General features: G+C 58.8%; 1 protein-coding gene across 7 annotated transcripts; it reads right to left on the minus strand.

Moving 5' to 3' along the window:
- Window positions 1–30,256: 30,256 nt before the first annotated feature.
- On the minus strand, window positions 30,257–121,417 carry NFATC1 (nuclear factor of activated T cells 1). 7 transcript variants are annotated; one of them, XM_042239521.1, is made up of 10 exons: window positions 120,951–121,417; window positions 106,999–108,070; window positions 96,587–96,746; window positions 86,082–86,284; window positions 84,003–84,175; window positions 82,908–83,048; window positions 76,582–76,637; window positions 69,316–69,448; window positions 56,063–56,728; window positions 30,257–32,092 (listed from the first exon to the last, which is right to left on the minus strand). In XM_042239521.1, exons 1-10 carry the CDS (start codon window positions 121,075–121,077, stop codon window positions 32,043–32,045), a joined length of 2,781 nt encoding a protein of 926 aa, XP_042095455.1. In that variant the 5' UTR covers window positions 121,078–121,417; the 3' UTR covers window positions 30,257–32,042. The 7 variants fall into 7 exon arrangements, with proteins under 7 accessions (XP_042095455.1, XP_027816874.1, XP_027816873.1 ...); XM_027961073.2 differs by lacking the exon at window positions 120,951–121,417 and adding an exon at window positions 116,362–116,794 and having other exon boundaries at window positions 56,370–56,728; XM_027961072.3 differs by having other exon boundaries at window positions 31,982–32,092; window positions 56,370–56,728.
- Between the last annotated feature and the right edge of the window lie 479 nt (window positions 121,418–121,896).

Below are 121,896 nucleotides of genomic sequence, written 5' to 3' on the forward strand. Positions count from 1 at the left end.
GAGGTACCTGAGGGGGTGTGAATGCAGGCAAGCATGCAGGGTCTCATGCTCTGGGGGTGGCCAGGCCCGCCAGCACCATCGACTCGAGGGAAGCCACCCAGCAGGGCCCTGCAGAGGTGCGGGGCAGGCAGGGCCTCCAAGGCGAGGCAGGCCCCACCCAGGCCCGCTCCGCCCCAGACCTCTCAGAGGGCATCTGGGGGGCAGGGGGCAGCCTCCTGGAGCCCAGCTGCCAGGCTGACCCCCCATGCCAACGGGGCCAACAGAGCTGCCTTTGTGTGGCTGCGGGGCTTGGGGGCTGCTGCCGGTTAGCCTGGAGCTGACCTCGTGCCCGCCCGGGGGGCACAGGGATGAGGGAGGGCCCTGGAGGGTGGGGTGGTCAGCTGCCCTGGCTTCTCTTGCTGTACATCCTCCCTGACCCAGGCCGGTTTCTCACGAAATGGTTTGAGATGAGAACCCGTGTTGCTCAACAGATGCCCAGCTCTGTCGTGGGGCCTGAGCCCTTAGTTCTGCCAAGGATGAGGACAGGCAGGTGGGGCCCTGTGGACGTGGGGCATGGGGACCCGCCGGGGGAGGTGTCGCAGGGCTCCCACCGCCGGGCCCAGGACGATGGTGGCTGAACGAGGACCTGCCTCGGAGCCTGGCCGCCCGGAGTGGCCCTTGGACCTGTCAGCACAGGTCTGCTCAGGACAGCACCCCAACTGCCTTGGGCAGCAAGCCTGCCCCCAGACTGTGGCCCCGCCCCCAAGCTGCGGCCCCGCCCCCAGACTGCGGCCCCGCGCCCACCCCCAACCCCGGGCTGTGGCGTCATAAAGTCGGACCGTCTCCCTCCGACCTGACCTTCAGCAAACAAATTTCAGAACTGCTTTAGTCCAGGGCCTTCAACAAGTGAGTGTGGAGACAGGCTTTAGTCTCGGATTCACCAGGATGGGATGGACACGGGCATCACAGGGCAGGCGGGCGCGGTGAAGCCGGTTCCGGGGGTGCTCGTCCGTCAAAGGCAGGAGGATGCCAGAGTCCCATGGGGTCCTGGCTGTGCCCTCCCGAAGAGGGGGTCCAGTCGGGTTCAGTGGGAGTGCAGTGGGGGACAGGGTGCTGTGGGTATAGTTGGGTCCAGTGAGGTGCATCGGAGTACAGGGTGTAGTGGGCACTGGGGTACTGGGGCACAGTGGGGGTCAGTGAGGTATCTGGGGCGTCCCCACGGAGCTTCTCTGTCCCTCCGTGGCTGGTTCGCAGGTGCTCTGCCTCACTGCAAACACAGTTGGAAGTGGGTCTCATTCCCACCCTGAGCAGGTGGCTGAGCCCCCTTCCGGCTCCTTCCTGAGCCAGGCCACGGACCTGGGAGGCAAGCAGCGGAACCCTTGGTGGGGGGTCGGGGTCATGGGCGCCTCAGAGAGCCTGGACGTCACAGGCAAGACAGGCTCTGTTCACTGTTCTGCAGGGTTTGCCTTCTACTTTCTTATTTTCTCTCTGATCTTTTCATCTCCTCTTTTCATGGCGGGTTTGTTTTGCTGACTTTTCCATGTTTTCATCAGCCTAGTTTCCTATTTTCAGCTTCTTTGGGTTCTAACCCTGCGACAGTTTTATTTTTCTTTTGCATGTCTTTCCTAAATTCTGCTACTTAATTTTTCCTTTCCTTCAGTGTCTCAGCAGTTCTCCACGAGCTCTTGTATCTCTGCTTGAGCTCTTATTTAAAGTTGAGTGTAGCCCTCATTTCTTTGCATTTATGTCACTAAGTCAACATGATTTCACCCACCCTGGGTATTCTTTGATGGTATGTGTTCCTTGCCTTTTTTTTTTTTTTTTATCCCTTTTTCCTTGCTTTCTGCAGTATCTTTGAGTGGATCCATTCGGATCATTAGTCCTCACTGAGCATGGTGAGTTCTCTGCAGACTGTCAGTTTGCAAGAGGTCGAGGCGGGAGGTGGTCAAAGCAGTGTCCTAGGCCTGATGGGCATGGCCTGATTCTCAGCAGAGCCTCATGTCTGTGCACCTGGCAGGACCGCTCGCCTGGCTTTACCTGGACTTCTGCCCACCGGCAGCAGAGCTTAGTCCTGCAAGGGAATCAGTGTGCGAGCTCTTCCCTGCTCACCTCACCAACAGGCCCCTGCACGGGTTTCCTTGTCAGCCCCACATCCCCGTCCCCTGGCATTAAATACGGTCTGGGATGGTCCCTTAGCCAGCCCATGGCCCTGGTTCCATTTTCCATCCCAGGATCATGAGCTTTGGTGTCAGGGTATCTGCCTACGTGCGGAATTCAGTGTCCTGCATTCTCTGCCTGAGCAACCCAGGTCTCTTCTGAGCCTGTTTGCAATCCTGGTACAGTCTCTATGGTGGTGCCTCCCCATGCGAAAGGTTTAAGATTCCCAGTGCCTGCAGTTTGGTCAAACACAGCGTTTGTATTTTGTCCTTGTTTTCCTTGTTTCCAAGTAATTTCAGTGAGGACAAACAACTGAGACCTTCTACTGTCTGTTTTAAGCTGAAAGTCAGTACCTAACATTTTTTCAGCAGTTACCAATTTATGTCTAATTCAGTCTATGACATGAAATCCATGTCAACAGAATCTGCACGGTCTGTACAGAATGCTCAAATGAGAGAAACCTGTTCGGGCAGAAGAGTGGACACTGGGGGACTCTGACGTGCCCAGTGCACGGGGCAGGGCGCACACCCCAGTGCCTCCGTCAGGGACTCTGAGTTTGTGGTATTTCTGCATCGTTTCCCTGAGCTGCCGTTTGGGTCAAGTTCCGCTTCCCGTGGTGGTGGCTGACTCAACAAACGTGCACTCTCTGCTCAGTTCCTCACCCTTCCCATGCTCTGCGGGGTGGTCTCCCAAATCCACTTCGGTTCGAACTTGGTCTCACGGTCCAGTCTGTGGGGTCCAGATCATAGGCCTTTTGTGGGTTTGTTCCTTCTGAGGTGGACAGATCCCCGCCAGGTACAGGGGGATGAGCTCGGTGTTGACCTGTTTGGCGGCCTCAAGTGATATGAGAAGTTGTTCAGAACCCGAATTCCAGGCCCCGTAGCCCCGTGACGTTGGACGCACAGGCGGTGAGAAGGAGGCATGGTGGCCGGGAGAGTCAGCGGCCAGGTGGACTGGGGCCCTGCTCTGAGGTCTCCAGAGTAAGAAGGATGCGTGCAGCCCCACCTGGAGATGTCTGGGGAGCTGTCTGGAAGAAAGAGTGCGGCCCGGCCACTTGGGGAACCTCCAGAGAGCAGCCTGGTCCATGAAGTCAGAAAGCCGGACTCCAAGGAACGAAAGCAACCGGCTTGTACCAGCCCCGCGGGGCCAGCGGGAGGAGCCTGGAGAGGAAGCCCAGGGAGGCGTGGGGCACAGGCGCTGGCGCCCGGCTTGCTCGCGCCTTGACCACAGTCCAGTGCCCGCCAGCCTGCCCTCAGCTGTCAGTGGGCGGGTGTGGCCGTGCCAGGCCTCCTTGCTGCCCTGAGGAAGGCTTCCAGGGGCAGAAGAGAGACAGGGATGAGGCGGCGACAGCGGCAGCTTGCGGGACGGTTCTCTCTCATCGCCTGGCCTGACGCTCCAGAGCAGCGCCTCTGACCCTCGCTCCACGGCCCTCGGGCTGATGACTCTGCAGTGTGCATCCGTGCCCTCGAGCGTGCTGGCCGGCACCCTCTAGACACTGGCCTGCAGAGGTGCTGGGTCCGAGGGGTTGGGGGCCACGGGGCAGGGTGTGGTCAGGCCTCCCAGAGTGTGGGCTGGGGACGGGGCGGGCAGTGCAGCCCACGCCTGCCCATTTTCCTGGACTCCTCTTCATTCTCCCACTGTCCTCAGCTCAGGACGGGACTCGGGCAGTTAGAGGCCGGGTCCCATGTGAGGTTTCTTGTCCTCAGCTCTCAGAAGTTCAGCTCCGAATCTGAGAGATGACTAAGGAGGGGCCAGAAACAGCCTTCCCATTAGGCCTGGAGGGAGAACAGCCGCTCCTGCTTCTTGGCACGTTTGCCTCGGAGCCTTGGACGCGCTTCTGGAGGGCCTGGCCTCCTCCCAAGTGGTGCGTCCTTTCCGGGCGGGAGCGGGGCCTCCCAAGGGTCTCCCTCCAGCTTCTAAACTGAAGCCCAGGCAGCCTGCGGTCGAGCGCGGGGCGGGCAGGTTGGCGCACAGACAGAGGGGCCCAGTCGCAGGAGAACAATGCGTTCAAGATGTCGCTGAAAGACGGTGTTTGCAGAGGTTGCTACAGGACACACGGCGCGGAGAATCCAAAATAGAGCGTCTAGACAAACTCCTACTGTCTGACCTTTCCCGTGTTTCCTCATCTGCCCGTCTTGCCAAGCGAATGGGTGACTAAGCAGCGGTTCCGCGGACGCCCTGTCACCGGCCTGACGAGGCCCAGGTCACTGTCGTAAATTTCAGTCTAGCTGCCTGGCGACGGGGCTCCCCCACCGGCGGGGCTGCTGTGCGGTTTCCGAGCTGCCATGTGTGTCTGGATTGTCATGAACTAATTTCAAGCCCGCTGCATCCAAAAGCCACAGGGCGGCCGAAAGCCAGAGCTCGCCTCCCGCCAGCAGGACCCCTGAGTGTACCTGAGACGGGAAGAGGGAGGCAGGCAGGCCAGGGAGATGGAGAGAAGGTCGGGTGGCCGCCAGGCCTGTCCTGGGTTGGGGAGGGGCTGCTGGGGTGTGGGATCCGGGCCTCTGCACACCAGCCTGGAATGCTCTTTCCCTCCCAGGCCTTCGAGAGCAGCCGCTTCCGGAGCTCCGAGGCCAGAGGAGAACCAGCTCCGCAGGCAAACACTAGCCTTGGCGGAACTGGAGCCTGACTGATGCTTCCTGAACCTGAGGCTCAAGGGTCAGGGCTTTTCGGACTGGGGCTGGTGGGCATTCGCCCCAGGATTCCCTGGGGCTGGCAACGTGGATGGCAGAGGACGAAGCTTCGGGAAGACAGCCGCAAGCCTCCCATGGACACGTAGTCTGGCCACCCCTCGGACCATCTGGCCATTCAGGTGGACGCACGTGCCCTGCAGACACTCCGGTGTTTCCACTGGGCCTGGCCTCTGCCTTTAAAAGTGGAAACTGCAGAAAGACTGGCCTTGTTTTGCTGGAAAAGGTGCCGCTTCACTAGAACAAAGCTGGTGCGTGAAGTGTGCGTGGGGCAGCCTCCTCCTGGCAGTGGCACTGACTGGCCAGACTCTGTGGACCGTCCAGAAGGGAAGAGCCACTGGCACAGATGGCGGCGTGCGTGCAGAGGGCGGAGGCAGCACTCCCGAGCCTTTCTGCCCTACGCCTCAGCTCCAGGGCGGTGTGATCTCAGCTGCGGGTGTTTTGTGGCCAAAGCATGTCCTGAACACATGTGATCTTTACATTCATTTTCTACAGATGCAGGAAAGGGAAATTTCATGGCATCTCGGAGCAAAGTAAGCTTCATGAGCGCCGTGGTGGGAGCCTGTCAAGAAGTCTGACCCTGACAACAGAGAAGTGGGAACAACCCTGACCTTTTCGCAGGCTGCTGGGGTGAGGCCCGGAGGCCCTGAGGGAGGGGAACGGGAGCCTGGTGATGGGCCACCCGTAGGGGTGGTCAAAGACCTTGGCAGGGGCCCACCTGCCTGCCTGCTCTCCCACGGCTCAGGAAAATCAGAGCCGCGGGGGCAGTGCTGGCCCCTGGAGCCTGGCTGAGGGGCTCTGGTCGGAGCTGCTGGGGGGCTCCTGTCACCAGCAGACCAGAGGCCCAGCGACCCCTGCAGCCCCGTCACCACACTGCCCTGGAGTCAGCTTCTCCACATGCCTTTCCCAGCCTACCCGGAGGACTGCCCAACCCTGGACACTGCGCTCAATATGCTCCCCAGCTCTGTGCCCTCAGGAGATGGACTTAACCGGCACGCCAAGGTCACATCTCAGTTTCTGAGACAATAGTCCCACCGTGGCTTTACAAATGACTATGTACCATCCTGTTTCCCAAATGCATCCTGAAGCTACAGTTGTCAAAACAGAGTGGTCCTGGCACAAAGCCAGCCATGACGACCTGAGGACAGAACTGAGAGCCCAGAAATAAACCCTCATGTGTGAGGTCATATGATTCTCAACAAGGAAACTGAGGCCATTCCATGGGGAGGACAGTCTTTGCAACAAATGGTGCTGGGAAAACGACGTCCATATGGAAAAGAACAAAGTTGAACCCCTACCTCACACCATATGCAGAAATTAACACAAAACAATCAGACCTAAAATCACAAAAAACTTGGAAGAAAACAATACAAAAACTTCATGACACTGGGTTTGGCTGTAATTCTTGGATATGACACCAAAGGCATAGGCAACGAAGAAAATGGATAAATTGAGCAAGAAAATTTTTTTAAAAGTGCATTAAAAGAATATTAACAGAATAAAAAGACAATCCACTGAATGGGAGAAAACATTTGAATATCATACATCTGAAAAAGAATTAGTATCCAGGACATAGAGACAACTCCTAAAACTCACCACCAAAAACAAGCAACTGGATTCAAAAGGGGAAAAGGACCTGAATAGATTCTTCTCCAAAGAAGTCATACAGCTGGCAATAAGCACATGAAAAGATGCTCAACATCTCTCATCAGGATGAGACACTACTTCACACCCGTTAAAATGGCTATTATCCTAGAGCCAGAAACCAGTGCTGGCCCGGGTGTGGAGAGATGGAACCTGTGTGCTGTTGGCGGAAGTGTAAAATGGTGTGGCTGCTGTGCAGACAGACGGCAGTTCCTCAAAAAATTAGACGTAGAATTTCCATATGACCCGGAAATCCCACTTCTGGGTTATGCTCAGAAGAATTGAAAGCAGGGTCTTGCGCACATATTGTATACCTGTGTTCAGAGCAGCATTACTCACAACAGCATTACTCACTTGTGGAAGCAAACCAAGTGTCCATCAACAGGTGAACGGATAAACAAGATATGGTAACAGACACAGTGGAATATTATTCAGCCTAAAAGGAAGAGGAAAGGGACTTTCTTGGTGGACCAGGTGCTGAGACTCCCCAATGCAGAGCCTGGGTTCAATCCCTGGTCAGGAAACTAGATCCCAGGTGCTGCGACTAGAGTCGCCCAGTCTGTAGACGGAAAGTAGACACAGGGCTGGGGTGGGAGCGAGTGCGTGGCGGGTGCAGAGTTTCAGGTTTATGAGATGAGAAGAGTCGTGGGGACAAAAGGCAGTGCTGGCTGCACAGAGCGTGAAAGTACTTAATTCCACTGAATGTGCTCCAAAAATGGAGGTGGTGGTAGATTTCATGTGTCTTTTAAAACAAATATTTAGATGAGGGGAAATAACCTGTGTGAAAAAAGCAGTTGCTCTTGACTTTGTTGTTGTTGTCGACATATTTACAGTCTTGAGAAGACATAAATGTTTTGCAAGTTTTCGCACGTGTTGAAATTTCATAGTTCTGCTTGCCTTTTCCAGCAATATCATTGTGTGTATGATGAGTTATTTGAGGGAAACTGACATTGTCCGCTACAGTCCACGGGGTCGCAAAGAATCGGACACGACTGAGCGACTTCACTTTCACTTTTTTGGAAACTTTGAGGCAGGACTTGGACTGCAAAGGGATCATCTTTTTTGCGCTGGTCCTTGCTCTGACCAGGAGGGCTGGGCTAGTAGGGGGCTGGAGCTGGGGCTGGGGGAGCCCCCAGAGCTGGGACTCCTAGGCTTTCGACTCCATCCGTCTGATTTGTGTACAAAGCTGTTTCTGCGGAGTAGCTAGGACTGTGGCCGGGGAATGCTTTGTAAAAGTGGACAGGAAGTTCTCCAACTAAAGCTTCTTGGTTCCAAACTTCCCTTGTTGCCCCTTCTCGGGCTGCACCCACGGCCACTTGGGTGCCCCCCTGAAGCAGGAGGCAGGGGGTGGGAGGGGGTCCAGCTCTCAACCCCAAGCCTGACCTCTTCAGCAGAGCCCACTCCAAGAGCTCAGAACAGCATTGTAACTCCCTGGCCTTATTCACACCAACGTGTGAATGACTGATGGCTTTTTAATAGTCCGCACAATTTGCATTTTTAGAATAGAATAGTATTTACCCAAATAGGTCTCTAATTGGCTGCATTCCTGGGGCCTTACATGAAACTTGAGGGGGCAGGCCCTGGAAGAGGGATGGAGTCAGCCTCCATCCGCCCTTGCGGTAGCCTAGCTCTGACCCTCACCTGCCCCCTGCACACCCGAGAGAAGGTGGCAGGAACTGCAGAGGGCTCTTGAGGGCTGTTGGAGCAGGGAGTTTAGCGCTGAGCAGCTCAGGGAGCAGCCATCTGGGGAGCCGAGGCCTTGGAGCCAGGGCCTCGCTCATCCCGACGCCCCCCACCCCCCGCCACCTCCAGGCCTCCCTCCCAGGAACCCCCACCTGAAAGCGTGTCCCCCGGGTGCGGGGTCTGTCCTGTGCCCTCTGCTGCAGACGTGTGACTGCCTTACCTGCACACGCTGACCCCTCTCGTGTCCCAGCCCACCAGTCAGCACACGTCCATCCCAAGCTAGAGGGGCCCTCCACCCCATTCTGCTGGTCCTCAGTTTCCTCCCTGGTCCTCCCATCCCTGGCCCTCAGCTCCAGTCCACCCCCAGCTGTGGCAACGTGCGCGTGTCCGTCTTTCCCTTTCGGCCAGCGTGCCTTGAGCACCTGCTGTGCCGGCCGCGTCCTCAGTCCACGTCCGTGAGCGGAGTGACTGCAGCCCCTGAGCCCATCCTGCTCCTCCCCTGGCGAGCTCCTCCCCAGCGGCCCATGGCTAAGTCTTGGAAGCTAAATCACTTTAACAGTTTTCAGCAGGAAGAGATTAAAGACAGTCACCAGACGGTCTCGAGGGCGACTCTACGCCAAGTTCCAGGGCTGCCCCCCAGGCACTGAGCAGCCAGAACCCTCACCCAGAGCTATAAACCCCGAGACCCTATGAGCAGATGTCGGCAGCCTTGCCAGACCCAGGAAGTGCCCCACACTCCTGCCCTCAGACTGCTCTCCCAGCCTCCAGAGACCGACCGCAGCGTGGCCCAGGTGTGCACGGGCCGGGCAAGAGGCTGGACCCAGGCTGCGTTCCCACCCCGCTCTTGCCTGTCTTCACACACCTGCTCTTCAGCCGTGGGGAGTCTCGTGATTTTTAGAAGTCAGATGCTTGACCTGGTGCTCACGTCACGTTGGGGAATGCTTCTCCCATGGAAAACCCCTCAACATCCTTCAAAGCCCTGTCCTGCAAGAGTGGGCCTCACTACCCCCGGAGTGAGCACTCAGGCCAGTAGGAGATCATGTGGCCAGATGTGTAGACCAGTGCCCTCAGCCCTGGGCCTTCTGGCGGTCCTGCAGATGCTGGAGTTGGCCAGACTTGGGATGTGGATGGGGTGGGCAGGAGGGGTTCCACCCAGGCTGGGTGCAGGGGTGCCAACCCCTTTGCCACAGGCTGGCCTGAGAGCCCTGGGCGGTCACTTTCTCTGGACGTTCTGGGCCCCGCCTGCCCCCGCTCTCTGTTGGCCGCCTGGCAGTCCTGGGAGGACCTTCCCTGGGCAATCACGTGGGCGGGCAGGGTGCCCGGTAGTCCATGTGGGGATTCCCATCCTGCTGGCCTTGGGGGCTGGGCCCCTCGGTGACCCAACCCCCTCCCTGGCGTCCAGGCCTGACGACGCACCAGGATGTGCTCGTGGGGACATGGCTGCCAAGAGCGGCCGCCAGCTGGAGGTGTCGCTGGCGCCCACGTCCCCCAGGCCGGCTCCGGCTCACCAAATACCTGGGCTTAGAGCGATCGCCTTTCTTCCCTCCCGGCAGCGGCCGGCCCCTGGAGCAGCTCTGTTTGGGCGGCTGTCTCCCTGAGTCGTTGAGCACAGATGGGGGAGAAGGCAGAATTGCAAGCTTGGGTTTTTCACCCTCTTCTCATTTCAGTTTATGTGAGCGAATGACTTTCAGCTGCTTCAAAGGGATTCCACCCCCCCATCACTTTATTCACCGTCCGTGCTGGTGCGGGAGCCGGCTGGCCAGCACAGCTGGAGCCAATTAAAACCCACCTATTCAGGCTTGGCATCCGTGAGCCACGCACACCCACCATACACACAGACTCACACAGCACAGCCAAAAGAGCCTTTTCATGGCAAACCACAGCCGCATGTGAAAGGCCTCCCAGTCCAGGCCCGATCCTCAGATCAGCCCCGAACAAGGAGCTCTGTGTTCCTGGGACCTCCCTCCCTCCCTGCTCCCCCCACCTGCCGGGGCCAGCCCCAGTCTGCCGTAGCCATGTGCTGTTTCACTCCCGCTCATTTGAAACCTTTGCCCTGAGTTGTTCCACATGGGGGAAGCTCCCCACCGGAGCCTCGGCCAAGAGCTCCCCCCCGGGGACCCGCCCCGGACACGTCGCGGAGACCAGCAGTGCAGGGCGGCTTCCCTTGGCGGGTCTTAGCCGCCGAAGAGGAGCAGGATGAGACAGTGGAGACGCTCAAGTAAACCTTTCAGTGTCAATGTGACGAAGTGCCCGAGGCAAGTTGACTGGGATTTGTTCTCCAGGATCTGAGCAGGACTTTCCTTTTTTAAAAGCTTTTTGCATTTATCATCATCTCTCAGCCAGCACTGAGGTGCCTGGAATGTGTAAGAGAGTATTTTTCCAAACTGAAAATCTGAAGTAGAAGCACCAATAAAAACAATAAAACCAGATCCCAGATTTATGAACATGTTTTTTCACCTTCTCCCCCGGCCTCCCTCTCTGTCTGTCTCTCGGTTTTCTTTCTTCCAGTTGACTTGGGATGACTGAAAATGAGCGGCTTCTGCCTGGCGGGCCGGGTACCTACGTGGTGCCCCTTGGTCCAGCCCCCGCCCCCTCTAGGCAGCCCCGGGAGACCCCTCGGCCTTGCTGTGGGAGGCAGGCAGGGCTGGGCGGGGGTCCGCCCTCTCCCTGTGAACAGCTGTCTCTGCAGCGCTGAGGGAGGTCACTTTGGGAGTGAGCTCAGACACTGCAGACTGCGGGGGAAGGCGCTTGAGAACCAGTCTCCTCCCTGTTTTCGCACCTTTGCACACAGCTCCTTCCAAAGCCTGCTTGGCCGTGGCAACTGCTCTGTGGCCCTTTGGATTCTTCCAGAAGGCGTCCCTGTCTCAGCCTCTGAGCCCCATGCCCAGAGGGAGGCTCTGGCCTTCACAGTCAGCACGGTGCCCATGGCCCCCGCGGCCCACCTCGGCCCCCATGGGCCTGTGCCCCTGGACGGGGGCCCGGGAGCCGGAGGCCTTGAGTCATGTTTCCCGCCCTCACACCCAGGCTTCTGGGCCCCGCGGCGGCAGCAGGCTGGGCATGCTTTGGGGCCCACATGACTTTTGCGCCCCCCAGCCCTGAGGCTCTTCTCTCACTGGCAGGGGTTGTTTGTTTGGGGGTGAAGAATTCCCCACAGTGGCTGTTTTCTTCATTTAAAACTACTTCTTTAGCCTGACAGACATCGAGAGCTCCATTTCACGTATTTTGCACAAGCAATCTGTAGGGCAGACCCACCTCCTCCCGCCGTGAGAAGCCAGACAGAACTATGCTGCCGGAGGTGCTGAGCCTCCAAGGTAAACAGAGCATCGCGTTTGCTTTAATATTATTTTAAGTGAAGGCAATTAGGTCTGCAATTTAGTTTAATCTTTCACCAGATCCTATTTTTCAGATCCTAACCATTTAGGGGTTAAAACATTCATCCTTCTTTTTCCTTCCACGTGGTGGGGACTGCTCAGTACGGGTGGCTGGAGATTGCCCAGCAGGCGGGTCTATATGGAGAAGCAGGCACAGGCCCCTCTTGAGGCAGGGATGCTGGGCAGGTGCTAAAGGGCAGGCCCGGAAGTCCGGGACCCTGCTCGAGGGCACCCTGCTCCCCCGGCCTCAAGGTCAGCGAGGGCTCAGGGAGAGTGGGTCACTCTGGGGAGCCTGAGCCGGGGGGAAGGACTGGGTGCTGGTGTTGGGGCGTTTATGTGCAGCCCTGTGTTTTCTTCATTTCTCTTCCTCGTGTACACAGTAAGGTCCCCTTGCTTTAGACTATTCTTCAAAAATCCGTGCGTTGTTTTCTTTGCTTTTTAATTAAAGTGACCCATTCTTTTACATTTGGAGGCATTTTATACTTAGAGCGACGATAGCCCCAGCAAAGCACTGCAACAGCCACTCCCCTCACTCTTGCTCACTAAAAACCCGTTTCGTTTCTGCAACTTCCTTTTCATTTTACCTGCAGTTTAAAAAAAGACATGTCAATTTTTTGTCAATTCACTGTCAATTTAAGATTTTTAAGATTTAATTTTTAAGATTCTTAGCAATCTGCTGACGTCCTACTATCGAAGGTGAAGGCTCAGGGTTCTGAACCCTCAGTTCCCCACGTTGCGAGTAGTGACTCATCATGGGTGTAGCCCTGTTACGTCCACACGGATGCCACCGGGGACACCTGGCCGGGGAACCCTGGCTGGGCAGCACGGTTGTCACCCCCTGGCATTGCCATCCTCTTCTAGACAAGAGACATTCTTGGACTTTTTAAGACTTTTAAACTGAACAAGCTTACATAATACAAATAAACACACTTGGAGTCTGAAACAAATCTCAGTCATCGCGTTGTCTCATACATCAGTACTTGAGTTCCTGCCTCTTAGAGACGTGGGCTTTCTCACAACATCACCCAACATCACTTTCATACCCACCTGAGATAACCGTCACCCTCAACTGCCCACTTCCTCCATTTTTCTCAAGACACTTTTTGCAGCAGTCACTGGGCATGTGGGTAAATCTCCAGGGTCCCCTGGCACCGAGTGTACTGCTGAGTGGGCGGGGAGGGCAGTGGGCTTGGCAGCAGGGGCTGAAGCAACCATTTCAGACCACAAAGGAGGCCCAAGTGCTTAGGACAGTGAAACCACAGGGGATGGGCCTGGGTCCCCAGACAGCAAGACGCACCACCCTCTTTGCTGGTTCCAGGTTTTCCTGGGGGATGTCCAGCTGAGCACTCTGCTCTCACACATGAACATGGCCACTGGAAATCCATTACCCAGGATACCCTCTCCCATGGACCTCGGAGCCCTCGGCCTCCTGTGCTGGGTGCCCGGTTTCTGGCCCCAGGCTTCCTCTTCCATGGCCCATGCTCTCAGGTTCATGCTTCCACACACATCTGAAAGTAGCTTGTCCTTTGTGCTCTGTTGATAAAGCAGTTCCTAAAAAGGTAGGAGATGATTTTCCTAGAGAAACAGTCAAGCATTGCTCACCATCTCCTGGGTTCCGTGTTGCTATTTAGGGCTGCAGTGTCATTCTGCGACAACTCTGACTGCTCCCCTCCATAATCTGCACAGAACGTGTGATGTTCACACGAGCTGTGGCTTCCAGAAGCTGTTGTAAAGACTGGTGGATGGCAGGTGCTCTTTCTAACCTCCAGCATCTGGTGTGAAGATCTTGCCTGGCGCTCGCCACCCTAACCCTAACCCTCCTCCGGGGTCCCTGCTGAGGGCTGGGGCTGCTGTGTCTTCGGTGAGTCTGGTTCTGGTCTGGTTGAGCCCAGTCCCCTTGTCTCAGTGGCCTGGCCCAGAGCCCTCCCAGGTGTCCCACTAAGAGAGTTGGCAGTGGTTCCTGGACAGCCACCCAGGAGCCACGAGATGAAAAGCTGGAAGTCACATCATCAAGATGCTGAATGGGGCTCAAAGATGCCCACTGCTTGTTCACATCTGTTTACCCCTGGCCTCCAACACAGGGACATTGTAGATGCCCCCCTACAACATGTGTGCGCCTACGCAGAAGACACAAATATTGTTTGCCTCAGCAGACTCGGAGTAACTGCCTCCTTCCCCAAGGAATTCAGAGTTGCAGGGATTCCTGGGTCAGAAATACGGTGAGCTTCTTATCCAGCCTGTTGGTGCCATTTGGTCAAAACACACCTGAAGATACACTACAAGGTTCTCAGCAGATTCCACAAACACCATGCGGGGATGGTGTGGCCCCGTGAGCTGGATGCACCCCCATGCAGGCGTGGAGCAGAGTCAGGGGACGTGAGGACACCCAGTTAGGAGCCTCGACTCTGCAGGGCTTCTAGGTCCCTCATCACGTGGTTTCTGTCATTCTGTTTGGCTTGATTAACTTTGGAGTTGGACTGAACCTTGGAGATGTGTTGGCTTGAATCTCGGTTTGTTAATTACTGAGGAAGTATTCATTTGGGGTTATTTGGAGAAGGGCACAATTTGATTTTGCAGATTTAGAACACTTCTCAGGGCTGTACTGAAGAAAGTTATTAGCATAACAATAAACTGTAAATTAAAATCTCATCCTTTAACTCGGCTGTGTGTACACTTTCTAATATTTGCTGGGACTGTTTGATCAACTTGATCTGTTAGCCTGTGGAAGCACAGCTGTATCTGGTATTAGGTTTTAAGCAACGTTTATGCTCCATACATGGCAGCCACTGGAGTCTGCACAGAGAAGAAAGCTCTCAGATGGGTTATTTCTTAAGACCTGGTTTTGGGCATGTGAGTGAAACAGGAGGTCATGAGGTCATATGACAGGGAAGAACGTGAAATGCCAACCCGTGGCAGCAAGTCTGACGCCTGCAGAGAATGAAAAATTGAGCAGTTGAAGCAGCAGTGCTCCCTGAGCTCCCGGGGCACCCAGGCCTCCAAGTTTGGCCTGTGTTATCCTCGCAACAGCACCAGGGCTGGACGCTGCTGCCGCCCCACTGCCCAGGTGATACGAAGACTCTACAAACATGGGCGCCGGCGTCCCTGTGGACCTGTGCCCATCCCGTGGGGTGTGCGTCGGGGGCCCAGTTCAAGGGTGCAGAGCTCTGCGTGCTCAGCAGATGTGGGCGGGCTCCACAGTGGCCCCACTTTATTCTGCTTTCACCCTAACCTTCATTTTCTCTCTGGTTTTAAATGGAACATGATCTGTTGGAGACAACTTGGAAAATGTAGTTTAAGAAAAAATTCTCAGAGTTGTCCATAACAGCCGGCAGAGGCTCTGCTGTGCTTTCTCTATGTGCGGTCGGCCCCGAAACTGCCCTCTTGCTTTGGATCTGGGTGAAGTTGGGGGTGCCCCGGTGGGCAGAGCCTGGTCATCTGTCTGCTGCCCTCGAGGGGCTGTCACCTCCCTGCAGGCTCCTGGCAGGCCTGGCTCCACCCCAGAGCGGCATGGCCCACAGGGTTTCCTGGCCCATCCAGGACTCACGAGAGAACCCTCGGGGCTTCCCCGGGGGCTCGGGGAGGCTGTGGTCTGCAGTGCGGGATTCTTTGAGGAGGTTTACGGTGGCCGCTTCGTTCCCCACGTCTTGTCCTAATGGTCATCGTCCTGTCCATGCGGCCCAGCGTGCATCCCCTTCTCCTTGGTGCCAACCTGTGGGGTCCAATGGGGACCACGTGTGCTGCGTCCTCACCGGCCCCCACCCCCACCAGAGCAGCGTGCCCTCCAAGGAACATCACCGAACCGTTTGAGGCTGAATGGCCACCGCCCACGTGGAAGTCAGAGGCTGGAACCTGAGGACCCGGAGCAGGATCTGACTACCGGGGGCCGCGTGCTCAGCCCCTGGGAGGGGGAGGAGGGCGGCAGCGCCTCTGCTTCGCTTTTCTGTGAAGCCAAGTTTGCCTCCCGAGCAGCTGTGTGATGTGCCTTGTTCTGTGCTGCCCCCTCCTCGCTCTCAGCCCCGGGAGGTCCCCCACCCAGGGGCCTGTGTGCTGACACCAACCCCAGGCCCCTGGCTGGCGCAGGAGAAGGTGGGGCGGGTGCCCCGGCTGGGGCAGGGGTCGGTATGAGCAGCCCCGCCCCGCCCGAGGATGGAGGAGCAGAGGCCCCTTCAGCTCCTGGAGGAATCACTTCTTGAAGTCGTATCTGAAAATAGATCCTCAATTTCACAGACAATTAGGAATGTCCTGTTGAGGCCATTAAGCCTTTCGGGGCCTCGCCCCTGAGCTGCAGGCTGCTCTTCTGTCCTCTCCTGGCCTCATCTCAAACGGCAGGTGCCTGGTCTCTGGTGGGGTGCACCGGGCTGCCCTCTGGGCCCCGGGGACAGCGGCCCAACAGAGCCATGTTGTGGTGGCAGGAACCGAACCCACCTCTCTAGGCCCCTGCCCCACTCTTCTCAAGCCGGGTCTCATTTCCCAGCAGCGTCAGCCAGCATGGGCCGACCCCACCTTCTGAGCGTTAGCCGGGTGTCGGATCTGCCCTGTGCCCAGGGAACAGTGGTGGTTCCTGGAGTCAGTGGCCTGCGCCCAGCGGTCTCACCTGTCTCTGGAGGCCATGCTCAGCTCCCCTGCAGATGCAGCTCTGGGCTGTCCTTCTAGGGCTGTGTGACACCCTTATCATGGTCAGCTGCTAGCTGTCACTACCATGGGCCCCCAGACCCCCAAGAAGGATCCTCCTGGCCCCCTCTTTCCAGGCCCTGCAGGGAGTGGCCAGTCTCCCCACGTCCTGGTCACAGAACATCTCCCAGAGATGCGCCGTCTTTTTGCAGCAAAGAAGGGTTAGAGAAGAAAGGAAGGAGGGAGGGGGAGGGAGGGAGAGAGAGGAAGGAGGAGGGGAAGAAGTCACCCTCTCACAGAGCAGGCTCCCCGTGGAAGCCCCCGTGACCCCACCTCATGGAAGCTTCAAACAGCTGTGGACTCAAGAGCTGGGAATAAATCAAGAAACGTCTCGTCTCAATGTTTGCAGGACTCCCAGTGTCCTGAGAGGTGCTTTCCATCTGCCGCTAGCATTTAGGGAGATAAGCAAGATGCAGTTTAAGCATCAGTTCATACTTGGGACATTGCACAGAGTCTCACCAAGGGCTGGGGTCAGGCTGCTGGGCAGGGACGTTCAGGGGTGGGTCTTAGCCCTGGGATCGCTGGCCAGCCTTCTGAGGTTAGCACCATCCACTGAAGGGCCATGGAAGTGAGCATCTTCCTGGCCAGCCTGGGATCTGCAGTTAGACGTGGCCGTGGCCGCACTGGACTGGGGCTCATTCCTCACTTGGTTTCTCGAGCGGAGAGAAGCTTCTGCACGAGCACACGAAACTGATGAGGGACCCTGGGGCAGGAGCGGCCTCTGCCGACGGTGGGCGGCTGCCGCACGCACAGGGCCACCTTCCTTGGAAGCCAGGGGCAGCTGTCGAACAAGATTGATTGTCACCAGGAGAGTCCTCTGTGAGAATTGGCACATTAGACGATGCTGGAATTTCTAAGTTTCCTCAGAGGCGAAGCCAGCTCTTGGATGGCGTGGTTTCAAGGAGGCTGGCATGGACAATCCTCCAGCAAGGCTCGAAACCCCACCAGCACCTTCCAGCCATTAGCTCCAGTTGGGAAGACAGAGGCCCCATCTCAGCGTGCGAATGCGGTGGGTGGGCAGTGGTTCCTGGGGCACGGGGCTCAGTGAAGAAGGCCACCGGGATCAGGCAGTGGTGTCCCCCATGGAGGGAGGAGGGGGTGGGAGGACACAGGCCCTGGAGACCCAGCTGTGGAGTCGTCAGCTGCTGGGAGGGTTGACAGGTGGGACAGGGACAGTGCCCGAGGCTGGGGCACCGAGGGGCAGAAGGGACCCAAGGTGGCTTGGGGAGTGAGCCGGACTCACGTCCTGGTGCAGGGCCTCGATCTGCCACCGTCCAGGGCCTCACCTCACAGTGGGGAGTTACAGGAGCGAGCCTTCCCCGCAGTTAGCACGGAGGATGTGGCCCTGCAGAGCGGGAGGGGCGGGAGCGGGGCCTCCTGATGCGCCTCGTCTTGGGCCGCTCCTGACACGGCTCCTCGTGTTCGTTCACGCCCCTGTGGGTTTACTCATCCACACATTCGCTCAGAGGTCAGCAACGTGGGATCGGCTGTTTAAGCAGACGTCAAGGCCTTACCTGGTTCGGCCGGGGCGGCGCAGGCAGCGGCCGTGGCGTCTGTGTCCATGGGGAGGCGGGCCGGGCCGGTCCACCTGGGAGAAGCTGGTTCCCACGGCCCGGCCGGCGCGGGGCTCAGACACGGTGACTCAGTGGGTGGCTCCCGGTCACATGAGTCACAGAGCCGCCGCCCAGCCGGGCGCTGCAGGTATCCGCCTGGGTGTGACCGTTGAAACTGGCCCCACCAAACACCGCAGGTTCATCTAGCACTTCGTTTGCCCAACTTTGAAGTCACCAGACAAAAGCCTGGACGGCCTTTGGCAAAGTCGACGTGAGTTTCTCTGCTCACTCCACTTCGCAGGTGTCGCTGTTAATCCTATAAAAGCGGCTCCTCCGGCCCTGGAGGACTGTCCCGGCCAGGCCCACCTGGGCCCCCACGGCGCCCGAGGCCCCCGCCCCACCCCCAGGAGGTGGCAGAGCAGAGCTGCCCGGTCGGGACTCACACGTGTGCAGAGGCGATGCCAGCGCCGGCTCCTCGGGGCCAGTGCCAAAGAATACATTCCTGCTGGGCTGAGTCACGGCTGGTCGAGCCCCACGCGCGGCAGCAGGGGCTCAGTGAGCTCTGGGGCAGCGGCCCCGCAGTGGGCCTGACGGGGAGATGCAGGGGCCCTCAGGGCAGCTGTGGCCCAGCACTTCCCCGGGTGCCGGTGTGCGGTCCTTGGGGTCTCAGACGTGGGCACTCGAGCTTCTCTACGTGCTCAGTGAGCCGTGCGGACCGGCTCCCCTCCCCTGGGACTTGTGGGCCCCCTGGAGCTGCACGTCTCTGGGCGAGGGCAGGCAGACCTGCTCCGGACTTGGTGGACACGCAGACTGCATCTTCCAGGGGATGACACGCGAGAGGGATTTAGCACAAGAGCAACAGGGCAGGGTCCAGCCTCAGGTGACTGGGGACGACTGGCTGCCAGCTGTGGAGCCAGAGCGCAGAGCTAGGCGATGAGAACGTCAGAGAAAGTCCCTGTTCCTCCCGGTGCGCCGTCATTCCGCATGGCTCCGTCCGCGAGGGGTGCGGGAGGCTGGGGCCTAGGCCCAGCGCGGGGACGTGCCTGAGCCCGTCAGCGAGGCTGGCCTTCATTTCTGTACTTTCCTAGAGAGGTCCTGCCTGGCCGTTTACTTTCTCGGGAGGTTAAATGAAGGCTTGAAAGAAAGATGGCAGAGCACACTCACGCTCCGTTCTCCTCTGTAACCGGAGTGGTTCCAGCGGTGGTGACCTGTCCTGTTACCAAGAAAGGCGCAAATATATTCATTTTCAGAGGAGGGGTAGAGGCCTGGCCCAGGTGGAGGGGTGGGGTGGGGTGGGGTAGGGGCAAGGAGCAGCATGGAGGCCCGTGGTCAGGCTGACTGACTGGGCAGCATGTGGGCAGGCCCGGCAGCGGCGTTAGGCACCCTGAGGGGTCAGGGTGTCTCCCAGACACACACTCAAGTCCAGCCCTGGGGTCCCCAAACGGGCCCTTCTGCACACGTGACTGAGATGAGTTTGTGCTGGAGCAGGGTGGCCTGAACCCAGCATGAGGGCTGCCCTTGAGGAAAGGGCACATTTGGACATGGACACACCCAGGAAGAGGCCGAATGACCACGGAGACAGAGAGCAGGGATGCCCTGGGTTTCAGGTGGCCACCAGAGCTCGGGGAGAGGCCAGGACGAGAGGCCCCCTCCCAGCGTGGCGGGGCCCAGGCCACCCGGCGCCGACCCGTGAGGCGGGATCTGCGTGGCTAAAGCTGCCCGGCGCAGGGACGGGTGAGGGCGGCCCGGGGAGCTAACAGCCTGTGCCAGTGCTTTGAGCCGTGTTCCCACTTCCCCTCCCCCTGGCCCGGCACCTGGGCTGGGGCCTGGTGCCCATGGGTTTACAATCGTACTAATTGGGACCAATTTGCCAGAGTTACTGGGCAGGTCCCAACAGGAGATACTGAAAGGGTTGGCAGGATATTCGGGTGACAAGGAACAGGCAAAGCAGAACCAAAAGTAGATGAAATAAACAATGCCTCTCGAGGGAAAAAACACCCAGGTGGGTGGCTGGCTCGGGGACTCCGGTCAGCAGCTGGAAGGACAGGCCGGGCCAAGGCTGGTGGAGGACTCAGGTGGAGACAGGTGCCTGCCCATGAGGGGCCCGCGGGCGGTTTCGAGGCCGAGGCTGGAGGAACAGGAGGCCGGAGCTGCTCCATTAGGGCCGAGGGGCCCTGGGAACTCAGCCCTGGTGGATGTGCTGGGGTCCTGGGGCTGAGCTTGTGTAGGGACCCCGGTTTCTCCTTCGTTTCCCTCCCACCCCGGCACCCGTGGCTCCTCACCCGACTCAGCCTCCAGAACCATCCCTGCTGGTGGCCTCTGTCCTGTCTCACCCCCCCTGGTGCCTGACCTCCCCTTTCCCCTGGTCATCAGTAACACCCCTTTCTTACCCCCGGGGCCTCTAGGCAGCAGCCTCAGCAGGGTGTGGGCCCCTATGGCAGTGCTGGGGCTGCAGAGCGGGTCCTGCTGACTGAGGACAGGCAGCTGGCCGCCTCGGGGGGCGCAGGGTGTGGGCGCAACCCCAGGACCACCTCGGGGGGCGCAGGGTGTGGGCGCAGCCCCAGGACAGCAGCTTCTTCTCCAGAAGAGGAAGACAGGACACGGTGGCCTTGGACACTTCCTGGCCCAGGGCCACCTGCCTGCGGGGCTGCTCTTTCCATGCAGAGGACAGAGCCCAGAGAGCATGGCATCAGCTCTGCCCTTAGCCACGTGAGAGGGCGCCCCGAGCGGCAGGCCAGACCCCGGCACCCCAGGTCCCTGTAAGCCAGAGCATGGTCTGCGTGACCTTGAGGCTTGCGCCTGTCTTCTCAAGTACAGAGGAGGAGGTGTAGATGCCTAGGTGGGTCAGCACAGACATATGTTTCATCAGCCTCAAGAGCGTGGGGTCAAGCTGGCTGCCTTGGGGGCCATTGTCCTCCACCTCCAGCTGCCTTGACTGATGGTATATGGAGCTTGAGGCTCCTGACACCTCATTCCAGGGCAGTGAACTCAGTCAGGCCACGTGCCCCCATCTTCCACATCATAGTTGCATGCATGGTGGGGACTGGGGCCTTGGCACAGAAGCTTCCAGAGCAGAGTGGGAGCCCCGTTGTGGAGACACACGCATTGCCCAGTGGGTGATGGCCAGTCACTGAGCCTTGGGGGGCGAGGCTGGTGATCCCACCCTCCCACCCCCTCAGCCGTCAGGTTGTGCCAGGAGCGAGGGTCCCCTGTTCCCTTGGGTGCCCCGCTCGCCTCCCCTGCTCAGTGAGCCGGGTACATTTTCTTCTGTGATAGCGCCTCCCCACCCCGGCCCCCGGCGGCTGCTCAGATCTGCTGTCTGTGCGGCAACGACACGTAGGATGACTGTCCACTGAGCCTAGGCCCCCGGGACCCCTTCCAGCCCCGTGTGCAGTCGCCAAGGGCCGGCCAGGGGACCCTTCACCTGCCGGGAGGGGGTGTCCCACGGGCTGAACAAGACTAGACTCTTCCTTGGAGCCCAGAGGGGCCCGGGCACAAACGTGAATGCGTCTCACGATGCAGCCGGGATGAGACGCCCTTGGACCCAAGAGACACCAGACCTGTGCCGATGCCGCCTGCAGCTGGGGTACCTCCCGCCCACCCTGGAGCCGAGCGGGCTCCCAGCTCAGCACGCCCACCGCTGCTCACACTCCGAGGCCAAACTCCCGCCGGGGCCTAGTTGGCTCTGTGTTCACCACCCGGCTTCACCCCCACCACCCTGGTGGGGGCCTCCCTGACCCTCCCAGTCCAGTCCTGAGGCAGGTGGCTCCCCCATTCTCCAGGGAGAGCCCCCCCCTCATTAAAGAAACACCGCCTGGGATTTCATCACAGCCCATCAAAACATAATCCAGAAATTTTTGCTTAATGGAATAATCAGGAAATAAATGATCTGGTCAATGGGTTTCCCGGTTAATGGGGTTTAAAACTCTTCTGTTGGAGGTTTTCCTCAGATGTCTCTGTAGACACCACCCCCAGTGCCTGCCACCACAGGATTTTCTTCAACCCCCAGCTCCTATCAGACCCGCGGACAAAGGCCTGACTCTCACGGCTCTGCCACCAGACGTGGTGCTTTCATTTTCTGGAGCAGCCTGCTGCTTGCAGCCTCACACCCACCCTGTGGGCTGGGGGTGGTGGCTCCGCTCAGCCACTGGGGGTGTTCTGTGGGCGAAAGCGGTGCCCCCGGGTGCCCACCCAGGGTCCACACAGCCAGCACTCACCGGAAGGTGGGCTGCATCGGCCGATGCTGCAGGACAAGGCTTGGGTTGGATCTGCTCAACTCAGAACCCGTGTGGGTGCCGCAGCTACTGGACACTGCCTCCTGCGGGCCTGGCTAGCCGGGCAAGGAGAAGCTGGATCTGCCCGCCTGCCCTGACTCCCGTCCTGGGGATGGGGGCCCCGGAGCGGATGGGAAGCCTGCAGCCAGGGCTCGGGCCTGAGAAGTGACCAGAACACCACAGAGGCTGGCAGAGCGGCTAGCACACGTGGACTCGTCCCTGGACCCATGCAGGACCCACACGGGCCTCTCCAGGGCCAGCTCTGAACACGCCTCCCCTTCGCAGGGCAGGCTTCGGAGGCCTGCAAACAGCTTCAGCCCATGCAGGACCCCCACGGGTCTCTCCAGAGCCAGCTCTGAACACGCCTCACCTTTGCAGGGCAGGCTTCGGACGCCTGCAAACAGCTTCCTGGTCACTGTGACTGTCCAGTGCTACAACACAGAAACCTAGAAGGCAGTTAAAGTACCATCGCGGCTGTGTGCGTGTGTTCAGTCGCTCAGCTGGGCAACTCAAAGCCCTGGGGCTGCAAATACCGGGCTCTGACCCGGTCCCTCCCTTCTCAAGCCCCAGCAACATGGTCCCCTCAGCCTGGCACCGGCGTCCCCATCACAGCCGCACACGTGTTCTACGCGCGCACCCTGCATGTGCGCACCCTGTGTGTGCCGCTGATGGAGTCCCTGGGTACCAGCACCCCCCCCCGGGGCCTCTCCCCCAGGGTCGCGCCATCCAGAAGGTCCAGGCAGGGGCGGAGAGGTCAGCGGGACCCACAGGCCTGGCCTTCATCTCCTGCTTTGCTCTGACTCCAAGAATAACCAGGAAACCCACGTGAGGGGAATACCAGGCCATCTGTCAGTGGCATCCAGGATGGGGGGAGTAGGGGGCTGGTGACAGGAGCATGGCTGGAGGAAACTGACTGCCGGGCCACCGTCCCAGCCGGATGCAGGTCTGCTGGGAAACTGCAATCGACAGATGCAAAGGAACCTGAATCTAGGCGCAGCGAGGGGGGCATCAGGCATGGTTCCTGACCCCAGCAGAGGAGGGCCACCAAACACGGGGTGGGTGGCGAACAGGGCATTGCTCAGTGGATGGATGGATGGATGGATGCTTGTGTGAGTGGATCGGTGGGTCTGTGGATAGATGGATGGGTGGGTGGATGGGTCAGTGGGTGGGTGGATGGGTGGGTGTGTGGATAGATGGGTGGGTCAGTGGGTAGATGGGTGGGTCAGTGGGTAGATGGATGGGTGGATGGGTCAGTGAACAGATGGACAGGTAGATGGGTCAGTGGACAGATGGACAGGTAGATGGGTCAGTGGGTGGATGGGTGGGTGCATGGATAGATGGGTGGGTAGATGGGTCAGTGGGTGGGTGGGTGGGTGGGTGGGTGTGTGGATAGATGGGTGGGTCAGTGGATAGATGGATGGGTGGATTGGTCAGTGGGTGGGTGGGTAGGTGGATGGGTCAGTGGGTGGCTGGGTGGGTGGACGGGTCAGTAATTGGGTGAGTGGATGGATGGGTCAGTGGACAGTTGGATGGGTAGATGGGTCAGTGGGTAAATGGGTGGGTGTGTGGATAGATGGGTGGGTCAGCGGATAGCTGGGTGGGTAGATGGGTCAGTGGTTGGGTGGGTGGGTGTGTGGATAGATGGGTGGGCAGATGGGTCAGTGGGTGGGGGGGTGGGTGGGTGGGTGTGTGGATAGATGGGTGGGTCAGTGGGTAGATGGGTGGGTCAGTGGGTAGATGGATGGGTGGATGGGTCAGTGGACAGATGGACAGGTAGATGGGTCAGTGGACAGATGGACAGGTAATGGGTCAGTGGGTGGATGGGTGGGTGCATGGATAGATGGGTGGGTGGATGGGTCAGTGGGTGGGCGGGTGGGTGGGTGGGTGGATTGATGGGCTGGTGGGTGGGCGGGTGGGTGGATGGGTCAGTGGGTGGGTGGGTCGGTGGGTGTGTGGATAGATGGGTGAGTCAGTGGATAGATGGATGGGTGGATTGGTCAGTGGGTGGGTGGGTGGGTGGATGGGTCAGTGATTGGGTGAGTGGATGGATGGGTCAGTGTACAGTTGGATGGGTAGATGGGTCAGTGGGTAGATGGGTGGGTGTGTGGATAGATGGCTGGGTCAGTGGACAGCTGGGTGGGCAGATGGGTCAGTGGCTGGGTGGGTGGGAGGGTGGGTCAGCGGATAGGCTGGTGGGTGGATGGCAATAGATGAATGGGCGGGTGGGGTGGTGGACGGACGCCAGGTTCTTTACCCCTAAAGCAGGAGCACAAGGAGAAAGCCCTGTTGCCCCACAGTAACAGAAGCACTTTCCCCTGGGGCCTCAGGAACTTTACCTGTTGACTGGGGGTTTGATTTGTCTTGCCCCCTCCCTCACAGGATGGCTTTGAGGAGCAAATGACAGAGTACATTTAAAAACCACTTGGGAAAGTGTCTGAATTGCATACAGAGTCCATGCACTGTTTCTTTTTATTGTTTTTTCCTTTATCTTGGCCACACTGTGAGGCTTGTGGGGCCCTAGTTCCCTGATCAGGGATTGAACCCACGCCCCCTGAGGTGGAATTGCAGGGCCTTAGCCACTGGACAGCCAGGGAATTTCCATGTACGCTTATTACCAAAATTAAATAGAGTGCATAGAAGTTAGTGAGAAATTTGGATTAGAGGGTATACGTCAAAATTTTTTTACCTTATTCTTTTCAAGTATATGTAGTTACAGGGCTGATTGCTAATAGTATATTTTCAAGTCTAAGTCCTGCTGGGCCTACTACAATGAACAGGAAAAAAATCTCATAATTAGCAGCCTTATTTGCATGCAAACAACAAATGTTCCCAAAGACCTTAACATTGCTTGCATTCATTCTTATTTTCAGAGATTAAATTGCTCACAAACCCCTTTCCCACTAGACAGTCTAGAAGTGAACTTGAACCACTCAAATATCATTAATGTCTAATTGCTCCAGATCCCACATTAAGGTAGCCTCAGCTGATATGTGTCCAGGTACAGAACATGAAAACACAGAAGGTGGCTCTGTCCGTGAAGTTCAGCAACCTTGGCTTCCGGGTGTGATGCTGGATGGGTACTCTGACAGCCCCGTCAGTCTTGGGTGTGTGTTGTTTGGGACGAGCCCGAGAGCGGCTCTGACCTGGGTGAGGCCGTGGCTGCGAGCTCCTGTCTTCCTGTCCCAGGGACAGCGGGGCAGGGGGCCACGCGTGGCGGGGCCCACGTCACCACCTGAACACAGACACGCTCGTTCTTCTCTGTTGCTTGAGAACCTCTGTTCCATGAAAACCTCTGTCTCTTCCCTGGGATTCCTTTGTTCTTCTTCCAGGTAAAAAGCATATTTGGCAGCGAAAGCCGTTTTTCAGCCTCTGTTTGACGCTTTCCCTTCCGATTAAAATTATATGGGGCCCCAAGGCATATCTGGTGATCGCAAGTCACTCTTGGCTAGACATGCAGCTTTTACGTGAATAGCATTATTGTTATATGATATAAAACACGGGGAAAATGGAAGATTGACTACTTCTCTGACTAAAATTTGGCCTACCAAAGAGGCTTTGAAAAATCAAGCGTCAGAACATCTACTTTCAGCCAAGATGGGCTAACAGGGACCAAATTTACCCTCCACTGACAAGAGTGAAAAATGGAAAAAATATATGAGACGTACGTATTAAACGTTAGCCATCAGGCAGCGAAGAATAGTGACCCTGATGGGGGACCCTGTGATGGCCCAGCCTGTGGCCTGCAGGGGGCTTCCAGGCTGTGTGTGAGGAGGCGACCCCAGCAGAGCCTCGCGGGGTGAGGAGCTGGGGCTGGAGGGACCACCACAGCTGCTGGAAGAGTCGAGGCATTACCCTGAGGAGCGAGCTGTCCAGAGGCGGGGCTCAGAGACCCGCACGGCTGTGGCCTCATGCACACAAGCGCAGGAGGGAGTCCCCTCGGGTCTGGTGAAGAGCAGAGCCCTGAAGGATTACAGGGAGAAACACTTGGCGCCCACGCCAGGCTGATGCACGGTGTGTATACACCCCCATACTCTGCAGGACGCTAGGGAGTATCCTCAGAGGGCTTTGCTCTGATAGTGGGAAAAATTAGCCACAGACCATGTGTTGCCCTGGTTCCATCAAACATTTATAAGCTGGGAAGACCCAAAAGGATCAAATCTTTCCAAGGGACTTAACTGCTCCCCAGAGCAAGCATTCGTAAGAAACAGAACATGATCCATGCTCAGTGACGCAAAAACTCATGTTTGATCTCTGACCCTGGAGAGAGCCGGTAGAAGATGTAACCCAGATGAGATCAAAATTGATCAACGAAAATCAACTAAAAATTACACCCATCATGGAGTTATCAGACAAGGATGTAAAAGCAGTTTTAATAACTGTCTCCCACACACGCAAGGAGTCAGAGGGCAGAGTGACTTACCCAAAGAAAACCTGCATTGAAAGCTCTAGTGTCGGGCAGAAGACACCCTGAGTCACAGCAATTAGATGCTGCGGAAGAGGACGAAGCACAGAAAACTACGGACCGTGAAGCGGGAAAAGTCTGCAGGAGTGAGAGCTGTGAACTGTGGATGACTCTGCGCAGCCTCGGGTGTGTGAGCAGAGCTGTGGCCGGAGGGGCAGGGACACTGGAAGAGGCTGTGGCTGAACTGCTCCACTTGGGTGAGAACTGTGAATCCGCAGACCCTGAAGCCCAGCTGACCCCAGGCACAGGAGACCCAACACACGTGTGAGGGGAGGGGTGTGGGGGCCCCAGCTCCTGCCTCCCACGTGGGGCTTAATCTTCCCCTGAGCGGATGCTCATCAGTGCTTTTCCCCTGGAAAAAAAGGAGGGATGGCTGCTGAGGACAAGCGCCCTGGTTATCAAGTCTTGACCATGAGCTGCAGCCCTGCAGCAGCGTGGAGGCCGTGACGCTTTAAAACCCGTGGTCACAGCCTACAATAGACGGCAGCTGCTAGAGACGGCAGATTCTGTGGGGTGTGTGTGAATGTGCGTGTGGTATGTGGATGTGGATATGAGTGTGTTGTGTGTCTGCGTGGTGTGTGTGTGTGCGAGTGTGTGGGTATATGTGAGTGTGTGTATATATGAGTGTGTGTGTGTGTGTCTGGGTGTATGTGTGTCTGGGTATGAGTATATGTGTGCGTGTGTGTCTGGGAGTGTGTGTGTGAGTGAATGAGTGTGTCTGGGTGTGTGTGCATGTCTCTGTGGGAGTATATGTGCGTGTGTGAGTGTATGTGTACGTGTGAGTGTGTGTGAGAGTGTGCGTGTGCAGCTCTGCAGGCAGGCTGGTGCACATCAGCAGGGAGGTCCGTCGTGCGAGACGCCTGCAGCAGCTCGGTTCAGAAACAGGGTGCGGCGGCGTGGCCTCCACAAGGCTCTCTTCTCGCTCTTGTCGTCTGTACGTGTGAAGTACAGACACGTGTGATCTGGGGCCTGGCTGGCACCGCCTCAATGACTCAGACGCACAGCGAGGCCCCAGTTCGCTGGCAGGACCAGAGCGGGTTGACTCCACCCAGGAGGCTGGAGGCAGACATGCAGGAGCTGCCTTCTGCTGGGGCATAAACGAGCACTTAGTCATCTTAGCACTAACTTAATTTTTTTGGCATAAAGAAGTATAAATACGATGTGCTTCACATATGTGATTCCAAATTAGGTTAGTGATCCACAGTCTGTCTCAGGGATGGATAATCTAAAAATTGAGCAAGGGAAAGCAGTTCTTCAAAGAGTAAAACACACAATTGCCAATTTACCAGGAATTCCATTCCTAGGCGTTCCCCTGGAGAACTGAAAACAGGGATTGGAGCAAAAATTCATATGTGAGTGTTCACAGCAGTGTTACTCACAGTCACCAAAAGGTGGGAACAGCCCAGGTGTCTGCTGCCTGATGGACACATGCTGTGGTCTATTCACAGAGTGGACAGTATTAGGCCACAAGGAATGAAGCTCTGATAAAGGCCGTTATGCGGATGAACTTGAAGTCACTGTGCCCGTGAAAGAGGCCATGTTGTTCAAGTTGGTTTACAAGAAGTGTCCAGAACACAGATTCACACAGCAGAATTATCGTGGTCCCCAGGGGCCGGAGGAGGGGGTGGGGAGTGACTGCTCACGGGCACAGGGTTTCCTTTGGGGTGAAGGAAGTTGAGGTGACTCAGCCCTGCGAATGCACTAAACCCCGGCTGTACGTTTGAAAGCAGCTCGTCTCGTCTTCTGTGGACTCCCTACATCTGGCCCTGTTTCCCTCAGCTTCATCCGCTCCTGTTCTCTCTCTCTTCTTCCCAAACAACCCAAATGCAACTTACTTATAGCAATGCGGAACCTGTTTCTGAAGGAATATGTCATGAGGGGGTGCGGAGGCCCCTCCTTGTAGTCAGCCAGGGCCCTGCACCCTGGCGACTGGCAGAAGCGGCTACCCCACGGCCCCTCCTTGAAACTGGGGTGGGGCCCACCTGTCCCGGGGTGGGGTGGGCAGTCTGTGTAACAGGGTGGAGGCTGCAGGGATCAGGGGACACGTTCGGACAGAGAGGGGTCTCCCGTGGTGACTTCTGCCCGGGTTGCACTGGGTACAAGGAGAAACTGGATGTCTATCAGGTTTTTTCACATCAGCTCAGGCTGGGGCAAGGCTGGAGCTGTGGGAAGCCCGAGGGGAGGAGGGGGAAGTCAGCAGACACCCCCATTAGGCTGCCCCCAGTGTCCCATCAGTGGCTCCCAGGCTGCACCTGCCCAGGTTCCTGAAGGGCCAAGGTCACCTAGGACAGTGAGGGAGCGTCTGGGAGGTAACCTGGCCCCTGGGTCTACACGCCTGAGCAAAGCACGGTAGCTGGCTGCCGGAAACAAGTGGTGGGATCTTTCCCTCTTATTCAAAAGCAACATGAAAGGGGTGAAAACTAAGTACACGGGTATTTGCAGAGGCCCAGCCTCCTTTGAGGGATTCCCTGGTGGCTCAGATGGTAAAGAATCCACCTGCACTGTCGGAGACTCGGGTTCGATCCCTGGATTGGGAAGATCCTCTGGAGAAGGGAATGGCTACCCACTCAAATATTCTTGCCTGGAGAATCCCATGGACAGAGGAGCCTGGCAGGCTACAGTCCGCGGGGTTGCAGAGTCTGACACAACCGAGCAACTTCACTTTCACTGTTTCAGCCTCTTTTGCAGAAACCATTGTTATGAAGGTTTTGATTTCTGGAATATAGTATGCCATTGCTGGGAGTTGGGGTGGGCTTACAGAGACTCACTTCGAAACTACCGGTCTCCAGTGCATCGTTCAGAGACGTGGACGTGAGCTGTGACCTCCTGTGTGCCCTGTGGCCTCTGGGATGTGCTTTGGGACCCAGCTCTCCAGCTGAGTCCCGGGCTCAAGGCCACCACTTGCTGACCGCCAGGCGACTGCCACCTCCCACGATCCTCCCCCACCTCAGCCTACCCATGCATCTTCGATTCCCTGAGCTCCTGTGGACATTACCGTTGGGCTCCCTTCAGACAGCACAGCAACTGGGTGGGACAGACTCTTGCTAACTGCGTTCATGAGATTTTTCTAGGATTTTAGAAGATCCCCTGGAGAAGGGAATGGCTACCCACTGCAGTCTTCTTGCCTGGAGAATCCCATGGACAGAGGAGCCTGGCGGGCTGCAGTCCATGGGGTTGCACAGCTGGACACGACTGAGCGACTAACACACGCACACTGCGGACTGTAAACCTTCTGGCCAGAGAAACAGGAATTCTTGAGTTTGAAAGACCTGAACGCAAAACAGTATTTCCGCAGTTCAGTGCACTGAGCCCTGGAGTGCCCCCTGGAAGCTCCCGGTGTTACCCTTGTCTTAGAACAACTTGCTGACAGTCCCCACCCAAGCCCGAAGTAGGGGATGTGTGTGGGGGAGGGGAGGAGACAGCCAAGCCAGGCAGCCATGGGCCTCGTCGTGAAGGTGACGGCAGGTCACGGGTGAGTGTGGGAGGCCTCACCCGGCTCTGCCTCCAGATAGAAACGTTGCCAGAAGTGGAGGTCCTCTCCACGGGGCCTGGAGAAGCATTTCTGACATGCCATCCAAGCGGTGGGGAGGCCGCTCACATCCATGCCTCCCAGGGTGGCCTTCCTGATGCGTAAGGAGGTGAGGAAACACCTCACACGCGCAGCTGGACGACGGGAAGCCCTTCTACAAACACGGACCTACAGCAGAAAACACGCTTAAGGACAAAGAGGATTTTTCCATGCGTGGAATGAATCACAGTCTGACTAAGATGGTCCAGCAAAAAAAAAAAAAAAAGAAAAATATTGCTTTATTGGATCTATTTTCTACCCACAAAGAGAGCTAACACAGTATCAAACATCTCCTTTCTGTAGGACGGTCTCCCGAGAAACGTCTCATGCAATTCCTAGGAGGCTAAATGCAGGAAGGGGCTCCAGGCGGGATGAGGGGTGCGGGGCGGTGGCGGGGTGCTATGTACAGGAAGCCATATACCGTCAGCTCTTCACAGTAATGTGCAAATGTTACAAATATGGCTTTCAGGATTTCGTTTCTGTGACTTAAAAAACAAGTAAGACATAGTTGTACAGAACAACATTTTAAAAATAATTCCGTGGGAGAACGCCTTCCCCACGGAAACGCTTGAGTTTGGGGACAGGATGCGTCACCTCCCCCAAGGGTGCGATTCGGCCACGTTCCAGCAGGGGGCGTGAGTTCCTAAGGCACAGTTATCAGGTTAAAGGTGTTTTCATTAAACCATGCTTTTTGGTTATGTGAAACAACAGGTCACAGCTAGCAATAAAGCGCAATAAGCTGTTATGGGTACAAAATGCAGTAGTAAAGCTCACACTAACCTATGTTAACAGCAACTAGTCTGGAAACACTACAGTCACCACATAGGAAGACGCTGTTTTTGGTAATGGTTTCCTCAGATGAAGCAGTCACAAGGCTTTTGTGAAAGAACGATCTTACAGCCGAACAAATATATTACACGCCTTCTGCAACACTATTTACAGTTTCTTTCCAATTCTGCCATTTGGTAACAGCCGATGTCATGGATGCACCTCTCCTGGTTCTAAAGTGCTTGGTTAACTGCAGGAGACCCGAGACGCAGACCTCCCGGGGCCGGGGGCGCCCCCAGGGACGTGGCTGTGGGGAGCTGGATTTTGAGCCTCGGGTGTATTTTCCAAAACGGATACTGGTTATTGCTGATGCGGACGCCCTTGCCGGGTGGAGACTGAATGTCGCCACGTCGGTTATGTTCACCATAAATATACGCCTATATATGCACACACATGCAAATGCGAGACCTATCCCAAGACAGAGAGATTTCTCTTTTTGCCCAGTAACCTATCTTGTGCTATTCAACTTACCTGTGCTATGTCTGAAGCCAGATTAAAAACAAAATCCTAACATGCTACAATGAACAACCCTGTGGTCTGAGTAACACAGGGGAGGGAAGGCAGTCAGGAGATCTGAGATGACACTCTGGAGCAGTTCTGAAGCACGCGAGTAAGGCAACAGAATTGCACGTTACAGCCCAGGAGGAGGTGAGAAGGCAGGGACGTGGCAGGTTTTCCTCGCAATGCCCAGTCCTCCAGTATTCTCGTAATTGACACAAAGGATAAAGCCTCGTGACGAAACGGCCTATAGCTTCTGCTCCTGCAAACGCACTCCTGGTGGCCGGGTCAGCGCTTGAGTCCACAGTGCCCAGCCGCTGCGGTCGGCCGAAACGAGGCACTTCCACTGAAACATCCCGGGTTCCTGAAGGGCGCGGCTCGGGGTCAGGCCGCCATGCCGGGTGGAGGCCACGAGGGCAATGTCACGAGGTCTGTCTTCCGTGCTCCCCCCACCCACCCACTTTCGTTTCCTTCTTGAGGTGACTTTCCTTCAGATGAGGGATCGGTTCTTCCTTCCTTGGGCTACTTCTTTGCACAAGTGACCTGAGCCTCTACTGCGGTGGAAGCTCCCAGTGGTACCAGGTATGGATTTAGTTTGTTGACTCAGAGTCATCACCGTGGAACAGATAGACACCACGCAGCCTCTGAGAGTCCACGCTGCCAACTACGAGTGGATGTTGGTGCTGGAGAGGTCATTCCGGATTATCTCATTTACTGAAAGAAAACAAAAGTAGAGACAGCGTCAGAGAGACAGGACTCCACACACAAGTCCACATAAATTCGTGAAACTGACTGAAATCTCATCAGTCAGTTACGTTCAGCCTGTGAAAAGTTGTCCCCTGAGAATGAGTCCTGAGCCAGCAGGACACAGCTGCCCCAGACCCGGGGCTGTGACCGCAGGGCCAGTACTTGGGCCGAGACCAGGGGCCTGCGTCAGGTTCTGATGGCTGACCCGGGGCAGGGAGCCATCCGTGCTCACGCAGGTTTGCAAAACCAACAGATAAACCACGGCCGTGGAAGCACCACCTGAAGTCCCTGCCCCATGGGCCCCTCGCAGCAGCCTCGTGGTCAGTCGGCTCAGGGCAGTTCGGGAAGGAGGGCTAACTGCCCGGCCTGAGCCTCCCTTTGTTCGGGGCTCTTCCTTCACCTCTGTTCCCTTGTCCGGGTCCACCATCGCCTGTGATTTTTGGCAGCCAGGGAGGAAGTGAGCGGAGCTGGCAGAGGCCTCGGGAGGGACCGGCAACCTCCCTCCGTCCACCCCCACCCCCGACGGCACAGATGGGAAATGTCACCAGGAGGCTGTCGGCACCGCTCGCAGGGCTCAGAGGTGGGGACGTGCTCGCGTCACGGAACTGCCTGGGCTCCCCTCTGCCGCCAGATAAACCGTGTGTTTCTGCCGAGGCCCCGGCAGGCCGAGGGTGGCTTCCCGGAGCAATCAGTGGGGCGCGTTTCCGAGCCCACTCCCTTCCCTAAACTGCTTTTCAACACCCCCCTACCCGCCAAGTATTTTTAAGAATAACAATAATAAAGCACAGTGGGGAACCAGGAATTGTGTCACGGGAACCGACAACAGAACTTGCTGGCCCTGTGGACCCCGGGGCCGGGCTCCTCCCGAGGAGGGGCACGTGAGGGTTGGGGGTGCCAGGCAGTGGCCCATAGGGACACGCCCGGACTGACACGGCTGTCCGACAGGCGGTCACATGTCCTCTGCCGATGGCCCTGGCCTCGTGCAGGAAACGCTGGACAGGCGGCAGCTGCCTCCATGACCCTCGGCCAGTGAACCCTTGGTGGGCGAGGCCACATGCCCCTGCCTTGGCTCATGGGTCCCCGAGGGCCCGGGGCAGGGAGGGCGTGCCACGCCAGCAGCTCCTCCGCTTCCTCCAGGTTCAGCCTCTGTGCTCCTAAGTCTACTAAGTCTAATCCACCTCTCCCGAGCGCTGCCCTGCAAGGTCCTTCTGACAAAAGACAGCCACAGGACCTGAGTCTCTCTGAGGTTTGGTCAGGGTCAGGATGGGCCTCAACTGCACGCAGGGTGTCTCTGCCCCAGGGCAACGTGGAACATATGAGAGAGAGCATACAGAGAGCTTACATGGGGAGTGGAGGGGGGCGCGGACGCAAGGGGCGCAGAGAGCGAACGTGCGGTGCGGGGCGGGGATGGGGCGGCATGGACCTGGTACAGCACGTACGTGCGGGGGCCAGCGGGTGCCCTGTGGCAGCACGGGCACGGAGGAGCCGTTCACACTGTCCTCACTGGTCACCAGAAGGCTTACGGGGCGCCTTCCTGACCGTCACCTCATTTTGTCCTAAAGCAACCCAAGGCCAGGGGCCTGGTGGGGCTGCCTAAACTTTTCTGAGAAAAGAAGCAGGTTTGGGGCCACGCAGGTCAGAGTCTCTCCCACTGGGTGACAGCTACTACTGAAAAGGGTAACGGAGGCAGTGGGCCCAGCTCCATCCCAGAACAGAAATCAGCTGTCACGCCTCAAGGCAAAGATTTCACAGTGGGAACAGTGCTCGACCCCACCTAAAGAGGGGTGGGGGTGGAGGTCAGTCACACTACCCACAGTCCGGCTCTGCCTTCCCAGTTTTAGGAAAATGGAAATCTCAGAGCAGTCTAGTAAGATCAGGAATAGATCGCTGAAAAATACTGACTGGAACTGGGAGGGAGAGCTGAGAGGTAATATCGTTGTTGTTCAGTCGCTAAGTCGTGTCCGACTCTTTGCAGCCCATGGACTGCAGCAGGCCAGGCTTCCCTGTCCTTCACCAACTCCTAGAGCTTGCTCAAACTCCTGTCCATCCAGTCGCTGATGCCATCCAACCCTCTCATCCTCCGCGTCCCCTTCTCCTCCTGCCTTCAATCTTTCCCAGCATCAAGGTTTTCTCCAATGAGTTGGCTCTTTGCATCAGGTGGCCAAAGTATTGGAGTTTCAGCTTCAGCATTAGTCCTTCCAATGAATATTCAGGGTTGATTTCTTTTAGGATTGCCTGGTTTGATTTCCTCGCTGTCCAAAGACTCTTAAGAGTCTTCTCTAACACCACAATTCAAAAGCATCAATTCTTTGGTACTCAGCTGTCTTTATGATCCAGTTCTCACATTAGTACCTGATTATTGGAAAAACCATAGCTTTGATTATATGGACTTTTGTCTGAAAAGTGATGTCTCTGCTTTCTAATGCTGTCAAGGTTTATCAAAGCTTTTCTTCCAAGGAGTAAGCATCTATTACTTTCATGACTTCAGTCACTGTCCACAGTGATTCTGGAGCCCAAGAAAACCTGTCACTGTTTCCATTTTTTCCCCATCTGAGGGTAAAAGTGAAGGGGTTGGGAGGGAGCTCTGAGGGTTAGTAAGGCAGCCAGCGGAGTAGCTGAGAATCTTTACTCAGGGTTAGAGAGACCACAGGAAAAATAACATCTGTTTGACAAGATAAAAGGGGAAGAAACCTAAGCGGTGGGCTTCCCCTTTTGCCTACTGGGGCACCTGAACCTTTAAGGGGGCACCCGTGGTGGGGGTGGGGGTGTAGTGAAGAGGCATAGCCCAGACATTCTGGGCCCAGAGAGGACGCCAGTGCAGGGCTCTGCTATGAGCGAGGAATGGTCCCATGGAGAGCCCCCAGGAGAGGCTCAGGGGCCAGGGTGGGAGCAGAGCTCCTGCCCATTGCCATCGGCTGGGGCCTCTGATGAGCTTCCTGTCAAGTCACTGGCTGGACCCGGCGCTGCCCATGACTGGCAAGGGCAGGCTGGGGTCACAGTGGGTCACTCCTCTTAGGAACAGACTCAAGAACCACCGCCCACCCCCACACACCCTCCTGCACCTTCCCTGAGCACTGCGGCCTGAGCCAGGAAGCTGCCCAAAGTAAAGGTGGAAGACTAGCAATCCACGGTGGATGACGCTTCCCACAAGGGTCCCCGGGGCTGAGGGTGGGCGCTCAGACCTCACTCCCTTCCACAGACACAGTCTGGGTAGGAGCCCTGCAGGGAAGCCACGATGGCCCCATTTCACAGATGGATACAGACAGACCAGGTCAGGGTAGGGCTGAGGTAGAGAGGCCCTGACGGAGGGCGGGAAGCGGGGCATAGGGTCCCGGCCCCGGTCCTCCCAGCCACGACTTCCTATCTTCCCTCCGTGAGGTCATGGGTCCGAGCCCGCATCAGGCCAGGCCCTGGGGCTCTGTGTGGGTTATTTTGGGGGTGGCTTTCTCTCTTTGATATGGTTGTGCCGAAGACACCTACGGTTTCCCACAATGTCTTCTCTCTACTGATAATTTCCATCTTCTTATTCAGCTTTTCCACCGACACAGAGGTTTTTTTCTTCTTTACAGAAGTATTTTGAACTGCAGGTAACATGTGACCCTCCCGGATTGTGAGGGGACTGAAAGAGGAACCTTTGCTGTGCTTCACGTCAGATTGTCCCTGCAACAGGATGTGGTGAGCTGTTATACCACAATTTAATAAGAAGGGTTTTTTCCCTTATATTTAATTTTTCTCTAAAATGCTCCTGAGGTGGAAACAATTGTTTTTTTTCTAAAACTTAACGTGGCCGTTTGAATTGTTGTTTTAATCTGGGATATAGACGCAGGATGTGTATATCTGATGCCCACACACAAATCCACCTCTCTGTAAAATATGGGATTGAGTGAAAAGGAAGTAAGCATTTTCTTTAAAATACCAAAACTAACATGTACAAAGCACAGGCGTAGTTTTCACCTGTACTTGACTGACATTGGTAAATGTTAACTATATCCTTCCTGAAACCATAGAAAGATGTCTCTGCTATTCCTAAGTGAGTGTGCAAATTCACTAATAAGGTGAAAAGTCCTTTTAAAGTAAACTATTTGGCTTTCTTTTGACACTGCTTTGAGAGTAGCTGGCATCAGGGCCTCCTGTTGTGCTGAAACACCGTGGCTCATCCCTGTGGTTTCCCCCGTGGGCTCTGGGTGACTATCTTGAGAACAGAGCAAACCCAAAAGGAATCGTGAGTCTGAGTAGTTTCTGTATATTTCTCTCCTTTCAACGTCTGACCTTTAAGTAAATGTTCCCACGTTTCTGGATTCTTGGTTTCTGAATGCAACTACAGATCTCAAGACAGATCATAAGGAGTGAACAAACTATTTACCCAACTCCTACGGTTAGCTGCTAAGCCCTTGCATGCGTATTACTCTTGACCCTGCAGCAATCCTACTCAGGTAAAGGTGGGGAGGCCCAGCCATTCCGGCCCTTGAGAGAAGGCGAGAAGCTGAGACCCTGACCTGGTGACCTCAGCCTGGGGCCGCCCCTCGCCACCTGCACACACTACGGGTCTGGAAGCTTTGAGACTGCTCCCTCGGGCTCCACGGGCCATGCGACCTGCTCTTTCTCAGTACTGACTATGAAAGTAGGAAAGGCCGGGGAGATGCACACAGGGGCAGGGACCTTGGCAGCCAGACCAGCGGATTGCTGCTCGCCGCCCCCCTGCAGGGTCGGCCCCCGCCAGGCCCTCTCTGCCCCGACCCTCACCGTCCTCACCCGCGAGGTGCTCAGAACACAGAGGCCAGAGAGGCTGAGGCCACAGTCTCTTGTCTCCTTTTCCGCGGCATGTTTTCAAAACAAAAAATCCACACCCACCCACCACCACACATACACACACAGTGCACTGTTTGAGCCAGAAAGACTTTATCTTTCGTTTTTCCTGTATTGCTTTTCTGTGCTTTAGAAACTTTTTTTTTAACAGAAAGACGTTGCAGGCGACCAAGGAATCCGCAGGGTCTCTGTGGTGACCATTTCCTCTGACCTGGAGGAGCTGCACGTGGGCAGTCAGCCCTGGGTCCCACACTGCGGGCAGCTGACCCTGGTGCCTTCAAAGGGGCGCTGTGGGTGCGGGTCCAATGCCAGGAGGGGCCCGCCGGCGTGGCCTCAGAAACAGCACCACACCCCTGCAGCAGTGCCTGCAATGGCGCCGACAGGCAGGCGGCTCTGAGAGCTGCTCCAGGCCTGACGGGCTCGCGCGGCTCCAGCAGGCTCTACCCGGTTTTAAGGTCTGACATCCAGGTGGCAGCTGCCCACCATCACACGTCCCTCCTGCTTATGGTCACCTCTCACTCCCACCGCCCCGCGGTGGCTCCTCCTCGCCAGCATCCGCACCTTATCTGCCCGAGACTTTATCACCAAGTGCTCCACTTCCTACCCTAAGTGAAGGCGCGATATGTGTGCTTCTGGGTTTGACTCTAAATATCGGGACTTTGAACACAGTGATAGTAGTATCACTTTGCTCTGAGAGAGGAAAGAATGAGTACGATGGAAAACCCAGGGTCCTGACACCAGCAGGTCCCCGAGACCCCGGGAGATACAGGACAACACGTGGTCAGAGTCAGAACACACAGTGCGGTGGGGCCAGGGCTGCACAGGCTGCTGGGCGTCCGCACCCGGCCCCCAGCTTCCCGAGGGAGCGGCCTGCCGCTGGGGCCTGAAGGTCCCGCGGTGAAGACGCGGGCGTGCCTGAGGCTCTTTCTGCCCCGTGAATCGCCGACTCCTCAGTCTGGTCAGATGGAGAAACAGACCCCTCGTGGACTCGAGTTCTGAGTGTGGGGGCCAGGCGAGGCGTGACGCAGCGTCTCCCAGCCCCCGGGGGGTTACTGTTCGGATCACCGTGGACGGGACCAGGGGTGCAGGGGACGCGCTGGTCGCCTCGCCGCGCAGGCCAGCTCACCGCAGCCTGCGCCGGGAGGCCGGCGGCAGGGCAGCCCTGGGGTCTGGTCTGTGTCCGCGCAGCGGGACGGTGGCTCAGGAGGCCCCATCAGCCTCAACTCCGGCCTCCACAGAGGGAGCAGAGCTGCGCTAGCGCCTTCCAGGGAACTTAGTTACCGACTGCCAGCCGGTAAGAGAGAACCCGACCGGCTGTGTGAGGGGCGGCCGCCCTGCTCTAAAACCACTGCGAAGTCTGGGTTCAACCACGAGACACAAAACGGGCTGCGGGACCGGCCCCCTCTGCTCAGTTTCCACATTCCTGAGGTCCCGCGTGGATCCCTGTCCTGTCAGAACAGTGCCCGTGGAGGTCTCAGGTTAACGAGGACATCGCCACGTCCCTGAGTGGGTCACAGACACCAGCACTGTCGCTGGCCTCTCGCTGGACGTGGCCGCAGTGACATGCGGGACAGCGGCCTGTTCACGCGGGCGGCAGGCTCTGCCCTCCTGCTGCAGGGGCCCCGGCGGGCACAGGGTGGGAAGGGCCAGGAGAAGCAGGTGTCAGAAGCTTCCGGTTGTCTTCACACAGCTGTCACCCTGGTTTCTCAGGCCTGGGTTTAGGCTCAGAGAGTAAGAATCTAGCTTAGCAACATTAACCTTACCACACAGTTTACTCCTTGCCTTCAAATCAAGTTAACTTACTCAGAGAAGGACCATACCTTACAAGTAATACTTTTGTGTCAATTAAAAAAAAACATATTTGTTGATATAATGCCTGATTACATACCTGTGTGTGTGTTAGTCACTTAGTCGTGTCCGACCTTTTGTGACCCCATGGACTATAGCCTGCCAGACCCCTCTGTCCATGGGATTCTCCAGGCAAGAATACTGGAGTGGATTGCTATTTCCTTCTCCAAATTACATACCTAACTACATACAATACACTTTAAAACGTCTCTTTTTTGATAGTTACGTTAGTTCCAATAAGGAATCAAACGGATTTTTAAAAACTAACAATATTTATCTACTGCTACTTGGCAAACCAGTCAGCCCAGCAGGGACACTGTCATTTTTTCCGTTTCTGGTTTTACAACAAGCTGTGATGTTGCTTTTTTAATGAAGAGAACTAGTTCTTTAGAGCATCACTGTCCTTTGGACAAGAGCAATATAAAAAACAAAGAAGGTCATGACTTTCCATCAAAGCTCATGATCAAATTAAATATGGCACATAAATAAATGCATGGCACAAGAGCAGCTATGTCTTCTTCCCTCCATCTTCCTCCAAGGGGTGGGAAAATGCACATCCTTCTGGAGGACAAGTCATCAAAAATCATTTTTATTTTTAAGAGAAAACCAAAATAGCTTTCTGAAGAGCAAAACAAAACAGGAAGGATATTCTTTCCCACTCCTATAACTAAAAGAAATTTTAAAAAGTACTTGCTAACTTCCCCAGAAAACGCACCTTTGGCTAAAGTTAGTATGTAACCTAAGAGGATGATAATTTAGGTGGACGGAAGCAGAAATGTCTCAGCCAAATCTATTCTTAAGGAACTAACTTCTAGGAAGTCTCCGGATCATGTTTGCTGTGCTTGTCTGCAAACCTAGTGATTCTTGGGTAAGGAAGCCCTTGCTGGTGGCTGTGCGTCCTCGCAGATGTAAGGACGTTCACTGCTGTGATTCCGTCACCAATGGGATGGGTGTGTCCCCGTTTGTACCGGACACAGGCAGGCACACTCGGCTGTCATTAAGGGCATCTCTGTGGACTTGACCTAAGCCGTGATTCAACATGGTTAAGGCCACTGTTCAGAGAGCAGAGGCGCCAGGAGAGTGCGTGCCCCGTGCAGGAAGCGTGAGGTGTGGCTGCGTGTGGGTGTTCAGTTTCCTGAGAAGAGGCGACCTCGTGGCAAGTCCACCTCCCTCACAGGTGGGCACTGGTCAGTCTCCCAGGTCCGGCGGCCTCTGTGTCCAGCGTGACCGTGTCCGGTCTACCCGTAGACCCTGTCCCTCCCTGAGGAGGTGCCGCTCTGCCAGACTCCGGGCTGAAAGTGGTGATCTTGCCACATGCGCATCACGACCGTCGTAATTCTGAAAATGCAGAGTTGCAGCAGCACTAAAATCATTCTTCACTTTTTCTTTTTTTCCAGAGATGCTTTGTGAGGCAGTGGAAAATAAAACAGTTTCTCAAGTTTCATTAAAAAGTAAGTTCTCGTGTTACCTCGGGTGTCCTGGACCTATTTCAGCCTTCACTTATTTTTATCTTTTTAATCATAATAAGCCACTGCCACGGGGCCTGCTATTTTTGGAAGGAGAGAATGGGACAGCGGAGGGGCTGGATGACAACAGTCACGGTTTTAATAAAACATGACCCTCCCAGCTGGATGTGGGTTGGCCCTGACAGGCACCTCTGTTATGCGGGGCTGCCAGCCATTAAAACAGAATAATTCCCCTGCCTCCATGGTTGCCTCCTCATTTAGCCTGACTACTCCAAATAACGCAAGCGGCCCGTGTGGAAACTGCAGCGGCCGTGGGGGGGGGGCCACGTGACAGGGGGGTCCCTGCTCGCCCCGGCCTCCTGCTGGTGTGTGCGGCGGACGCCTTCCATGTGACCCAGGCCATTATTCCACCCGTGCCAAGCTCGCGCCGCGTTGCTCACTGGGGTCATTAAACCACCGACAAGCACTTTTCCAGGGCCTGCTCTGTGCCGCCGGGGGACACATTCCCCCAGTGATGAAGTTCCTATTCCAACAATTAACAGTTGGAAAAATAAAAAAAATTAAGAGACTCGTTTAATTAAAAAGTAAAATTGAATAAATGGGCCTGGACAAGGAGCCGCTGTGGGTTTGGCAGGCGTGCCCCGTCCCTGGCTTCAGGAGCTCAGGCCCCCTCCCCGGCTGCAGGCACCCCTGGACCCACGACAACCAGCATGGGGCCGGTCCTTCTCTGTGGGGCAGGGGGGTGGTCACTGAGGTCAGAGGTGCCCGCTCTGAGTCTGGGGCTCTTGGGACCGCCCGGGTTCACACTGAGTCTGGGAGGATCCATAACCTCCCAGCTGGCACCAGGTTTGGTCAGAAGACGCTGCCCATGAAGGAAGCTTGGGGGACCTGGGTTCGCAGGAAGAGAAACCCCACCTCAAAGCTAACCATGACCTTGAACTAAGCTGTCAGTCCCCCGAGAATCAGCAGGCCTGTCAGGTGTGACTGCGTCCACACACGGCGGAGGAGAGGACGACCGCATCCAACGGCAACACGGGGCAGGGGGGTGGCTGCTGCTCTCTGCTCCCCCATGGCGGGGAGCCTGCTGAGGGGCCAGGGACCCGCCTCCTGCTCCTTCTGTGCCATATCATGATCAAGCACCAGGATCAGAAGGAAGCCGGGGACAGGCAGACCCAGCATCCACCACCCCACGACAACCAGCAGCACGAGGGCCTGCACCCTGCCGGGCCATCACCCCACCACCCTGCTCAGACAGGCCGCCTGCCCCACCCGGCCCAGGCCCGGTGCTCCTGCCACCCGGGGACGCTGTGCCACCTGAGCTCAGAGAGGCTGACCCCGAGCCCCACTCAGGCCCACCGAACACTCTAACAAGATCCCAGGGACCAGACATGCTAAGCAGACCCCAGGGACTCAGTTCGCACCCACGAACGTCCGGGGAGCCCTGGGCTGGCCAGGGGGCAGGAAGAGGGGCAGACAGGAAACCTTTTGGGTGCCACTGAAGAGAAGTCTCTAGAGCTGCTGTGCTGAAGTCCACGCCCACATCCCTGTGGACAGAAAAGCACGCTTTCCTCACCTTCAGAATATTCTGAACTATCGTTCAAATCTCTGAGAAGAGGTTTTTGTGCCGCAGGCCCTGGGCAGTCCGTGGACAGATAGCTAAGAAGTTCCGGCTGCTCACTGTGGGGCGAGGCTGGCGACAGGGTCCTGGGATGGACCTCTCACCTGCTCACTGGGCAGGGCCCCTAGTTCAGTGTCAACTAACGGTCTTGGAGCCCTGAGCCCCCCACGCTGGGCATGGAGAGGTGGATGTCCTTGTCTCCGAGGGCGCAGGCACAGCCGCTACATGGCAGCAGGCCCAACCTCCTGGCTCCAGAGTCCCTCCAGAATCTCACCGGCCCCAGGCAGGTCCTGAATACCACAGCCATCACGTTTGCCTGCGTCCCCACCCTGGCTCAGGCCCAGCTTGCACAGGGTGACCCGGACACTCAGTCCCGCAGCCAGCCTCACCCACTAACCCCCGACCTCCTCAAGGCACTGAGCCCACCTGGAGGGTCAACAGCACATGAGTGCCGACAAAACCCACTGACAGCACAACGTGTCTGCTCATTCCAAAAAAATCAGATCCATAAAGATTTGGACCAAACAAAACACAAAAAAAACACGGAAGGCATGAAGGAAAAAGCGTAACACCAACTTGGTAATCGATGCTTAAACTCCTAATTTGGAAAACATCGGAAAGAGAGGGAAGCAGGGAGGCAGAAAATTCGGGCAAATGAGACAGGTCCCATAATCTTCAGGACATATTGACCCTGGAGTAGGAAAAAAGCAAAACCCAAGATTGAATTTTTGTATTGATTATCCAATTATTAATCTTTATAGAAGCTATTCCAACACCGCACATAATGAGTAATTCATCAAAGTATATTAGGTGCCATGGAAGTTGCCTTCAGTATAAAGGGCCATTAAGTTTCTTGTAATTGCACATTACTGGAGCTTTCCTCGCTCTAAATCAAATCAACAGGACCGGCACACACGCACTCTAATTGACTCTGTAATGACGCCATGCCCCTGGTGGCCACAAAAACGAGCGGCCTCGCCGCACGACCCCGGCCCCGCGGACCCTGTCTCAGGTCGCAGCCCGCGGAGGGGCGTGGCCAGGTCCCATACCCCTTGGGGAAGCAGGCAGGGATCCCCTTCCGGCACCTGGAAAGGTCGCCCAGACTGAGGACTGGCAGCACGGGGGGCCAGGGACCCTCCCCGCGGAGGGCCTCACAGGCTGGTTTCGGGAGGAGGTTCCATCAGCTGACCTTGCCTGCATTTGACAGACGTGGAACCAAGGCTGGAAATGTGTCCCCCACGCTGACGACACTGCACTTCCTGTGTGACCCAGAGATGCCACTTGAGGCAGAGAAGCAACAGCCCCTGAGGCTTTGCTCCATCTCTGCTTCTACTGAAATGGCCTCTAAGTGTCCCAAACCTAAACCCGGATTTACCGGCCTCTGTGACTCACAGGCAGCTGCTAGGTGGCCGTCTACAGCGCGGCTCTGTCTCCCAGAATTGCTACTTATGTTTTAAACACTGTTTAACCTGCTCTCCCTGACTGCACTCTAACTTCCCTGGCGTGAGGTGTCTGATCCGGTCAGGTGCCTTGACTACCCTGCAATGCCCAAGCAGAGCCAGCAGTCTGCAGACACCGGCTGATTTCTGTCCTCTTTGAAAGTTGGATTACTCTCTTTCAGGAGCCTCACCAAGGCGGAGTCGGGGCCCCGCAGGCCTCAGAGCTCTTGTTCTCCAGCTGCGAAGTCATGGCCACAGTAACTTCACAGGATCTTCCTTCTGGGGCAGAGCTTGGAAACTTAGCATTAATTCCTTCTCTGTTTATCTAAATTAGATTTTTCTTTCAGAAGAACACTTTTAAACATTAATTAATTAATTTTTGGCCATGCTGGGTCTTGTTGCTGCAGGCAGGCTTTCTCTAGTCGCAGAGATGGGGGCTGCTCTTCACTGCGGTGTCTGGGCTGTGGCGCACTCTAACGGTGGTGCTTCTCGTCCCGGAGCGCGAGCCCTAGGCGCACGGGCTCCCGCAGTCACAGCACGCGTGCTGCAGCTGCCGGAGACCTGTGAAACCTTCCTGGCTCAGGCGTCCAACCTGTGCCCCTGCACTGGCAGGCAGACTCTTAATCCACTCTCCCACCAGAGATGTTCCATCTAAATCTGATTTCTGAAGAAGCCTTGATACAGCTCTTCAAAAACAAAAAAACAAAACCAAAGAACCAGCATGTGGAGAACAAGCTAGGTAGGATATTTGTTCACAGTTAGCGTCAGCTCACACTGACGATCACTGAGGCCTTCCAGTGGCTTCTGGATGGGTCGTCTCTATACCCGAGCTGTGCTGGCCCTTCATGTGGGATTCAGACTGAGCTTCAGGATAAATCAGGGGCCTATTTCCATCACAAGGCGTGAAGAGACCTGAGATGAAGTGACAGGAGTTCTTGAGCCAGGAGTGGGGCTCCGAGCTCAGCACCTTCCTGCTGGTTACGGCCCCTGGTCCACAAATCGTCAGACAAGCTCACTGCCCAAGAGCGTGATCTTATCCAAATACTCTATAGATTCAGCAAGCCCTGGGTCAGGAATCCCACAAGTTTCTGCAAAGCCTTGTGGTGAGCAGGGCTACAAACTGCTGGGATCCAAGGGCATGTTTCTGAATCCACGGGTCCTCTAAGCAGCCAGGGACAGGGAGGGCTCCGTGAGGCAACCTCCTCCAAGGGTCCTGAGTTTCTAAGTCTCCTCCTTACTCCACCAGTCAGGAAGTGCTGGGCGCCATCTGCAGAGTGAGGCTCGCAGCCCACGGCCCCCTTCCTGCCCTCTGTGTTGCCGGGTCTGGGGTGGGGGGCAGGCAGGAACCCACTGAGGACCTCACCACCTCAGGCAGCCTAGGTGACCCCAGTGCCGGCTCTGAAGACAGTGATGGTGGTGATTGGACACCTTGAGCCGACCAATGGTGGCCAGAGGACATCAGCATGCTTATGGCTCGCAAATCACGACTTCACAGCCAACCTGGGCTTGCGCAGAGAGAAACAGGACGCGGTGCGGAAGAGAGCAAGGCCGGCGAGGGCAGGGGCGTGATGCTGTGAGAGGCTGCTGGAGAGCCCAGGTCACAGCCCACTTGCAGGAGCGCACCTGGCTCGTCGGGTCAGCCTGCCACCGAGTTTCCATCTGCACGCTCCTCTGCAGCTCGCGGCTCTGCAGCATCGTGGCGGGGAGCCAGGCACAGGGCAGAAGGGCAGAGAGCTGGTGCGGGCCTCACGCGAATGACGCTCTCCACCTTGGTGGGCGAAGGAGGTGTCATAGCTTGGGGGTTACAGGTGCAGGTGTGGGGGACGATGGGCGTGGTGGGGTGTGACGGGAATGTGTAGGGGTGACAGGCATGTGGGATGTGACGGGTGTGGGGGGGTTGATGGTTTGTGTGAGGGTGACCAGTGTGTGTGTGGGGTGATGGCTGTGTGGGTGGGTGACGTGTGTGTGGGTGTGACAGGTGTGTGTGAGGGTGAGGGGTGTGCGTGTGGGGTGACGGGTGTGCGTGTGGGGTGACGGGTGTATGGGTGGGTGATGGGTGTGGTGGTGGGTGATGGGTGTATGGCGGTGACAGGTATGTGGAAGTGACGGGTGTGTGTGCAAGTGACGGGTGTGTGTGTTGGTGACACGTATGTGGAAGCGACGGGTGTGTGTGTGGAAGTGATGGGTATGTGTGAGGGTGAGGGGTGTGGGTGTGGGTGACAGGTATGTGGAAGTGACGGGTGTGTGTGGGGGTGACAGGTATGTGTGGGGGTGACGGGTGTGTGACAGGTATGTGGAATTGACAGGTGTGTGTGGGTGTGATGCGTGTGTGGGTGGGTGACGTGTGTGTGGGTGTGACAGGTGTGTGTGAGGGTGAGGGGTGTGGGTGTGGGGTGACGGGTGTGTGGGGGGTGACGGGAGTGGTGGTGGGTGACGGGTGTGTGTGGGGTGACGGGTGTATGTGGGGTGACGGGTGTGTGTGGGTGACGGGTGTGTGTGGGTGACGGGTGTGTGTGGGGTGACGGGTGTGTGGGGGGTGACGGGTGTGTGTGGGGTGACGGGAGTGGTGGTGGGTGACGGGTGTGTGTGGGGTGACGGGAGTGGTGGTGGGGTGACGGGTGTGTGTGGGGTGACGGGAGTGGTGGGGGTGACGGGAGTGGTGGGGGGTGACGGGAGTGGTGGTGGGGTGACGGGTGTGTGTGGGGTGACGGGAGTGGTGGTGGGTGACGGGTGTGTGTGGGGTGACGGGAGTGGTGGTGGGGTGATGGGTGTGTGTGGGGTGACGGGAGTGGTGGTGGGTGACGGGTGTGTGTGGGGTGACGGGAGTGGTGGTGGGGTGACGGGTGTGTGTGGGGTGACGGGAGTGGTGGGGGGTGACGGGTGTGTGGGGGGTGACGGGAGTGGTGGGGGGTGACGGGTGTGTGGGGGGTGACGGGAGTGGTGGTGGGTGACGGGTGTGTGTGGGGTGACGGGAGTGGTGGTGGGGTGACGGGAGTGGTGGGGGGTGACGGGAGTGGTGGTGGGGTGACGGGTGTGTGTGGGGTGACGGGAGTGGTGGTGGGTGACGGGTGTGTGTGGGTGACGGGTGTGTGTGGGGTGACGGGAGTGGTGGTGGGTGACGGGTGTGTGTGGGGTGACGGGAGTGGTGGGGGGTGACGGGTGTGTGTGGGGTGACGGGAGTGGTGGTGGGTGACGGGTGTGTGTGGGTGACGGGTGTGTGGGGTGACGGGAGTGGTGGTGGGTGACGGGTGTGTGTGGGTGACGGGTGTGTGTGGGGTGACGGGAGTGGTGGTGGGTGACGGGTGTGTGTGGGGTGACGGGAGTGGTGGTGGGTGACGGGTGTGTGTGGGGTGACGGGAGTGGTGGTGGGTGACGGGTGTGTGTGGGGTGACGGGTGTGTGTGGGTGACGGGAGTGGTGGTGGGTGACGGGTGTGTGTGGGGTGATGGGTCTGGTGGTGGGTGACAGGTGTGTATGGGGGTGACAGGCCTGGGGGCTGCCAGGCGGGGCAGAGGGTGTTGCGCTTTGCTGCCTGGACAGTGGACGGGAGCTGGAGGACGATGGCCTGTGCTTCCAGGGCCGTCTTCCATCCAGCAGAACACCGAGGTGACAGGCAGTCTCCAACAGACATGATTTCAGCTCCTTTCTTAAACTAAAATGCCTTAAAGCTGCCTGCACATCTCCCCTCCAACACGGCTGGGACGCTGCGTTTCCAGCATGGCTGCGGACGGCCCTGCGCCGCCAGAGCAAACACTCAGGTGACGGCCCGCGGCGGCCACCTCTGCAGCCACCACTGCTTTTCCTCTGACCGACCGTCTGCCAAGAGGAAATCGCTTGCTGCCCTGTGAGCCTGCGAATCCCAGAAAACAATCTTAAATCCACAAAAATAATTGAACTTCACTTCTACTGAGCCGCCCGTTCCATTCTGATTTTTATTACAATGTCAACAAGAGTTTAATTTGTTTTAAAGTTTAGGATCTTAAGCCTGAGTGATATACAGTAGTTTACAGCTTGCTGGCAATAGCTACTGTGGACAAAAAAAAAGGAAAGTGCACAGAAAGGCGATTCTGCGTCTGACGCTGTGAAAGCCAGGAGCCCGGCCAAGAGCAGCAGACAGCAGGCTCTCCCGCAGCCAGGACGGGGCCCCGACACGTGACACGGTCTGCCCCCTCCCGGCCAGTCTCAGTCTGGGGACAGCAGTTATGAGGAAATGCCCAAAGTGTGGTTTCTCTCATCAGATGCAGTCAGGTCACCTTGGTGCTGCTGCCTTGTCTGGGCGCCATCCTAAAGACGATCCCAGAGAAAACCCTTGAGAGGAAGGAGTGTCGCCCCCCCCACGGTGTCCCCCCATGTACCTCCCCCTTCCAAGTGTCTCCCCACCGGCTGTCCCCACACCCTGGGTGTCCTCCTCGGGTGTCCCCCCAGGTACCCCCATTCCGGGTATCCCCCTCTGGGTGTCCCCACCATGCTGGTGTCACCCCCCCAGGGGGTCCATCCTGGGTGTCCCCGTGTCCCCACCCCCAGGTGACCCCACCCTACTGGGTGTCAGCCCCAGGGGGTCCCCCCTGCGTGTTCCCCCAGTGTCCCCACCTCTTGGGTGCCCCCCCGGGTGTCCCCACCCCAGTGACATTCTCATTCACCGATTTTGGTCTGTGAGTTTCCTGTCTGTACAGAATGCTCCGACCTCACTCACACTCACAGGTGAGAAGTTATCTCCCAAGGCCGCTGCTGGGGCCCTGCCCAGTCTCGGCTGAAACATCCGCAGAGACACGGAGCGGCCTGCAAACCAACCCAGCTCGGCACATGGAGAGAGGATGGGGATGCCTGAGACGGGCTGTCCCCGGAGCTCCGGGGGCAGCAGAGGGAGCCGGCGGGGCCTGGTTCACGTCTGGACTCCAGGCCTACCCGGCCACACCTCCCTGCTTCCTCCTACCAGACCCAGCAGCCGGAGCCGGGGCATCACCGCGGTCTCCCCATGCCGCCCAGGGCGCTCCCAGGCCGTATCTGGAGAGCGGCAGCTGTGCGGCCTGATATGGCGAGTGGGGAAGCCTTCCCTGGGAAGGGAGGGTGGGCTGGGGCTGATAAGGCCCCCTGCTCCACTGAGGACACATCCAGCACTGTGTGCTCTGCTTCAGAGCAGAAGAGAGCCAGCCCCAGGTTCTGGGCGATAACTGTCCACGTCCTCCGGAGGCCAGCACGGCCCATTGTCTCAGGACCAGGCTGTGATTAGTCGGGGTCCCCTGGGCCTGATAAGGGCGGATGTTTGAGTCGGGGGATGGATCGTCTTTATTCTTAACTGTGTGGAAGTGTCCACTTTGTAATCTGTAAGGAAGGAAGAACCTGGTGTCAAAATTCAGACTGAAAAGGGTAAAGGGGTTTTAGGCTTTGTGCCCAGCCAACGTGAGGACCCACATGGCTCACGCTTTAAAGAGAATCCTTTATTTAGCTCAACAGTAAGTGATGGAGAAGGACACATATTTTTATTCCCCAAGAGAAACTCTGCTATCAGCATTATTTTGTGTCATATGAATATAGAATTTGTGAGTTTTCTCCCATCGCACCTGAAAAAGGGCTCTGTATGCTCCACAAACAGGAGCAAACACACGACACACACATGCCTTCGCTTCCAAAGCACTTCTCTCCTTTGGCATCGAGTGTTTTCGCAAAACCATATGTAAGACCAATGAAACCGCGCAAGAGGCCAGGCCTGGAAACATCCCCAGGCCAGGCTGCCTCTCTGGACACCTTCATATAAACGGGCCCACATAAAATGTGGTCCTTTGTGTCTGGCTTTTTCACTCCACGTGTTTTCAAGGTTCAACCATGTCCTACCGCGAATTGGTACTGCATTCCTCCTTGTGGGTATGGATATAGCACACTGTTTAAAATCTGTCCCATGGACGTTCAGGCTGTTTCACATGTTTGGATATCACACACAACGCTGCTAAGTGCATTTGTGTGCAAGGCTTTATGTGTACATACGTGTTCATTTCTCTGGGTTGACGTCTGAGCGTGGGACTGTCGGGTCTTCTGGCAAAGGCACGGCCCAAGCGACTGCACTCCTTATATCCCCACCGGTAACCTGCCAGAGTTCTGTTTCTCCACATGCTCTCCATAAGTTGCTACTGTCTCTGATTTTTCACAGCATCTCTCATGGGTGTGAAAAGGCGTCGTCCTGGCATTCCCCAAGACTAACAATGTTGAGTATCTTTTCATGTATTTATTAGCCATTCACGTATCTTCTTTGGAGAAATGTCTACGTAAATCTCTTACCCAGTTTTTGACTAGGCCGTCTTATTACTGAGACATGCAGCTTTCACATGTGCCAAGTCTAAGTCCTTTGTCAGACACTGCTTTTGTGAATACACCCATCTTGCATGCTGCTCGTCTGTTTTCTTGGCCACGCCACACGGCTTGCACGATCATGGGCCCCCGATCACGGACTGAACCAGGTTATGTGGCTACACGCCGCGGGGCGGGGGGAGGGGAACAGCCCAGAGGTACGGCACCACAGATCGTCTCCCAGGGTCCACTTTGCCCTGAATAAATGCTTCCCAGTTTGCTCTGCCTCTGGGTAGGTGTCAGGTTCTGGAATAATCGATCTGAAAGTTGTGTCGGTGTTTTCGCTGCTTTTGGGGACTGATATCTCTGCATCACTCTGGAAGCCCTGCCTCTCCCCTAGTTCTCCCCGGGCCATCAAAAGTGCCTCCACTAGTAAAAGGGATTCTCTGCTGAAGGAAACACATAGCGCACTCCACACTTCTCTTTGGCTTTCGAGGCGAGTCCACACATGAAAGCTAGACTCCTGAGCAGGAGTCTTTGCTCACTGCATCTCAATGACACAGCTCGACCTCGGGGGCCCAGAGCCAGCGCTGACATCGGGGCTGGCGGGCGGGTCACGGCGAGCCCCAGCTTTGTCCCCGCCGCGCTCCAAGCAGCTCCAGTGACACCTCTCTCCGAGCTTCAGCCTCCCTCTCTGACAGCATGGGCTGAATCGGCGGTTCTGCCCGCTCAGGGCTGCTGTGAGGCTGAATTAGTCAACAGAGACACCATGTACAGTCACTCTGGAAGGAGCCCAGCCCGTGTGCTGGCACTATTCTTGTTGTCCGGGTTTTCTGTGTGCTGGTGATAGTGTGTCAGGTAGGACACACACAGCTTTGATGGGAACACAGTTTCTCGAACACCAACCACCCGGGTTCTTCTCGCCTGGACCCGGTGGACGGCTATGCCAGGCAGTCACTGTCCTTCAGGAATCCACATGGAAGGGACACTCCTGTATCAGAAAGGTCGCTCAGAAGTGCCACACACTGCTGGCCCTCTGCCTGGCCCTCTAGGGCAGGGCAGCCACGTGCCCACTGCTCTCGAAAAGACAGGCATCCAGCAGATTTAGACAGGGCCCTCCGCCCCAGTCAGCACTCCTCAGAGACCCCAGGCCTGACGGCCCGTCAGCAGCAGGGCTTCTGAGTACCCTTCCCCTGGTGTCATGCTCTGGGGACAGAGCACAGCCGTGGGCCAGGCGTGGGCTCGAGTGTCTGAGAGGAGCTACCAGGCCTGCTTGTTCCTCAGCGCGGAAGAGCTTTGAAACGTGTGGCATCGGAGAGCAAAGCCGTGGAGAGCAGGCCTGGAACGGGGGTGGCACTGACTAAGCCCCCTGGGAAGGCGCCCACCTCTCCGCACAGGCATATCCACCAGGAAGACCGTGTTCTGGTCCTGACGCACTCACTCGCCAACACTCTGCCCCTCGGGGCCAGCCTACAGGGACCGTGAACCGCGACACGCCCACGGGGCCCCAGCACGGCAGGCCAGCACCAGCCTCTGGCCCAAGCAGAGCTAAGTGGCTCTGGCTCCATGAAACCTTCCAAGCTCTTCCCTCCGCTTCCTCCCCCCACATCAGATTCCTCTTTCTTTCCCTCAAATTAGTAACGTCAAACAATTCTCCACTTAGAGAAGGAAGTAAGCTAAAACCTAGGATTAAGGCAGAAGGTTAACATTAGCTGAAAGCAAACCACCAGATGCCCCTCAAGTGCCCAGAAAGCAACTGGGCGGAAGAACCCTGGATGAGAGTCGGGCGGCCTGCGCGTGCTGCTCATGGCGGCATCCAGCATCCAAGGGGTGCCCCAAGTGGCGGACGCTGAAGCCGTGGGGTCACCCGAGCTGCAGGAGGCCAGGAGACGCTCGCCATCACGGCCCAGCAGGCTGTGTCCCAGGGGCCAGGCACAGCGCCTATTTATAAAGGCCCTTACTCAGCGGACACTCAGAGCGGCCCCTGCCTCCCCCCTTTCTCGAGGGGCAGATCCCGGCAGTGCGGGTGCAGCAGCAACGCACACGCCGGCCAGGACCACAGACGCACAAGGCCTGACCGCCGCCCAGGGTGGGGTGGCAGCGTCCAGGGCTCCTGCCATCACTGCCTGTCACTCAGGCCCATCTAGACAGGGAGGAGGGTATTTACTCCAGAGTCTCACACCGTCTGACACTTGGAGGCATGGCGTCCCTGGCAGCCTGGCGTGGGGTCCCTGTGCAGACAGACTCACGTCCCCATGAGGCTCCCAGGGCCGAGTGTGGAAAGGGCTCTGCGCCCTTCCAGACTCTCGGCTCTGGGAGGTGTGAGTGGGGGCTCTGCTCCTGGGACTCCTGTCCTGAGAGATGAGGCCTGCGGGTCACCAGACTGACGGTAGTCCCCACCCCAGCCACCTCCGGATGCCGTGCCATAAGGACTGACCCTCAGGACCCGTGCATGGCCGAGTGCAACCTCCGCCCAGCGGGTAGAGCCCACCGTCTAACGACCCAGCGTGTTTGATCCAGACTCTTTCAATCATCACTAGGAACGGGGAGGCCTCAGAGCTGGGCCCCGGGCCAGGTTAGTAAAACTTTCCATGAGGAAAGTCTGCGTTCGGTCCCAGAGCAGCCCCAGCTCAGGAAGGAAGGGGGGTGCGGGGGGGTGGGGGCGCAGGCAGACTCAGGCAGACACAGCCTGGCCGCCTGCTCCACCTGCTTGTTGTTTTAATGACATCGAGACTTCTGGAAACCCGAGACCCCTGGAGGGGCCTGAAAGGGCCGATTGTGGCTGAGGCCGTGGAGTGGGCTGGGGGGACACATGGGCGGGGTCGGCAGCAGCAAACAAGCGACACCCCGAGACAGTTGCTGGCTCACAAAGCAGGTCCTCAAGTCAGCAACACAGGGGCCCCCATGAAAAGACGGGACAGGCCCTGGAGCTTCAGGGACGTTCACAATACTGCCAGCAGATCCGCATCAACGGGAGCAAGTCCAGGACACCCACACGCACGTCTGAGGAGCGAGCTCAGGCACAGACTGCTGTGCACACATGTGGGAACCACCATGCGTACACCCAAGGAGCGAGGCCAAGACACAGAGACCACTTGCACGTGTGTGAACTGCCCACGTGTGGAGCCAAGACAGAGACTGCTGTGCGTGTGAGTGTGAGCCACAATGTGCACACCCGGGGAGTGAGTACAGGACACACAGACCTCTGTGCACGTGTGTGTGAACTGCCATGTATACACCCAGAGGAGGAGCTGCTGGGCAGTTGTGTGGCTCAGCCCAGCAAGGCGCAGGTCATGGAAATCACCAAGGAAACATTGTAGCTTTTAGGACACATTCAATCCACATTTAAAATAAGAGAAGACCACAAAGCTAATTTTTCTAAAAAAAGGTATCTAGTGATACTGCCATGATTGAGAAATCCAAAATGAAAGTTTAAATTCCATGAATGTTGTTGAACCAAAGAATGAATTATAACCAAAGTTACTTATGGGCCAGATACTACTGATACAACAGCAGAAACGTCTGAAAAACAAAGAAATGGGGTCCACTTGAGGCGTGTCCTTGAAGCAAACGGAGATTTGGCACGAGCACTGGCCTGCTGTGCGTAGGGCTTCACTGTGCAGGGAGCAGGGGCGTCCTGCTTAAGGCGCGGCACCTTTCCTGTCTCTGAAAGACTCACTTATGTGCTCCCAACGCCCTGGCTCCCTGGAACTGGACATACTATCCTCCTATTGCCCTTTTCACTCTACATTTCTGGAAAACAAAAACTTCAAAGAAAACACCAGAACACACATGAAATGAGCTCTTATTGTTCACAGGCCTGGCACCACGAGCATCATAAGCAAGCCCGAGGAGCCCCCCCCCCCCCCCCGACTCCTACTGGCCAACACAGCACCTCTGAGAGCCCAGTGGGGAGGGCACACAGCCTGGCAGGAGTCACCCTAACCATCACCATGGGGCCAGCCCGGCAGAAGTGCCCTGAACTGTCACCATGGGGTCAGACTCGCAGTAGCTCTGTTCCTGAGCCTGTGTGAGGCTGAGTTCCCCACGAGAGCCGCAGCAAATGCCGGGCCCTCCCGCCCTGGGGGTGGAGCCAGGGCTTGCAGGACAAAGCCCAGGAGAGGGCAGGGCAGGCCCCCCAGTGCCACCAGAGCTAGCCCCCTGTCCTGTGGGGAGGAGACTCCCCTGCACCCTCCGCCCAGTCCTGGTTCCCTGGTCTGTACCTCGCCTCTTCCTGGGCTCAAACGGCAAGGATGGAGTGTCTGCTTGTTAATGTTAAGGCTACTTGAAACCAGTGGTTTCTAATTTTCTGATTCAGTTTTTCACTCTTGTTTCCATCTTCTCTGTCTACACCTTCCTGAGCTGGGCTGCAAATTCAAACCCAGACACAAGTAGAGACTCACATGGCCTGGAGTGAATTCCAACAATCCCCCCATCTCCTCCAGACCTTTCACAGGGGCCTGTTTCTAAATCAGGGATCGGCCCCAGCCGATGGATTCTCTCTCCCCGCAGGGCTCAGGACTGCACCACACACCCCTGGATCAGGCCTTGGGGCCGCAGTGCGCATACCCCTGGACACCAACTCTCTTCACAAATTAATTTTCAGACACCTCGACCACATATGACGTGTAAAGGCGAGGCCGGTGAGGGATTAGATTACTGGTGCCCTCTTAAGTCATCCAAGCATTACAGAAACCCCTCGAGGCCCCCAGTTGCCCCATGACACCTGCGTACCCTCCCCACCCAGTCAGAAAGGACCAGTGAGATCCGCCCCAACCCCCTTGGTATCCAGGCTGGGGACTCAGGTCCCCAGGCTCACGATGCCTTTATTCTGCACCAGACGGTCACTGACAGGGGGCTGACTCGCACTCACATGGTAGCTCCGGTGAGCGAGTAGGTCCTGGGCTTGGACCATGGTGAGCAGAGATGGCCTCTCCAGGAGCCCACAAGCACAACCTGCAAAGGGGGCGCCTCCTGAGAAGCGAGCATTTAGGAACAAGAACACTCACGAGCTGGTGAGCTCGCCTGAGGAAGGAGCAGGAGGGGCACTGGAAGGGCGCCAGGCCACCCGATCGGAGGGAGACCGCCCAGGCCCGGGGTCCACCAGAGCGAACGGGGACCTGCCACACCCAGGGCCCTCCTGGTCACTGGGCTGGGGGCTGTGACCAGGTGTCCCCACAGGAAGGCCCATGTGTCCCGAGTCCGGCTGTACCCACACTTCAGGTGTGAATGGGCACCGAAGGTGAGGGTGGGTGCTGGGGGCCCTGTGCCCACGCCTGGGACCGCACGCCCAGCGACTCTCCCTGGAGGGTCCCTGGCGCAGAACACAGGTGTGGGGGAGACGGCAGTCATGGAAGGAAGACACCCACGTGTCTGGCTCCGATTTCAGGGAGAAGGCCAGGAGCCGCAACAGCGGAGGCAGAAAGGCCAAGGTGGCTGACGGGGTGGGGGCGTGGGGCTGTGCCGAGGACTGTCCTGCGGTTCCTGGGCTTCCTGAGTCCTGCAGCTGGGGAGCTGGGCGGTAGGTAGGCACTGGGTCATACCCTGCTCAGGGAGTGACGCACACCGGGGAGATGGGCTGCTGGCTGACAGAGGCCAGACGCCCACACAGATGCGCCACGCGGGGCCCACACAAGCACCAAGTCACCTGTGACAACACCTGGGGCCCTGGCCTTTTGTCCCAAAGCAAGAAAAGAAATCTCTCGATCAGGTGCCATCTGCCATCATTTCATAGGAAGACCTCATATCAGAAAGTCTGCATCATCAACCTAACTGCAGGCATCCCAAAAGCACGCCCAGCGGAGCAGGTGCTGTGCTGGGTGGGTGTGCTGGAGTGCTGCGCCGCCCCCTGATCTGATCACTGGGCTCCCAGGTGGCACAGTGGTGAAGAGCCCGCCGGCCGGTGCAGGAGACACACGGGCCTGATCCCTGTATCAGGAAGAACCCTCGGATCTGGGCAACCCACTCCAGTGTTCTTGCTGGAGAATCCCATGGACAGAGGAGCCAGGAGGGTTACAGTCGAGGGTTGCAAAGGGCTGGACGCAACGGCAAACACGCACAGAACACATGGTTTCACAAGCTGAACAGGGTGAAAGCCACTCACTTTTAGCTATTTGACCACTTAATGACGGTTCACACAACTAGAGAGGCACTTCAGACGCTAAGCAACAAGCTGGGCCCACAGCCGAGTCCCAGGAGGCCTCTTGTCCTCATGGGACATCTCAGCTGGTGGGGGCCTGTTCCAGGGACCGTGGTCACCACGCCTGGCACTGCCACAGGGACCACGTGCCCCCAGGATGCACAGCATAGGCACCCACTCGGCGGGGATGGCGTCCCCCACTGGCTGACGGTGGCACTGCTGACCGCTGGGACTTTCTGGAGTGACACAGGCCGGGCACACTCCTGGGGCAGTGAGCACGCTCTGGGCCGGGGCCCCTCGGCCCAGGGCTGGGCGTGCTCCTGCTGCGGCGGGCACTTACCGTCATCCAGGTCGAGCGGGTCCAGCTCCTGAGGCTCTCGCTTGACCGTTACGGAAATGGGGGCCAGACTACGATTACTGTCCTCACGCACCTCGGGCGGCGGCAGGGGCCGGGCGGCGGCAGGCTCGCTGCTCGGAACCTCGAGTGGCTGGTGCTGCTGGTGGCCCGTCCCGCAGGGGTGCGCTGGGCCACAGGGCTGCAGGTGGGTCGGCTCTCGGGTCCCGGGCGGCAGCGGAGAGGAGGGGCTGTGGGGACAGAGCGCTGGCCGGCGCCCCGGGGAGCAGCTACCGCTCGACGTCGGACTCACCTGTGGCTGCAGCAGAGTGGGGGGCGGCGGCTGGGGGGGCCCAGGAGGCACGCCCGAGGGTCTCGGCGCCTCCTGGCTGGTGAGGACCCCGCCGACTGGCCGCGGAAGTCCGAGGGGGCTGTGGCCCGGGCCAGCCGTGGCCGAGCCATAAGGGGCACAGGAGAGGTCGTGGAGCTCGGGGCTGGCACTGCCCTGCGGACGGGATGGGAAGCCGGGCATGAGGCAGGCACCCGGGTCGGGCGGCAGGGCGAGCGGCTGGCCGTAGCAAGGCTTGGGGAGCGGGCTCAAGCCCTGGCTCATTGGTCCACAGGTGAGGGCAGGCTCGTAATCATCGCTGGGCTCCGTTTTTATGATTGGAACTGCGAGGAGGAAAAAAAAATTAAATAAACATGAGCTGCAGATGGGAGCACCGGGGCGGGCTTGTGGCTAGGATACCCTCCGAAAACAAACAGCGCTTTGACTGAGTCCCTGTGTGTCTCCTGCCTGGTTCTCCCACCCAATTAAAACGAGAGCGTGAGTCATCGGCTCGGGAGAGCTGCAGCTGGTTCTCAGGCCGAGAGCACTGTTTTCCTTGGACTCTCCTGCGGCACTAATGTGCTATAAAAACCCATCTGCGAGCTGTAGCAGAAGCCTGGACCCAAGGGCCTGTGGATTTGTAGCAATCAAAGTGAAAATTTTAACTTGGATGTACTACTGCGTTTCTGCTGCTACCGACATACTATCTGATAAGTGTCTGACATGGGGTGAACTTGAGCAGAGAGTAAGATGGCGCTCAGAGATCAGTAAAAATCCAACAGAAAAGGCGAGTGTCCATTTGCTGCAGGAGAGAAGACTTCAGCCGTTAGACAAGGAAACCCTTTTACACCAGCAAGAATGCCAGTCCTCCTTCCCGCGCACGGGTTCGTTCCCAGGGGAAAATGCACGACTGCGGTCACAGGGTCCTGCGCAGTGCCTCTGGGTACCCCCAGGGTGCGGAAGGCTGGGCTGGAAGTGGCACCACAGGCGCTGGATGGTCCCTTCCTCCCCTCCAGGCTGTGGGCCTGACCAGGCCCTGAGGGCGCTGACCCCGCGCCCTGGGGTCTGCGGTGGGCCGGGCTCCACCGTGCCCACCCCGCCTGCCGGCTCACTCCCTGTGTCTCATTTCTCCTTGGCTGCCTCGTATGCACATGCTCACAAGGGACACCCTGATGGTTGTGTTCCCTGGAGAGCGACTGGCGAGAGCACCGTTGATTTCACAACAGACGCCCGGCGCTGCCATGTGCAGACGGAGGAAGGACAAAGCGCTGTCACCAGACCCTCCTGATCACGTCTTCGCCTCTTCGTTTGTGTGAGGCTGGCCTCCTGGCGTTGGGGTGGGCGGCGCAGAGGGAACGCCCCTCTTCCTCCCAGCCCGCGGGCCTCTGCGCACCCAGCCTCCGCCTTAAGTAAATAAAGCTCCTCTCTCAGACGCAGCTTCGATGTAACACGGTCTCGAGCCAGTGAGGGTGCACATCTGTTCTCTGTTATGGCTGGTGCTTGCAACCCACAGCAGCCTGGAGGACTAGGACTGGCTTTCCCAAAGCCTGTCCACAGGGCGCCTGGGCAGCACCGTGGCTGCGTAGCTGGGACCTGGGGACACTGGCGTGAGGGCACGTGGCCCTGCTCAGCGTCGCCAGGTCCTGGCTTGTAGCCAGGATGCCCAGCGGAGTCATTCCCTTCGGTCTTGCCCTCCCTGTGCCCCCTCCCCAGCCCTGTTCCTGTTCTTCCTGCCTCTGTGGGCAGGGAGGCACCAGGTCCCCAGGCAGTGCTGCAGCTGGAAGGCTGGGGAGGAGCAGAGCGGGTGATGGCCACCGTGCGGCCTCCTGTAGGCAGAGCCAGGGTCATCACTCATGTCCCCAAAGTCACGTCGGGTGGAAAGCTGGGGTGTCCCTGGCATCCTTGGACAGGATGTGTCCAGCATGGCAGGTGTGGGCACAGCAGGCATCCTCACTCCCGGTGCTGGTCAGTCTCCATCAGCCAGGCCAACTCCCACAGTGCCCAAGCGGCACTGGTGGTCCTTTACTGGGCGAGAGACTTCTCTCTCGAGCGCATAGCTGGTCAGGGCTTTGTGTGAGGGGCTCCAGATGCCACGGGGAAGGATTCAGGGACGCCTCACAGGCTGCCGGCGGATGCGAAGAAGGACCAGCTGTCCTGGGTGGATCACATGTCGGGAAACACCCGCAGGTCCTGGTTCCTGCAGTAGCCCTGTGGGTCTCCCATGGGTATGTGTCTCCTGCGGTTCTATGCGTGCGGGTTTTCCGTGACTCTAAGTCCCCCTTCATGTGGGCCTCCCGCGGCCCGTGGGTGTGGGTCTCCCAAGACTCAATGTCCCTCTTCTTGCGGGTCTCCCACGGCCTGTGGGTGCGTTTCCTGTGACTCCATGTCTCCCTCCTTCGGGTCTCCCACGGCCCGTGGGGGCGGGTCTCCTTGACTCCATGTCCCCCTTCTTGCGGGTCTCCCGTGGCCTGTGGGGGCGGGTCTCGACTCCGTGTCCCCCTTCTTGCGGGTCTCCCAGGGCCCGTGGGGGCGGGTCTCCTTGACTCCTTGTCCCTCTTCTTGCGGGTCTCCCGTGACTCCATGTCCCCTTTCTTGCGGGTCTCCCAGGGCCCGTGGGGGCGGGTCTCCTTGACTCCGTGTCCCCCTTCTTGCGGGTCTCCCGTGGCCCGTGGGGGCGGGTCTCGACTCCGTGTCCCCCTTCTTGCGGGTCTCCCGTGACTCCATGTCCCCCTTCTTGCGGGTCTCCCGCGGCCCGTGGGGGCGGGTCTCCTTGACTCCGTGTCCCCCTTCTTGCGGGTCTCCCGCGGCCCGTGGGGGCGGGTCTCCTTGACTCCGTGTCCCCCTTCTTGCGGGTCTCCCGTGGCCCGTGGGGGCGGGTCTCGACTCTGTGTCCCCCTTCTTGCGGGTCTCCCAGGGCCCGTGGGGGCGGGTCTCCTTGACTCCGTGTCCCCCTTCTTGTGGGTCTCCCAGGGCCCGTGGGGGCGGGTCTCCTTGACTCCTTGTCCCTCTTCTTGCGGGTCTCCCGTGACTCCATGTCCCCTTTCTTGCGGGTCTCCCAGGGCCCGTGGGGGCGGGTCTCCTTGACTCCGTGTCCCCCTTCTTGCGGGTCTCCCGTGGCCCGTGGGGGCGGGTCTCGACTCCGTGTCCCCCTTCTTGCGGGTCTCCCGTGACTCCATGTCCCCTTTCTTGCGGGTCTCCCACGCCCGTGGGGGCGGGTCTGACTCTGTGTCTCCCTTCCTGCGGGTCTCCCGTGGCCTGTGGGGGCGGGTCTCCTGAGACTCCATGTCCCCCTTCTTGCGGGTCTCCCGCGGCCCGTGGGGGCGGGTCTCCTTGACTCTGTGTCCCCCTTCTTGCGGGTCTCCCGCGGCCCGTGGGGGCGGGTCTCCTTGACTCCGTGTCCCCCTTCTTGCGGGTCTCCCGTGGCCCGTGGGGGCGGGTCTCGACTCTGTGTCCCCCTTCTTGCGGGTCTCCCAGGGCCCGTGGGGGCGGGTCTCCTTGACTCCGTGTCCCCCTTCTTGTGGGTCTCCCAGGGCCCGTGGGGGCGGGTCTCCTTGACTCCTTGTCCCTCTTCTTGCGGGTCTCCCGTGACTCCATGTCCCCCTTCTTGCGGGTCTCCCGCGGCCCGTGGGGGCGGGTCTCCTTGACTCCGTGTCCCCCTTCTTGCGGGTCTCCCAGGGCCCGTGGGGGCGGGTCTCCTTGACTCCTTGTCCCTCTTCTTGCGGGTCTCCCGTGACTCCATGTCCCCCTTCTTGCGGGTCTCCCGCGGCCCGTGGGGGCGGGTCTCCTTGACTCCGTGTCCCCCTGCTTGCGGGTCTCCCGCGGCCCGTGGGGGCGGGTCTCCTTGACTCCGTGTCCCCCTTCTTGCGGGTCTCCCGTGGCCCATGGGGGCGGCTCTCGACTCTGTGTCCCCCTTCTTGCGGGTCTCCCAGGGCCCGTGGGGGCGGGTCTCCTTGACTCCTTGTCCCTCTTCTTGCGGGTCTCCCGTGACTCCATGTCCCCTTTCTTGCGGGTCTCCCACGCCCGTGGGGGCGGGTCTGACTCTGTGTCTCCCTTCCTGCGGGTCTCCCGTGGCCTGTGGGGGCGGGTCTCCTGAGACTCCATGTCCCCCTTCTTGCGGGTCTCCCGCGGCCCGTGGGGGCGGGTCTCCTTGACTCTGTGTCCCCCTTCTTGCGGGTCTCCCGCGGCCCGTGGGGGCGGGTCTCCTTGACTCTGTGTCCCCCTTCTTGCAGGTCTCCCGCGGCCCGTGGGGGCAGGTCTCCTTGACTCCTTGTCCCTCTTCTTGCGGGTCTCCCGTGACTCCGTGTCCCCCTTCTTGCAGGTCTCCCGCGGCCCGTGGGGGCAGGTCTCCTTGACTCCGTGTCCCCCTTCTTGCGGGTCTCCCGCGGCCCATGGGGGCGGGTCTCCTTGACTCTGTGTCTCCCTTCCTGCGGGTTTCCAGCAGCCCCGTGGGTGCGCTACTTCCCCACATGGATGTTGCCCTGCAGGGGAGGGCGCGCGCTGGGCCCAAGGCTGTTCTGAGTCCAGGCTGGGTCCCCAAGGTTCGGTGTGCCTGTGGGCCCCACGTCTGAGGCTGTGCGCAGAACCACTTTCAGATGCGACCCCTCCCCTCCAATCTGCACACCCGTGGTCAGCGGCGGCCACAGCCTGGGGCTTCTGCAGTAAGCACCGTCCCCCTAGCCTGGGGCCCCACGTGGAAGCCACTTCAGGAGACGCCTCGACTGGGTCTGAGCCCTGCGTGCCCCCTGACTGGGGCTCCAGCCCTGAGCCCCACATCCCAGCGAGGCGGCGGGGAGAGCGGCCCGGGGGCCTTGACAGAGACGCCAGTCCCACGGGTCACAGACCCCGCGATGCGCTCGCCTGCTGCCCGCTGAGAAGCCCGGTGTGAGGCGGCTCCCGCGCGGGCGAGGTGGCCTCTCCAGGAGCCGGCCGCCCGCCTGGGGTGGTCCGAGCTCCAGGCCGCGACTCCACGGACCGCGCTGCCGAGCGGGGACGGCTTCCAGCCGGGACCATAGGAAGCGGCAGGGGGCGCGCTGGGGCGGGGCCTTCCGACCCGGCAGCCCCGGCGCTGAAGTCGCCCGACAGGCCCGCGGCCGCCCCTGCGCACGCGCGGCCCGGACGGCGCCAGTTACGCTCTGCGTCGGAGCCCACGTGCAGGGCCCGGGGCCTCGGGGCGGCACGTCCTGCAAGTTAAGCCATTGCCCTCGGGGCTCCTCTCCCACGCCGGGTCCTCAGCTTGGTGCCAAGGCAGGCTCACCTCCTTCCTCAGGTGCCCCTCCAGCGCTTTAACCAGCCCCCCGCCCGCCTCGCCTGCTCTGGAGGTGCTGTGGGGAAACGCCGGGGCTGGTCTGCCTGCCTCGCAGCACCCGCACCCCCGGGGCTGGCGGAGGGCGGGAGCAGGAGGGCGCCTGTGCGGCCGCGGGCACTGGCGTCAGCTCGTGAGCCCTTGCGGACCCCGAGTCCCCACCACAGAGGGTGGACGTGACCCAGGTTGCGTCCCCCCGCCTGCAGCCCCCGGGTCCTCGCGGGTGCACAGCTCCGGCTCCTCGGTGACCCGGCCGAGCGGGGCCTCCTCACTCAGACGTCTTCCCGTGTCTGCATCCCGCGCTCACCCCCACCCTTAAGCCCCAGCACGAGGCCATCTCGACGGCTCCCTTTGGGAAGAAACTCGTGCTCTTAAGGAGACGACCGCCCGCCCACCCTGGGGGCTCCACACGGTGCCAGGACGGTGACTGAGGGAGACCCCAGCGAGTCAGCCCGGCCGGGGGCACTTCCAGGCAGCGTGCAGCAGACACGGGGTCCTGGCACACCTGCCCGCCCTCCTCAGGACACCTGGCACGGCATACAGATGGAGACGACTGGACAAGAAACAGTGACAGACGCCGAGAAGAGGCACTCTCCTGACGGATGGACGGACATGGCCACACCCGGGACAAGGGCCTGCGTCCACACCGCACGTGGGTGGGGGGACTTGGGCCCTGGAAGCACCTACAGGCTGTGTGGCCTCGGGGCTGCCCCACGGCCCCCAGTCAGGTGACGTCCAGTCAGGAGGGGACCGAGGGCCCGATGAGCACGGTTTCCGCTGCCGCAGGAGGAGCCAGGGTTGGGCTGAGCCCACAACCCAAGGGGCTGCTGCCAACGGACCTGCCCCACACGGGTGCTGGCATCTGGAGGCAGACAGCAGGGAGGAGGCGGGTCATGGAGGGGAGAGGGCCGACACCTCGGGCCATGGTACAGAGAGAGGCTCTCACTGTCCATTGACATGGGGGATGCGGGGGACATGGAGGGGCACAGTGAGGGGACACAGGGAGGGGGAGACGGGGGCATGAAGGGGCACAGTGAGGGGGACACGGGACATGGGGGGACACGGAGGGGGACACATGGGGGGGACATGGGGGGACACTGAAGGGGACATGGACATTGAGGGGGCACAGGGGACACAGGGAGGGGACACTGAGGGGGGCATGGGGGACACGGAGGGGACACGGGGGGACACTGAAGGGGACATGGACACTGAGGGGGCACAGGGGACACGGAGGGGACACGGGGGGACACTGAGGGGCACGGGGGACACAGAGGGGGACACATGGGACACTGAGGGGGACATGGACACTGAGGGGGCACAGGGGACACGGAGGGGACACATGGGACACTGAGGGGGACATGGACACAGTGAGGGGGACACGGGACATGGGGGGACACAGGGAGGGGGACACATGGGGGGACATGGGACACGGGGACACAGGGAGGGGGACACGGGGGGACATGGGACACAGTGAGGGGGACATGGGGGGACACTGAAGGGGACATGGACACTGAGGGGGGCACGGGGGACACGGAGGGGGACACATGGGACACTGAGGGGGACATGGACACAGTGAGGGGACACAGGGGACACATGGGGGGACACTGAGGGGGGCACGGGGACATGGAGGGGACACAATGGGGGGGCATCTGCGAGCCAGATGGGCCAGGCCCCCTCCCCGGCACCCCCAGCACCTGAGCTGACCTCAGCCTCCCAGGCGGGCTGGGACCTCTGTGGAGACGCCGCCCGGCGCCTTTAGAGCCACCTGAGGACAGCGCCCCACGAGGACTCTGTGAGCCCGCCTGGCCCCGCCGGCACCGGAGAGGCTGTCCTCAGAGAGCAAAGCCCAAACTGTCTTCTGTTTGTTACGTGACATTCGAGCCATGAACACAGACACCCACAACATAACTTCAGGGCATGGTTTCTGAGGCAGGAATCGTGGGCACGGGAGCTGCCTGAGCTGCCAGCCCCAGTGAGCGGGCACCTCTATGCAAGTCCTGGGGGCGGGCAGCCAGACCAGAGGATGAGGGGTCTCAAGCGCACGCCAGCAAGAGTGACGTCTCCTCCTCTGCGGACAAGCTCCGGCCTCTCTACGGACTTGCATCAGGTCCTGGGTCCCAGAGGACAAGCTCCCGGCTCGGGGAGGGAACCTCATGACTGTGGCAGGCACTGAGACCTCAGGTCTGTGCTGTGGGAGCTCCGGCCAAGCCCGATGGGGCAGGAGGCCCATCCTCTCCGGGACCCCCCAGGCATCCTGGGGGTGCCGCCCAGCAGCTCTACAGGAGCGTCAAGGGGACCCCGAGAGATGGTGCGACTGCAGGCTCGGGCACACTGAGATGGACCGGCTTCATGGCTCTAAGGCAGACATGTGGGGTGTGAGCTGGCGAGGCGGCCTGGCCGTCCATGGCAATGGCACCGCTGGGTCGGCCCCGCCTGGGAATCCAACTCCCCTGGTTAGGCTGATGATGGATGGCGGGCAGAACAGACCAAATGAACCAACAAGTGGGTTGCTTTCGGGTTTCACCCGGTGCCGCGAAAGCTGCATCAGAAGGACCGTGGCTCACCCTCCTGCGCGTTTGGTCCAGGCAGCTGCACGTCCAGGGCTGTGACTCGTTGGGGGCCCAGGGGCCGGCCTGGGGTGACCTCTGTGTGAGTGCCTCGTGGGGACCAGGAGTCGCCAAGTCGCTCTGCGAGGTTGTGCCTGGGGGCCTGGCCTCACGCCTGACTCAGACTGCCCTGGGTTTCAGTGGCCCTCGGTGTCCACCCTCCACCCTCCTCATTCCGCTGTGAGTGACGGTCTCTGCAGGGGAGGCCTGGTGTGTCTGTGCTGGGCTCCTGGCTCAGACCCCCACGGAAAGGGCGCCCACGCTCTTTCCCACCAGTTCAGGCCCCCAATTCACCCGCCCCCACCATTCTTCTCTTCCAAGCTCAGACCACTCCCTGCAGAGTCGAGGCCAGGCAGCAGCCTGAAGCAGTCGCTGGTCAAGACAACCGACGGGGCTGACCCCATGGAGGCCTTCAGAGATAAACAGTCTCCAGTCCCCTCCAATGCCTGGACTCTCCACCACCAGGTTCAGACACCAAAGCCAGCGGCAGGCAGGCCAGACCCACAGCAAGGAGCTGAGACCCACAGCAAAGAGTGTCCAAGCCCCCTCCCCCAACTTGTCCCTCCGGGGCTGGCAGCAGGGCCCTGGACACACGGGCGACCAGCTCCCAGCTCCCCTGTGTGGCAGGTTTAACGTGGAAAGAGCTGGAAACACGGCTCCCTCGTGCCCGGCTGGAGCTGTGAGGGAGCCCACAAAGCTGGGGTTTCATAACAGCAGGAGAAGCCTAGCCAGGTGCCCGCATGAGCCCCCACCCTGCCCGGCCCCCCGGCCACACAGCTGAGCTGACTTGCAAGGTTCCAGAACACCCAGGGACACTGGCCAGGCCACCAACCACAGCGGCTCTCCCCCCACCGCCCTCCCGCCTGCACCCGGCCCCACTCAGCCTTTGGGGAGAAGTTTAGGGGCTGTAGGCCCAGGAAGGACACCCCTAGCCCTCCGCCCACGTTGGGGGAACACTAGCACCTGCCCAGCCAGGGGGCCGACGGGTCCTCTGAGATGAGGCGAGGCCAGCCGGACCCTGGTGCGGACGGAAGTCCATCTGCAACCCTCTCCTCGGCCCCCCGTTCCCACCGGGAGACGAGGTGAAAAAGCTCAGCCCGGGGGCTCGGGGTGAAGGGTGGGGACAGACTGAAGCCCCAGCTTCAGTGGGCTCTGGACACGGCTGCTCCAAGCAAGCGACACAGGCTGTGCGCACACACACGCACGTGTATCTCAGGATCAGAGGCGTGGCTCCCTGCGGTCAAGGCCACAAAGATGCAGCTGTGACATGGGGTGGGGAGGGGGCGTGGGGGCCCATTCGGATCTGCGACGTGAGGGGACGCTAAAGAGTGGGCACCCGTGAGGCCTGGCTCAGAGGAGTGGTCAGAGGGCGGCCTGGGGGCGGCCCCTGAAGCTCGGGAGCCGGGCGCCTTCCTCAGTCACTGCCGGGTGTGCACACTGGCTTCTGGGAGGTCAAGACTCGGGATGGAATGTGAGCGCCACGAACTCGGAAAGAAGAGCCAGGCGCCCAGCAGAAAGGTCAGCCCAGAGCTGGCTGTGAGGCAAGGTCACAGGGCTAACGGCCCGGGCGGGACAGCTGCCTGCCTGTGACTCCGGCCACCAGCCCCGGCCACCCGGCTGACCTGGACCCAGCAAGTGTGCGACCCTCGGCCTCAGACCCCTGGAGACGGCTTCTCTGTTGGCGGAGGCCACGTGGGCGCCTGAGTGTCCCGAGGGCTTTCTCATGATCCCGGCAAAGCTCTGGGACCCTTGAGGCCTGAGCAACAGGTAGGCAGGGGGCCAGGCGCCACAGCTGGCAGTCTGGGGAACAGCTAGAAGCATCTCAGACCAGAGACAGGCTCTCCAGACCCCAGGCTCTGCTGGACTCTCAACTCAGCAGCATGCAGACTTCCCTCTGTGACCCTGCGGTCATTAGCTGGGCTTCTTCCCTGCGTGCAGGCTGCCTGTCCCAGGGGCACCGGGCACTGCCAAGAACGCGAGCTCCAGGGACACAGCTAAAGTGGAGACCGCCGTCCCCCAGACTCAGGGGCTGCTCCCCACAGGCAGGCTGCTTTGCATCTTTAACACAGCTGGTATGTGGGAACTTAAGGACCGTCACTGCTCCCCGGAGGGTCTCAGTCCCACGACAGGACCAGGGCCCTCAGCTCAGCTACCCCAGAGACTGCACGCTTCCTTTCAGAAGACTGTGAGTTAAACCCGGACGGTGACCAACCAGACACCGAGGGAAATGCCCCGGCCACATGCGGTGTGTCTGCAGCACAAGCGCCTGGATGTCTGCTCTCCTCTGCTCTGCCCTCGACCTTCACCCAGAGACACTGCGAGGAGCCCGACCCTGCCAGCTCGGCTCGCCCTGGGTGTCCCACCACAGCTGGAGACTTCTCCCCACGAGGGAAAGAAAATGAAAGTGAAAGTCACTCAGGCGTGTCTGACTCTTTGCAACCCCATGGACTGTAGCCCTCCAGGCCAGAATACTGGAGTGGTTGCCATGTCCTCCTCCAGGGATCTTTCTGACCCAGGGATTGAACCCAGGTCTCCAGCATTGCAGGTGGACTCTTTACCGTCTGAGCCACCAGGGAAGGGACCCAAACTGCCTGGGCCCCATGTAGGCCAGCAGCCAGGACTCCTTTCCAGGCTGAACAGCTGATGCTAACGTGATGTGGTGGACGGCAGGGGACGGGGGGCTGCGGTGGGTTTCCCTGTGGTCGAGGCTTCCGGGGGTGAGGGCAGGGTTGAGACAAGATGTGGGGCGGGGTTGGGGATGTGGGGCTCTGCCCGCCCACCGCCCCAGCACCACCACTGCTGTGAAGACTCAGCCTGAAGCTGAAGGAGGCGGTGACAGTGGCAAGAACATGAAACCCAAAACCGGAAACTTGAATTCTGTTTTTTTCATTCATGCATTTATTTTTTCGAAAAGAAAAACACCCACACATATAGGGATGGCCCCTGTGATTTGGTAAGGGGTCAGGGCTGCCTAGGGGCTGCTCACAGGGAACCTGTAGTCCAGTGGAGTGTCTGTGATCACAGCCCCTTGGGGCACGGAGACCACTCAGGAAGGTGGGCAGGGCTGGGCTCCAGGGGCAGGTGGCATGGCCCCCTTGGCCTCTGGGGATGAAGCAAATGTCCAGGAGAGATGTGAAGGGAGACCAGGCCACACAGCCATGCTCTGGACGGACAGAGAGATGGACAGAGGATTTGCGGGTGGAGCAGGGTCACCAGCTGGAAGGGGCATTCTGGGCAGACACAGGGGCGATAGGGTGTGGAGCTGGGGCAGGTCACTGCTGGTGGAGGGGCCTGCAGGACTGAACGACAGCTGCAGGAAGGGGAGATGAGGGCCCCAAGGCAGCCCCGCCCACGACCTCAGCAACGTCTCTTTGGGGGCCTCAGTACCCCCATCTGAAAGGACCCCCGAACACTGGGGCATCTGTGTTAGGGGGAGGTGAATCTGGAGTGAAACATAGGAAACGATGTTCGAACTAGTTTCTAAACTGCTTCAGAAGGCGATTTTTTTCTTCGTAACATTCGGTTTTTAGTCAACCACACTCGAATTTTAATTAGTACCTGACTGCTACATTTTCAAGTCAACATTGAATATTTCTGCCACCAGGGCTGCAGTACTGTGTCCAACAGCAGGCAGGCCTTGAGAGGTGCACCCAGCACCGACCACAGAGGTGCAGATGGGCCCAGGGCAGGAGGGCAGACATTCTCCTCGTGCGCGGGCCCACGGCAGCACGCACTCCTGCGGCTCTGTCCACGTGCACGCTCGTGACGCGGCGACTTTACAGCACAACCACGTTATTCAAACCTGGAGAGCCTGGGCTACTGTTTTCCTGGAAAACAGTTAATTCTACTGTCTGATGGCCACAGGTTTTCCAGGGCTTTCTGTCACCTAGTCTATTGTGACACAGAGGGTTTCACATTTAGAGAAAACTGAAGCCTCCAAAAACATCTTCATAAGGACATAGCTGCTTTTGCAGTTAGTTCTAAGTATGTGATTTACCTCTTAGATAACAGGGATCTCTCAAGTCTTCAGAACAAAAGCCACAGGATAACAGCTGCACTTACATCACACAACGGAATCAGGACTCGGTCCTCTCTGGACACAGACCTGCCTGCCTGGAGGAGGTGGTGGGCGCCGGGGCACCAGGCTGCAGGGCTGAGCTCTGCTGGGAAACAACTGCCTACGAGTTCAGAGGAGAAGCAACAGTGCTGCTCTCCTTAAGAAAATAGCCTGGAACGTGGAACAGGCGCAAACAGGCCTTTTTAGAACGAGAAACCACCCTTAAAGTGTGTGAATGGACCATGTGAACAAGGTGGTTTTGCTCAAGCAAAGGGTGTTTGGTGAAATAGCATCACCGACTCAATGGACATGAACTTGAGCAAACTGCGGGTGACAGCAGAGAACAGGGAGGCCTGGCATGCTGCAGTCCATGCGGTCGCAAAGAGTCAGACATGACTGAGCGGCTGAACAACAACAACGAAGGGTGTTTGGGGGCGAGAGCCTCCCGGTCGAGGGGAGAGGCAATTTTCCAGCCGAGAGTTTTATGTGGGACGTCAGCTTGGGGACAGAACCATCATGTTAGTGAATGACCACACCAGTCACCAGCCTCAGGCCTCAGGTTTATTTCTCAAGCACCTGCAAAATCATGACAACTATTTGCATTTCCACCTTAAGCATCTCGAGAATTTAAACTCATGCCGAGGCCACCTCATCAGCTTCTGAGAACAAAACAGCTGCACCTTCTCGCCCCCTTGGCGGTTTCACATCGGCAAGCAGCCTCCAAAGGATCAGCAGTCACTCCCAAATGCAGCCCCACCCCCAGAGTATGAAGGAAAGCACACCAAAAGCTCCACTTCTGTGTGGAAGGAACCGGCGATGAGATCTTGCTAACAGGACACGACGGCCGGGCCCACAGTGCGACCACACGGTTTGAAGCGACTGAAACGTCAGGGTCCCTGATTTTCTTTTAGGAAAAGCACCCCGTGGGTTCGTTGGCGGCATTTATGGTTAGAAAGAGAGCGTTACCGTTGGCGGGCAGGTAGGTGAAGTGCTGGTACTGGCTCCGCTTCCTCTTCCCGTTGCAGACATAGAAGTTGACCTGCACAGGGCTGGTTATCCTCTGGTTGCGGAAAGGTGGGATCTCCACCACCAGCGAGTTCTGGAGAGAAAGAGGTGGGCGAGGGCGGTGAGCGACTCACAAGCCAGGGACACACCCACCCATACCACCTCCCCTCACCCCGCCGAGAGTGAGAAGCGCAGGTCTCTCCCTGGAGAGGCCGGCCGAGCGCCAGAGGCCCATGGCTCCTGCGTGGCCAGAGCCCAGAGGGGGCTGAGGGGGGCGTGCGGGGAGGAGGCATGGGCTTCATCTAAGATGCTGTCGACTGAGTCAGGAGAGAAGTCGTGAGCACAGGTACCAAGAGGGGACCAGCCACTGGGCAGGACCCCACACCTCTCTTTCCCCAAACCCAAGCATGACCTGCAGGAAACTAATAAGCCCCCAGGCACCGACTTGCAGTGGAGCCAGGAGCACCTGTCCAGGTAACTGGCAGCAGAGACCCAGGGCAAGTGCCCCCTGGAGACACTCTACGCCAATGGCCCAAAGCCCAAGCCACGACCCCGAGAATGGATGGGGATGGGAAGGTAGACAGGCAGGCACAATGGACCAGGGGTTTACAGAGGCTGTTGTTACTCTTCCAGGTTTTAAATGAAACATCAGCAACATCTGCACCAAACTGTCCCCTTTCAAGTACAGATACGCAGAGGAGTCACTGGGGCAGGGCCAGTGTGTGTTGTGGGGGAAGGAAGCAGGGAGGGTCTGCGTGCTCAGGTGCCCGGCCTTCCACACGAGGGCCCAGCCTCAGCACCAAAGAGAGGCCCTGATTTTGGGAGTGGGGTAGGGCAAGATTTCACATCCTAAAAGGTTTCTTCAATGATTTTTATCATACGATTTCAGTTAACAAGAGGAAAATGTGTAAGAAAAATCCGTGGCATCACTTTTAAGAGTTGTAGCCAATTAACAGCAAAATTGATTGAATCCGGTTAATAATGAAATCTTAAGAATGTTTAAACAGAAAAGTGAGGAGAACTTCAGGGCAACTCTTCCCTTTACAGGTGAAAACATGAGGCACAGTCTGCTGCTAAGGGCATCTGGTGGAGGGGGGCGGGCAGGACCAGGCCTGCAGCCTGCTCTGGGCTCCGTCTCCTGGGACCACATGTGGGCCAGAAAGTGCATTTCTACTGTTTTAATAACTTCATCCCATTTGGAACAAGACGGAGTCAGTGGAGTCAAGGGTGGGTGACCTGGCAAGGGCACGTGTGCTCAGTCAGAGCCCTGCTGGGGCCGCACCTCTGCCACGTCTGCGCCCCAGCCCCGCAGCCTGTGTCCGGGCGCCTGGCTCGGGCTGGACAGGCCTGCACTTCAGCCCGGGCTCTGACATCTCCAAGTATTCGCTCCATCACTGGCACAGGGGAGAGGGCGAGGAAGACACACCTCGGGGCAGTGGTCTGAGGAGGGGACTGCAGGTAATGCTGGCACCGGGAACACAGCTGGTGCTCAGTAACGGCAGACACCGGAGTCAACAGCAGAAACGAGGACAAGAGACAGAAAGGCAGAGGGCTTGCTCGAGTTGAGACCAGAACCAGAGCTGGGACGCAGGAGTGGCTGCAGGGACGCACCGGGACATGCCCGGTGGGGCAAGGAACCTTGAGCAGGTTCCACGTCGGGGGGCCAGGTGACTGGAGGACTGTGTTTAGATATGGGCACAGACTGATATGCTGGACAGGTTATTAAATCATGATGAACCACTAAATGTGCAGTGAGGGTAGAGGTCAGAAGGGAAACCTGTCTCTCCAGCACCAGGGCGAGAGGTCCAAACGGCACTCAGCACATTCATGCCACTTATTTTGAGAAAACCCACCATCTACACTTCTCATGGTCATATATAAATCACACACGCAGTGCCACCCGACCTTGTTGAAATGGATGTGTATGCACGTGTGTGTGTGTAGATACACACCCACCGTCTACACTTCTCATGGTTGTACATAAACCACACACACAGTGCCACCCGACCTTGTTGAAATGTATAGTGTGTGTGTGTGTGTAGATACATACCAACTGTATACACTGCTTAAGATCACACATAAACCACACACGCAGTGCCACCCAGCCTTGTTGAAATGTATAATGTGTATGTATGTGTGTGTGCGTGTAGATACACGCCCATGACAGGAAAAGGGTGGAAGGAAATACGCCCACATGTTAATGGTGGCCACATCCCACTGAAATTTCGCTAGGCGTTTTCCTTTTTAAACTTTGTTAATATCTTCCAAGTTTCCACAATGAATATGGCACTCTTTCATAATTAGAAGAAATATATGAAAGTAAACTTCATTTAAGAGATAAGAAAGGTGAAACCATAAACCTGAAGCACACTGCTGTTCACATGCTTTTCTCTCAGAACACACGACTGATAATGGTTAAGTTTTCTTTAAAATATGCACTGTTCACAGTGGAAAAGGAAACCCAACAACGGAAAATCTGAACATGCAAACCTGGCGGAATTATTTCAATGCCAAAAATGCACAGTTTCTGCTGGCCTCTCCTTCCTGCCCAGGGAGAAGGGGTGGGTAGCCTGGGGGCAGAGGACTTGGGCCTACAGGGGGGCTGGAACCTGGAGCCAAGGGCCTCTGTTTCGGGGTGACCGCCAGTGGCTGGTGTTGGTCACAGCAAACCTGAGGCCCACCTCTGTAACTGTGGGGCCTGGAGTCCTTGTCCAGAAATGGAGTTCCTAAGCCAGCAGCACTTCCCCAAGGGAACCAGGAGGAGCCGTGAGGCAGCGTGTGAGGTTAGAGGCCTGGACACCCTGGGGGGTGGTGACAGTGGGACACAGGTGTCCTCCCTGGGCCTGGGAGGAAAGGTTTACCTTGAAACCATTTGGAAAGGTTTCTGTAAATGGATCAGTGCTTGGAAGAAGAAGCTAAAGTCACAGGTAAAGATGCTTGCGGTAGTTATGGATGTGAGAGCTGGACCATAAAGAAGGCTCAGTGCCGAAGAAATGATGTTTTCAAATTATGGTGCTGGGGAAGACTCTTGAGAGTCCCTTGGACAGCAAGGAGATCCAACAAGTCCATCCTAAAGGAGATCAGTCCTGGGTGTTCATTGGAAGGGCTGATGCTGAACCTCCAGTACTTTGGCCACCTGACGCAAAAAGCTGACTCACTGGAAAAGACCCTGATGCTGCGAAAGATTGAAGGCAGAAAGAGGAGGAGGCGACAGAGAATGAGATGGCTGGACGGCATCATCGACTCAATGGACATGAGTTTGAGCAAGCTCTGGGAGTTGGTGAAGGACAGGGAAGCCTGGTATGCTGCAGTCCATAGAGTTGCAAAGAGTTGGACACAACTTAGCAGCTGAACAACAACGTGCTTCTTCCTGATGAAGCCACCTGTGTGGAGGGAGGGGATTCCAGACACAGGGCAGAGGGTATCGCAATCACGTCTGCAAATCTCGCGGCCAACGGAGAAAATTCAGTCCTTATCGTGAATGAGACTTTGAACAATGACTCCCACTGCCTGTGTTCTCAGGAATGGACTGTCCACATGCCACCATCAAGAGGGGCCAGTGGGACGAGGGAGAGAGAGAGTGGAGGAACTTTGAACTTCAAAAAATCACCGTAGGATGTAAGAGTAATATAAAATAATTAAATATAAATTTATTACATCTAAATTATTACCTCATTCAAGATGTTCATATTATTATTTCTTCTGCACTTGATAAAACATTCTCAGAGAAATGTTGATATGTCTTATGGCAATTATATATTTTTTCTTTTCCCTTATATTTCTTCTGATTTTTGCTTTATGTATCTTTGTTTCTTTGCTGTTAGGTGTCTAACGGTTTATAATATCTATTTTCTTTGTAAATTGTTCCTTTTATCATTAAAAAAACTCATCTTTTTCATTTAATATAAATAAGTTTAAATTTTTTAAAGTAAAGGATTTTTAAAAGAAAAAAAATCACCTGCCGGCCTGTGCATTGTTACCTGAAGGTTCCTCCTGCTCTGAGAAGACAAAGGAGGTGGACAGTAATTCAACCCGTCAATAAATGCTTCAGACACAAGGTCTCCACACCTCAACCAGAAGGCAGGGACTGGGAGTGTGGGTGAGAGCACAGGGCCGCTCTGCTGGACATTCTTACAAAATAAAGACGCAGCCCGAAAGGCGCACCGGTCAGCGCTCATGCAGAGGAAGGAGAAGCCTTTGCTGCCTTCAGACAGAAACACAGCAAGAAGGCACCAGTCTTCCTCAGATCCTCCCCTGGTTCTCCCTCAGGCCCCCTCCTGCTTCTCCCTCAGGCCGCCTCCTGGTTCTCCCTCAGGACCCCCCTTGGTTGTCCTTCGCTCCCCCTCCTTGGTTCTCCCTCGGGCCCCCTCCTGGTTCTCCCTCAGGCCCCCTCCTGCTTCTCCCTCAGGCCACCTCCTGGTTCTCCCTCAGGACCCCCCTTGGTTGTCCTTCGCTCCCCCTCCTTGGTTCTCCCTCGGGCCCCCTCCTGGTTCTCCCTCAGGACCCCCCTTGGTTGTCCTTCGCTCCCCCTCCTTGGTTCTCCCTCGGGCCCCCTCCTGGTTCTCCCTCAGGCCGCCTCCTGGTTCTCCCTCAGGCCCCCTCCTGCTTCTCCCTCAGGCCGCCTCCTGGTTCTCCCTCAGGCCCCCTGGTTCTCTCTCAGGCCTCATTACTGCTTCTCCCTCAGGCCCCCTCCTGCTTCTCCCTTAGGACATCCTGTTTCTCCCTCAGGCCCCCTCTTGGTTCTCCCTCAGACCCCTTCCTGCTTCTCCCTCAGGACCCCGTTTCTCTCTCAGGCCTCACTCCTGGTTCTCCCTCAGGTCTCCTCCTGGTTCTCCCTCAGGCCCCCCTGGTTCTCCCTCAGGCCCCCTCCTGCTTCTCCCTCAGGACCCCGTTTCTCCCTCAGGACGCCCTGTTTCTCCCTCAGGACCCCGTTTCTTCCTCAGGCCCCCGTTTCTCTCTCAGGCCCCCCTGGTTCTCCCTCAGGGCCCCTCCTGGTTCTCTCTCAGGCCCCCTCCTGGTTCTCCCTCAGGGTCCCTCCTGGTTCTCTCTCAGGCCCCCTCCTGGTTCTCTCTCAGGCCCCCTTCTGTTTCTCCCTCAGGCCCCCTACCCTGGTTCTCCCTCAGGCCCCCCACCCTGGTTCTCCCTCAGGCCTCACTCCTGGTTCTCTCTCAGGCCCCCCTGGTTCTCTCTCAGGCCCCCCACCCTGGTTCTCCCTCAGGCCTCACTCCTGGTTCTCCCTCAGGCCCCCTCCTGCTTCTCCCTCAGGACCCCGTTTCTCCCTCAGGACGCCCTGTTTCTCCCTCAGGACACCGTTTCTTCCTCAGGCCCCCGTTTCTCTCTCAGGCCCCCCTGGTTCTCCCTCAGGCCTCACTCCTGGTTCTCCCTCAGGCCTCACTCCTGGTTCTCCCTCAGGGCCCCTCCTGGTTCTCTCTCAGGCCCCCTCCTGGTTCTCCCTCAGGGTCCCTCATGGTTCTCTCTCAGGCCCCCCTGGTTCTCTCTCAGGCCCCCCACCCTGGTTCTCCCTCAGGCCTCACTCCTGGTTCTCCCTCAGGCCTCACTCCTGGTTCTCCCTCAGGCCTCACTCCTGGTTCTCTCTCAGGCCTCACTCCTGGTTCTCCCTCAGGCCCCCTCCTGCTTCTCCCTCAGGACCCCGTTTCTCCCTCAGGACGCCCTGTTTCTCCCTCAGGACCCCGTTTCTCCCTCAGGACGCCCCGTTTCTCTCTCAGGCCCCCCTGGTTCTCCCTCAGGCCTCACTCCTGGTTCTCCCTCAGGCCTCACTCCTGGTTCTCCCTCAGGGCCCCTCCTGGTTCTCTCTCAGGCCCCCTCCTGGTTCTCCCTCAGGGTCCCTCATGGTTCTCTCTCAGGCCCCCCTGGTTCTCTCTCAGGCCCCCCACCCTGGTTCTCCCTCAGGCCTCACTCCTGGTTCTCCCTCAGGCCTCACTCCTGGTTCTCCCTCAGGCCTCACTCCTGGTTCTCTCTCAGGCCTCACTCCTGGTTCTCTCTCAGGTCCCCCTCCTGGTTCTCCCTCAGGCCTCACTCCTGGTTCTCCCTCAGGCCTCACTCCTGGTTCTCCCTCAGGGCCCCTCCTGGTTCTCTCTCAGGCCCCCTCCTGGTTCTCCCTCAGGGCCCCTCCTGGTTCTCTCTCAGGCCCCCTTCTGTTTCTCCCTCAGGCCCCCTACCCTGGTTCTCCCTCAGGCCCCCCACCCTGGTTCTCCCTCAGGCCTCACTCCTGGTTCTCTCTCAGGCCCCCCTGGTTCTCTCTCAGGCCCCCCATCCTGGTTCTCCCTCAGGCCTCACTCCTGGTTCTCCCTCAGGCCTCACTCCTGGTTCTCCCTCAGGCCTCACTCCTGGTTCTCTCTCAGGTCCCCCTCCTGGTTCTCTCTCAGGCCTCACTCCTGGTTCTCCCTCAGGCCCCCTCCTGGTTCTCCCTCAGGCCTCACTCCTGGTTCTCTCTCAGGCCTCACTCCTGGTTCTCTCTCAGGGCCCCCTCCTGGTTCTCTCTCAGGCCCCCTCCTGGTTCTCTCTCAGGCCTCACTCCTGGTTCTTCCTTGAGTGTAAGCAGCCACAAACACCACGGAAGCCAAGTGTACAGATGGGCACCGGCAGGCCTTGGGCCCTGCAGACGATGAGTGTGCACAGTGGACCGCGGGTCTGCAGATCCCCTGGCTGCTGGCCAGCACGACAAGCAGGTGGGGCAGCACTCAGATCTGACCTTGAGCTTATGTCCTGGTGGGAGGACAGGGCGTGAGGAGCCAAGGACGCTGGCGGAAACCCTGGGCCCGAATGGCCAGGCAGTGAGGGGTGGGGCTCAGGCTCTGGAGAGGGGGGGTCCTCTCGGAGGGCAGCGAGTCTGGGCTCCCTGGTGACAATGGCGAGTGGAGACCACAGGCTCTGGGCATGTGTGTGCACCTGGTCTACCTGGTGGGGGCCTGTAGCCCAGGAGCTGCCTGGCTCTCTGCGGTCACCCCACGTCCGCGTTGTCTGCTCCCTGCGCTGCGCATGCCGAGAGCACTTGAGTCAGGAAGCACTTCACAACCATTTCCACTCCTTGCTCTCTCTCTCTCTCTCTGTGTGCTCATCCGTGGTTCATTGCAACAAATCAGAAGCAATGTGCCTTGGGCCAGGAGCCCCTCTGTAGTCAAGAGCCTCTCCAGAGAGCACGTGGCCCCCCTAGGCCGTCCGTCCACTCCCCCTGCCCCCACCACTACCCGTCTGGCCCATACTCACCGGCTTGCACAGGTCTCCTTCAGTTTTTGCCTCCATCTCCCAGATGTGGTGACCATCTGCAAGAAAGGATTCGGGAAGTCTGTTATTCTGTCTCAAAGGGGCGGCCTCCAAATCACAACTGGACGCAGGCAGATGGGAGTCCTGCAATGAGAGGACCCACCCTTGCCTGGCCGGCTCAGCAGCAGCTGACGGGAGTGGGTCCCTGCGTGACTGATCAACCAGAGAGTGGATGCCAGGCTCCCAGGGGAGGAGCTCAAACAGACCTGACTGTAGGTCTGGAGCTGGGGGCTGGAGACCCTCACTCTGCAGGAGGGAGCTCTTGAGCGTCCCTAGCTAGGGCCTTGAGCATCCCTAGCGCCAGCCGTAGAAAGGGTCTATGCTCCAAGGGGACCCTTGGAGGTAACCCAGGAAGAACGCAGGCAACCCAGGTAGGAAGGCCATCGTCTGGGATGTGAGCCTGAGTGCAGTGCACACAGTGAAAGCTGGGGCCTCATTACCTGGGCATGAAGAGCCCTCATGGGTCTTGGGAGCAGGGTTATTCTAATAAATGTGGCCCTAGAGCCACGGGTCCTGCCCTGCTTAGGGGAACTGGGGGCTGAATAAGAAAATCCTCTCTGAGACTACTCCTTGCCACATCAGGACACAGAAATGCAAAACACAAGGTATTTTTAACCTTACCCCGTGGCCGTTTGCATGTTTGAAAAAATGAAAAGGCTCTAGTGCCTGTGAAAGAAAGGACTTATTGTCCCTGGGCCAGGCCCTGGAGGGAGGCGAGGCCTAGGACCTGCTGGCTGGGGTGACAGAGCCGCGTTCCCGGTGCTAGGAAGCCCCTCTGGCAGGCATGCTTTGCCTGCAAGGCCTAGTCGTTATTTGGAAGTAACAGATGCCAATCTCTTACACGGACCTCTTTGCACTTTTTTATAAAGTTGCCTGCCAAATAAAACGTTACATCTAGTAATAGTTCTGGGCCTAATTTTTGCTTTCTCACTGTTTTCCAAGAAGAAATGTATGTGTTACAAATACTAAATTATAAATAAGTTAGACAGCATCGCCTTTTTGTCCCTCACAGTGCTGGCTGGGCAGGGGTGGAGGGCGGAGCAGAGAGGAAATGTGAGTCACAAAGAGGCCTGGACGTGCCAGGCCACACCAGCCCCTCGGGACACCGAGTGCCCCCGCGGAGCATTCAGCAGATGACCCACTAGGGCCTCAAACACTGCTGGAGCTGGGGACCCGCATCCGTCTCTCCTCTAGGAAAAACCAACAGGAGACGGAAAGAACACCCCCACCCTTAAAAGCGCCGGCATTCCGCAAGCAGCAGACAGCTCCCGTGAGGGCAGGGCTCAGGGAAGGAGCGACCCCCAACTTGGGCGATAAACGGCAGAGGGTCCCCGGGACACGTGGAAAGCACCGTGGACACAGCTCCCTCGGTATGGCCCACACCTGCTGTGGATGTGCCACTGGGCCCCACCCACCCCCACCGGTTTGAGGAAACCAAAATGACTCTTCCTGTAACCAAGCCTCCCACGTCCTTGGTGCCTTTTAAAAACAACAATTTTTCTTATGACAAAACCCATCGTTGCCCCAAAACAGCCATGAAATGTTAAAACCTGAACAGCTGTGGCAAAGCCTTGCAACTGCTTTACTTCTGGTCCATAGAGGTTGACAGAGCCCTTCACCCAGCGTCCAACGCCCACCCTCCAGGAGGGTCCATAGACCAGACCAGCCTCCTGGGAATGGGCTGTAGGTCCACCGGTGGGACAGCCATCACGGGAAACACGGGTGTGGAGTGGGCGGTGGGCGTGCGCACCGAGGACAAGCACGGCGGGAGGGGCCTTCCCCTCCAGGCCCTCGTGGGCTGTGCGACACCATCCCGTCCAGTGCTGGCCTGGGGTCCAGCGGTCCCACCGAGCAAGCAGATGCACAAGCTGACCAGCCTGGCCACCCGCACAGGCTCACAGCCCTGTCACAGCGTCTGAAAGCACAGATCCCTGGCGCACAGAGAGACGAGCACAGAGCAAAGGGCAGAGGCAGATGGGCCACTGAGGTCCGGCTCACAGGCCCACGGCTCCCACGCCCCTCACCATGGCCTGGGGGCTCTGGCCCAGTCTGATCTGTGGTCAGAAGTGCACACGCAATCCTGCTCCAGGAGGAGGCCGGAGCAGCAGCCAGGGTGGCCGGTGCCTGCCCTGTGGGACCCCCGCGCGGGACACTCCCCAGCGCCCCCACCCCGCTGACTGCTGACTCCTTCCACTGCCCCAGCCTGGGGCTCGTGCCCCCAGCCTCTGGCGTCCTTGTTTCTGCAAAGCTGCTGGGAGGCCACCGGGTGTGGAACGCAGCCGCAGCCCCTACGGGAAGGGAGGCCACGGGCCTGAACGGGCCTTTGTGCTCCAGCCTTATCAGGAGCTCGCTGGCCTCCTCAGTAGGAAATTGTGTGCAAGCCCAGGAGTAAAACTATTCCGAGTCATTAGGGAATTCCCTGCAGCCTGAGTCATCGGAAAGGCTTCCCCGCCACACCCGGCGGAGGAGCTAGGCCTGGGAGGGGCAGCCCCGCCGCACGGCCTGCTGCCTGCTCCACAGGGTGGGGACAGAGCAGGCCTGCTGGACGCAGCCCCTGCCTCAAACTCGCTGGTTTCCAGCCCTCCGCAGGGCCAGGGTGGGGGTGCTGCCTCTAAAGCCCGCAGGGACAAGCAGACGTGCCTCCAGAGTGAAGCAAGGTCACTCCCTCACCCAGGGGAGGAACACGCGTGCGCTCACGTGAGCCCACACAGACCCACTGCGCATCATGCGTGACACCAACAGCCGACCACAGCGAGTGACAAGTAGGATGGGCACCCTCTGGCCTTCAGAGGGTGATGTTCTGATGCCCTCACGGGACATTCCTGGAGGACCTTGCTGGGTGGCAGAGCCGGGAATAGGATGCCATGGCCCCCAACCCCAGCAGGGCCCCATTGAAGGCACTGGGGAAACACAACCCCCCAAGACGGCTGAAAACATTCAGTTCAGGGTCGTGGGAGGACCACTTGGCTCCGAGGCCCAAAGTGAGAAAAAGCCTCCTAAGGACCAGAGGGGCCTGGCTGCTGCTTTTTTCCACTCACTGAGGGTCAGCGCTGTTTCCCAATGGTCAGTCCTGGGCAGTGGCAGGCCTTCCCTGCAGGAAACAAGTCCTGCTTCTGTTGCAAAGACTTAGGACTGAGGACGTGATGTCCTCTTCTGGGTCTGTGACCACATGGGGTTTGGGACCTCAGTAATAGGTCTGAACAGGTCTGACAGGGAGGTGGTCTGGTCATGTGGCTGGCAGTCATGATGAACCCAATGATCCTCCAAGTCTACACCCTGGGTGGTTTAGCCCTGAGTCTGGGCAGACGGGACCTGTTTGAGCCTCAGTGCCAAGGGGTCCCCCTCGAGTCTGGGCCTTGAGGAGGTACAGAGTCCACTAAGGATGCCCTGGGGGCCACGCCTGTGTTCAGCCACACACAAGCTGCAGCAAACCATGTAGCCTGCCGAAGCCGCCAGCTCTGGTGAGTTCTGCTGAGCTTCACGCAGTTTCTAGGAGCCGCGTGGAAAGGCTGGGCTGCACATCGCTGACTTTAAGCATCACAATCGAGAACCTGGTGACACGCGGTGCAAGCTCCAAATCCCTAGTCTCTCCTGATCCCCCTCCACGTGGGCACTCTCTCCGTGTTCTCATATTTAAATGTTTTTATATGTTTTTAGTATCTGCACACGTGTGTACAAGTACATCCCTCACGCACAAGCCGTAACAGAGTCCCCTGACCTCCAGCAGGAGAGAGAGGGGTGGGGGGCATCTCAGCGTCCGGCTCCTGCCAGGCCTCCCAGTGAGTCTGTCCCAGGCCCCACGTGCAGGGACGCCCACTGCAGGAGGTGGCATCTGGCTCAGAGGCCACAGCTGTCCTTGAAGGGAAGGCCCTGTGGCTTCTTACTGGACACTGGACCCTGAGCAGAATTACAGGGTGGTCCTGGAGAGTCCCGCCACGAATGCAGCTGAGAACACGAACATCTCCGAGGCGAGCGCAGCTGCTTCATGGCTCTTTTTGAGGGGTCCTCTGACCACGGGAGAAGCCTCGCTCCCACGTCCTGAGGGCCACCCTCCTCCGGGACCCTGCTTGGCCACACAAGGCGGGCACAGGTGACAGCCAGCCCTGGCCAGGAGGACTCTTGAGACACTTAAGAAACTCCAAGCACTGCTCAGAGCAGCTGAGGCGACATGGTGACTAGACACCCACCTCACCCAGCATCTGACGTGCGACAGGCCAGCCACAGTCCTACTCCTGCCCACGGCCAGCAGCTCCTGGACCAGCCTCACCGCTCGCATGCCAGCCTTGCTGCCTCCAAGTAAGGACTAAAGACAGAATTTTCCAGCACATGGCACCTCCTCAGGAGCCTAGAGGATGACCAGGCTTTCACTCTAAATTGACTTTAGAGGTTTCTTGCCCCAAAATCAACCAGGAAAAGCCCAGTAACTGTTGAGGCCCATCAGGAAGCATGTGTGCTAGGCCAGGAATGCACGCTGGACACACGGGACTGGCGTGGACACGTGTGCAAACGTGCCGGCAACTTTGCTTAGACACAGACACAGCGCAGCACGGCACACGGCTGCGCTGCGTGTTCACACTGCCCTCGTCATGACGCACCATGCGTGTGCGGGACTTCTGGTCTCCACCCACTTCCTGGTTTCCTGCCCTCTGCCCACCAGACGTGGAATGCTGCAGGAGACAGCAGGCTGGGGGCAGGCTAGCGTGGCAGTGAGCGGCAGCAGCACTGAGCCCGCCGGGGGCCGGGGAGCCGGAGAGCCGAGCGAACAGCCAGACGCCCGGGAACTCGGCTTCCAGCCGCAGGCGACAGCCACCGTGCAGACCTGTGACCAGGCCACCGTGACCGAGGAGCCCGCCCCCGTCCACGACAAGCTGAGGAGATTGGGAGACGCCTCACGGTCCCATCACGGTCCCATCACGGCACCCAGGTTGAGGTCAGGGCTGACTGGAAACAGCCCTGGAGGAAACAGCCTGGGGCGCCGGCCGGCTCCCACCACATACATCTCCGAGTGCGGTGAGGACCCTTGCCGCCCACAGGCTGGGAGGGGGTGCCCACGCCCACATTTAGAACACAAACGCTGAAATTATTTCAAAATTCACCTCCTCCAAGGAGGGGCATTCTGGTAGTGTGAATTCTTCCACCACTGTACTCAGGCGGGTCTTCTCCCTCCTGTAAAACAATTTCCAATCACAGGCACAATAGTGCAGGCAGAACGAGGCCAATGGGAAAGACTCTCAGGTCCGTTTTGACTGAAGCACTTAAGTTTCCTGCAGACTGTACAAAGTCAGCCCCATTACGGAGGCTGAGAGCCTCCGCGGTGTGCAGTGAGCAGCAGGGGCCCTGTCCTGGGCTCAAGAGCTGGACTGGGGCTCAGAGGAGCAGCTGGGCAACTGGCCCCAGAACCCGGCCTGCGGACACTCCCTTCCAGCCTGTGGGCAGCGGCATCCCCTCAGGCCAGCCCCCCACAAGGAACGTGCTCTACACACACACCCCAGGGTGTGAGAGAGGCGAGGCCACATGCTCACCCTTACGACCACGTGGGCTGGGCAGGGCTGGGCAGCCCTGGGGCAGGAGCCGTGCTTCCCCCAGCCCTACTCCCACCCCTACCCCTAACCCCCTGCATCCATCCCGCAGCTCAATGACAGGCTGGTCACCTGGTTCCCCAGACACCAGAGAGTAGAGATCCTTTCCCTTCAGACCTGCAGAGGAGCATACAGACACAGGTCCACGTGCACACACACAGGTCCACGTGCAAGCACACACCTGCATGCACAGACAGGTTCATGCGCATGTGCACACACATGCACACACGCGCACGCACACACACGCATACGCGCACGCGCACACGCACGCACACACACGCATACACACACGCACACACGCGCACACACACGGGTGGCTGTGGCCCCAGGGTCCACCGTCATTGAAAGCAACCAGTGTCTCTTTCTGCACTGCGGGGCGCTGTGCCACCGGAGCGAATGGCACAGAAAGGTCTCTGGGCCCAGTGGGGTCCCCTGTGGCTTCCGTGCCCACTGCACAACTGGATACCTGCCTAGGATGGTCTGCGGTTCGAAGAAAGGCAAAGACCAGCAAGAGCTGGTTGGAGCCCCTGAAGAGGCACCTGCTAGCTGGGCAGAAGCAGACCCCACACCCACAGCCCCTCGAAGCCATGTGGGGAGGCCCTGGGACCGTGCATGGCACCCTCTCCCGCCAGCCAACCTCTGCCAGCACCCAAACAGCAAGCACTCGATGCTGGTTTTAAGAGGAAATACCTGGTGCTTTCTCCACAAAAATGACCTTGGAGTCCTGAAGAAAGTTGTGGCCGGAGAGGACCATCCTCTTCCCTCCGAGAACGGGGCCGCTGGCCGCACTCTGCTTCTCCACGAGGGGCAGCTCCTGGGCCGAGCGCTGGGCTGTGGGGGGTGGGGCGAGAAGTGAGCCAGTGAGACCCCTCCTGGGAGGGCTGGTCCACCCACAGCCCCGCAGCCCCTCCTGGGCAGCCGGTCCGCCCACGACCCGTTGGCAAAGGGAAGGCAGCACGCCTCTGGCTGGTCCACGTGGAGATGTGTGTGCGTACGTGCGTGAGTGTGTACACACGGGCGTGTCTGTGTGTGACTCTGTGGAAGTGAACGCGTTCTGCTCCAGTGATCACCCCTGAAGGGCCTGGGGAAGCCGTGGGGAGTCCTATAGGTTAGGGGGGACACAGCCTGCCCACCAGCAGCAACAGGGCGATCCCCAGGTCTAACCAGGCGGGGGGCCCACAAAGCAAGGCACCCCAGGCTAAAGTTGAATGTGGTGGGCTCTCAAGGGCTGAGGGCACAGGCGGCCAAGCTTGGGAAATGGGGCAGAGGTCTGTGTAGCAGCAACAGTGAAGATACACTCTGCGGCCCCCAGTGACCAGGGTCCTCACACGGCCCTCCCCAGTGACCAGAAGACCTGAGATGAGGGGCCTGCTCCTTCTCACGGGGAGAGACCATAGGTCAGAAAGCTGGAGCCACCTGCAGCAGAGCCCACGGCCTGGGGATGGCCATCTGGAGACTGGACAGGAGGGTCCAGCGAGAGTGGACCATGCGGCAGAGAGGGGCTGTGAGGGAGGGGCCTCGGGGCAGAGGGGGGCCGTGAGGGAGGGGCCACGGGGGGCCGTGAGGGAGGGGCTGTCAAAGATACCTGACTGATGTTCAGGTCAGAGACAAAGGAACAAGCCAGGATGCTCCCCGAGGCGGTGGGCAGGCGAGCCGTGAGGATGGGGGTCACCACATAGCACACCCCCTGGGGCGGGGTGGAATGCTGTGGGCTGTGGGAAGGGAAGGGTCCGGCGGGACTGGCCCTCGGCCTGGACACGGGGCGGCAGGGGGCGGGGCACTCACAGCACTCGATGGGGTTGGAGGCCACCTGCAGCGACAGCGTCCTGCCGTTGGGCTGCGGGATGTGGACGCGGAAGACCAGCCGCACCCGCGTGTTCTTTCTCCCGATGTCCGTCTCCCCCTTGCGCAGCTCGATGTCGGAGTTCCTGAGCTTCAGGATCCCGGCACAGTCGATGCTGTGAGACAAGCGTGCCTGCCTCAGTCCCCAGCCCTGCCCGACACCCACTCACCTGTCAGGATGGCCCCACGTCCACCCATCAAGTGTGGGACGGCAAAGGAGCAGGACAAGCCAGCCCCTCACACACCCGGGTCTCAAGCAGGCAGAGCCCCACTCGCTCAGGGCCCGCCGCAGTGGGCAGGTGTGGATGCCCCAGAAGAAGGCACCCGGGGCGGGCTCTGAAAACCTCCTTCCCCAAGAGTCTGGGAGTGTCTTCCCTCAGCTCAGGATCCTGGATTTGCTAGGGCCTCGTGTGATTTCCAGAGAAGGCAATGGCGCCCCATTCCAGTACTTTTGCCTGGAAAATCCCGTGGACGGAGGAGCCTGGTAGGCTGTAGTCCATAGGGTCGCTAGAGTTGGACACGACTGAGCGACTTCACTTTCACTGTTCACTTTCATGCACCCACTCCAGTGTTCCTGTCTGGAGAATCCCAGGGACAGGGAAGCCTGGCGGGCTGCCGTCTATGGGGTTGCACAGGGTCGGACACGACTGAAGCGACTTAGCAGCAGCAGCAGCAGCAAGGGATTTCCTCTAGTTTCATTTAACTTTATGATTCCATCCAACACCAGCCTCCAGCACAACAATCCACAGGCAGCTTGTCAGATGGAAACCAGCCCTTCCCTCTGTCAGAAGCTCACAGACAAGGCGGCATGAGGCCTGAAGTCAGGACCACAGCCGGGCCCAGACAGGTGGGAAGCCTGGCCCGTGGTGACCGTGCTGCCCCGGGCTGAAGGGTATTTCATGGAGTAAACGCAGCCACTGGAGTCAGAGCTGCAGCTGCTGGAGGGGCCAGCAGGGTCTCCCAGCTGTCAGCCCCGCTCCTGGGTCCTTGGGAAACTTAGAATGAATCCCCTCAAATCCCTGAAAAGCCAACACAGAGAGAAGGCTTTCCCTTTGTTTACAACGTAGAGGGTTTAGGAGCTACTTACAAATAACTGATCAACACCCCACACAAGCCCACACTGTTGCTTCCCATACCCTCCCTCCCCAACCATGGCCCTGGGCTCCTTCTCCCCTGAGGACGCCCCAAACCCACCTGGGCGCAGGGCCTTCCCACCTGCTGTCTCCCTGCAAAGTCAGCTTTGAGGCTGCCCCCACGGACACCCCCAGAGAACCCCGTGTTAATGAACTGCTGCCTTATGTGTTTATCTAGACACACAGGGTGTTGAGGCTCCATCCTGCGCCCACAGAGGCCCCCAGGAGAAGGTGAGTCCAGAGGGACAACGCTGTCCCCTTTCTCTGCCGCGTTTGCAGCTCGGGAGTGAAGGGAAGGGCACACTGTGGTCACTCGGTTAATGAGGCCACAAACAGGGACCCCACTTGGACCCGAGAAGATGACTCTGTAGCTTGCTAATCAAGTCACCTCTACGCCAAAGAGCCAGGCCTGACCTGCACATTCCAGCTGGTCACATCAGCAGAAACCCTCACTGAAAACACAGCCCAGACGCACTGGTCTCCATAGTGCCTCAACATGAGCGGCATTTTGACCACGCCTCTGGCTTTCACAGAGCTTTCAGAAAGAAAAGGGCGCCATGCGGGGGTGGGGGAGTTAGGCGAGAATGGCTTCACATATGTGCATGGCTGAGTCCCTCTGCCGTTCCCCTGAGACTATCACAACATTGTTAATCGGCTATACCCCAACACAAAACGAAAGGTTTAAAAAAAAGAAAAAGAAAAAAGTATGTGCCACGTGTGCACACGGAGGGGGCACACGCAGCTATGAACTGAGTGGCAACCTGAAAACCCTAGAAGGAAACAAGTCTGCCGTCGTAAATGTTTGTAAAGTTTCCTCAAGTGTTGAGCAAAGTGGAGGCGTGAGGAGGACTCCCCCTCCCTCTGAGGGCCGGCCCAGTCCCCAGCTTACGTGGCGCGCATGCTGTTCTCCGGCAGCAGCGGGATCTCCAGGACCTTGGTGCTGCAGACGACGGCCTCGTGGCTGGCGGTGGACACGGTCTTGCCCGTGATCCGATGCACCTGGTAGAACGCGTGTGGCCTCAGCAGCCGGTCGTCCGCCGTGCCAATGAAGAGCTGCAGGGTCAGCGGCTCGCTCTCCACGTAGCCATGCAGCTATGGGCAGAAGAGGAGGCCGTGAGCACCCACATCGCACCCGCCTCGCTCCCCACAGACGCGGGCGCGGGGGAAACTCGTGGCCTGGGGCCGGCCCCCACCCCCCACTGGGCTGGACACCTCGTGAGTCAGCGTGGAACACCCGGCTGCCCATGCTGGAACACGAGCGCACACGAGGGCCACACACACCTGCACGCGTCTGCTTGCGTCTCAGGATGGCAACAGGGGCCTCAGGAGGGGCAGGTGGGGAGGAGAGCCGGGGTCTCCGGGCCATGGCCTCGTCCACAGACACTCCTCTGCCCACGCGTGTGGACACAAGCATCTCATGAGGCCAAGCCCCTCCACACAAGCCTGCCCCTGATCAATTCAGACATGCACCCAACAGGACTCGACCCACTTTCTCTCACTCAGTCCTGTTCTAACCAGGAACAGGATGCTCCAAACCAGACACAACTGACATCCGCCCGGCAGGCCGTGGGTGCGTGGGGCCCTGGGGCCTGTCCCATGTGCCCCAGGCCATGGCCCGTCTTCTGCCAGCTTCACACCCCACATGGGAGGGGTGTGTGTGGGGGCTGTACATGGCCATTTCAATTGTGTGCTGGGCACATGGTCTTGTATGGGCACAAAACCCGTCAGCCTCGGGCCCCAGATACACGGCAGGCTGACTCTGCACTCTGGGGGTAAGCGCCGCTCCCGGGACCTTCACCGGCTGCCCCTGGTGGACCTCGGGTGGGGTTCCCGCCTCGCTTCCCCCTGTACCCCTCAGTGAGAGTCCCTCTCGGAACGGCACTGGATTTGCCTTCCATCCTGTTTATGGCAGGCCGTCCTCAAGAGGCAAACCCAAAGCAAGCAGCCAGCGCAGAGCCAGCCCCCGTGCTGATCCCCCTCCCGCAGAAGCCGGGACCTGCCAGGGTCCCGACACAGGACCCCAGGAGGGCAGCTGCCGACACAGACAGGCTCAGGGGGCACAGTGGGCTGCTCTCCCCTTTGCGGGTTGTCATCGCTGCTCCTCAGATTCACGTTAGCAGTTCGGACACCAGGCAGCTAAATGAGCCAGACCAGTGCAGCCGAGAAGGCTGTCGGTCCCTGCGTCCCTGTGGGTGAGGGCACAGCCACCCACCCTCTGCCCGACCCTGCTCCCCGGGTGGAAACACGGGAGAACTGGCCCTGCAGTGGGGTTGTTCTCAGGTCCGGCCGATACATGAGCCCCAAAGCCCTTGCTTAGATGAGGCTTCAGGGGGATTAGTCCCCACCCCGCCATCCAGGTTCCGCCTCTGTCCTGTGGGAAGTCTGGACAGTCACTTCACAGCCACAGAGCAGGAGGCCAGGCTGGACGACCAAGAACTTTCAGGCAGTGCCGGCTTGGGACTTGGGACTCTTTTGAGGCAGACTAAATGCAGACAGTTCTCAGACACACAGGAGGACGGGATCAGTGACCCACACAAACGGGACACCTCCAGGTCCAGCCACAGCTGACCTCCATGTCCAAGACCCTGCTTGCTGTTTCTAGGGCTCACTTTTTCCAAGCTGGGATGTCAGAATGGAAGCTGAGGGTCCAGAGACTAACGAGCCGGAACTTAACTGGCAGGTCTGGCGCCGGGCTCCGGCACTTTCTCTGCCCCGTGTCTCACTCCTCCTTGCAGAGATCCCACTGCTCGCTTCCCTGGCTGGTTTCCACTTCTTTCCGTGACACCCAGTTAGCAGCGTCCACCTCGATCCCGCCCTCAGCTGCCGCCTCCCCAGCTCTCCTCTGACCCCACAGTGAGAAATGAGTCTCTCTTCAGCCCAGGGAAGCAAGCGCGCGCTGCTTCCAGTGTTTAAAACCAGCAGCAAACCGTCCATCAAGACGCGCTGACAAAGACCCAGCTACTGCACTGACTTCACTTAATTAAGAGATGAAGTCACTTGTAAATTCTGAGGCCTCAGAAGAGAATCCAAACAATGACAGGCCGCTCGTGAGAGTCACGCACACTCATCAAGCAGAGCGCCGGGGCTGCCCACCCCCGACGTGGGAGGATGAGCTGGGCATCAGGCCAAGAGCCGGGCGAGAGAGGGATCCGCACGGTACCTCATCAGGGCGCGGCTTGCGTAGCCTCATGACTCCGTCCATCCAGCCCTGTCTCCCAGCAGACACGGTCTGCCCGGCGTTACAACAGATAACACGAGACCACAGGCCGCCGAGCCCAGCTCTGACTGTGGCTGGATTGCAGCCCCAGTGAATGAGTTTACAGCTTCAGGTGAGCGTCCGGCAGCTGAGACTCCAGCGCCGGGCACTGGCGTCTGCGGACGTCTCTGGGGAACGGTCTGTAGCACCCAAGTAACATTTAACAGCCCATGTTTGTTAAATGTCACGGGCTGCAGAATGGCTCCCAGGGCATCCGAACATCACTGTGAGATCTTGCGGAGACGAGGAGGATGCAGGTCAGGCGTGCACACAGGTCGGGCGTGCACAGGTGCCCATGCCGCACGTGAATGCTCACAGGCTGACGTGCACACGTGCTCTCCAGACTCTCTCTGGGACCCTGGAGTTGCTTAAAGATCTTATTTCCTGGCAGCAGCAGCAGTTTCAGGCGTCAGGCTCCCTGTTTTAATCGTCTTTGTCTGTGACACGGCCCCAGGCACCCATGGGTGTGCTCGTCTTCAAAGTGGGTCTTTCCTGTTAGAACGATCTTGTGCTCATCCCGACCCACAGGGTCTGACCCGTAGCGACCAGACGCATGCCCGACGGGCGGTGAGCAGAGGCAGTGAGCTGGTCTCAGGCCTGTGGCTGATTTCCGAGTGCCCACAGCAAGCAGAGAGCTGGCAAGAGCCTGAGTTTACTGAGAGAGACCTAACGTCCACTCGCTGTCCTCCCGCCTGCTGTGTGGACGGAGGCTGACATGGGGCTGACATGATGGCCTCTCTGAGGCCATCAACACAGAGAACCTGCTGGGGCTGCCCACTCCTGACGGTGGGTCCTGCTGACAAGGTTAATTCTGCAGGAACCGCACGCTCTGCCCACCAGGGTGGACACGCACTCTCCTAGGTGGATCCATGAGCATCTGAGCACAGTGCTGAGTCGGGGAGGGTTCTGGGAACAAGCACCGACCCCCCGGCCCGCCTAGCTGCTCTCTTCCTTGCTGGGGAGCCCAAGTCCAGTCTTCTGCCAAACTAACGAGCTTCCTGAGGAACCTGTGCTGGACTCGACCTAGGTTTTCACAACAGGAAACGTGAAAATAAAATCTGAGACTAAGGAAGAGATGAATCCTGCCTCTCAGTATTATATTCTGTGACATTTAATACAAGAATATACTTGACCAAGACTTGCTCACGCGTGGCCACGGCCTGTTCCTTGCGTCAGGAGGGGCCCCCAGGGTGGCACGTGGTCTGGCCGGGGTCAGATGGTCTGACAACGACAACTTCGAATCCCACAGGACTCACTCTGGGGCCTGGCTCTGCCGGCAGGCAGTGCATTGTGGGTACAACGCTGCCTTTTTAAAAACATGCCATTTCAGTGAAAATGGGAATACTTAAGGCTTAACCTGGGAGGTAAACATCTATTATTTAAAACATGAAGTTCATTTTAAGAGAAGTCATTTAAATACTTCACATGCTCCACTGTATGAGTTTTCTGCCCCGGCCACCTTATAGCATCTGTCAAAATAGTATTTATAAAATTACCTGTCATAGCAATGACCTCTCTTTGCTTCAACCTAAACTAAACTGGATGTATTATTCCATTTGCAAGGCACGGGAGCTAATGAGTTTTCTACACACAGAGATGTTTGTTTTTAGCTACTGCGCTCAGCTCAGCACTTACACGGCAGGATGACAGGTGAGGAATGATTGAGGCCAAGTTTACCGGACGCTGAAATTCCCACAGCGCACACAGTGGCAGCAGCGTCGTCAAACAAAGGACTAGTTAATTGAGTGAAATTACTTTCAACCAAGTTTCCAGTTGGTACGAACATACACCGAGCAGGGATCCTTGTACACAGTCAAGCAGGCAATTTAAAGGGAAATTATGCGTTTAACCCAGATGTAAAATTTGCATCTTCACGCAATACCCAAAGGAGCTCTGCAGGAAGAAAAACTCCAGTTCACAAGCTGGTTCTACTTTTTTTTAACCGAAATCTTCCCAGTACTGGATTTAGTTGAGAGACTGCTGTGTGAGCCTTCGGCCTCCAAACCCGCAAGAGGGCTTCCCCCCAGGGCGTCTCGTGTCCTCCACGGCCTGGGAGGAAGGAGGGCCTCCGGCAGGAGGTTAGCTCCCTGCAGACCAGAGCTTGGGCAGGCAGGGCCGACGCTGCGGCCCGAGCCCTCGACCCTCAGGACAACCTCTCTGAACTCACCATAAACATCACGCGATGGGTGGGGGCAGTGGCCACTCCCCAGGGGTTCGGGTGAGCAGAGGTGTGACTCTGGAGGCCGAGCCTGGACTGTGGGTCTGCCACCAGTGACCCAGAGGCGCCGTGGGTTGGGCCAGGCAAGAGGGCCGACAGAGGCGCCCAGAGGCCAAGGGCACAGCCTGCCAGACGCCCGCACGCCTATCATCGGCCTGCCGCCGGGCCAGCCCCAGCCCTGCCACCGGGTACCGTGGAGGGGTGGCTACCGCACAGCAGCCAGGGCAGGGCCGCGGGTCCTGCTGGGTGAGGCCTGGCCTACACAGGGCAGGGCTGGCCACCTGAGCCGACACAGAGTAGACGGCTGTCCCGCAGCCCAGAGCCCAGTGGCTCTCGAAGGAGAGGAGACGGAGGGCCCAGCTCACCAAAGACTATGCTGCCCCGCCCAGAGTGTGTGGACGGGGTGCTCCCGACTTCCCGGCTGCACGCTGGGTGGAGGCAGCACTCAGGGGCGAGCGCCTTCCTACCCGGAGCCCCCCAGAAAGACAGGACTGTGCGCACAGCACAGCAGGAGAAGGGGTAGTGCTGGGAGGACCTGGTGCGGGGGCCGGCCTAGGGGCCCCGGGGCGTCACTGTTATCTGCGAAGAGGGAGCCCGTTCAGGTCTGTGCGTGTGGCCGAGAAAGGAGGCCAGGAGGGAAACGCCACCTGCCTGGGAGCTGCAGGAAGAGTGGAGGGAGGTGCCCCTGCCCCGCGGCCCCGTGAAAGACTGATTCACTGCAAGGGCAGCTCGGTGGGTTTCGCTGTGGGGAGGCTGGGTCAGACCCGTGTCCGAGTGGCGTCTGGGCCCCCAGGGCGGAGGGGAGCAGGGCTGCTGCACCGGGTGATCCGACCCGCTGTTCCCCGGTGGGCCCGAGGAGGTTTGCTGTCAAACGGGATTTCTTCCACTGGTGTCTGTGCCTCTAGCTTTGTGAAAACTCTGGTTTCAGGTTAAATGACCCTATCTCCAGAGCAGAAAGAGACGCCTACTTAGAACCAATCAAGTAAGGAAACAACGATGTGAAGCTCAGAATAAAGCAAAACACGCCAGAACATCAGATGAAGGAAGCATTGCTGTCTAGCTACAGTACTGAGACACTCCCGGGAAGCTCATTTCTTGAAATACTGGTGCTTTAGTACCTGGGGCAGGGGGTGGTGGCGGGGAGGGATGCACGTGAGATGAACAGTGATGACCACATGACACGCTGACTTTAATGATCTGGGAAAAAATGACTGTGCCTGGCGGGCTCCTTCCTTGGTGTCAGCTGTCACGGTCTTCAGGGGCAAACTTGAGCCCAGGAGCCGGCCACTCTAAGGAGCATGAGGGCCGCTCGGGGCATGAGGCGGGGCCAGGACCCTCCCCCCGGGCAGCCCAGCCTCCCAGCCCCCGCCGTCTGGGCCTGCGCCTCCCGTCTGCTCACCTGGCCACACAGGCGCTACACGGGTCATTCCCAGGGACAAGGACACAAGTCACAACTGAAGTGCTGTTCAGGAACAGACAGGCCCCACCGAGTCTCACGTTTCCACGACCTATTAATTATTCACTGAGGCCTGGCCGTCTGCGGGGCTAGATGCTATCCCTTGGGCTATTTTCGTAACTGGGTAAACGAAGCGTCATCCTCTGACCCCTGGGTCAGAGGTCAGTGGTGACGCCCCAGGTCTCTCCCCAGGTCCTCTGCCCCGTGGGGCAGCTGGAACTGGGGACCTTTCCGGCAGGGCCACCTGCTCTCAGGACTGGGCCGGGGTGTCAGGGAAGCAGTGCAGAGGGCAGGCAAGACGGACGCCCTGGCCTGGACGTCAGCCGAGAGGCCGGAGGTGGGGAGCACTCTGTGCGTGTGTGTGTCTAAACTGTTGACAGAAAAAAAGGCAAGACTGTATAAAGTTCAGGGAAGTCCACAGCCCCTTGCTCGCTGTTCCCATCACAACAAAGGCCGCCCAGACCCGGGGCCCTGTCTCCCTGGCCGCGTCGTCATACCGAGCCTGCCGGCGGGCCTCGCTAAGGCTGGCTGGAGCCCACCCAGCTCCAGCCCCCGGGGAAGAGGAGCCAGCACCCAAAGGGGCCTCCCAGCTGGTGGCCAGGTGTCCTGCCTGAGGGGCCAGCACCCAAAGGGGCTGCCAGAGCAGCCGGACACGCCCACCAGGGCTGGGGGTCCTCTGGAGAGTTGGGGCGGTGGACAGTCTGAAACACTCCCCCCAGTCTCCAAGCGATGCTGGCCGAGCCCCACATGCATCCGTGTCCCCAAATGAAAATGGGGGGCAAGGGCCCCTAAACACGAAGTCCTTTCCTAATCTAAGATTACAATCTGATTCTGCCTAGAAAGAAGGTTCTGTGTTTTGCTGTCATCTAGATTCAGGGGAGGGTCCCCGGGGGGCAGCTCGCCCCACGTCTGGGCACAGAGGGGCCTGCGTCCTGCACATGGTCCCGGCCTCTGACTTCACAACAAGCATGGGGACGCAGACTCAGACCCGATGAGCTAGGTGTCCTAGGCGGGCAGGAAAGCCCCTGTCCAGCCCATACGTGCGCTGGCCTCCCCCCACCGCTCCACGTGACAGTAGCTCTGACTGACAGCCTGGATGCTCTGGGAAAGAAGCCTGGCTTCCCTCTGACCAGCTGACCGCAAAAGGGCCCAGGGGAGCAGCCGGTTCCCCGACGTGTGGATCGGCCTGGCCAAGGCTGCGACGCCCTGGTGGGAGGAGCCGCTGTGTCGGAGGATGTGCTAAAATAACTCAGCGCAGAATAAGACTTTGTGGTTACCCGGCTTTCACAGCAACGGAGAGAGTTTTCTATTTTCATTTGTTTTATAATTATCTGCAAATTCTATTTTTACCCAATTTGTGGTCCACTAACTGAAAAAGAAAACAAACCCTAAAAGCCCCTCTTCCTACCTGCTGCCTCAGCCCTGCACGTAGCTCCTCTTTGCCTCGAGATCAGAAGACTCGCCCTCGCGGGAGACACCGGCTGAGGCTGACATTTCTGGGGGCCAGCTTTCCTCTCTCTCGGCTGCACAGTGTGGGGGGGCCTCACCGCTTACACCCAGAACCAGCCACCCCCATTCCGCCCACACTGAACTCGAGTCATTTTGGGGTATTCATGCTTGGGTGGGGCTTCCCTGGTGGCTCAGACAGTAAAGAATTCACCTTAAATGCAGGAGACCCGGGTTGGATCCCTGGGTCGGGAAGATCCCCTGGAGAAGGTAATGGTTACCCACTCCAGTACTCTTGCCTGGAGAATCCCATGGATGGAGGAGGCTGGTGGGCTACAGTCCATGGGGTCACAAAGAGTCAGGCATGACTGAGCGACTAACATTTTCATGCTTAAGATACTTCAAACACTGTTTCAAGTTCCAGAATTCCTCCAGAACATCTCAGCTCTCTCTCTGTTCTACACTGAGAGGGTAATAGCATCTCGTGCCTCAGACACTTGCCTGGTGGGGATGCGAGCCTGGGGCCCTGGCCGGGGGTGGGGGGGCACATCCCCAGGACCGTGGCCAGCAGACCGAGGACGCGGACACCCTCGCTCGGGGCCACGGCCAAGCACCTAGCATCTCTGCAGCGCCCAGTCCGCACGAGGCTCCCTGCCCTACAGGACAGCACCCCTGGCCGACAGAACATACGAGGGAGGGGGCATTTGGCTGTTATTTCTCTGCTGCTTTATTTTCATTTCTCTGTACTTAACAGCTATTTCCTCGCCTCTGTAATGTAGCGTCTTTTCCATTCGGCAGTGCACTTTCTTCCAGTGGAAGCCATAGCAGGAGGGGCCGTAAACGCTATGTTTAAGCCACTGGGCTAAGTGCAGGCACCGCCGACCTGTCTCCACCCGGGAGGACCTGAAGGGCCACAGCCTGGGCACTGATGGGGCCCCTGCTGTGCTTCTAAGTCAAGCCACCAACCAAGCGAGTACTGATTGGCAACGAGCGCGTGGCTGCGAACATCGCCCCAACGTCGTCCCGCAGACTCCAGGCCCTGATTGCTGCGTTGGTGGACGGCCACTTGTCCCTGCACCCTCCTGCCCTCACCAGCTTCATTTTTATTTCTCTAAATGGAGTAGAATACAAACAAGGAGTGCCTGCTGCCTCCCCTTCCGGCCTGCACCATTCCCTAAATGACAGGGCTGGGAGCTCAGGTCACGGTGGGGGCATAGACAGGAGTGGGGGACTTCGAGGCCTGCCGCTCTTGGGGACAAGATGGCCAATGTGTGTCCGGTAGGACTGTCACAGGTTACAGCACAGGGCCCGGCGGGTGGTGTCACACGTGTGACTGAATGCTGCCATCCACAAGGACAGCTCACCTGGGAGCTCAGGTTTATCTCCGGGGCTGGAGAACGGTGGCAAGGCGGGTGAGGCCTGAGCACCAGCTCCGCACGCTGGCCTGCAGCCATGCAAGCTGGCCCCCCAGGGTGTGTGCAGGGGAGCAGTGCCCAGAGCCCACCCCACTCCAAGCCTCCTCCCCCATGCTGCCCTGGCCCTGACATCCTGTGGCAGGTGCCTGCTCCTTCCTTCCCAGCTGACAGGTGGTGGGTCCCAGCCAGCGCCCCAACGTCAGACCCAGGGCCCAGCTCTGGGCCCAGGGGGGTGGGCAGGCCAGAGGACTCGCATCTTGAAGGGGCACAGTGAGGACGACCCGGCAGGTCGGGGACCACACTTTGGGAGCCACTGCCTCCAAGGGTCCCAGGCTTCAGAGAGGAAAGCAGGGTCTTTAGAATCAGCCTCTGAAAACTCCAAACCAGAGCGGAACCTGTCCAGACAGACCTAGCTTGGGACGAATCTGAATGTGGCCCGAGGTGACCTCGGCCAAGGCTCTCCTGACGGCTGCTCGGGAACAGGGACCGTGGCCACGTCCGGGGAATAGCCCTGGGAGGTGGGAACGTGGGCAGGGAAGGGACACCTGGGGGCTGGGGGACGGTTCCGAGCAGGGGTCGGGCAGAGGGGCTCTGTTCTCGTGGGGCTGGGGGCAGGCGGAGGGCCCTCAGACTGGGCTCTGACTCTCCCCAGGGCGGAAGGCCTCCGCCTGTCCTCACGCAGGGTGCAAGGTGCCCGGCATGTGGTCTGGCTGTGCAGTGCCCAGGGCAGGAATCAGGGACGAAGGACCACAGAGCCGGACAAAAGAGTGAGGGGGATTCTGAGCAGAAGCTTCTCCGTGGCTCAACCAGCCCCGGACATTCATTCTTACAGATTGTTATAGAAAGGTCCTGGGAAGTGGAGCACTCTTATTTCAAAGCTATTTTTATTCTCTTTAAGATTTTCCTACTCCAGGACACCTTGAAGTAACAGAACACCAGGGTCAAGTCTGTTAAGAGCCTAGTCTAGGTGGCAGCCCCAGCCCACGCTGCCCACTGGCCACAGGGCACCTCCTTGGGCACGCTGTCTCTCCTTGGCTTCTCCCGCCCGTCCTTTCTGAGTCAGGCACGCTCAGGAACCCACGGGGGTATGGGGCAGCGTCCCTCTGGACAAAGCAGCTGCCTGGCTGTGCCCGGGTCACTGTAGCCCCCACCAGGAGTCACAAGCAAAAGCTAGAGCCATTTGCCCTCCTTGGTGAAAAAACACTTGCCAGCAACACCATCCAGCGGGTCCTCCTAGCTCCCCCAGGTCCAGGCTGGTCACCCCAACACCACTATCCAGGAAGCCCTCCCAACGCCCCCAGGACTACAGTGGTCACCCCACGGTCTCCGGGGTATCGCCCTGCGCCCTGCCCCTCGCTGAAGGGAAGCCTCCTCCCCAGCATTACAGCCATACAGGGGCTGCAGGCTGTGCACCCTCGATCTGCCTACCTGTACCAAGCAGACTGGGCCTCGACTGGGTATAGAATATTCAGCTAAACTGGCTGGGAGGTGAAGAGTTTTTTAAGAACACAGAAAGAGCTGTTGGCGGTCGCCACAGAGCAGCCTCTGGGCTGAACTGGCGCCTCCCTGAGCAGGGCCAGGCTTGGTCGGAGCGGAGCGGTACCTGCACGCTGGGATGGCCCCCGGCTGACGCCTTCACAGCCCCGCGGCTGCCCTCCGTCTCGTAGTGGGCACGGTGGTGGGACTTGGGCTGCACCTCGATCCTCAGCTCGTAGGGTCCTGAGTGTGACGGCAGCTGCCAGTCCAGAGCCGGCAGGGACGGGCTGAAACGGACACACGGAGTGTTAGAGGCATGGACGGCTTCCCGCGCCCACAGACCCGGCCTGAGACGGACGGGCGGCGTGTCCTTCCGGCTGGGTCTGAAACTCCCGTCGGTGAGGTCACTGTCCTCACACGAGCAGCAGTTAAAACTGCAGAGCTGACGGCCAGCTAATTGTGATGGACACCTACATCCTCTCAGCTCTTCACAACGAGGTTCCTGAATGCAATGGAAACCTCTTCCACACTTGACCCTAAATATTTTCCTTCCTTCATGAAAGGCCTAAAAATTATTTAACCTCCCCAATAAGATAGATCTTTTAAAAATCACAGCTCTATCAGCCTGACCTGAGAAGTGGGCAGGCTGGTTCCCATTTCCTCTGCCCACAAACCAGCTGTGAGCAGACCTGACACATGGGGGGGGGGGGGCTCCTGATAAGGCAATGGGTTTACAGCAACCTCGCCCAGCCCCGCGTCCACGATCCACAACAAGCAAGACCCGAGACCCAAGGGAGCAGCAGGCAGGTTTGCGAAAGGAGTGGGGAGAGATCGGGCCACAGAACCTCCGGTCCCCCGGGGCAGTGGTACCAGGCGCACGGGAGGCGGCCATGTCTCCGTTCAGAACATCCAGCGTACTGATCTGTTCCCTTACACATACTGTCCGTCTAGGTGAAAAGGCTGTCCTCTGCTGTAAACAGAAGAGAAACAGAGGAAAACAAGCAGAAGGCGGGTTCATTTGACTCCCAGGAAACCAGAACAGAAACAGACTGAGCGACAGGCAGAGACGTGGAGGAGGACTGAAGGGTCCACTCCTCACCGTCCACAGAGGGCCAGGCCTCAGAGCCGCTCGGCGCTCGAGCACGGCCGAAGACAGACTCGGGGAGTGACTTGCTCCTGAGTCACTGACAGGGCCAGCAACACGGCTGCACGCAGTTTAAAGTCGGAATGGCTCACAAAGTGAATATGGTCACACACAGACAATTAAAATTATTGTTTGAGGCTGGAAATTTTCAGCATGAATCTGGCAGCTCCACAAAAATGTAAATGTACCTCTGATTCAGGGAAAAGGCCTCAGCCTGGAAGAAACATTCTGAGACGCGCCCGCTGCGCCACCCTAACGCCTCGCGGCCCTGCCGCTGCAGCACCTTCTTGGGTACCCCCGACCTGGAGTGGAGCCCCCACGGGACCCCGCACGCCTAGAGCTTGTCTCGTGCCTCAGCCCCACCTGCTGAGCACAACGGATGACGTCAAACTCACCTCCAGCCTGATCTGATTTCTTAAAAGATTACACTCGATGCAACGAAGAAACGCTTAAATCCACATCTGACGCCCAGCTGACCCGTGCAAACAGGAGCTGTCTCACATTCTCCACACACACAGACGCATGTGTCTTACAGTCAACCAGAGAAACTACCTCCACCACTGGCTGTGCGTCTCTAAGTATTTCTGTATAAAAGAGATGATGTTTTGTTCAGTTGCCAAGTTGTGTCTTGACTGAGACCCCATGGACTGCAGCACGCCAGGCCTCCCTGTCCCTCACTGTCTCCCAGATTCTGCCCAAGTTCATGTCCACTGAATCAGTGATGCCATCCAACCACCTTATCCTCTTCAAGAAAAGCCAGGGTATCACATCTGTTTTATTTTGTTGATATATCCCTTTTATATCTTTTTGCCTTTTTATACAAGTATAGAAAGGGCTTCCCAGGTGGCTCAGATGGTAAAGATTCCACCTGTGTTGCAGGAGACCCAGGTTCCATCCCTGGTTCAGGAAGATCCCCTGGAGGAGGGCATGGCAACCCACTCCGGTATTCTTGCCTGGAGAATCCCATGGGCAGAGGAGCCTGGCGGGCTACAGTCCATGGGGTCACAAGAGTCAGACAGGAGTGACCAAACCACCACCACCATCGATACCGGAGAGGTGAACATCCAGCGTGAGACCCTGGCGGCCTGCTGGTCACGCCCCTGGCACAGAACCACAGCCTCCATCACAGGGGCTCCTGATGCCTCCTGGGGGTCTGGCCCCCTGCATGGGGCCTGCTGGCTGTAACCTGGGCCAAGCCTCATAGGGAGGGCACTCGAGGTAGCACCTTCTTGCAACACTAACGGGCACTCCAGAGGTGGTGACATACACATAAACACCTGCACCCCCAGTGGCAACATCCACCACAGTGTCCAGGCTTCCAAGCGTCCCCTGACATCTCATATGCGTCTGCCTACAGGCAACGAGGGACTCCAGGCCCAGGACTGGGACCTGCCAAGCCCCTCCAGCTGAGCTCGGGGGAAACAATGGTTCATACACCTGAGCAGACCGGGAGGCGCGGAGCCGGACGTCGACAGCCTCGGGGAAACCACGGGTGACACCAGGGGATTATTTAAATCCCACGTTAGTGTCTAGTGTGATGTCTGAGCCCCGGTCTCTGGCAGACGCACACTGAGTGTCTCTGGAAAGGCCACACAAGGTCTGGGAACAGGTGTGGGTGGGCGCAGGCAGGTGGGCGTGGGCACCGTGACTAGTCTCCGATGCTGCACAGGGCTGTTTTTCTGTGACACAAACTGAAAGAGCATATCTAACAAACACACACTTGAGTTTCCACAGTGATCTTCCAGGACGGACCCGGCAGGCACTCAAGTTCCTTTTGGTTTACCGACATTAAAAAATATGCCACAGGGAACACTATTAGCTGTAATCCCCCCAAGCCACCCGCTTTTCCACCTTCCTGCTCTCAGCCTGTGAGCTCGGCGACTATTCCCTCGTCTGGCTTCACCTGAGCCTGGGCCCCCAGAGCCTTCTCCCACAGAAAGGCCATGTCCACTCACGACTAAGAACAGCTCCCACCGAACGGCTGCCCACACGCCCCAGGCCAGGGGCCACAGATGAGCCTCAGGGAGCCCTGTGCCGTGAAGTTCTCCTTCCGTGTAGACACCTGGGGTCGGGCGAGGGGGGGTGCTGCTCTTCCAAGCAGACGGTTTACGTAGAGTCCTTTCAATGTTGAATTTTTGAGAGCTAAAGCCCATATGGACCTATCACTTAGAAGAAAACTGCAAAGGTTTTAGAATTCAGCTGTTTCTAAAAGACCTGAAGATACAAACTCTGAACTTGGGCAGGGCTCAAATCTACCCGAAGGGGACCAGACCTAGAGGGGAAGGCCATCACCCCAAGCTTGAAAGAAACTCGCTTTCCCAGGGTCGCAGCCAAGGGAAGGGCTGCTTGACTTACTCACTTTGATTTGACTTTTTCCCTTTAATTTTAAAAAAGGTCACGGGCTCAGTTCCCAGCTATTTAATGAAGCAGAGTCTTTGGGCTCCCAGAGCGCTCTGAGCCGAGGCTGGGCCGGGACCACACACCTCGCCGGAGGCCCAACCCACCCTCCGCCCACAGGCAGAGTCCAGGCAAGAAAGCTGCTCCCACTGAGAGGTCACCTTCCTGGAGGGCTGCCGGGCATGGCTGATCTCTCCGTGGTGACCCTCGCTGGTTCTCGGGGCCCAGGGAACCGCCCTCAGGGAGGGGCTGGGGGTCAACCACGGGAAGGCCCGAGTCTAAAGCTGGCCGGGCTCTTCTGATGGGCCTGGAAGGGATGCAACAGGGGCTGTTCAGACAGGAGCTCTCACCCAGGTCTCAGGACACTGTGGGCTGTCACCCCCGACTCGGGACAGCCCTCTCTGCACTGAGAGGACTTAGGGACAGGACCAGCCGAGGGGGCTGGCGGCCTGGAGGAGGCTGGAGAAGTGCTTTTACCAGGGTATCGGTGGGTGGATGGGAGGCGAGAGGCAGAGCTGGGCAGTAACGTACAAGGGGGCCAATGACCCACGTATCCCCTGCCTGTCCTCAGGGTGCCACACACAGAGCACCCCAACCCTGAGACTGTGGCCAGACACCTGTCCTAAGGCCCAGGCTCCCCCAGGAGGCTCTGCCCAGGTTACACTGCCTGGACCCCTTCTGAGTGCCAGCTCAGTCCCCAGAGTCCCCAACGTGTCCCTGTGCCCTTAGGAGGGGGGCTCAGATGGGGTCGAGCCTCTGGGGGGTGCTGGCGGGCGGAGGCCACCTACTCGTCCTCTCACACCCTCAGGGGCTCTGTCTGCAAGGCCCAGGCCTGCTCAGAAACCTGAGTCCAGTCACAGACCTGGAACTTTCAGAGCATGAACAGTGAGGCCACCACCTCGGATTCAGGAGTTTCACAAAACTCTGTTGCTTTCAGGGGCTCCACCAACCAGGGTGTGGACAATTCTGAGTTGCAGGCACTTTCTTCCAGCTTTCTGGAAAACCCCGTCATCCTTATTCTGCATCGCACCCTCGCCCACCCCCAAAAAACCCAGGCCTAGCTCACGTAGGCCTCTCAGGCCCTGCCCCACAGGCTCGCATCCCGATGCTTCTGGCTGCCCCGTGAACGGCTGCTTAAACCTTCGCACAGCCTGAGCAGGGCCGTCCACCTGGACAGGCCATGGAAGTGGCGTGGCCGGAGTGACAGGCGCACCGTGGCTGAGTGCACTGGGGCGAGGCGCAGCACTAACCAGCGTTTCGTGTGCCCGTGGCGGGGTGGGGTGCCCAGCCCAGCCCGCTAACTGACCTGGATGCAAAGCCTCTGGGCAGTTACTTTCTTCACCAAAAACCAGCTCGAGGCTGGGCGTGAAGCCCCAGCTTCCAGAAGGTTATTTTAGAAGCATTTATTCAAAAAGCAAACCCTATCACGACACATACATTTTTGCTCATGAACCCAAGAAACAGTTGTCAATGAAGGCCCATTAATGTCCACAGAAGGCCTCATCTTAAATGTGACTAAGTTTCACCCTCTGCGGGATGAGCCCCATGTCTCCCTGGCCGCCTAACCCAGGTGCACTGCAGGTGCCTGGGGCCCCAACGAGTGCCCCGCACTCTCTTCAGAGGAAAACGTCTGGACAGAAAGAGTTCTGTTTTGTCTGTGGTCACTGGTGCATGCTGTCACTGGACACTTCCTCCTGGTCAGGCTCCTACCAGTTTGGGAAACTCAAGACTGGAGACCCCCGAGTGCAGCCCAGCCCCACACGCATGCCACGGCCAGCTGGGTCAGAACAAGAACAGGCCAGGAGCTGTCCAGTCTCAAAAGCAAAACTCTTTGAGCACTTGGATTATCCACAAAATCAACCAGCACGGATCTTAAGGCTCGACTTGAAAATCAGTGTGCTGCTGCTGCTAAGTCGCTTCAGTCATGTCCGACTCTGTGCGACCCCAGAGACGGCAGCCCACCAGGCTCCCCTGCCCCTGGGATTCTCCAGGCAAGAACACTGGAGTGGGTTGCCATTTCCTTCTCCAGTGCATGAAAGCGAAAAGTGAAAGTGAAGTTGCTCAGTCATGTCCGACTCCTAGTGACCCCATGGACTACAGCCCACTGGGCTCCTCCGTCCATGGGATTTTCCAGGCAAGAGGACTGGAGTGGGGTGCCATTGCCTTCTCCCGAAAATCAGTGTATAAAGCCACAAAGACTCAAACTGATCCTCTCCAGGAATGCAAAAGTCCTTGAGATCCTTGTTCTCCTTTTCACAGCTAATACTACCAGACATTCACAGGATAACATCAAATAAAGCAATCGGCTTCCCTGGCGGTCCAGTGATACAGAATTCACTGTGAAACGCAGGAGACATAGGTTCGATCCTTGGTCCAAGAAGATCCCACGTGCCACGGAGCAGCTAAGCCCGCGCACTGCAACTACTGCGCCTGGAGCCTTGCTCTGCAACAAGAGAAGCCGGTGCAACGAGAAGCCCGAGAGCCCAGAGACAGGAGACGCCACTCGCCACAGCTAGAGAAGGCCCCCACGGCCCAACACAAATAAATGAATCTTTGAAAAAAAAGACCAATCAGGCCCGCATCCTCCACCTGCATCTCGAGGAAAGACCAAAAGACAGAGAGAAGCCTCTGCCGCAAACCTGCAGATCTCGGCTGAACCCTCCAGGCTACGCCTTCCCACCAGAAGTCAGCGCTTAGGGCGCTGTGTCCAGGGTCCACGGTGGACTCTAAGGAGCCAGGAGAGCCTGCTCCATGGGGCGCCAGGGGCTGGGCCTCTGAGACCATCTCTCCTGCAGCGAGCAAGCGTGACCTGCAGAAACTCGCAGCTCAGGCCCAACTCTGGCCACCGAGTTCACCTGCAGACGCCTTTGCACAGCTGAGGCCACGGTCAGCCTCTTGCCTCCTGAGGCCTCGGTCTGCCGGCCTCCCACCTCCCAGAGCAGCCACCAACACCCTGGGAGCAGGACATGGGCTTTGTAGAGAGATCCCAGCCCTCGACACTGCCACAGCCCCCCACCTAGCAAGCAAACGCATCACGACTCCTGGGAGCAGGGGCTCCCAGGGGGTCCAGCCAGGGGGCGGCCAATCATGCCCTGAGTCCAGCCCTACCTGCTACCAGCGGGGCCTGAACAGTGGCGCGGGCACTGGGCCCCCAGTCCTGTAAGTGCTGGGGGGACGTATGGAGACCACTCCACTCACTGGCTTCTTCCTAAAGCTTACTGTCAGTGGCTTCCTTTTATTGGAAGGGTGTAAATTTTTTTTGGTCCCTGCCTCATGTGGGATCTTAGTTCCTGGACCAGGGATTGAACCTGCGGCCCCTGCAGTGGACGTACCAAGTCTTAACCACAGGACCGCCAGGGGTGTCCCCGCTGAGCTTCCTTTTGTGACCTCCAGATGACGAGCTCCTCAGCCAGGTCAGAAAAGGGAAAATAACCCAGAAGCGAGGCGTCCAAGACCTTGAGTGGGCTGACCCAATGCAAACTGCCTGAGTGCAGACAGCTGGGGCCAGAGCAGTCATTCCCGCGGAATGATGTGTGATTAGATTTGTTACCAGCATACAGCCTTATTTAATCTTATTCCAAATTAGGGTAAACTCTGAAATATTCATTTAACTTAAAGATGCAGTCAATCAGCTGTAGCTTCATCAGGCTGGGAGCTAAGACCTGGGCACAGCACAAAGGTCACGGATATCATTAAAGTCATCAACTGTACCCAAAACCTAGAAGAAACCGTGTCTGAAACACACTGACTGGGAGGCGCAGCCCCTTGGGTCGCTGAACCCACAACAAGCAGTGGGGTTATCACATGCCCGCGCCCCTCAGGAAGTTGACCCCGCAGTGGGGGCTCTCCTGGACCCAGTGGTTATGACTGCACTTCCACAGCCAGGGGTGCGGGGTTGGTCCAGGAACTAAGAGGCCCCAAGCCTCGGGACGTTGCTAACAAAGAAATAAGTCAGTAATGCTCAGATCACAAAGCAAAGTTTCGTCTGCAGTGATTTAATTCGACGCTGCTGCTGTCAGAAACGGCGTGTCTCAAAACGCTCTGCCTCCCCAGACCAGCTCCTTCCAGTCCTTTCCTCATGTAATCCTGCCCCTTGAAGGCACATCGAGAGATTCTGCCAGGCACAGAGACAGCACGGAGATGTAGGAAGTCAGGACTCTCCGTGAGCCCATTCCAAAGGGAGGACGAGCTCCCTGAATGCACGCAGCGGGCCCTGGGTAAGGAGGACACCCTTGCCGGGGCAGGAGCTCCAGTGCATTTGCTTTAACCAACACCGGCTTATGCTTGAGCACCTCCGGGACAGTAGCCCCTGGAAGCCGCCAGCAGGAGTCAATCCACGGCCATCTCTGCCCTCTCCGGCACGGCCAGGGGCAGCGCCGCTGTCAGTGCTGCGGGCGGCCCCGCTTATTCTCATCCAGTGCCAGGAGTGGGGAGTCTTCCCTGGAGAGGGCCCTGCGGCCTGGCTACAGCCATCAGGCAGACAGCCTTCAGGCGGGTCACCTGTGACCCCCCTGCGTCTCTCAAGCTTCAGGAGAAGAGCACGATTCTCCAAGGCTCTACATCAAAACTCTTCTTTAAAAGCTACAAACTTCTGTCCAACAACGCTGTTGATTTCACAAACACAACCCCTTCTGTGGCAGGAACCGGGAATATCTTTGACCCCATGAGACTGTCGGGAGGTTCCACGCAGAACAGAGGGCCGCGTGTGCTGGGGGCAGTGATCCCATGGACCCCACATGCCTCGGGAAGAGGCCCACACCGCACACATCTCGTTAAAAAGTTCCCCTCGCAGGCAGGATAGATGTGGACGTGCCCAGAGGGGCTGCCCGCTCCCACGGGGGTGGCGATGGATCTGTCCTGATAAACTGTCCATCCCAGACCTCGGAGCCTGTCAGCACTGGGTGCCCGGCCGTGCAGCCCAAGACCTGCGGACACCTGGTGCCAGCCCTCTCCCTGCACTGGTTCCCCAGGCACGCGCGGCAGTGTCCGAGGGCAGGAAGTGTGGTCACCGCCCCTCAGGGCAACGGCCTGACCTCTCCCTTCTCCAGCTGGCCCCTGGCACCCGTGGACAGGATCACACGGAAAACACTGCCAGGGACCAGGAAACATATTTTGATGTGGAACCAAAACAGTGGGAAAAGCTGACTTCAAGTCCGGGAGGAAGTGTGGGGCTTGTTGGCGTGAGCTCACAGGAGCGCTGGGGGACCCCACCCAAGGGGGGCCTGGACTGGGTGACAGAGTGGGGCACTCAGCCCACGGAGCTGTCACCAAGACCCCTGAGCAGAGATGGGGCAGCACTGGTGCTTTCCATCACCGACAACCCCCAGAACCACTCGCATTCCGACGGGCACTCCACCCCCGGGGCTCGAGAAAGCCGCCCCGTCCACCTGGGGTCACCGGCTGAGCTGCTCCTCCAGAGGCTCCAGGGTGGAGTCCTAACCCCAGGACGGCAGCAGACCCCCGTGCCTGCAGGCTCAGTCTTTATAGGGGCCGTTAAGTTGGGGCGAGTCCCTGAAGCGGCCCCGTCCAATGACCGCAGGAGGGGCCAAACGCCTGGACCGTGGGCTCCAAGCCCCAGACCTCGAGGAACATCCGCGGTTTCAGCCACCCTGTCAGTGGGGCTGGGTCCCAGCGGCTCCTGGAGATACGGGCTCAGGGTCTCCATGCAAGCCCTTAGGGCCTTCACACCAACGTCACCATGCGAGTTCACTGAAGCCTTGTTCTAAACTGGAGAAGAGTGCTTTGACGTATTCTTTTTTTATTTAAATAATAATTATAAAGAGAGCGTGAATAAAAATTCTTAAAATGCCTCCAAATGGATTTTTTTAAACCCCCACATTCATGAATGAACGTTCCAAGATACATGTTTTGACAGTAACTTTGGAAACGCCAGGTTTTTGAACTTTATGTGGACGCACTCTGAAGCTGGTCAAGACCCGTCGTGGCCCCTTGCCCCCTGGCTCTCGACTGCTGCCCATGCTGGCGGAAAGGAAGCGTTCAGCTTTAGAAACTCACCCCTCACACTGCTTTTTTGCCACAGGCTTCTGTACAGGTTTGGCACCGAGAACTATACTGCCCACTTACAGCTCTCACTACAGCTTTAGTTTAGAGAAAGGGGGGGTTCTGAAGAGAACACAGAAAGCTCTGTAACAAGTAACACCGATTCACTCTCCTCAAGGTCTGGACAGGACGGCTGGAAGCCACGAGGCCAACGCGCAGCCCTGCCTCCAGAAGCAAACAGGAGCAGCAACAAGCCTCGAACGCTGAAACCACAGGCAGGAGCCTCTTCCTGGGAGGCAGCCACAGCCCGTGGTAGAGCATGGGCCTCCAGGGAGGGCCTGTGCGCGTGGCCGACACCTGACTGGAGTCCTGGGGCAGAAAGCACTCTGCTAGGGGTCATTAGTGGTCCACCTGCTGGGAAAGCTGTTTAGTTAAAAATAAAAACCCCAGGCTGGGTGAGGGGACCCAATGGAGCAGCAGCAGCAGCCCCAACACCGTCAAAAAGAAAAATCAACAGCCCAAGAGGCAGCTTGCAGCTTGGAGGAGCTGGGGCTCCCGCCAGGCGGCGGTCTCCGGGGAGGGGCACCGAGTCGCTCCCAAGCTGGCGGGGCTGGTGCAGGCGGGCGGGCTGCTCTGGGGAATTGTGAGCAGGGCCCCATCTGCGCCAACTGTGCAGTGACAGCAATTAGGTGTGAGCAGGGGAGGCGAAAACACAGACAGGAGCCGCGCCTGGCTTTACAGGGAGCAAAACAAAAACCCAGCCCACGTGTTCGTAAGCCCCAAGACGGCAGAGAATGTGCCCCAAAGTCCCTCCAGCACCGGAGAACACAGCCTCGTCTGGGCACCGGCCTTTAGGAAGGACAGAACGTGTGAAGACGAGATCTCTGGCCCTCAGCCAACGTGACCAAGTCCGGAGGAAGGGAGATTCGGACACAGACACAGGCTAGAGAAGGCAGAGGGATGCCAGGAGGCTGCGGCCCCGCCCGCCCGTCGCTCACCTGGTGTAGGACGTGGGGGACCGTGGCCGGGCCCACGGGTACGGGTGCTGCGGCACCGACAGGTACTGGTCGCAGAAGGCGCCCTTGCGGATGTGCTGGAAGGCCGCGAACTCCTCCGGCTGGAAGTCGGGCGTGGGCGGCGTGGTCCCCAGGTCCTCGCCCGCCGGCTCCACCTTGAGCGCCACCGCGGGCGAGTGGTCCAGCGTGGTCTTGCGGGCCTTGACCGGGACGCCGTCGCCCAGGTCCAGGCTGCTGTCGGTGCTCAGGGCGTTGATGGCGGCCACGATGGCCGAGCTGGTGTACTGTGTGGTGTTGCCCAGCCAGGTGTCGTCGGTGACGCTGACCCGCGGCGAGCCCTGCGGGGACGGCGTGGGCGAGGGGTGCGGGGAGCAGGACAGCTGCCGGCCGTTGAGCCCGTATTTGCGCTTGTTGCAGGGGGATGAGGGCCTGGACGTGCGGGCCCCCAGCCAGCTCTCCTCGGTGACGCTGGTGCGGGGGGAGGTGGAGGGCGAGTGCCGCGGGGACCCGAGCAGGCCGCAGGCCCCCAGGCCGCGGGGGAAGCCCTCCTCGGGGTCTGTGGTCTTGGGAGACACGCAGGGGGACTGCCAGGGGGATGTCTGCGGGGACGCGTACGGGTACGAGAAGCTGGACTCGTAGGACGAGGCCTCAGAGTTGCAGCTTCGGGAGGACAGGCTGCTGGCGGGGCTCAGGCAGGAGGGGTCACGGTAGGCCTCCAGGCTGGGCAGGTTCAGCGTGGCCGTGGACGGGGACCGCTTGGGGAGGACGTCCTCCACGTCCACCTCGTGCAGGAACTGGCTGCTGCTGTGGTGCAGCCCCAGGTAGGAGGTGATCTCGATGCGCGGGCTCTCCAAGGCCGGTGCCCCATTGGGCCGGATGCCGCCCGACGACAGGAAGTAGCCGGAGGGCCCGCTGTCCACTGCCCCGCCGTACCCCACAGTGGAGACGCCCGCGGCCGAGCTCTGCAGGTCGTGGCATGGAGCAGGCAGCGAGGGGTGTGCCGCAGAGAGGGGCAGGCCTGCACCCAGGCCGGGCGTGGCGTAGCCGTAGTGCTCTGTGAAGGAAGAGGGAGATGGTGAGGGCCTGGACCAGGGGTGTGGGGCCCCCCACCTCTGACCCCGACCCCTCAGGCCACTGAGACGGGCCCCCTACCTGCAACCCCGACCTCGCAGGGCACTGGGACAGGGCCCCCCTCCCGACCCCGCAGGCCACTGAGATGACCCCACTGCTCGCCCGCCCTGGCCTCGCCCTCAGGGCCCCCGCCCCTCTGGCCCTCCTCCCTCCACTCCAGCTGTGGCCTCACGCTCAGTCACGCGTCCACTGGGGCTTCCGTCTGCCCACACGTCCTTCCTGAAGAGCCGCACGCGGGGCCCCTTTTTTCTGCTTCTACTCAAACACTGCCTCCCCCAACCACCCTATCCCAATCCCAACCCCCCAGCCCGGCACGCATGTCACCCTCTCCCACTTTATTTCCGCCCCCGTAACGTTGATCATCCATCATGTCTTCCACCAGAGGGAACCACGGGTTTCAGGGTGGGGGTGTCAGAGCCACCCCAGTGCGCCCTGTGGTCCACTCCTGTTTCCAATCCAAATGGTGCTGATTTGTTCAATGAACAGATGGACAGGGTTTAGACCCAGGGTGTCAGATCCTGGGACCGGGACGTTTAAGGACGTTGTAACAGACTGATCACCAGAGACAAAGAAAGCATGAGGTGAGCACAGTCTTCCGGGCCTCTCACCCAACCTCTGACAGTGACTTGGGGCCCAGGAATCCTTTCAGCAGAAAAGCGAAGCAGAGGGTATTGATGTACAGCCATAATTTAGCTCTTTACATGTTAATTATACCCTCAGTAAAATACGTGTAAGAAATCATTACTAGCGTAATTAGTCATTTTTAGCAGCAAACCACACGCCTGGATTTCCGATTTGAACAGACGGTTCAAAACTGCTGGTTCCTCGTGACCGCAGCCTGGAGCCGAGTCTCCCAAGGTCTCTGAATAATGGAGCCACTTGAGGAAACCCTACACCACCTCCCCGGCCCAGCGCACCAGCCCAGAGACGCTTCATCCAGCCTCCAGGCTTCTGAACCTGCCTGGACAGACCCCAGAGCTCAGGGGCCTCGAACCGCAGGCTCAAACACCACGGATTTACCAACGACAACGGGTCCAGCTTCCCACATCAGGGGAGATCTAGCTCCATTCTCGCTTATTTCAGAAGGAGCCTGCGACCACCCTCTGGTAACCCAGGCCCTTACCACCCTTGCTAGTGAGGAGCTCTGGCTTTTACACTCTGAAGTACCGTCCCATAAAACACTGTTCTCAGCTGCCCCCTAACAGGGCAGGCCGGGAGAGCACGCAGGCCTTGCCCTTCCCCCAGGTCTCGCAGGCAGCCTATCTTTCGGGGAGAAGGCGTCCAGATGCTCAGAGTCGCTGCTGGAATCTAAACGGCCCCGGAGCGAGGCTGAGCGGGACGAGAGCGGGAAACTGCAGCTGAGGGAATCGAAGCTCCAGGGTGCGGGGAGGAGGCGGGGGCGGGGGGGGGGGTAAGCAGATATGCAGACACCCCCCACTCCACCAGCCCTGTCGTCCCCACCCCCAGCCACCCCCACGCTCCCAAGGGGGATGGAGGGACTGTCCTGGGGCTGCCAGGCAAAGCTGCCCTCAACCTCCTCACACCAACACCCGCAGTCTCACCGACACTTCAACACAAAAACCATGGTGAGAGTCAGATTACCATCTCTGTAAAAATCTCCAGGAAGTTAACCCTGCAAAGGCATGTCCCGAAGAGGCGGTCAAGACTTCTGAGAAGCAGCTGGCCCGGGGGCTACAGGTCAGGCCGCTGAGGCCCTGGAAGACCCACCCACCCTGCAGGGAGCCCTCAGGACAGGTGTGGACACACCCACCTCTACCTGGGCTGGCGGAGGCCCTGGACACAGAGGGGCCGTGGCAGCAGGCAGGGGCGCCTCCCACAGGAGGCCCCGGGGCCCCTTTGAGGGGCTGACCCCCAGGGCAGGACCGACCAGACAGTGGCGTCAGCCGGAATCCTCGTTACTACGGGAGCCTAAGCGCGGCTCTGTGCTGCTTCCCAAAGGCAGGCGCACCCAGCAGGACCAAGGACCCCTTCTGGGCACAGAGCGGTGCACACCACGTGGACGTCCCAGCCTTGTACACAGACCTCTGACTCGGAGGGTCCCCTTCACCATGGCCCAACTCTCCAGACCATTCGGACCAGAGCTGCTCGTTCAGAAAACAAACAACTGTTCCCAGTGCTGGTGAGGCTTCAGGCAAGAAGTCAGTCGTCAACCAGCCCAACTAAAAGCAGGCCGGCCAGCCAGGCTGGAGTGCCCAGCAGTACCACCTGGACAGTGAGATGCGATGAGGACCATGATCGGCGAGCGGAATATCAACAAATTGTGTTACCCGCGCACATGGCAGGGATTTCTCAACATGTGGCTGTGCCGTATTCGGTGTGTCCCCAGACCACGGGTGAGTCACGAAGGCGTCGCGGGGGTCAGTGAGGACCGGCCTCCTCTCAGGTGGGTCCTCTCGACCGCTGGCGCAGCACCTGGCTCCATCTCGGGGAGTGGGGTCGCCCACCCTGGCCCCTGCCCCCCGCCCACACACGGGCCCCTCTGCCAGCGTGCTGGTCACACGTTGCCCTGAAGCAGAGGGACAGGCCAGCCTGGCCCAGCACCTCGGGGGCCCCTCCCCAGGGGCAGCAGCTGCTAGGCGAGCGCACTCCAGCGCCTCCATGACGTCCGTCCTGGACGTGGCCCCACCCGGGTGGCCAGGACACCACGCAGGCCCCCCGTGGGCATGGCCCCTAGGCCTGGCTGCCTCGGGAGGCGAGACCATGCCCCACACCGCATGCCTCGCTCTGGGGCCACCGTGGCTCCCAGACTGCAGCACTCAGCGAAGAGGGGACTTCATTTTAAAGACAAGTTGCCAACTCCAGGAGGGGAGCCCTAGCAGGAGGCTGACAGGAAGTGCACACAGCACGCAAACCAGGCGTGGAGGGCTGGCAGGCCACTTCCAGCTCCCAGAGCCTGCGGGGCCTTGACGGGGTCTAGGGAACAGATCCCATGCTGCCCGCTCCGCCAAACAGTATGATGCAAACCTGCCATTTATTTCAGGACTTACGGCTGATCCGACCCCTGAACTGCCATTTGTTGGCAGGAAGGCAATTCCAAGAATTCGAAGAAAAATCCTGCAGTTAGCAGAGCGAGCCCCGGCCCCACCACCACCTGCCCACAGGCCTCGCCACGGCCTGTGGCCCGATGGGAAGACTGGTGCAAGCGTCAGACCCCCAGAGCCTCCCGGGGGGCCACTGTTTAACCCAGGTCTGTGGAGAACCACGGCTCAACGAGGAAAAGAAAGGCATGAGCCTTTATTGGAACACAAACAGGACCCCCTATGCGCGAGTTTTCCTTAAATAAACTATGAGGCGAAACTCCTAAGTGCCTGAACTTTGTTCTGAGCTCAGCCGGAGCCTGAGACGAAGACCTCCCTTGCAGGACCAAACGCCCACAGGTTGCTGCCAGCCCCCCGGGGCCTGCCCACACTGAGGGCATCTCCCTGCTCCCCCCACCCCATTCCCACCCAATTTGGGCTTATTTCCCACCTGAACCGTATTCAAATCTGAGTTCTTTAACTATTCAAAGGGATTATATTTACATGGGATGGAAATATTTTCAGCGACTTTCTTAAAATCCTGAGATGCCCAGGCTGATTCACGTCACATCAGGGAGCACCAAAGGGCTCGGCACCCACGACTCTGCCACTGCCTCTGGAGCCTGGCTGCCCACCAAGGAGGGTCATTAACTCACAGCGCAGAAGTCTAGGCAAATACCAAGAAGAGCCTATTCAAGAAGCCTTAACGTAATGGACATTCATAAAACCGTGCCTCATCTCTGAAGACAGACACGGCCTCGCCTCCAGGGCCGACCCCGACCTCTTGGTGGACACAGAGCTGGAGGCCAGCGTGGAGCCAGGGGACGAAGCGTAGCTCCCGGCCTGTCCAGTGCCCACGGCGAGCTCCACCTGCAGCAGGCCCAACAGGCCAGCAAGGGCAGGAGTGTTTCCTCTCATTCTGAAAAACCACTGATTCCAGAACCACTCAGTTGTGCTAGATCTGAACAACCGGTACCCTGCCTGCAGTGCCGGAGACCCTGGTTCGATCCCTGGGTCGGAAACATCCCATGGAGAAAGAACGGCAACCCACGCCAGTATTCTTGCCGGGAGAATCCCATGGATGGAGGAGCCTGGCCAGCTACTATCCTCCCGGTCGCAAAGAACAGACACGTTTGAGCCACTAACACTTCACTGAACGATAAACAAAAAAGTTGCCTGGTGTACCTCCACTACGGCCAACTGCGTCCTGGCAGGCTCCTGACTGCTCAGGCCCTCCCTGCCAGTGAGGTCAGGACCCCTCGCCCTTCCCGGGGAGCGGCAGGGACGCGGATGCACCGCCGGACGCCGCTCCCCCACACCCACCGTGGCTGCATCGTCACAGCACCTCGCTCCCCGTAGGTCACAGACCCTGAGAGGGAACGCGACACGCGACTTTTGTTTTTCATTTTAAGGAACATCCCCTTCAGCATTTGCTGGGGTTGAACCGCAGGACACGAAGCTAGAAATAGAACTGGAAGCAGCCTGGCAGCCAGGCCAGGCCTCCCGACGCCTCGCCAGGCCTCCTCTCCCCGTGGCAGGCGCGGCCCCACAGGCTAGATTATAGCTTCGCTATAAGGCAGTGGAGACAAAACAGAGCAAAACAAAGCCACTCCTCGCCAGGACCTTTCTGTGGAGAGCCGCTGACTGAGCAGGGGCGGCCTGACCCGCGGGTGACGGACAGACATGTCTTTGAGGGCCAGGCAGCCACCTGCAAGGCAGACGTTTCCAGAGCAGCCGGCCGTCTCAGCCTCCTGAGGCCCGCGGCGCCGAAGCCCAGCCTCGCGCCTCAGGTCTTCCCCCTCCAGGCCCCTCGTCTAAGGGTCCAAGACATCCCCGGGCAGACTCGCCCCAGCCGCTTCCTCCGACAAACTCCACGGAGGACTAACACGTCCTCTGGGCGAAGACGCCGGCGGAGCGTCTCTGGAGGTCTGAGCGAGCCGAGGGCGCGGGCCCGCCGGCTGGAGGCGCAGGTGCGGCGCTCGGCCTGCGTGGCCCCGGGTCGGCCGGCACGCTGGGTTCTGGGCCCGAGGCCCGGAGGGCTGCGAGCGAGCAGGACACGTGGGCCTCTGGGGTCTCGAGGCCACCACCAGCACTGAGAGGGCACTGAGAACAAAAACCCCCAAGTCTTCCTTTTCTCAGGAAACGTCCCCTTTCACGCAACAACCGTGAGCCCCCACCCGGCTCGGGCGAGGGACCCGCCCCCAGGCCGCCAGGAGGCCCCGCCCATTTCCTCCTGCGTTGCCACGGTGACAGCCCCAGCTGGGCGGCCAAAATAACTTAGAAAACAGGAGCCCGGGGCGGGAAGCGGGGCCACGCCCGCCCGGCCCGCAGCAGAGCAGCTATTTCCTGAGACCCAGAGGGAAGCAGCAGCAGCAAGCCTCCCCAGGAGGGAAGCCCCCCGCCAGCCTCCTCCCCAGTGGGGCCAGGGCAGCCCCTGTTGGGCAAACAACACCCTGCCCAGACCAGGGCGGGTTATTTTTAAAACTCTGCTTGCTTTCTTCCAACAAATGGTGACTGACTATCGGCACCTGCCAAGCTCGCTGCACATAAGGAACCCCAGCACCCAGGCCTCCTCGAACGCGGGGGTGTCACTCACTCTAGAGCAAGAGGTGGCATGAGCGACAGGTGACAGGTGAGAAGATGGTGAGGGTGAGGGGCCCTCTGGTCAGGGAAGGCTGAGTCCTTTTGAGAAAGTGCCCATTTTGGGCTGAGTATAAATCCCCTCCCAAGCTCTGTCACCTCACTTCACAATCAACCTCAGAGTTGGTCAGTCATTCACTTATTTCTGTCCAAGTTCATCCCAGAAATAATGTGAAGTCATTTCTGTCACCCATTCAGAGCTGAAGAATTTAATATAACAATGTAACCACTAACTTAATAATTACAATTTAATGTTAGTATTTAATAAGAACAAGAAGACTGTACTTTATTGATAGCTTCTGAAACTTAGAAGCAACCAAGATGTCCTTGGGTAAGTGAATGGATAAACTGTGATCCAATCCAGACGAGATATTATTCAGCACTAGAGCCATCAAGTCAGGAAGAGGCCTGGAGGAGACCCAAGTTGAGTGTCACTGAGTGAAAGGAGGCAATCTGAAAAGGCCGCACCCTCTGCATCCAGCGTCCCAACTGTAGGACACTCTGGGAAAACTAGGGACACAGTGACCAGGTCAGTGGTCGGGGGCCGGGGAGGTGGGATGAACGGGCGGGGCAGCGAAAGCGCTCTGAATGACCCCACTATGGTGGACACGTGTCGTGACACATTCATCCAAACCCACAGGATTAAACACCCAGAGGGAACATTATGTAAACTACAGACTTTGGGTGATGATGTGTCCATGTAGGCTCATCGACTGTACAAGCGTCCCATCTAGGGGAGATGTCCATAGTTGGGGGGCTGTGCCTGTGGGTGCAGGGGGCACACAGGAAATCTCCATACCTTCCTCTCAGTTCTGCTGTAAACCTAAACCTGCTCTGAAACAGTCGTAATAAAAAGTATGAGTGTCTCTCACATAAATAGATAAAAGGGATGCTTTCTTCTAATGCCATGACAAGGTGAAGGCACCACCTCGTCTCTGCCCAGAGCTCTCTCCAGCTGCCTGATGCCCCTCCACCAAGGCCCGGTGAATGCTGGGCCCCAGGTGCCGGTATCCTGGAGGCATTCCTGCAGGAGGCTTTCCTGCAGGAGGCTTTCCTGGGACTGTGGTCCCTGGAGGCTGGGGTGGGTAGGGGTATCCACTTGGCAACGATGCTGAAGGAGCACCTTGAGAATGTTGCTCAGCTTGCTGTCAGGGGAGCAGACATGCGCAGAGAGCGAGGGGGCTGCGAGGCCTTCCCCTGACTCCAGGGGACTCCCAAGCACAGGCCTCTGCGCTGACCAGGTTAGCCTTCTGGGGCGGCACAGCCTGAGGGCACAGGATGCGCGTGGCACTCTGTCCCCACCCGGCTTTCACCCCCTGGAGCGGCCAGGGGCGCAGTTCACACATCAGGCCTCTCATCAGATACATCTGCTAAGGAGACTGGAAAGGGGGCTGGATACCCAGGGAGAATGCATGCTGGTGGAAACAGCCCAGACAGCCTAGCCAAGACCTGTGTCCAGACAGCCAAACCCAAGCGCGTCCAGAAGGCCTGCGGGGCCCGCTCCTCCACCTCGAGCCCCACATCTGTTCAGAAAACTGCCACGCTCTCCCACCCTCGCCTGCCTTGGCTGCCACCCACCCAAAGGCCTGGGGACCCACAGCCCAGGAAGAGGAAAAGGGAGGCCATCCAAGGAGGACTGATTCAGGCCACACTGGCCTGGTTGGAACATTTGTTTTTTTAAAAAACGAGCAGGACGCTGCAGTTTTAAAAGAGGGGTGGTGAATGATACGGAAAATATTATACAGTCATTGCAGAGCTGGGCACCCAACGGTGCCAAGCTGCTGGGCTCAGCTTCACCACTTCCCCGCCACGTGGGCAGGGCCAGAGAGAGTGTCCTGAAGACAAACAAAAAAGGAGGCTGACAGGGGACACAAGAGACAGGTGGGGGGCCAGGCTGCAGGGAGGGGCTCCGGGCTCCGTCCACTTGGGGCAGCCTCCAGCTCAGGCCCAGTCTTCCTGCAAAACTGGGTGACGGCTCAATGTCTCATTCCTATTGGAGAGCACACACCCCGTCCCTGGGCTGGAGGATTCCTGCATCAGCTGCCTGTTTAAGTAGAACCTTTATTTTTGACAGAGAAGAGAAAATGAAAGAAAGAAAAGGCCGGCGAACTCGGTGGTCGCTGGGCCTGAAGGCTGCTTCCCCTGGGACTTTTCTTGGTGGGGCGGGAGGTTTGAGCGCTGAGGGCACAAGGAGCCTGGAGGGCAGACGTAGGGGCTCCTGGCCCCCTCCCCGCGGGGGCCTCGCGCCCTGTCCCCTGGCAGGAGCAGCACCCACCGCGCCCTAAAGAGGAGGCCCCTCCAGCGGGACGGTGCCCGGAGCCTAGCCCAGTTGGTAAGGCGACCCTGCGACCCCAGAGGGCCTCCCCCGCCGACCCGCTCGCCCCTCAGCTTGACCTGTTTTTTGCCCGGGCGCCGCGGAGGGTGGGACGGAGGCCGGGGGGCGCCCCGGGCAGAGGGGCGGGAGCCGGGAGCGCCTCCAGACCGGCCCCTCCCGACCCGGATCCGCCGCCCGCCCCGCGCCCGGCCGCGCACCCACCTGCGGGGGCCGCGACGGCGCCCTCGTCGCTCTGGTTAAACTCGAAGAGGAAGTCAAAGTCGAACTCCTGGTCTTCCTCCAGCCCCGTCATGTTGGGTCGGGGTCGGGGGTCAGAGGGCCCGGGCTGGAGTCGGGGTTCGAGGTCAGGGGTCCAGGGTGGGGGCCGGGGCTTGGGTTCCGAGTCCGAGGTCAGGGGTCCGAGGTCAGGGTCGGGCTCAGATTCAGGGTCCGGGGTCTCATGGGGTCTGGGATCGAGGCGGGGTCGGGCTCCCGGGTCGGGGTCAGGCTAGGGTCCGGGGTCGGGGTCCGGGGTCGGGGCCTAGTGTCGGGGTCCCGGACCGGGTTCCGCGGCCGGGCGCGGGCCGCGGGCACCTGTGGTCGCGCCGCCGGGACTCGGCTGCGCCCGGGCTCGGTCGCGCGTCCTCGGTAACGTGACTCCCGCGCCCCTCCCCCCGGCCCTCCCCCGCCGCGCCCCTCCCCCCGCTGTTTCCGGGTTTACATAAACAAGAGGCTTGCAGGCCGCCGGCTTCCGAGTTTTAAATAAACTCTCCCCGCGATCCGGAGCGCACGCCTTTCACTGGCGTCCCGGCCCCCCGCGCCCGGGGCCCCCCAGGAAGCTCTCGGGGTCGGCCCCCCAGCGCGAGGGAGATCCCCGAGTGCCTCCCGGGTCTGCGCTCGGGGGCTGCACTGGTGCCGGAGAGGGGCACACGGGGTCTCCGGCCACCTCCGTCCGCCCGGCGGCCCGAGAACCCCTGCGGCGGGAGCCGGGTGGGCAGAAGCTGGGGGTGCGGACAGGACCTGGCGGTCGACCCCCGCCCGCCCGCAGCCTCGCTCGGGGAGGCGGGCGCAGCGAGCGGCATCGGCGGCTCTACCGGGGAGGGGGCTGAAGGGAGGGGCGCAGAGCCCGGGACGCGCGGCCCTGACCACAGCGGCTCCGCTGAGCGGCCGAAGGGACCTCCGGGCGGCCACCCGCCCCTAGGACAGGGAGCCCCCACTTCGTCCTGACGAAGCCCCGCAGGCCCGGCCGGCTCAGAACACCCTGGATGGCAGGGCCGGCTTTCAGAGGAGCAGCTTCTTCCCAATCCACACGCACGACACTGCGCTCCGGCCCGTGCAGCTCAGATCCACCCCCCTCCCACCCCTTCCCCGAGAGTCAGGAGGTGGGAGGTCGTGGGGACGCCCGGGCCGCGCTGCCGCCTTCCCGCGCGGCCTGCTACCGGCAGGTTGATGCCCAACTGGCTACCTTTCCTTTTTGTAACCCCGCTCACTTTAGTCCCTCAAATTCCTGAAACACGCGTGCAAACGCCTGTGGGCCCACGAGTAGACTGCCAACCATCCCTGAATGACCCCACAGCTCCCCCAGGCCGAGCGAGAAGAGGGGGAGCCCGCGGGGGGTGACACCCAAGACCGGGGCGCAGAGCAGCGTGTGCGCACAAAGTCCGTGTAGAGCTAGGCCCGCCTGAGACCAGCCCGCCCCCGGCCCAACTGGACTTTCTCCCAGCCGTTCTGACTTCCCCAGGGTCTTGGCGCCCCGTGAAAGCAACATCTGGAAAAGCCCGAGAAAGGTGATCAGGAAGGCGGGACGGGGTGAGGGGGGGTGGCGCGGAGAGGCAGAGGATCGCCCACGGGGGAAGGAGGCGGTGCTCAATGGTCCGTTTCTGCGATTCGGCTGCTAATCCAGCCTGTCGCGTCCTCCCCTCTGCCCTGCAGGCCCTCGGCCTCTGGGGACCAATTTTTTCCGGAAGCAGAGAACCTGGGAGTCACCCGACACCCCCCAAACCTCCTCTCTCTCAGGACCTTTTCAAACGGCTGGTTTTCTCCCGTGATAAACTATAGCTCACTTTGGCCTGATTTAGTTTCTAATAATAGTCCTAACTTTGAGATGTATGTTGGAGGGCTGTTTTGTTTTAGTTTGCTTTTTTTGCTGACCTTCAGGCAAATGGAAGTTCTGTTTTCCGTTCAGAAGCCACAGCATTTCATTTTTCTCTCTTTTCGTTTTTTTTTTTTTTTTTAAGTTCAGCCACTTTCTCACCCTCGCCAAAAACTTACACACAAACTAACAGCCTCTACCCACTGTTTATACCAAAACGTCTCTCTCGACTGTTCTGTCCTGGAGAAAGTGGGTTTATCCTTCCCGGTGGGCCGAGTCCCCCAGGGTCAGGATTTAGGTCTGCTTTGTCCCAAGGAGGAGCTGACCCCTCACCAAGGTCGCCCGAGAGGGGGCCCTTTTCTAACTGGTCCCCTCACCAGCACCCCCAGTGCCTTGCGACTTGTAAATGGTTTGGAGCTATTTGCCAATTCAGCAGACACTCCTGTCTTGATGGAAATGTTTAGCTTGGCGCTTCCTCCCAGCGGCGGCGGGTGTGCTCGGGGCCCAGGCCTCCAGCCCTTCGAGCGATGCGGCCACGGGGCCTTTCTAATCTGGATTAGGAGACGACGCGGAGCGAGGCGGCGGGAGAACAGGGCGGGCTTTGTTCTGTCCTGGAGCGCCCCAGGCATTCTGTGTGGTGCAACTTCTGAATGGGTGGTGGGCGTACCTACAAGGCCCGCATTTCTCTGCCTTCCCCACGCGGAAAAACAAGCACAGGGCCTTCCCGAACAACAGGCCTAATGAGCTTTGACCAGATGCTCATTAAACTGGAGGGGAAGGCTGGGGATTCCCTCAGATTCTCAGATGGGCAACCAAAGCCCAGTCCGGCCTGCGGGGAAGGCCAGATCCTTCCGCCAGCCCTGAGCAAGGCAGGCGTGGACCTGCAGGCGGGCTCTGCCTCTCACACCCCGCTCCTGTCTGTATGAAGGATTAGATCATGCTTTCTGGTTGGCCTAATTCTGCAGTCCTGATACATGCACCGATATTCGTTTAGTCGAAGGGCATCACCGCGCCCGGCTAGCTGTCTCAGCACTGGCGCCTTAGAATGTATTCTCTTAACGTAGGAAACAGGACAAATAATCACCCCCTCATAGATGTCTTTTCTTCTTGTAAGAGAGAGAGAAAAAAAAAGACCCTTTATTGACGACAGACCACCGACTGCTCAAGTAAAGAGATCTAAACTTTGAAAGGCCCACATATTTAAAAAGCAGTGGTAAGAAATAATGTGGGGGAAACTTTGATGTAAAGTGTCCAAAGATGTAAAATCAAAATCTCGACAACTTTTAAAACTTTGCTGACAGTAACAGCTCATCCTGTAAGCATTATCTACTGCTTACATTTAAACATTTTCTAAATTGGCATGAAATGGTAAGAAACATAAGGTGTATGTTAATATATATCTTCCCTTGATTAAAACCACATAGAAATAACATAAAACATTGAGGCCCTGACCCTCATGTGACGTTCTTACATTGAGTTTAGGGTCCTGAGCGCATGTTTGCTGACGATAAGGAAGTTCTCCAGAGCAGGCAGTCTTTGAAAATTGCAGCTGTGATGCAAGCGGGGCCCTCATATTTATCAGAATCGTACAGCAGGCAGTAGCATTTAGTTTCTAGCACTTCCCAGAAGGATGTCTGCCCTTATAAAATATGAGTACTCATTACACATTGGCAGCCTTGGCAGTTTTCTTAAAATAATTTAGACAAAGTACTTCAGCGCTGATAAGGCGTTTGGAAAGGTGTCTCCGGCTTCCACCAGAGCCCTGGCCCTGGTCATCCCTTAGCTCCCGGCTAATGAGGGTGGTGGGGGAGTTCGGGGTGGTGGTGGCTGTTTCTAAGGGCTGAGTGTGAGGGGCTGTGGACCCGAAGCTGCACGCAGGAGGGTCGCCAGCAGACTGTCAGTCGCGGCCTCGCCATCCCCGGCTTCAGGGCAGAAGCTTATGCCATCCTTGTAACTTTGAAAAAGTAGCCTGAAACTCGGCAGGCCCTTCCCAAACTGTCCTGAAACATCTACGGTTGGAACTCTCAAATCCACAAGATTGCAAACTGGTTTGAATTAGGGGCTGCGCCCCACCGCGCCTTTCATCGCTTTTAGTTCTGCGGGGCGAGCCATCGGCGTGGCGGCGCCTCACGGAGCGGTTCCCGTGGCCCGGTGCCTGGAGAGAATCCGGCCCCCGCTAAGTTCGGAGAGGGGAGCAGAGATCCCCACCTCACTGTACGGCTGGTCTTCGAGGCTACAGGGTGGCCCTGCCCCACTGGGGAAGAAACCGGGCCATCCCTCTTTCCTAAAGAAGCCTCGCTTCTCTCCAAAATGTCCTTCTTTTGTGGCTCTGTCGGCCCTAACCTCGCTGGTCCCCAAGCCGCCTGCATATGAACCGAGTTTCTACAGCGGGATCTGCCGAGCGGCTGCACCAGCGAAGGCCAAGTGCGCGAACTCAGCGCTAGAGAAGAGGAGACACCTATTGGCAAGAAGGCGCGTTCGAAATCAGGGCCGCTCTGGGGAAACACCAGGGGGACACCGCTTCCCAATCTTTGCAGCGCGCCCGCTGCGCGCCTGGCTGCCCACGCCCCTCCCCGCGCGCGGACACCAGAGCGGCCTGCTCGCCCCTCCCCAGGCCGGGACCCCGCGGGCGCAGGCGGGATCGGCGCGGGGCTCAGGGTGCTGGGCCGCCCCCACGCCTCGGGGGCCGCGGTGGGGGACTGCGGCTGCGCCCGCTTACCTTCCTCTGCCGACTTCATGGTGCCGCCGGCGGGCGCCGAGGGCCCCAAAGTTTCTCCGCTCCCGCCGACTGCAACCGGAGGGCCGAGTGGAAACTTGGAAGGGACTGGAAAACTGGTACTTGGCATCCACGCGGCGGCGGCGGCGGCGGCGGCAAGCAGGAGGAGGAGCGGGAGAAGTGGGCGCCTCGCGCTGCCGCCCGGGGTCGGGTCTCCCGCGAAAGGCCCCCTTTCCCCCGGCCGACGCGCTCCGGCCCGGGCTCAGCTCAGCCCGCGCGCCCCAGAGAAATGTGGTGGGAGGGTGTGTTCGCGCGTGGCGGAGCCGGGCTGCGGCCCCGGGAGCCCAGCAGGGTGGCGGTGGCCGGGGCTCGGAGGTGTGCGCCCGTGCCCCGGTCCCCGCGCCCGGCCGCCCTCCCCGGCGCGGTGACTGTGCCGGCGAGTTCGGAGTCTCTGAGTCTCGCTCTGACGCAGGGCCGCGCTCTGCCTCCTGCCTTTTTAAAGCTGGAAAATACCTCCCCCGCCTCCCCGCCGGCCCGGCCGCTCCCGCGCCCCCTCCCTGCCGTGACATCACGCCCCCGCCCGCCCGAGCCGGCGCTGGGCCCGGGGGACCAGCCGCCGAGCGGCCGCCCCTCCCCGCGCCGGGCCGCCGCTCGCCCGTCCCGTGGGGCGCAAGGGGGGCGGACAGGGGCGCACGCGGAGAGGCTGGGGCGCACCCGGCGCGCGGCCCGGCCCGGACGCCTGGGTCCACGCGGGTGTCCTGAGAGAACCGCACTGAGCTTTAATGAGGGGGGCGGGGCGGGGCGGGGAGGGGGCCGACGGGGGTGCCGAGAGAGCCCTGCATGCTGAAGTCATTATGTAAAATCGCAGGCTTCCCCCGCTGTGGAAATTTGGAAAAGCGCTTCCACTGGCAGGCCCGAGAAAGGAAATTCCCATCCCGCTAAATTACTA

The sequence above is a fragment of the Ovis aries genome, chromosome 23 (genome assembly GCF_016772045.2).
Source record: "Ovis aries strain OAR_USU_Benz2616 breed Rambouillet chromosome 23, ARS-UI_Ramb_v3.0, whole genome shotgun sequence".
Classification (NCBI taxonomy): domain Eukaryota; kingdom Metazoa; phylum Chordata; class Mammalia; order Artiodactyla; family Bovidae; genus Ovis; species Ovis aries.

Excerpts from the sequence above, each read along its gene's own strand:
- NFATC1 (XM_042239518.2), bottom strand. The coding sequence starts at position 121,077 with ATGCCAAGTACCAGTTTTCCAGTCCCTTCCAAGTTTCCACTCGGCCCT. Across the intron at positions 76,638-82,907 it reads TTTTGTGGAGAAAGCACCAG|ATGGTCACCACATCTGGGAG; the intron begins GTATTTCCTCTT and ends CCTTTCTTGCAG. Across the intron at positions 48,624-56,062 it reads CCCGCTCGACCTGGATGACG|ATTACAAAGTGGACACTTCC; the intron begins GTAAGTGCCCGC and ends CCTTCCTTACAG.